Source organism: Canis lupus, chromosome 25, assembly GCF_011100685.1.
Source record: "Canis lupus familiaris isolate Mischka breed German Shepherd chromosome 25, alternate assembly UU_Cfam_GSD_1.0, whole genome shotgun sequence".
Classification (NCBI taxonomy): domain Eukaryota; kingdom Metazoa; phylum Chordata; class Mammalia; order Carnivora; family Canidae; genus Canis; species Canis lupus.
The window spans coordinates 33068939-33213117 of NC_049246.1; the positions used below are offsets into that span (position 1 = coordinate 33068939).

At 36.4% G+C, this 144179-nt stretch overlaps 1 protein-coding gene across 1 annotated transcript; it reads right to left on the reverse strand.

Annotated features, from left to right (window-relative positions):
* Positions 1–45818: 45818 nt before the first annotated feature.
* ADAM7 (ADAM metallopeptidase domain 7) lies at positions 45819–108411 on the reverse strand. The gene is made up of 23 exons (XM_038573784.1): positions 108171–108411; positions 106916–107019; positions 101723–101799; positions 90821–90899; positions 89764–89840; positions 88599–88791; positions 86422–86475; positions 81451–81522; positions 70535–70704; positions 68178–68262; positions 67148–67278; positions 65192–65366; positions 63565–63654; positions 62377–62572; positions 61657–61759; positions 60493–60682; positions 55273–55353; positions 53949–54027; positions 53330–53435; positions 52864–52963; positions 49144–49209; positions 47889–47945; positions 45819–46880 (listed from the first exon to the last, which is right to left on the reverse strand). The coding sequence occupies exons 1-23, from the start codon at positions 108220–108222 to the stop codon at positions 46836–46838; spliced, it is 2382 nt and encodes a 793-aa protein (XP_038429712.1). The 5' UTR covers positions 108223–108411; the 3' UTR covers positions 45819–46835.
* Positions 108412–144179: the final 35768 nt, after the last annotated feature.

The following is a 144179-nucleotide window of genomic DNA, read 5'->3' on the forward strand; positions in this document are numbered from 1 at the left end:
AAATGGAAAAAAGAAGAGTATTTGTAAATTAAGGAAATGACAAACTACCCAAAAAATGAAATATAGATTTTTGAAAAGAGTAATTAACTAGAGTAAACTTTTATAATTTATTTTAAAAAGAGATTGGGAAAAAATCTACAAAGTTATAAATAAAAATGTATATAACTAATAAAACAAAGGAATTTTTAATAAATAGTCTAATATGTAGACCTCTCTGAAATAAAATAAATTTTATTTCATTTGAAATCTTGAAAGAAGAAATGTTCAATTGTCTCAGATCATTTTATGACTCCAGCTGGCTTAAGAACAAGTAAAAGATATGGATTGACCATGGATATGGTAGAAATGGAATTTTAAAAATACATCTGAAAAGTGCTATAGTCCCAACTAATAATTCTCAGTACATTTTTACTTTGCATTTCCAGGAAAATTGAATGTCCCTAAGAAAAAAGTTACGTCAGGTTATAAGAAAAAAGTTGAAAAGTCTTATAATTCATTTAATAAAATTTGCATACTTCTAAAACCTATACCTTTTAATGATAAGGAGGGTGGGAAGGAGAGCAATCAAGTGAAAGAGAGAGAGACAGAAACTTGCTTAAGAATATAGACTCTAAAATTCTAAACTAAATAATAAAAACTGACTTTTGCACTATTAAAAGGCCAAGGATATATATGACCATTACCAAAATATAGAAAAAGAAAAAGAAGGGAAGAAAGGAAGGGGCAGAAATAATAATAAAAAACACGTTTGCCTTCCTTAGTAATCAAAAAATGCATATTAAAATATTTTAGGGTTTTTTTTGCCATCATGGCCATGATCATAATAATCATCATTATAAGTGGCAGTGAATACATGGGGAAATAAATATCCATTTACAACCTCAAGTTCTGATAGATTTTCTAAAAGTTTGTGAAGATACCTCTGACTAATTCTAATCAAAAACTTTATTCATAGTAAATCATCAAAGATGGTCACAAAGACTTATGTGCAAGAGTATTCATTATATTTTTATTCATGATGGCAAAAAATTGGAAACTATTTAATATATAATGCTTAAAGTTTATTTAAATATATGATAGTATATCCAGAATGTGGAATTTTGAGATCCTTCCTAAGGATTTGGTAAAATGATCTTGGTATACCATGAAATGAATAATGGTATATAGTAAGATACTAATGTTTTAAAATATATACATTTAAAAATATTGTGCCAGGATAGCCACACAATATTGAAAAAGAACACAGTTGGAGGATTGATACTATCCAGCTACAAGACTTACTATAAACAAAGAGAATCAAGACAGTGTGATATTGGCAAAAGAATAAACAAATAGGTCGATGGAGCAAAATAAAGAGCCCAGAAATAGACCCATATAAATATATTCAATCTATTTTGACAAAGGAGCATAGGTAGGACAAAGAATGTTCAACAAATGATAGCAGAACAACTGTACATCCACCTATAAAAGAATGAATCTAGATACAGAACTTACACTCTTCCCAAAAATTTATTCAGAATAAATGTTAGGGAAGGGATGTAATAGCCATTCTGTGAGGCAGATAGAGAAGTGCTTAAAGACACAGGTAATAAAAATGGTTATAAAAGTGCAAGAAAAATTAACTTAAAATGGAGCACAAATCTAACTGTAAAATGTAAAACTATAAAGCTCCTAGAATATAATATAGGAGGAAACCTAGATGACCTCTTCTCTGTGGTTATTTTTTAGGTACAACACCAAAGACACAATCCATATAAGAAATAATAAGCTGGATTTAATTACAATTAAGAACTTTCCACTATGGTAAAGACAATGCCAAAACAATAAGAAAAGTCACAGAGTGGGAAGAAATATTTATAAAAAACACATCTGAAAAAGGACTATTATCCCAAATTTACAAAGAACTATTTAAACAATAAGAAAACAGCTCAATTTAAAAATTGGCCAAAGCTCTCAACAGGCATCTTTCGAAAGAAGATATACAAATGGAAAACAAGCATATGAGAAGATGTTCCACATCATATCTTGTTAGAGAAATGCAGATTAAAACAATAATGAGATACTACTACACATCTATCAGAATAGCCAAAATCTGGAATGCTGACAACACCAAATGCTAGGGAAGATGTGGAGCATTAGGAACTCTTATTCATTGCTGATGTGAATGCAAAATGGTAAAGCCATCCTATGAAACAATTTGGTCCTTTCTTGTAAAACTAAACATACTTTACCATATGATCCAGCAATCACACTCCTTGGTTTTTACCCAAGAAATTGAAACTTATATCCACACAAAAACCTACACACGGATGTTCACAGCAGCTTTATTCATAATTGCCAAAACCCGGTGGCAACCAAGATGGTCTTCAGCCGGTAAATGGATAAAGGAACAAACCAGACAATGGAATATTATTCAGTACTAAGAAGAAACTAGGTATCAAGGATAAAAACTAGGTATCAAGGATAAAAAGTAACCTTAGATGCATGTTACTAAGTGAAACAAGCAGTCTATAAAGGCTATATACTCTATGATTCCAACTATATGGCATTCAGGACAAAGTGAAACTGTGTCCATGGTAAAAAGATCAAGTGTTGTCAGGGGTTGGGAGGGAAGAGGAACGAATAGATAAAACACAGATTTTTTTAAGCCAGTGAAAATACTCTGTATGATGGATGCATGCCATTCACCAAAAAGTTATCCAAACCCATAGAATGAAGAACGCCAAGAAGGAATCCTAATGTAAGCTATGAATTTTGGGTGGTTATGATGTATCAAGATGGGCTCATCAATTTGAACAAATGTAGCACTCTGTTGTGGAATGTGGATAATGGGGGATGCTATATGTATGTAAGAGTAGGGCTTATAAAGGAAATCTCTCTACCTTTCTCTCAATTTTGCTATGAACTTAAACCTGTTCTAAAAAAGAGTTTTAAAAATATTGTGTATATGTGTTCTTATTTTTAAAAATATTGTGTATGCGTTCTTATGTGTATCTTATTAGGTAAAGTAGATAGATGGTTAGGTAAATACATTTGCATATTGGAATTGATCTATGATAAATAATAGTCTATTGTATTAGCAGTATTTAAAATTTCAGATTGGGGATTTGAAGCATTTCCTTAACACAGCTTTGTATTTTTCCCAATTTGCACGAAGATCAGCTCATGATTAGGGGAAATAATGACATCTTTAGGTCAGAATAAATACTACGTGAAGTAAGTTTGAGGCTTTCTGAGTTTTGGAATTCTTCCTAAGGATCTAGAAATATCCAATTACATACACTATTTTAAGAAAGAATGTGATTCCATTATTTTGTAGTTCTGTGGATTGTGTTTCTTGTCTTATCAATTCAAGTCACACGCCTCTATAGTTCAGAAGAGGTTGATCAAAGGACTTGCTCTGTGGTCAACAAGGCTTTGGAGTGAGGTGCTGTATGCTCTCATTTTCAAAGAAGTCAGCATCCTTTCTTAACTAATTGTATCTGGTAAGCTCAAAATTTACTGTTGCTATTTTAGCTGTTCCAAGAAAAGCCATTAGAAGGTTTTAGCTAGAGTGTGTCTATGAATATTCATAGATAGTCAGCTTCTGTATTAGAAACCACACCCACATCTCTGCAGTATCTGCAGCATGAATAAGGGTTCTCATAGGGCAAGATGAAAACTTGACATCAGGTTGCCTGCAGAATGCACATAAGGACTGCTTTGCTGTATTGGCTGCTGTATTTTATAGAAAAGCCTTTTTGCTTTACCTTTTTGTATCATGGAAATGTTTTTAAGCGCCTTTTATCTGCTTTGCATGATTCGCCTAATCACAAAACCCTCATAAAATTAAAATTGCCATTTTCTAAAATCAGAGATTGATATGTAGCTTTAAAAAGAGTGCATATACTATTCTTGTACTATTTTGGGATGTACAATGAGGCAACATCTTGCATATATACATAGTAATGAATATAGAAAGGCAGTTAAATATATAGACAAATATGGTTCATGCTAAGCATCTCGATAAGGCTATCATTTTGAATTTGATCTATGAATATGGGGGCATATATAAGTGAGTTGATATATGAGTAAATATTAGTGACTTGCCTAAGATCACATAGCCAACTAGCTAAATCCATTAAAAGACATTTCATTCATATGCATCATTTATGTATGTCTATTCCCTGTAACACAAAGGTCACCTGGAAGCTTCCTGTCTCTGTGGGAAGCAGGGAGCCCTCCATACAATTTTTTTTTTTGTCAGTTCTTATGGTCCAGTCTCCCATGGCCTCCTCCATCTTGTACATTGTCTTTTAATTGCACTAAGTAAGCAAAGTAGAAATCAATAGATCTTTGAGAACTCCCCCCTCCCCCCTCTCACCCCCTGGGGCCCCATGCACCTGAAATCCACAGGCATAAAGACATCAGTGAACTGTGGACTTAACTGAAGTTTTCATCTGAGGACAGGAATTTAAAGCTGAGCATAGAACTTCAAATCTCTTTGTGGCATATTTCTCTCCTAATGTTCCTGCCAGGGTGTCTCTGATCTCACTAAGCATCTTGCCTCTCTTTCTTGTTCTCTTTCCCCCTATTTTTCTCTAAAGAATTTCAGTTCTTCTCCTTTCAATTTGCAGAGTAATTCAACAAATTTACATATCCCAAATTTGCTTGTCCAAACCTATCAATGTGTTCTCAACATAAGGCTTTTCTCGTTAACATAATGCACATAAGAATAGTTGGGATTATATAATCTAAAACTTGGTTTTAAAAAAATTTTATTGGACACACAATGCTTTTTCTTAAATATTAGTGCATCCAAGGTTACATTTTTGATGTTCCCCGCCCCCCCCACGGTGCTCTTTCCTATATACCCTTTCCTTCTCCAATGATTTCAAACACCCATTTCTGCTAACCATCTGCAAAATCCTGTCTCAACTTCTCTCTTCTCCTGTGTGGCAGACCCACACACAAATCTGCATACCGGAGGTCTAGATATGAAAAGTCCCTCAAGCACTGAAGTTCAACACATTCAAAGTAAATCTCACTATATCCCACAAAACTCCTATTTCTTGTTGTGCTTCTTATATTTGTTAATACCACCACTAGTTTCACAATCACCAGAGCCAGAAATTTTGGAAGCCATTATCCAGTTCCACCTTTTCCTTATAATTGACACTACATTACTAATGGAAATCTGTCTCCTCTAAAAGCTATAGTTTCCTCTCCAGACCCATTAGCCCACCTTGAGATCATCATTTGTTTTTCCCTCAACTCTGGAAACAACTAAATTAATTGACTTGCATTTGGTCTGTTCCAGTTCCAATCCCTACTCGTGCCAGAGGGATTTTTCTTAATGACAAATCTGACTCCCATTCTTCTCCCTTGCTCAAAGGTCAGGCCCAAGTACATGAAGTATTAAATATTAAAGTATAATGTCCTTTACAATCTGGCTCAAGGTGACTACCAGTCTCGCGTATTTCCACTCCCCTCCCGACTGCCAGGATTGGGTTCAGGCTCATGCTATGTTTCTCAGTGAACCATCACATTTGATGTTTTGTTTCTGTACCTGTTTAAGTGTCATTGCTTTTGCTTTGAAAGATCTTCCCTCATCTTTTTTTTTTTAAACTGTCAAATGTTTACTCTTCCTTCAAGACCAAACCAAAAAATTCTTCCCCTGAGAAGTCCTACTTAACTCCTATTTTTTTTTCTCTCCTGCTTAGCATTAATTCCATTTCTACCCCTGTGTTTCACAGCACGTTCTTTATCACTTTATGAAAGCATATAGTTGTTTTACACTGTAATTATTAACTTAACACCTTGGTCTCCCTATTAGAACGGAAACTCCCAAGTCAGGATGGAATCATATTCAAATTGGTTTAATATCTAGCACAGTGCCTCCAGCAAGGTCAGTGGATGCATATTGTCAAATTCAATAATGGTTGATTCTTACTAAACTGTTGATATTTGTAGACAAAAAGACTTCAGATGGGTCTTAAGGGGATTTTTCTATGACAAAAGCTCTCTCCTTGACCAAACTTAGCCAGGTTCCTCTGAACAGGCCCTTGCCTTTTTTTTTTTCCCCCACTAGAATTTGTCCTTGGGTCCTGTCCTTGGCCTGCCTACTTGACTTTTAGTAAAAATTCTGCTAAGTCAGTTTAGCAATAAGTTCCCTGTACTTGATATTTAGTCACTCATAGTATTTGATCAAATACCTTATACCCCATGTACAGTGTATAAGCCCTTGGCCTGCCTTCAACAGGAATCTTATTAAGTCAGCTTAGTGGGAATCTGACTGCCTCTCTCTCCTCTTAGTACTTGGTCATCCCCTGACCCCCTCGCTCTGCTCTTTGGCTAGAAGTCCCTATCTGTCTCTTTTGTACTCACAATCGGGCCTGATCTCTCTCCCCTATTCCCATAGTCTGGACACCTAATACAAAAGTCCTGAATAAAATCTTCTTCTTCTTCTTCTTCTTTTTTTTTTTAAGGTTTTATTTACTTATGAGAGAGAGAGGGAGAGAGAGAGAGGCAGAGACACAGGCAGAGGGAGAAGCAGACTCCATCGAGGGAGCCTGATGTAGGACTCGATCCCGGGTCTCCAGGATCAGGCCCTGGGCTGAAGGTGGCGCTAAACTGCTGAGCCACCCAGGCTGCCCCAAATCTTCTTTTTCTTTAACATATGCTACATCTAAAGTGACACTACCCTCTGCACATAAATGAGGATCTCTGAGAAGTATGTTGATCCTTCCAGACCGTTTTGTTTCTACATAACTGAGCTTAATTAAATATGTTCTTCTCAACCTATGTGATGGTTAACTTGTGTCCAGAGAGTAACTTGCTCATATGTCAGAATTTGTGCATATTTAGAATAATAACATTTTAATAATCTCATCAGCACATATGTGTTCACACTAGAACATGTGAAGGACTGGTTTTATAAAGAATGCAGAAGAATATGTACATTTAAATGATTATTGACCACTGGGATTCTCTAAATGAGATATAAATGCTAAAGAAAATCACCCATGTCCAAGTAATTGTAAGCACTCATTGTATGCTGCTGTTTTCTCTTATTTCCCTAATCAATATAATGTCCTTAGCAGCTGCACACTTATTCTAATAATTTTGACATTGACTGAATGCCAGAAGTCTCTTCTGGGAACATATAAATTACAATATTTTTAATGAATTTTATTTTTTATTTTTATTATCTAATTTTATCTTAACATTTTAGAATTATACTTTGGTTTTCTTTATTAAAGAATATTAAAATACTCCATCCCCACCTCAAATCAGATATGAAAACAGCACCTTTCATAGCTACTTCGTTAAATATATTTTTAACACTTATGGCTAGATGCTGAGAATATAGGAGAAAAATTCAGACCAGGTTGTTGTCTTCATGGAGTTTATTTTATGCTGCAAGTGAATGACAATAAATAAGGAAACATAAAGTCTACCAGATAGTGATAAGAAATATGGAGAAAAATACAGCAATTAAAAGAGATAGGATATAGAAGATGCTATTTCATATGGAATAGTCTGAGAAGGCTTCTCAAAAGGTAATCATAGAGAAAAAAATCTGGAGAAAGACACACCTACATACATTGAGAGAGAAAGAGAATGAGAGAGACAGAGAGAGAGAGAACTGGTTGGAGGGAAATCCCATATAGAGAAACCCCTAGTGCAAAGGCGAGGTGGGAGGGCTGAATGTATTCCAACAGCAGAAGGAGGCAATAGTAAGAAAAGAGGTAAGTAGACAGGTGATGGTTGGACAAGCTCATTGTAAAGCCTCTAGCCTTTATTTTCAGTGAGATGGGACCACTGAAGGGTTTGGAGTGGAATGACATCACTGAATTACTCTTTTAAAAGAATCCTCTAGGTTATTGTGTGGACAATAGATTCTATGAAGGCAAAGGTATGAGCAGGAAGAGTAGCTAAGGGTTTCTTGTTAGGACTTGGGGAACATGACAGCAATTTCAATTGCAGTTGTAGCAAAAGAAGCAGTAACAGAGGGCTGAGGTGTTGATACATATTATGAATGTTGGTCTACAGGATTTGCTGATAGATTTATGACTGAGTGGAAAGAAAAAAGGAAACAAGGATGAGTCCTTGGTGTTTTGTCGGTGCAACACAAATAATGAGGTTACCATTAACTGCAATGGCAGTAGTGATAATTTTGGAAGGTGGGAATTAGGTTGTAAGGATATCAAGAGATCTGCCTTTAAATACGCTATGTATAACTAGCACTGTCTCCAAGAAAAGAATTTGTTGCATTTTTTTCTTTCTAAGATAGCAAGGGCCCTAAAGCTGTAGGTGTGCCTATGGAGTGGGTTGTATGTCTGGATGGTTCGACCTTCTAATGTGGGGTAGGCTGTTTTCATCAAAGCCTAGTGCATTTGGAGAGGGAAGTTACATCTCCCAATATCATGACAATCTATCTATATTTCACAGAAATAAGAGCAATATTTTAATTAATTAAGCCTCAAGGCAATTTGGCTTGGATAGACTTGCCCAAGGAAAGCCTGTGTCTTTCTCCCTAGCATTAACGCAGATTGCTCTCTTAGACCTCTGGGCTTCTTCAACATATGGAAGTACCACTTCTAGCCAAGGGGCTTTCTGTGCTTGCTTGTAAAGGGTGCTAATGTTGCCTTAAAAAGGACTCATCAATGTTGTATTTCTTAAAATGATAGGCAACTCTGGAAGTTGAGATGCACATTGACATCTTTCAGAATGCTTGCACGTACGGCATGTAACTAGATGCCCTTGCACACAAAATTCTATGAAATAGGTTGAACTACCACAATTATCACTGCTGGTTAACAAATCCAAAAGTTAGAAGAAGAAGAAAGAGGAGGAGGAGGAGGAGGAGGAGGAGGAGGAGGAGGAGGAGAAAGACAAGGAGAAGGAGAAGGAGAAGGAGAAGAAGGAGAAGGAGAAAGACAAGGAGAAGGAGAAGGAGAAGGAGAAGGAGAAGGAGAAGGAGAAGGAGAAGGAGAAGGAGAAGGAGAAGGAAAAAACTGAATTCTAGAAGTAGTAAGTAGTAGCACAAAGTTGCAGTTGATTGCACCAGAGCCAGGATGAAGAACTACCTAAACTTCTAGTGCAATATTCTTTACACTGTAGAACACAGACATAGTCACTGAGTATTTAAGTCTGTATTCATCTCTTATGTGGCTTTTTTTTTTTTGGAACCAGCAGCAAATCCTGCAGTCTACTTTATATATGAGTGTTACTGGGAAATAAGTCAGAGGAGGCTATTGGCAAGTTGAGGAGGGACCTGTTTTTATTGAGTGATCATAAAATATCTTACATAAGCAACTGGAGACTATCCAGTTCTTTCTGGTTGCAAAGGAACTTGTCCTCCAACTCCTGGAAACAGGAATTTTAGACTCAACCAATGAAGCCCAAGCAAATAGCATTACCTCATCAGAAGAGTGTTTTATTGGCTGTTCACTTTCCAAGTAGCTTCAGAATAGTTTCTGATACTTTAACCCTTGTGTTTATAAATCTGACATAGTGCAGTGTTGGAGCTAACTCTTATACTAAAGACATTCTATGAGATATAAAATATAGTTAAATTAAAGAAGCAAATGCCACTTATTTCCACTCAAAATGTAAAACTATACTAATGGTCAATTTGATTTAAAAAAAGAAATTGTAATTTCGTTTTTGCTGAATCATAATATCTCTATTTGCATGCTAGAAAAGTATCAGTCCTTGTAAAAAAAAGAGCAAAGAGAATCATAAGCTGATGCTCCGCTTATATGTGTTATGGCTTCTGAAATATCCAATATTTTCCATGGATCTCCTCACCCATTTGTCTTTTTCAAATTGGGGGTTAGTGTTAGATTTAAGTGCTGGAGAGGAGAGTAGAAATATAAGTATGTGGAAGAAAATGATGAACACAGCTAAGGGATTGGAACAGCATTAAAGGGATCTATAGAGGATCCATATAGTTTCTCGTGAGCAGATACTTGTTCTTATTCTTATCTCTTTTCCTAATCTGAGCACTCTTTCTAATCCCATCACTCTTTTAGGCAAAAGTAAAATCTCAATTCTTCTATTTAATGCAGTTCCCGCTAGTCTGACCACACATTTTGACCCCTCACATTCGTTCTTCTGCTCTGTTCCATGACAGTTCTGGACTAGGACCTAGTATATTGTTACCTAACAATTATTTATGTTGTCAATTAGATTGTAAATTCTATGAGGTCAAGATTTAGGAGTTACAGTGTTTTACACCTCCCTCAGGTCCTGGAACAACGTGTATCTGAAGACTGGTTAATGTGGTGATGATTTGAGTCAGAACTTGAGAGTAAGAATCCAAAATTGACCATATGTCTTAATAGCTAACAGAATGAGGACAGTTCACTCCAGAAAAGAAGACCTGGATCTTCTTCTTCTTCATTTTTTTGTTTTGTTGCAGTTCACAGGCCTATTTTCTCAGTCTTAAGGTTGCTGAAGGTGTAATGAGCTTAGAAAAGATCCAGATTTGACACCCAGCTCTGTCACTTTCCGTATTGTAATTTTGGATAAGCTATTTAAATACCATGAGCTTCCTTATCTGTAAAACTGGGAGAAACGGAGTGTAGTTCACAAAACAATTGTAGGGATTAAAGGAAGGTGCATAGATCCACCCACTTTACCATCTACTTTACCATCTTTCCTTTACTCTGGGTGAGATTTATTCATTCTGGATGGTGAGAAAGAAAATTTTGTACTTAGCAGGAGCTTTCTGGGATCACCTCCTACTTTACGCATTCCTGCTCAGCTATGAGATGCTGAAGCTCTTAACTTGTGGCTGAACTTTCTTCTAAGTCTCTAACCAATCCCTATAATCCCTATTAAGACAGAAAGAAGTACATTGGTGTCATCTGCTTGTGAATTAATGGATTTTAAATGGCAGTTGTTGTCATTGATCTGCTTTACCTCTGACGAACTTTGAGTATCTGAATGTCATGGGACTACAGCCTTCAGCTTTGCCTCTGAAACATAGACCTCTTTTTTCCAAATGTCTGTGTCTTGTCTTCCTGCTTAACAACTCAACTCCATGATGAGCTGGGAGTCTTAACTTCAGGTGTAGTTCACTTTATTAAGACCTTGACATTGTTGTTGATGCCACCTTTCTTTTAGACTGAACTGTGCTATCTTCTCAAATTATGGGAACTTACATCATAAACCACAGACCTGACTGAGATTCTGTGTTATCACTGCTCAGAACTATTTGTCTTGATCTTTTGGGGCATTACATTGGATTTCTGCGCAGCCAGTTAGCAGATACATCCTTCATGATCAGTTAATTCATCACTTTTCACTTTTCCATCCATTATTCCACCCACTTTCTGAGAAAATTAACTTTATTTCACCTTTGCCTAAGTGCTAGGATGCAGAGTTAAATATACTAGAGTTAGTTCTACTGGTTTTGATCTGACCATGTCTCAGCTTCACTGCATACTGCACTTATCCCAACATGACTCATAGTTGAGACTGAATTATCCTTAAATGCTATCTTATACTGTTTATGGGAAAAGATAGTCAGATGGAAATGAAGAAAACATCGTTAACAGATCCAAATGCATTGAATAATTTGGAAAGTTCCTGAAATCTAATTCACCTCAAAGCAATGTCAAATGGTTTTTTTCTAAGTAGAACCACTTACATTATAAACAAAGAGATAAACAAAATAATAGGCTAGAACAGAGAAATCTTTGGTACAGTTAAGTAACATACTGTACTGGCCTAGTGAGAGGCAGACCATTGACCAAAACAAATTTAATGCAGGACTCTATCTTCTATACACAATTGTTCTAGTTTTAATAGATGACTGATTTATTATAGTCTTAATAAAGTTAATGGAAGCAATCAAAATCTTTCCAAGTATTTCTTGCTTTTATTTTAAAAATCAATACCTTGCTTTCCATCAAATTACAATAAAGAATGAAGACAATATGTAGAGTTTACAGAGACTGCCAGGGGTGTCTATTTAAAATGACCTAATACAAGGACAAATACCCTAAGTCTTGGTGACTCTTCAGTGCTCAAACCATTGGCAGCCAGACTTGTGTTCCCTGAGCCAACTTTAATAAGAGTGATAAATGGCAGATTCTCCTCTCTGGTTAGACTTGAGATTAAGTTATATGCTTTAGCCCACATTTCAGTGGTCCCATGGGGCCTCTTTTCTGCCAGGTTGAACTTGGATCTTGTAGGTGGAAGTGAGTCCACACCACAGCCAGAAATTCAGCCTAGCCCATTAGTCCTTAACTTGATTTCCATTTTAGAGATTCTCTGCCTGATTTATTGGCTCTCTGCAGAAATGTTTTCCTTTTTCTTACATCCTACCTAGTCTCCATGTTTAGAATCCTATTGTTCCGTGTAGGTTGTCCATTCATTTATTTTTGTAACAAATATTCATTGAAAAACTACAATGTGCCAACTAGGTACTGGAACAGAGCAGGAATAAGGTGAGATTCCCCCTTCTTTCACGGAGTTTACAGTCTATTGAAGTGATAGATCTTTAATGAGGTATTATTACTACAAGTGTAGTGATACTAGAAGGATAACTCCTATATCCTCTAGGGACTCTATCTTGAATTCTGCTCAAAGAGGACATTTTCTAGAATCATAACAATTTACCTGGTTAACTAGAATCGTGCAATCAGGGTTTCCTCCCTCTTTAATCTCTCCACACTTTGTCCTCCCTTCCTGAATCTGTTCCTCAACACTGACCACTTTGAAACTCATCCGTGAAGTCCATCTCCCCATTTCACTGTGCTTGCAGCTTCCTGGACATCTCTCCAGCTGACCTCTGTAGCAAGGTCAGTTACTTGCAAGAGGTCTCTGGTATTTGTCCCTTAAGCTATCATTGTGCTTTATTCTCCCTTAGTCCACATGGCAAAAGTCCCAGGATCCTCCACATCATCAGCCTATTAAGCTACAAGGATCTTCGCAAATATATTTTCACACAAACTTTGACTTGGAACTGATTTTCTCCATGGCTAACCTATGTGGATGCCTAAGACACAGTGCAATGTTTCTTTAAGGAAATGGACTCACCTGAAGTCCCCTACTCTATGACAACCTTCCTGAATGAGATATGCATCATTTTCTCATGCACAAAATGAAAATAATGAGTGTTGATTTGAGGCAAGTGTTGGTAAGTGATAATGTGTGGGAAAATGTTTCTGACTTCAATGCATCAAACACACGTGTCAAATATTTTTATAGTTGCTGGCTAAGGAATGCCTTAGTGAGATGAAAGAAGTATTATGGCCTTTGAGATTGGCTTGCTTATGTCCAAGAGAATAAAATTTGTTCTTCCTTGACTCAAAATTTTCTCTTCTATGAAATGAAGAAATTGAGTTGGATGCCTTTCCAGTATTAACATGGATTCTCTGATACTGTTGTGTTTTGTGGGTGCTTAAGTATTTCAGTATGAAGAAATAATAGACAAATCTACTATCAAATATTTATTATGCAAAGAGCAAGTAGAAAGAAGCACGTTGAGTGCTTGGGACATCCAGTGATTTCACATCTGCTCATGACTACTGAGGGACTTTTTTCTAATTTGGAAGAGAAGCAGCATATATGGAAAAGTGTAACTGTCAGCACACAGTTAAATATTAAATAAGCGATACTACAGAGGGAGATTAAGGCCTCCAGTTAGGGAATGAGTAAGTCACAGGACTAAAAGACAAAGATGAGGAATATAGTCAATAATATTGTAATACGGTTGTAATGTGACAGAGGGTAGCTACAGTTGTGGCAAGTGCAGCATAAAGATATAAACTTGTCAAATCACTAAGCCATACACCTGAAACTAACATAATATGGTGTGTCAACTATAATCAAATATAAAAAGGATAAAAAAGTAAATAATACTAGAAGTAAAGAATGGGAACAAATTTTTACCGAGAATCAGTGCTTTTATATCACTTAATCCTCATAATAATTGTGCAGGATTTATTTTTGTATCCCTGTTTCACAAGTGTAAGATATGACACTGAAATCACTTCCATAATTCAAGCAAACTAAAGCAGTGTGTAACAAACCACCCTCAAACTACTTTGTAACAGATATATAGGCTTTTCCACTAAGTCAAAGATTTTAATAGTTCACAAACTATGGGTTCCTTACCACATAATCTACTACCCAGATGGGGAAGATGTGTGGTTACCCTACTTACCATGTTTTATATAAACGGTCATTAGAAAAGAAAAGGCTGTGGGAATAAGTTAGAGCAAGATTGAAGGCAAGTGTCCCATTCAACAGCTTGGTGGAAGAACCATCTCTCTGCTCCCCCACCATCTGCAGGTCTTTTTTCAGACCTCCAGTGCTTGCATCTAATATTCTTTTGCTGCATATTGTTGATAGCCTCCAATGCTTTTTCTTACACAGACCCAGAAATTCTTTACTTTGAACTTGCAGTAAATTAATATGGTAGTAATGAACTTGGGCTTACAGAAAGGATCCCCAGATGAACCTGTAGTTTGCATATTTACCTTGGTACTTTACTTTTAGATAGCTTCCTTATACTTGTTACATCAAACACAGGGGTGTTCAGAAGTCACCAACCAGCCCTAGGTTCGAACCTTCACTTCCCCGTTAGCGTGTGATATTTGGCAAGTTCCTTGACTTATCTGTGCCTGAGTTTTCTCATCAGTAAAGAGGGGATGATAGTAGTGCTTATGGGATAGAACATTGTTTCCAAAAGTGTTAGCTACTTTTGGTATTAGTGTCAGATAATTAAAATTATTATTTCTTTCTACCGAATATGGGATGGGATAAATAGCTTAATAAGCATGATTTCTGGACACCTGACAAAGAGATTTATTGGTACTGGAGTTGAGGTTATAGGTCTGAAATTCAGGTCCTAGCTTTTCCATGGAGTGCTTTTGGGGATTCACGTTACGTCTCTGAGTCTCAGTTCATCATGTGCATAAAAACTGGAGCAATGCTGACAGGGGCATTATAAACATCAAAATAAAGCATTTTATATTCTGAAAAGTACTATATTAAAGCAAATGATTATAAGTTGTAACTCAAACGTGTTTTATTACAAAAGACTTAATAATTACTCTTAATAAAATGTGTATTGGCACTTGATAACATTCAAATATTTTTAAGTATAGCAATACTCACAGCTTTGTATCCTGTAACTTAACAGGTGAATGATTCGCAGGATTAGATTAAGATCTTAAAAAAAGATCAATAACTGTCAGTTTTCAGTGAGGTAAACTATACCTGAAATTTGCTTATGGGACAAAAGAGTTGTCAGGAGAGCAATCGGATACCATCTGCTCATCATCTCAAGCCTTTGAAGAAACAGACTGCACCCTCTTAAATATGTGCTCCATATTCCAAAATTGAAATATATCATACCTTATGAAATACAGGAATGAAAGCATTATTAGGATTAAGGCGAGCTCTGTTTAGAAGAGACTTGTGGTGCATTGCAGAGAAATAGGAGTAGCAACATTGAATCCAGTTATAGAAGTAGCTTCAGCTCCCATTTGCAACTTCGATCAAGCAGCTGAAGAAACAAAGAGAAGCAGAGTTGGGCAGCTGGCCAGAATCTGAACATCTGGGGCAATTTTTCAGGAAAAAGTGACAAATCAGGTGAGAGAAAAAGACCTCTATGCTACTTTAAGCTCTAGAAAAATCAGATTAAATGCAGAAGTTCCCAATTGAAAAACCTGTTAAAGCAAACAACCAAAAAATGTAATTTTGTGTAAAATCAGTATTTTTAAAGGACATACTGAGATTAATATCCACTGCTCTTGAAAGACATGTGAGCCTTTTGATCATCATTCCCAGGGTGTATGTGGGATCTACACACTTGATGCCATAATGCCATTATCCTGCTTATTATTCCCAGCAGGGAGGACAGTACCATTTTCCAGTTGGAAAAATGGATTGGGTTAGCTGCACCAAGCTCACCACGGGCCATTTTCAGGCTTGTTCTTTCTCGCTGGTAAACTCCACCATCATTCAAGTTTGTCAAGCAGAGAAATGTTATAAAATGCTTTTAAACTTAAGTGGTTCAAAGAGCTAATGGTTGCCTAGCAACGGAGCTTCCGAAGTAAGCAATGCGACACACTGAAGAGGTCTCTAGAGAGGAGAGGAAACCTTGCTCTAGCTATAGCTTTCTCACCATATTAAGTGGGAAAAGCATTTCAGCACTAGGGGGAACTCACCTATAAAATGTGCTTGAACTAGATAATAAGCAGAATTCCGTTTGCCATTTTACCTGCTATTGGATGAACCATCAAGGTATTATTGTCTTAGCCTCTAAGACATGACACTTGGGTTTAGATCCTGATTTTATCATTGATTGCAACATCTTGGGTTATTCTCCAATTTTAGTATATGTGCTGCTGAAGCGAGCACTTGGGTTTTTCTCAAGCAAATTCCTAACTCACAGGCTTTGATTTAAGACACCACTCTGTCAATAAATGGTTCTTTTGCATAATTTGCTTATGGAATGAATATTTCCTGAGGAAATAGTATGTCAGGCACTGTCCTTGTGCCAAATGAGTAAACATGAGTAAATCACAAGCCGCCAGGAGCTTGTTGTCTTGCAGGTGGAGGATGAATTGCACATAAATATCTTTAAACATGGAGACATTCATGAAACTTGAAGTGGTGTTAGAGGTCACCTAGTAGAGTCTTTTATTTGGCTCCCAAAGCTCCCCTGAGACCTGGAAGACTTTTATTTTAAGATTAGGTTTATATTGCCATGAGACTACAAATCACTTACAGTTATATTTCTAGAGTCCTAGAAAATTTTATGTCTTTCCCATATTTTGACAAAAGAGAAAATTGAGCCTCAAATTAAATGACTTGCCCTAAATCACTCAGCTGGTAAGTGGCAAAAGTGGAATTTAAACTCATTCTTTGCGGGCACCTAGGGTAGCTCAGTGGGTTAAGCATCCACCTCAGCTGAGGTCATGAGCCCAGGATTCTGGGATCAAGACCCACATCAGGGAGCCTGCTTCTCTCTCTCCCTCTGCCTGCCACTCTCCCTGCTTGTGCGCTCTCTCTCTCTCTCTGTCAAATAAATAAATAAAATCTTAAAAATAATAATCTATGATTACACAGTTAATCTCTTTATATAAATTAGGTTCTTGATATAAGGTAAAAATTGATAGATGAATGCAAGAGATATAAGAGTAAAGTGATGGTCTTTGAATGGAAGGAAGAGTTGCATGAGGAAGGAAATAGATATTTCCTACACATTTCTTCTTGAGTAGGAAATATCTGAAAGGGAGACAGAACATGGAAGACTCCTAACTCTGGGAAATGAACTAAGGGTGGTGGAAGGGGAGGAGGGCGGGGGTTGGGGGTGACTGGGTGGCGGGCACTGAGGGGGGCACTTGATGGGATGAGCACTGGGTGTTATTCTGTATGTTGGCAAGTTGAACACCAATAAAAAATAAATTTATTATTACAAAAACAAAACAAAACAAAACAAAAAACTTTAAAAAATAAAAAATAAAAAAAGGAAGGAAGGAAATAGAAAAAAAATTGTGGAAGAAGGGGCATTTAAATTGGATGCTATAGGACACATAGACTTAGGTCTCTGAAAATGGTACGAAGGACTTCTTGGCAGAAGGGCTATTATGAGCAAAGGAAGCAAAATATGCATAGTGAGACCATACAGTTCAGGGGCTTTGATTTCCTTCAGCAGAAAATTGAGGGAGAGTTTTTTAAGCAAAAGAATGGCATCATTATGTGTATGGTCTTGAAGAAGATTTATGACAGCTATAAAGTGCCTTTGTAAAGACCAGTTAGGTGGCTGCTGCAATTGTCCAGGAAAAGGCATGAGGACATCGAGCAGAATGAGAATGGTCAGACAGGTAGGAGAAAATGGACTCAAGTGATGGTAGAGACACAGAGGATGATATTATGGGATGAGGTGAAGAAGTGTTCAAGTGACCGCATTGTATGGAGTCTGGTTGACAGGAGGGTATCAATGTTGGGGCTACAGCTATGGAATCCGGCACCATCTGCCCATGGGAAAACATTACTAGAATGAAGGTGGATAAGTGGGCAAGGGAACGATCATGTAGTATTTATAAATCTGGAGTCTCCATAAGAAGTAGCAGGGACCTTAATCAAAGAGACCATGTTTTTGTGGTTTAATAAAACCTAGTTGCAATTTGGTATACATTCAGATAAGTGCACAGATATTAGGTATGAAAATGTCTTTACACAGAACGATTGTAGAACATTATCTATATCCCAAAAGACACTCACATGTGCCCTGGGTCTTCCTCTTCTCCCCAGACATCGCCACTATTGCTTCTTCATTTTCCCTGGTTTGCCCTTTATATAAAGACAACTATCTAATATATGTTCTCTTTTGTTTGGCTTCTATTACTCAAAATTACGTCTGAAAATTCATCTATAATATTGCATGTAACTGTGAGTCACATTTTTCATTCTTGTGTAGTACTCTATTGTATAAATATACCACAATTTATAAATTTATATATACAGTCTGTGATTCAATGACTTGAAATTAAAAAGACATTCTTGTGCATGTCATTCTTCCACATTCTTGACATTCTTATGCCTGTGTTCAGATGCATGTATGCATGGGCAAAAACCTGGAAGTATTACTTCTGCATCTTAAAATAAGCATGTAAACACACAACACACGGTTATGTCTTTGATGTGCTGCCAAAGAGTTTTGCAGAGTGATTGTACCAATTTACAATCTCACCAGGAATGTATACGAGAGTTCTTCTCTACTCTTCGCCAGCATTTTATTTTTATAAGCCTTTTAATATTAGCCATTATGGGGAGTAAGGAGTATTTCCTGGTGCCTTCAATTTGTGTTTCTCTAATGAAGAAGAAATGAAGTTGAACACCTTTGTGTATGTTTGTTGTCCTTTGGTCATTTGGTTATCTCTTTTGTGAATACCTGTTTAGCATTCTTGCTAATATTCTATTGAATTATCTCTTTTATACCTATTGATAAATAGGAATCCTTTGTATATTTATGAGGTAAACATAAAGTTTACATTTTGCTTGTATCTTTTATGCTGCATCTTGTATTTTGACAAACTTAATGGTGTGTTTTGATGGCTAGAAATTGCTAATTTTATTTCCATTCACCTATCTTTTCCTTTATGATTAATAGTTTCATGTGTGTATGTATAAGACATCCTTTTCTACCTCAACACTATAAAGAGATTCCTGTACATTATTTTTTCTATTTCAAAATTAGGTCTACAAATCACTTACAGTTGATTTCTGTATATTGAGTGAGATAGGGGTGGTTATTCACCCTTTCCCAGGTAGGCATCAAAGAGCTCAGTAGCATTTCATGAGAGACTACCATTTTCCTGCTGCCCTGGCATGTGCCAGTATATGAGAGACTGTGGTTATGAGCTGTTTGTATTACTCTTTCTTTCTAGTCCTCTATATTTAAAGGCTGTCTTAATTACTATAGCTTAATAAAAAACTTAATGTCTAACACCATCTTAATTACTGTAGATTAACAAAATTTTTAGATAGGGAAGGGTAAATTCTCTAATCCTAGTCTTCTACAAGTTTATCTGGGCCATTTCCAGCACTTCACATTTCCAGGTACAAAATAATTTTTAAAATAAGCTTACTACTTAACAAACACACACACATTCAAGCATTTTGTATTGCATCAAATCTTTAGATCAAGTTAGAAAGAATGAAGATCCTTAAAATATTGAGTCTTCAAAACCATAAACAAGATGTATCTCTTCATTTATCAGACCTTTTATCATTTCCCTCAAAAATGGTGTATAGTTCTCTGTGTAGAGAGTTTTGCACATTTTGTTAGACGTAGTCGTAATTATGCAATTTTTGGTCGTATGGTTTTATTTTAATTTTCATTTCCCTGTCTATGGCCATTCCACCTTGAACGTGCCTGATCTCGTCTCATTTCCCAATGGTTATTGTTAATATAATGAGATACAATTTATATTTGCATATTGATGCAGTATCTTGTGGCTTTATTAAATTCACTTAAACTTGTAACAATATGTAGACTTTATTATTTATTCAACAGTGAAAAGTCACATTATCAATGAAAATTACTGCCTTATCTCCATCTTCATGTTTTTTTTCCTTTTACAAGCCTTCATGTATCAGCTAGGACATCTGATACAAGTCAAATAGAAGTAGGAGTAGGATGGATCCTTGTCTCATTTCTCATTTCAGAGGCAAAGCTTCATATTTTTAACCATTAAATATAAATTTTGCTGTAGGTGTTTTTAGGTACTTTAAATCAGATTAAGTAAGCATTCTTCTATTACTACTTTACTAAGAATTTTTGTCATAGGTAGATTTTACAACATTCTGTATATATCAAATGGTTGTATAATTTTTCTTCTTTAGTCTGTTAGTATGGTGATTTATATTGATTAAATTTTAATGCTAAACCAACCTTTTCTTTCTTGGAATAAACCCAACTTGATTGTGATGTATTATCCTCTTTATACCTGAATTAATTTTATTTGAACCTATGTTGCTTTTGACTTTTTCAACCATATTCTTGATTGTCCTATAATTTCCCATTTGGAAATGTTCTTTTCCTGGTTTTGGCATCAGGGTCATTCTCACTTCATAAAATAAAATGGGGTAAGTCTTCATCTTTCTACTCACTGGAAGAATTAGAGTAGAATTAAAACAGTTAATTACTTAACTATTTGGTAGAATTCATTGGCTTGGCAGCTAGGACAAAGGGCTTACTTTGCAGGAACTTTTACATTTTTATGAAGTATAGCTTTGATATTTTAAGACATAAAATTATTCAAAATTTTCATTTCTTTTTGTATGGGATCATGTCCCCTTAATCTTTTATTCTTCTGTTTTCCAACGCTTGGCATATTGTAGTTGCTCAACTAATATGCACTGAATGAGTAAATGAACAAATGACTTAGAAGTGGATTGAGCATATGAATATATGAGAAAATATGTCCTAGAACCCATATGGTATATGTGCAAACATACATCTACAGCTATACCTATGTATAATTCTAATTTGTGTGTGTGTGTGTAATTCTAATTTTTAATGAAGCATGGCTACAAGAGGCCCCACTATGGGGCATTATAAAGCATCTTTAGCTTCTCAGTGAGGCAGAAGCAGAGTAAGTAGACATAGGCTGGGTAAGAACTAACAAACCCAAATGTCGTCCTAATCTCTGAGAACATAAATAAACTTTAATGAGATTATCCAACAAGCAACATTAAAATGAGATTATCCACAAACAACATTAATTATTTCTTGATCTGAGCTCTCATTTATACACAAGGGAGTCTGAGCTCATGGATGGTACAGATATAGAGAACTTCTAGGTAATAGGTATATACATATTCAAACAAAATCAACAGAATATTTGCAGGTGGTCTCTTCAATGCAAATAAAATAGAAACCAAGAAATGAAGTACAGAAAACTGTTCTAGAGTAAATACCAATGTGGCTTCAATTGCAAATCAATTGATTCAGTTGAGCTTCAGCTGCAATTTCCTATGCCACCAGGAACTGGCATGGCAATCTGGAAATAGACACAGAAGCCCAGGTCAAGATCTGAAAACTGATGTTCAAGGTTAGTGCAAAAGTGCTGCTCAGTTGACAAACGGATGTGAATGATTACAGATAGAACAGCCCCTGGGCTTGGTGAAGTAAGACCAATTCTTGACCCTCTCTAAGGAAGGCAACCAGTTTCCTTCTTGACGCCTTTGGTTTTATCTAATTTGGTTCAGAGATGAGTCTTTACATAATAGATCAAGAGCTATAGCAAAACTTGGTGGCTATGGCAGGAATGGGCTCATAATCATGACATTGTAAACTGTTAACAACCCTGTGTGTTCAAGGAGGTCTAATTCTAAGTAGATTACCTGTCTTAGAGACAGAATTAGGAATTTTATTGCCTTCTTCCTTTGGAAACAATTTTCTTTTCTCAGTGGAATGTGAAATTAAGGAGGTTAAACTCTAAGTTATATGTAAGATATGGAATCAGAAATAGTACTTCCCCAGTGGGACTCTAATGAGTGTGCATGAGGAGGAAGTGTCAGCAAATTAATTGCAGTGGGTATACATGGGGAGGAAGTGCCAGCAAATTAACGGCCTCAAAAACAAAGCTTATAATAAACATCTTATGATTAGGGTATTCTGTTCAAAAAGGAAAACAAACTGTAATATGAATTCAAACAAGGGAATTAGGTAGCATACCCGCCCACTAGTTGTCTTTCACAGTTATGAGAATATGCTTTTCATTTTCAAATTCCTGAGTTAATGAATAATGTGTTATATATATATATTTTAAAAAAATGATCTTATTTATTTATTTGAGAGAGAGAGAGAGAGAGCACGAACAAGGGGAGAGGCAGAGGCAGAGGGAGAAGGAGAGGGAGAAGTAGACTCCTTGATGAGCAGGGAGCCCAACTAGGACCTGGGATAATGACCTGAGCTGGAGGTAGATGCTTAACTGACTGAGCCAACCAGATGTCCCTAATGTGTTGTGTCTTATGAAAGAGCCTCCTTAAAATGCTTTTTGTTTGTACTCTGGGCCATGAGAGCAACTTGGGGGATCTGGGGATGTGTCAAATATTTATTCTTGTTTTTTGATTACTAATATTTGCCTTCAGTTTTCCCTGCTCTTCACTGGGTATTTCAGTATTCATAAATATATTTATTAAAATATTGTGGAAGAGAATAAAAATAGAGAATCATACAATTTATGTAGCTTTTTTTAATGTCGTAGTATTTGCTGCCATGTACTGATTTTTTCTATGTGCAGACTCTGTCTTAATTGCTCTTTATATTTTAACTCAATTATTACAATAACCCTATGGGGTGGATACTATTATTACATTTACATTTGAGGAAAATGCACAGATACGTGATGGCACCGGATCAAGTTAACATGTAAATGGTGTAGTTAAGGTTCAAACACAGGCTTTCTAGCGCAATCTATGCACTAAACCACCATCTATCCTGCCTCTTAAGGATGTCTGAGTGCTACAGGCAATAAGTAGATCAAATTCTAATTTATTTAATAAACCTAACTTTATTATCTCCTATGACACTGAACTGTGCTCTAGAAGTGGTTAGTACAAGCAAGACAAGCTGTTAGTAGGGTATAGGGATATATATACCACAAATTATACGTATGGAAAGGTACCCAAGTTCAGACTTTGGTTCTAAGATTACTCAATGAGGAGCAGGTTCCGATTTTTCTAAGCGCTTTAGACTTAGTTGTTTAGACTTTAGTTGTAACCCAATAGATTTTAGCCACGATGTTTTCAGACCTGTTGGTAGAAGTCTTTATACCACTATTCCATTTCTTGTTTTGTTTTTTGCTCCTGATCTAAGTAGACTTTTGCAGTCTATTTCTCTAGCTGGAGAGAGCTTAGAAGGCAGACTCCCACATCCTAGTTCAACCTTATAGCACCTCAGTGTTGCTTAAATATACCAATTTTAAGTATTCAGTTCTGGAAACTAAGAGACTAGAGTCTCTGGAGAATTGGTGTTGCTAACCAGAGGCCCCTACGGTATAAACCAGACTAGCTTCTCTCCTGTGTGTGAATAAATTCACACAGCATAATCAATACAGCCAAAGGAAAAGGATGTGAAAGCAGTCAGTGTGTTGGCTGCTGCATTGTAAGCTCGTGTAACACAGTAACACTGTCTCCTGCTCTCCCACACCAGTGGCTTTTTATTACCTTAGGAGGCTTAAGGCTGATGGCTATTATGTTGCATAGAATCATTGATATTGGGGCATCTGGGTGGCTCAGTGGTTGAGCATCTGCCTTTGGCTCAGGTCATGCATCAGGGGTCCTGGGATTGAGTCCCAAATCAGGCTCTCCACGTCAGAAGCCTGCTTCTCCCTCTGTCTATGTCTCTGCCTCTCTCTCTCTCTGTCTCTCATGAATAAATAAAAATAAAACATTTTAAAAAATAATCATTGAGATTACAGTGGCAATAATGAGACTTCCACAAAACACAAACATTTGTTCCTTTGATTCCCAGATCTATATTTGAAACATACTTCAATTTGCTTTTTAGCAGAGAGACCTGATATTTTAGAGATTAGTTCTCAATGGCCTTGGAAATTCTATATCAATTTTATACTTGAAACTGATGGCCTTATGAACCTAGGACATTGGCAAGACCCAGGAAACTTTAAACATAATAATCCTTCCCTTCCTCTGAGGCCATGCAATGCCAGAGCCATCACTGCTTAGAGCCCCTGAGCTCTGCCTTTTTTTTTTTTTTTTGAAGCACTGTGACTTGCAAAAAATTGCTCATAAAGATTTTCCTCATCCACCAAGCAATAAAAAAGGAGGCGAAACATTTGGGAAATGCAAAATACTATATAAATTTAAGCACAGTTCTGTTCATTCTAAACTCAGAACTATACACATGTGATTACCTTGCATGAAAGCAAGGAATTGTTTGTTTAATTTAGAAGCAGAGTTAATGCATTCGATGAGTAAACTAGTACAGTGTTAAGAGCATGGGTTTGGATTCAGAAGGATCAGAATTCATTTTCAGCTTTGCTATTTACTAAGTATAAAATCTGGACAGATTATCTTTCAGAGCTCAGTCTTCTAATCTACATAATAAAGATAATCACACACACACACACACACACACACACACACACACACACAGATTCACACCCCTCAGGGATTCAGGGATTTGTGAAGGCTGAATGAAATAACATTGGCAAAGTGTCTAGCAGGATTTCCATCGCAGTTTTCCTCAAGTTTTAAATGCTAAATCATTAGAGTGGGGCAGTGCTCAGTATAAGACACAGGCTAACAAAGTTAGCCAGCAAAGTTGTCACAAAGGAAGAGGAAACCCTATTAATGTCATTCTTTCTCATCCTAGCCCTCCACTTGGAACAAAAATCCATGTGGCCCCAGAATAGTGCGGAATGACTAGATGGAACTCTTTTCGACACTGCTCCATAATGGACCACTGTAAGTTCATGCATAACGAGAAAATTATATTAGAGAAGATATCAAGCAAACATGATGCAGTGGAAGCAATGCTGGATAAGCCCCAGGGGCCCAGGGATCTGGTTTCATCTGCTTGCTAGCTAGTACATCACCGAGCCTCTGGGGGTGTCACTTTCCTCCCCGAAAAAAAATGAGGGAAATGGCCTGGTAACCTTCATAGCCTTGAACCACTCTTTGAATGTGTGAAATGAAGTTCCTTCATGAAAGAGATTTTCTGCAGCTCAGCAAATAGGTCAGCTGCTAAAGAAGAGCTCTGAGCTTTCAGAGTGGGCAAGAAACCTGTCTCTTATCATTTCCTGAATGCGAATTTAGGTTAAGCAGCCCCCAGAGCACTGCCATCAGCAAGGCAGGGGGCTCTGTCCCTGAGGAGTAAAGTGCACATGACCCTCTTCCAGATGGGAATGTTCCCCGTAGATTGCAGTATCAAGTTTCTGGCCCTTTTATTAATATAGTTGTTCTAGACCTTGAGGATTTTTACAACAAAGTCATCTGTATTCAATAGGTATTTCATGTGGGATGTTTTTATGAAATAACCACACATTTTGAACAATCTGTTGGGTATTAAGATATCGCAATACATTTTTGTGCTCTCCCAACACCCTGTGAATCCAAATGTATTATTAGCAAATGCCTTCCTTGGCATTTCAGCCTTCTCCACGGTAACGAAGTTTTTCTAGGCAGGGGCCTGTGATTGCTTTTCTCATTATGCATGGAACATGGCTTGGGCCCTCAGCTGTTTATTCAGTCAATATGATAATGAATCAGTGGTCACAAAGATACTGTGAAATACTGATCTGTGAGTTAAATTAGCGGACATTCAGTTCAATGGCAATCTACTAAGAGATTTAAATTTAGAAAGAAGTCCTACACAGACGCTCTCCAATGCAGGTAAGTAATTTTCACCTCTATGAATGTGAACATCCTTGACAGAATCACAGAGTGGAACAAGGTGAGTCTAAAACTAAGTTCCAGTTCTAAATTCAATGTTTCTCTTTTACATATATATTAGAATTTTTGATAATACCACAGTTGTACTTGGAAACTACACAGATTTAAAGGATACTGAAAACTCTAACATGACTCCCCAGTGCTCAGGTAAATTTCAAGTACCTTACACCTGGCATTCAAATCTTTCACAACATACAATTTATCACTTCAACATGACACATTTTCCATTACTTTCAACATATAATATTCAATATATAAACAATATTAGAGGTCCCTACGCAAGGGTCCATTCCCTACTTTTTAAAAAACACCTTGAGTAGAGGATTGCAACTTTATTTTTCTTTTAGTTATTATTAACACCTTGCATATAGGAGTTGCTAACATATATAAAAATATAAAAGGATAAATAACATCAAATCTTATTTTCTTTCAAACATACACAAATGAAGGAACAGAACGAAAGAAGAAAGAAAAAAGAAAGAAAGAAAAAGAAAGAAAGAAAGGAAGGAAAGAAAGAAAGAAGAAAAAGAAAGAAAGAAGAAAGAAAGAAAGAAAGAAAGAAAGAAAGAAAGAAAGAAAGAAAGAAAGAAAGAAAGAAAGAAAGAAAGAAAGAAAACCACATGAAAGTGTCAGGAAATAAATAAGAAATGGGTCTCCTTTAACTTGACACTTGATTTAGATCAGAGAGAGAGAGAGAGGACTGATTGCAAGCAGGCAGAAACTTAGCTCTGTATCATACTTGTTGAAAATTCTTGGAAGAAAACTCAGATCTATCATGTTGAGCATATATACATTCAAACAATATTTCTGCACAGTTATGCCAGGTGAGTAGCATATGAAAGGCGCTGGTTATTGAAGATGGAGCGGCCTACTTTAAAACCTTCTGCTGTATGATCCTGAACAAACCACCTAACACCCTTGGGCTTAATAAAGCTGTTATTAAATAGGGGAATGAAAAGAATATAGCACAGAGCTTGGCCTCTTTTAAATGTTCAAAAGTAGATTAATTTCTTCCCCTCTACTAATTTTATATTTCTATGAGATAAAAAGAAAAAAAAAGTCATATGCAGACCATTCAGATGACCAAAAGCTTGAACCACTTTATAACCTGTGATCTGATTAGAGTCTGTGCCAAATGGACTTTGTTTGCAGCCAATTCTGGATATTTTCATCTCTTTGCCCTTTTCTACATTAGCGGTTCTTTTAGACTGCAAATCAAGTGATGTGTCGTAATAGATGGAGCGTGAGCCTGAAGAATTATTATGGACTCATTTTTCAAGAAATGGAAATTAAAGGAATTTTCTAGCGTGGCAACTGCATTTGCATGAGTTTCTGGACACTTTGATAGCTTTGCAGTTTCCAAGTGCAGAATTGTGTTAAAGGCCTATTTATCTGTCATGTCTCCTCTGCTGAACAAAGATTTAGGAAAACACCATAACTCTCCATAAGATCCCCTAACTAAAGATTTCATTATTTCCACATGAGTCATCCTGAAAAAATTAGCTTGGCTTCTACTGGTTTCTACATCTTCCTGGAAGTTTATTACGGTTATTCTTAGGTTAGCATCATCACAACTCCAAAATCCAGTTAAATTAATTGAAATTGCTAAAATAGAATTTCTCTCATGGTCTAGCCATGTTTAGTTTATAACCCCAATGTTTTCCTATTGCTGGCTACATCTAATTTAACTATTTAACTTAGCTTTTTAAGTTTTTCCTTCCAGTGGCTTCATCTACCCATTCAACCTCATCTTGCTTTGCTCCCAGCACATGACGCCCAGGATCTATGAATATTGCACCTTGTTAACCTTATGTAAATGTTACCTTTCTGTGAAACATACTCTAAGCTCCTTAATGTATCCCATTTTTTTCCTCTATCAAGGTCAAATTGGTCTCACCTTGTTCATAAAAACTTTTCTGATCAGTCCAACCTTTGTAATTCTGAGTTTCTTACCCTGCCCACACACCTTCCACCTCCTGCAAACACACTCATTTTTGATTGGAACTGAGAATGTTCTGCTTGGATAAGTTAGAGCCCTCTAAACCAAACCTTCTCTTCTTATGTCCCCCGGTCCAGCCACATGTCTTTGTATTCATATTTTATGCCTAGAGCGGATGTTGTGAATAGGAGCAGAGCTTATTGAGAAAGATGGAAGGAATGGTTTCCTTTTCTTTCTTTCTTTCTTTCTTTCTTTCTTTCTTTCTTTCTTTCTTTCTTTCTTTCTTTCGTCTTCTTCTTCTTCTTTCTTTCTTTCCTTTCTTTCTTTCTTTTCTTTCTTTCTTTCTTTCTTTCTTTCTTTCTTTCTTTCTTTCTTTCTTTCTTCTTTCTTTCTTCTTTCTTTTCTTTCTTTCTTCTCTCTCTCTCTCTCTCTTCTAGGATTGTAGGGAAGTGAGTTTCCTGGTGTAACTGTTTGACTTAATTGGGTACAAACTGACCTGCTTTAGGGTCTGTGTAATTGCTTTTGGTAAAGGGGGAGGGGAGGATGAATATTCTCCCTACTTCTGCCAGAAAGGAGCAAGCATGCACCTGAGCAGGCAAACGTGTGAGGCTGAAACCACCTCTGTGGTTTGTGGACCTCATGTAAAAAACCTCTTTGGAACCTCCCAGAAGTAACTGGAGGGCATTTTGAGGTGAGGGTAATATCTTCAAGCTTATGGGGAGCATAGAGAGGCTCACTAGTGCTCAAGAACATACCACTACCAGTTACCTGGGTGGCTCAACATTTGGGCGTCTGCTTTCAGCTGGGGACATGATCCTGGCCCAGGGATCCAGTCCTTCATTGGGCTCCCTGGGGTGAGCCTACCTCTCCCTCTGCCTATCTCTTTATATCTCTCTCTATGTCATAAATAAATAAATAAATAAATAAATAAATAAATAAATGAATGAAATCTTTTAAAAAGATACCAGTACTAGGTGTCAGAGCCCAGAAGTCCAATCAAGTGGTGTTTCTGCAGAGCTACAGCCAGGGTGACTTGACTTTCTGCTTCTAATCAAAGTCACAGTACAGAGAGACTTGGGATATTTCATTTATATAAATCAATCACAATATTTATTTATATAAATAAATCACTTCCTATTCTGTGCCCTATCATCCATGTTTGAATGACATATACTTTTGTATTATTTACTGGTAGATATTTTCACAATCTAAACAGAAGGGTAAGAACTATTTTTTCCACATTTGTCATATATATTTATTACTATTTTCAAGGGCTGGGCACACAGCAAGTCCCAATTATATATTTGCTGATGGCTTAACAGCTTTGAAAGTTAGACTTTGATAAAATCAGCTGATAATAGACAGATAGGGATAGATAGATGATAGATAGATAGATAGATAGATAGATAGATAGATAGATAGATAGATAAAAGCAACTGGCTGGTTCTGGCTATCTTAACTCCATAAACTTTCTAGTGAATGACACATAAAGATGCAAATGAGTGTCTGTAAATGAGTTGCTGTAAACTGCTTTTTCTGTATCTCTAATCCCAAGTGTTCACATGTACACTTAACAGGGGAAGAAAAGCTATTACATTTTCTACGTCTGGTGTATATTGTGGCTGGTTAAGGACAAAGGATGTTAGGGTATCACGAACAGGACTTAGTGAGAATGATTTTGGTACTCTCTATGGAAAGTTAATTAAAGAGAACTATCATCCAAAGCTAGAGTCAATGCTTTGCCATATGAATAAATCAGATCAACTACTGTGCTCTACAAATGACTGTACTATGTAGCTCATTGTTATGGCAGGGGAATTGGCTATTCTCATTTAAAATCAAATAATGAGACAGGCAAAACATTTTACACCAACTGGACGTAAAAACCTCCCTATTTAGTCTACTTAGTGTCCTTTCAAGGTTTTTTGCTTGTCTTTTTTTAGCTAGGACTTCTTGCTCATGCTATTCATTACAGAAGCCACACTGAAGTATTTTCATCCTAAGTGCTTCTTCTCCAATAACATGCAGGGTAGAACTCAGAGTAGTTGTCTGCTTAGGAGAAAGTGGGCAGTGGAGGTGAAAATGCACAGACCTACCTTTTGTGTTAGCAGAGAATGAGGATGTGATGCCTCTGTTATGGGAGAAAATTTGTTCTGGTTCTGACTGTTCTAGGACCTCAGACAGTCATTTGCTAAGCTGAGAATGGAGTCGGCAAATCAGGCACCACCCATTTTTCTATCCAAAAACCACATTATTTCCTTTTAAATTACAAAAAGTAATCTCCATTGGTTTTAGCTAGTAAATTATGCAAAATAATAAAGAGGAATTAATAATCACCTTGCCTCCTTTATTTCCTCTTCCCCACACTAATTAATTTTTTTTAAAGATTTACTTATTTATTTTAGAGAGCGAGAGTGAGGGAGAGACAGAAGGAGAGGGAGAGAGCAAGTCTCAGCAGATTCCCTGCTGAGCATGGACCCCCCCCCCCCCCCCCGCCCCCGGCTTCCTCCACCCTGCCAATGGGTCTGGATCTTGTGACCCTGAGTTTATGTCCTGAACTGAAATCAGGAGCTAGATGCTCAGCCAACTGAGCCACCCAGACTCTCCCATAATAATTAATGTTTAGAGCCTGAAAGGTAGTCTTTCTCAAGGCCCTTCAGGTTCAAACCCCTATATGCTCACACATGGAGCAGTTCACTCTGTGCTCCTAATCTATTTAAAGTTAGTACTTGCAATTTAACATGGGATTTTTTTCTTTACGTATCAATCTTAATTCTCAAGCTGGATAAGTGCCTTGAGAGCAAGGATGATTTAAAATATTTTCTGTGCTTCCTATCAAATATATTTCTACTTCCCAAACCCACCCTAGCCCACTTAGCACCAAAATGCATCGCTGACCCCATCTTGGCCTTTCCAACCATATTCTGGTTGCCATTAGGAATGTTGAAATTTCCATGGTTATCATTGGCTTTATGAAAAACAAACTAAGAAACTAAAACAAAATGTGTATTTCTTCTATTTCTAATACCTTGCCAAAATGCAAATGCCCTGAGGAACAACTTTGTACCTCTACTAACCAAGGGAAAAAAATTAAATACCTAACATATGCACAGGAAAAAAAATTGAGGTGTGAAAAAGGGAAGGATTTTAACCACATGAATGCAGATATTAACATCCTTAGCTTACTGGATTTAAAATTTTTCCTGGGCACTTGGGTGGCTCAGTGGTTGAGTATCTGCCTTTGGCTCAGGTTGTGATTTTGGGATCCTGGGATTGAGTCTCACATCAGGCTCCCTTAAGGGAGCCTGCTTCTCCCTCTGCCTATGTCTCTGCCTTTCTCTGTGTGTCTCTCATGAGTAAATAAATAAGATCCTTTTAAAAAATTAGGAAAAGTAAAAATTTTCATCGTGATATGGCTATTCCTCTTCTAAAATTTTTTCATCGTGATATGGCTCATTCATTCCTCTTCTAAATTCCTCATCGTGTGAGACAATTCCTCACATCTTGTCTTCTATATGCATATATTCTCTGAATCCACTAATAAAAATTATTCTTAGTGATAAGAAGAAAATTGCACTGTCATCTTCAAAACGCAGATTTTAATCATGACCACATCTAATTAAAATAGCAAATCACTTTTAAAAATCCACGTGTTATTCCTGAAGTCTTGATTAGAAACAGTTCTATATTAGCAGTGCTCCTGAAAGGAAAGAGGTAAGCAAGCCCATTACCTAGATGAAGCAAGCCCTCAGTGCTGGACTTCTTAGTTCAAAACGGGTTGCTTGGTCAAGTCAGCGAGGTTTCCAGTGATGCTGTCATACAGTGATGCTGCTTTAACACAGCAGCAAATCAAGGTTTTATCCTGATCACTTTCAGACTGGTATTCTCATCTATTTCATTGGTTTGAGTGGCTCACAGAGCCTGTGCACTGAATTTCAAAATAAGAGAATAAGGTCATGTGGGTGTCTCAGTCAGTTAAGCTTCTGACTCTGGGTTTCCTCTCAGGTCATGATCTCAGGCTCATGAGGTGGAGCCCCATAAGGAGCCCGGTGTAAGGCTCTACGCTCAGTGGGGCACCTGCTTGAAGATTTTCTCCTTCTGCCTTTCCTTCTACTTGTGTGCTGTCTCTCTCAAATAAATACATTTTTGGAGAATAAAGAACTATTTACGTGTGTGTGTGTGTGTGTGTGTGTGTGCATGTGTATTTGCTTAGTTTTTGAGTCCTCCCTTCACGTGGTCATCTGATGTTCTTTTACATCCCATCCTCTTTGATGGGTGAACTCTCAAATGCCAATGTATGGAGAATTCATATAAGCCTAGTAGTGGGACAAGGGCTCCCATTTCTGGAGTTATTCTAGACCACCTCCTATTCCCCTCATTCCAGGCAATTCTCCCCCAAATAACTTCAGTCTTCAATTCCAGTTGATTTCAATAGGTAGGCTCTCAATGCTTCCTCTATCACAGGGTAAGGGACCTGCTTTTCTCATATCTTTTTGGATCAGCCTCAATTTTGTCTCTCAGTTGCAATTTTATATTGTCCTTAGCACCATGTTAGGATGATGAGGGGGCTGTCTTGCTGCCTGCTGAATCAACCCTGGAATGCACTGCTACAGCTTGCCTGTCTGAGCTCTCTGCTAGGGGAAAACCAACTTGAAATAATGGGGAAAAATTACAGTGAAGATCAGAAAAATTGCCTCCCTTGGCATATCAATCAGAAAATAAAGATATTAAATTTTCTTTTTTTTTTTTTTAGATATTAAATTTTCATCAAAGTTGTCTAGGTAACATTCATTTATGTGAACCAGAATTCTAATTTCTTGATTAGATCACTGAATCTTATGATGGACGGTTGCATAACTGCATGAATTTTTTTTCATAAAAACATACTTTCAAATATCAAATAATATTTAAATATGTCTAATGAAAGATAGGAGCCTCTGCCCCATACTTTCTTATTCTTGGTTTCCACTTGCTATATATTAAACTTTTAATTCTGGAGGTTATTTTCATTCTCAGCTACCTTCATATTTCTAAATAAGTTACACTTCCATTTGTACGTCAGTTTTAGGAATTCTTTTTTTAAATATTTATTTATTTATTTATTTATTTATTTATTTATTTATTTATTATTTTTTTATTTGAGACACAGAGAGAGAGAGAGAGAGACATAGTCAGAGGGAGAAGCAGGCTCCCTGCAGGAGCCTGATGTGGAACTCAATCCTGGAACTTTAGGATAATGCCCTGGGTTGAAGGCAGACGCTAAACTGCTGAGCCACCCCGCATCCCAGTTTTAGGAATTCTGCTGTCTTCTGCTGAGAGATAATGATTCATGTCTCTCTTACCTGCTTTCTCTCACCATCTCTGTTTCCTAATCTTTCCAAATAGTTACAGGACAATTGTTTTAAATATTGCTCATATTGACCACCACAGTATATGTGAGTCCATTTCTTTCTGTATCCTTCTCCAATCCCTCCCACCCCTCGCCCATGGAATTAAAATAGCTTCATTTAAAATTTTTGTCTTAAACTCTATAGGAGAAGGTTTTTGACCTTGGAACTACTGACATTTTGTCTTAGAATTCTTTGATGGGGCTGCCTGGATGGTTCAGCAGTTGAGCATCTGCCTTTGGCCCAGGGCATGATCCTGGAGTCCCAGGATCGAGTCCCACATCGGGCTCCATGCATGGAGCCTCCCTCTCCCTCTCTGGAGCCTGTGTCTCTGCCTCTCTCTGTTTCTCATGAATGAATACATAAAATATTTAAAAAAATAATTCTTTTATGGAATGGTGAAGAGCAGGAGGGCTATCCTGTGCATTGTAGGATGGTTAGCCGCATCACTGGCCTCATCCTACTTGATACCAGCAGCACCCCCATCTCATTGCAACAACCAAGAATGTCTCTGGACATTGTCAAATGTCTCATCAAGAAAAAAAATCACTGCTCCAGAAGAATTAGAAACCACATCTCAAAATGATAAAGATACTTTGTTCTCAACCACGTCCTCTTTCCTCTTAGAGACATTTCTTCTGGAGCTGTTCGTGATCTTGCTTCAATCTGACAGCTGCTCCCTGGGGCTCCCTAGCACAGCAGTTATCCTGGGACTTCCTTTCACCCACCTCTGGAAATTCCCTTTGCTTTTCCACTATGTTGACTTATCTGTTTACTAAATCTTTTGTCTCCTTTACTCCTTTATTCTTTAAAATTTTGAAGTACATCCTCTGCTACCTGCCTGGAAGTGAACAACAGGGAAAATTTGGAGAACTTGTACAAATGTCTATTCTATGTTCATCTTGATTATTCAAGTTTGGCTGAGTTTAGACTTCCAAGTTTGAAAAACATCTTCCCTCAACATGTGAAGAAGATCTTGATCATGTTTTCTTCTAACGTCCTGCACTGCACTGAGAAATATCATGCCTCCTTGATTCTCCCATCATTCTTGATAGCTTTTATTTTTTCTTGGGAGGTTTTGGATTCTTCCCTTTACACCTGAGGATTTGAAACTTCACCCTAACTTCTAAGATGGGGACTTCACATCTGAGCAGTCACATGCTCTAGTTTTGCTCCCCCTCCCCTTTTTTTCCTTCCCATCTCCTTTCTCCCCCTGCTGGAAAATACTTAGCCATAATTTTATGAATAACGTCCCTTGATTTGCTCACCTACTTGAGGACTATAGCAAGATAGAGGTTACATCTTTTCACTTCCTCCTATATCCTCAAACTATTCTTTCACCCCCCCCCCCAATCCTATCTCATTATGCTGCATTCTGGATAATTTCTTTAGAGCTGTCATAAAGCTCATGAATCTTCAATTTGTTTATATGCAATATGCTACTGAACACAACCATTGTATTTTTATTTTTAATTACTTTATGTATATATTTAAATCTACAGGTTATTTTTGTTTCTTATTTCTATTGTTTCCTGGTCTTTTAACTCTTTAAATACATGTATCTGTTTTATATTCCGAATCTGTTATTTTTGACATTGATTATATTGGAAATTTCAATCTGCTATATTTTTCTACTGTTTCTTGCTCCTGATCACCTAATTCCAATTCTGCTCTACAGTTTTCTAAAATGTCACATCCTGTTCATTGGACCCTAATTGTGAGATAAAAAATTGACTTTGCCATTAAAGTGGCTTTTCTGTAGCTGACATCTTTGAATTCACATTTCACCTTGTTTCTGGACTCCGAAATTTTCCTTTGCTTTCTTATCAATGCAGCAATGAATCAGGAAGAAAAAAAAAAGTTTTCCAAAACTTTTTGGTATTCTATCCCAGTTATATTTCTTTAGTTTTCTAATGCACAGATTGGCAGAAGGGGAAGTTGCAATTCTACGTCATTCTTTTATATCCAACCAAGGATGAACTTGGAGTCACAGAGGCTAGATTCATCCTCTCACCTGCAGCATCCACTAAAACATAAAGCATAAAAAGTATGAAACAAGTTTTCAAGACACAAGATGTCCAACAATGAAGGATTGTTGAAAAACTAGAAGCAAAAAGCTGTACTATGTGGTTTCCAAACTCATTGCCTTGAGAATCTTCAGGCTGCACCACAACAGAAGGGGAGCCCGGCAAAGGTGAGGAGATAGAGTGATGGTAGGGCTACTGCATAGCAGAGAGTAACAGAGAGAGCAGGGGTGCACAGAAATGGAACTCTGCAGATCTAAAGTTCCCCTAGGGTACCTAACAGGGTCAGCACGTAAATGACAGGAAACTAGCTAAGGTTGTATTAGCTTGCTGGGCTGCTGTCCCAAATACCACAGACTGAATGACTTGAAAAACAGAAATTTATTTTCTCACAGGTCTGGAGTCTAGAAGTCCAAGATTCAGGTGTCATCAGGGTTAGTTTCCCCTGAGCCCTCTCTCTCCTCTTGTAGATGACCACCTACTCCTGCTCTCTTCACAAGGTCTTCCCTTTGTGCCTCTTTGGGTCCTCATCTTCTCTTTTCCCATTGTATTGGATTAAAAACCATGCTAATGACTTCATTTTCACTAAATTGCTACTTTAGAAGGCTTATCTCTAAATATAGTCAAATTCTACAGCACTGTAGATTAGTGCTTCAATATATGAATTTAGGGGAGGAGTTCAGCCTATAACAGTCCACCTTCTGGCCCCCCCAAATTCAAGTTCTTCTTTCATAGAGAACGCATTTATTCCATCTCAACAGCCCCAAATGTCTTAACTCATTCCCACATATACTCTAAATTCAAAATTTCATTTAAATATCATCTAAATCGGGTGTGGGTGAAACTCAAGGTATGATTCATCCTGAAACAAAATTCCTCTCCAGCTGTGAATCTTTGTAACCAGATACATTAACTGCTCTCCAAATACAATGGTAGGACAGGCATAAGATAGACATTCCAACTCTAAAAGGATAAATTAGAAAAAAAGAAAAGGATGATGGGTTCCAAGCAAGTCTGAAACCTAGCAGAGAAAATTCCATAAGATGTTAAGGTTTAGGAATAATTCTTTTTTGGCTTTGGGCCTTCCTGGTTAGTAGCCCTGCCCTGTAGAACCTCCAGTCCAAGTGTGGTGGCCCCACTCCTTTGACTCAGGCCTTGGCCTTCTGGCCCTTGGTGAAATGACTGTCCCTGCTGACCTCTGAGCCATCTTCAGGGTCATTCTTCCCTTCTCTAGAAGAATAACATGTTGTATCAAGATAGGTCTATTGGCCCATTCTAGAGAATCCTCTTCAGCATTTCTGAAGGTACAACCCAGGCTTATTCCTGGCTTCTGCTGAGATGGCTGGTTGGATCCATAAGTCATACATCAGTTAGCTTTTAGCAAATCATTGTGTAGTTATGTTCTTGGTGTTCTTTCTGGAATATGCTTTCTCAGTTTGCAATATGGGTGGGCTCAGAATTTTCCAAACCTTCAAGTTCTGTTTCCCTTAGGTTTAGTAATTGCTTCTTCAATTTGTCTCTCTCTCTCTTCTTGATTTTACTATTAGCAGCAAAGAGAAACTGGAAGCATCCTTCAACACTCTGTGTAGGAATATCATCATCTAAATCACCAAGTTCATCCCTTGCAAATTTTACCTTTCATAAAGCACTAGGACACAATTAGGCCAAGTTCTACAACTTTATAACAAGAATTGCCTTTCATCTAGTTTCCAATCACATGTTCATCATTTTCCTCTGAGACCTCATCAGAAGCCCTGCCTACATTTGTCCTTCTAACAACATCCTGTTGGGTGATGATATGTGTGTCCTTTTTCCACAGCTCTCCTCTTCTTTCTCAGCCTTTACCAGAATCATCTTTAATGGTCATATTTCTGCCAAGAGTCTCTTGAAAGCAATCTATGCCTCTTCTAACATGCACCTCAAGACTCAGCCTCTCCCCATTGTCCAGTTTCAAAACTACTACCACATTTCTAGGTTTTTGTTACAGCAGCATCTCACTTCCTGGCACGAAAATCTGTATTACTTTCCTTGAACTGCAATAACGCAACAGAAATGTATTTCTTCCCAATTCTGGAGGCTTGCAATACAAGATCATTGTGGGGACATGACTCAGCCCATAACACAAGACAAAGAGAATATTACTGGGTATGCTTATGAGGCTGGGAATAGTGCCTACTCCCATTAGCTCCATCAGATACCTTATAATTCACAGAGCATCTGGTACAGTACTTTGTATTGCTCAGGAGTGAGCCATCAGTACCCCTAGGCTAAACACTGCTCTGAGCCTGCAGAACAATCTTAAAACCAACACCTAAAAGGATCATATTGTCTCCAAATAATTAACAGTTTTCAGAACAAAGTTCAAGAGTATTATGAGAATACAAAAAATATCCAGTACAATAAGGATGGCATTCACCGTGAGTGGCATCTAATCAACAGTGACTAGGCATTAAAGAAGCAGGAGAATACGACCCTTATGAGTAGGAAACTCAATGAAAACCAAACCAGAACCAATACAGATTTTTGAAGAACCAGACAAGGTCATTGTAACAGTTACTAAATGTCATATAGCCAAATATTTAAGTGGAGACATGGAATATACAAAAGGTATTGAATGTTTTCATTGTTTCAAGACAGAGACAAGGATGATTTTGTTGAATAGAAATGGTTTAAAGAATCATTCAAGGAGAATGCCTCTTATCCCTTGAAGGGCTTTTACTGGGTCTCAGAATAAGTTGTGTCTTGAGCTCAGCAGGGAGAGTCACAGAATCTGTGGACTTTGAGGGAGAATTCTGATGCAGCAATGTGTCTCAGGATGGGTGGGGACCAGGTGCTGCATGAGCAGAGAGGGGACTCGGTTGTCCTACTGCCAGAATTACTGACATCTTTGTTTTTTCCACTAGTCATGTAATTTTATTGAATTTTCTTTTCATTACCTAAAAAATGTGTAGCATTTCTTTTAAATCTAAGCCACTATTCGATGAGCCCAGTTTGTTATTCTACCCTGTGTTACTGGTCCTGGATTCTGCTATAGGCAGTCAGCTTCTAGCATAATAAATTGAGTAAATTGAATAGTTTTAAGTAATTTCCTTTTTTAAGATTTATTTATCTATTTTGGAGAGAGAGAGAAAGAGAGAGAGAGAGAGAGAGAGAGAGATAAAGAGAAAGCTTGTTAGCAGGGAGAAGGGCAGAGAGAGAGAGAATCCTCAAGCAGACTCCCATTGAGCACAGAGCCTGATGCCAGAGCTTGATCCCAGGACTCTGAGATCATGACCTGAGTTGAAATCAAGAGTCAGATGCTCAACCGACTGAGCCACTCAGGTGTCCTCAAATCACTTAATTTTTTTGGAGTCATTTTTCTCAGTTTGTTCTTATTATCATATTAATTCACTATATGATATATAAGAGTCTGTTACAATGCCTCAGACTTAACTCATTATCACCCCCAGGGTAACCTGGTTCTCCTACTTACATTCTTTTTTGGGGCTTCATATATATGAAATAGAAACCAACCAGCCAATATCAACTTTTCTATCTACCTCATCCCTGGTCTCTCACTCAGTTAGAAAGAATCTATGTGAAGCCAGCCTCTTCTCTCTTTTTCTACCATCCTTACTCTCTATGAATTTTGGTGTCTTCTAATCTGGGTATCCCACTCATTTCTCTTTAATCTACCTATCATAATTATGATTATCTTTGTCCCCCTCAAATACAAGTTTGAGCACGCCCCTCTCATTTAAATCCCTTAAATAATTCTCACTGCCTTTAAGATGAACACAGCATAGTATATCCTATGGAGCCTACCATCAACCTGCCCTCATATCATGCATTGCTGTATGCCTTATAATTCTAACTACTCACTACAAATGGATCCATCAAACTCTGGCGTGCATAGACTCGCTGATTCGCCCTGGAATGCTAATTCTCTGCTTGGCAAACCTGTATAGTTGTTAAGTTCTTGATAAAAAATTGCCTTTCTGAAGGATTCTCCAGTCTACCAAATAGTATAAGCCTCTTTTTTCTTCCCCTGGTTGGACACATCTGCCTCCTCCTCCACCTTCCTCTTTTGTGCCTTCATCACGTTGTTTTAGGATTATCCATTTAGAAGCCTATGTGCTTTCCCATGAAGCTTTCTACATCATATATCTTCATGTACCTAGAACAGTACCTCAAATATAGCAAATGTGCAGTGAGCACATGTTGCGTGATGGAGTACATGAATAATGAAACAAGCAGAGCCTACAATGTATCAATTCTTATTTATTAATTATTTTGTTATTTTTACGCCATTTTTTCCCATCTGAAATCTATAAGGACTATTGGTCTCTGTTACTAGTTTTTGTTTGCTTTTAGAAGAGTCACTGAGGATCCCAGTGAAGAAGATTATAGCCTTGTCTGGAAACGATGTTGTGTGGATGTGCCATTTTATCATGTTTCTTTCTGAGTGTTCTCTCACTTGAAAATGCAAGTGAGTGGTATGACACTGGATTGGGCTGTGTCTGATTAATAATTTCTGAAGGTGGCATATTGAGTGGCACAGTGTCCAGCTGGTGCTATTTTCAGCATAGAAACCTGCTATACTATGAGGCAGCATGAACAAGATGGAATGAATTGATATATTTCTCTCCTGAATTGGTTGGCAGTGCCTCAACACTGAAGTATCAAATTTGCTCAATGTGCTATTTGGGAGATTGTTTCTTCCTTTCCTCCACCAGCCTAAAGACTACAGTAGAAAATGATATATTAAACTATGTCTTTCTTCAGAGAGAGCATCAAACACATTTCCAAGAAGATCAAATTAATATCCAACTACTTTCCCTGGTGGACTTGAAGAGGCATGTCCGTGAGCCAGATCTTCAGTTTTCTACTTTTTTGTTTTTAAGTTTCTCATTCTATGGGTAATGAGCATTAACTTTTATAACCAGAGGTTGATGCTGATAATAGGAGAGAAAGGAATAGTTTAAATGTGGAATGGGAATGACTTTAACTGCCAGAGGATTTATCTAAAAAGACTTTGAATTTTTCTATCCAGTGAATCCTCTTTTGAGTCCTGTTGGAATGACAGTAGATCTTTGGACATTTTCTTCCCTCTAATCATCACTATGAAAATCTGGAGAAGATAGGAAAATTAAATTGATACCTTGCTCTTTATGATGAAAATCCAGGCCTGCCCACTGCATTTTTGTTGGCCAGCCCCTTTCTAGATCAAAGTTGCCTTTCCTAGACATAAACTACTCAGTCATTCATTCAATGGCCACCTGTGATGTCACTGTCCCACTGGTAGGTGATAGGTCAATTTTGAAACTGGCATGAGTTCAGACTATGGGTTTGGTCTGAGGTTTACGTTCAGACTTCTGCTTTACCATTTACAACTGTATGTCTGGGCACCTCTTCTCCTTAGTTTCCTTGTCTGTAAAATAATACTTTTCACAGAGCTTTGCAGTGGGCATCAGATGAGAAATATGTAAAGGACCATCAGGTGCCTAGAGTCTGATGTAGCCCAAGACTCTCTCTTTTCCTATGTGTTAAAGGTGATCACATATCTGATGCAGTGTTCATTTTATTAAAGCAAGGAAAAAACCTTCATCAGAGGGCACTGCCTCTGCATTGATTCTTGCCATCCCTTGATCCACCAGCTGTGGTCCAGAGTCAGTATTTCTGTTGGTTTTCTTCCCCTGCACACAGACATTGGGGGCAGCAGCAGACAGCTGTCCCAGGCATGCTAAACTGAACTAAAACATTAACCAGGTTGAGAAAGATCTTCCATAACCAGAAAACAGTAAAACACAGAAAACCTCCCAGGATCACAATCACCTCCTTGGGAGTGGCCAGGAGGACGGTGAAAGGTGCTAGTCTCGGGTGCCTCCCCAAATACAGTTCTACCACAGACAACACTGCAGCCAGGGTCTGCTAAATTGGGAGGTGCCTGGCTTCCCCTGCTGTGTAAATCCATGCATGATCATTGCTGTGGCTGCACAAGTTGGGAAGACTGTGGATGGAAAATAGGGATGGGAGTGAGATATCTTAGTTGCCCTTACACGACTATGAATGTTGGAGGGGCTTGTGCTGTTTCCCTAACAAAATTATCTTGCTCCAAACAGCATGGTGGTGTTTCAAAGCATACTCTCTGGAGCTAGGATTCCTGGGTGGATGTCCTGGCTATATTCTTGCTTCAGCTCTCATTCCTTTAGGCAAATCATTTTATTTTTGACCTTGGTTTTCTCAAAGCATAAAATGATGATGGTAATAATAGTAGTTAACTTCTAGAGTTATTTTAAGTCAAATAAAATAATGCGTATGAATTGCTTAGAATGATGCCTGACAAATAATAGTCTGTACTCAGTAAATGCTATATTTGCTCTCTTTGCAGCAAGTCACTGACACCCTTGAGCAAAAAGCGTTGGCTTTTGGACTGCTCTTCCTCAAGCTCTAAGACAGCTCTGGTACGCTTGCTTTTCAACTAGCACTCCAATGATCCTATAAAGGTCGCCTTTTTCCATATCTTTTGTTCCTGGAGACCCCTGAGGCTTAAGGTTGTATGTATCTTCTTTTCTTAGCAAATCAATATCCATTACGTAGAGCTCACAATTACAGCTTTTCCTGGAGGAAAAATATTAATGGATTCTGTCAAGACCATGAGACAGCCACTTCCCTACGTAATGGCTCTTGAGTTCCCTAAAAGCCTGTGCTTCCGTTAGAAAGTGATAAGGAAGCTTCCAATAAGCTCAGGAGTCTACTCAATATTTCCCACTTCCTCGGTGGTGATTAGTAGGGGGACATCCGTTGCCATGCGCGGCCCACCACTAAGTCCTGTAAGTCACATGGGCAGAGGCGCTTCCTGACATTTAGGACCCATTACCAGTCCCTGGGGACAAAGGGAGCCCTTCAGGCTTCCGTGGCAGCAGTGGCTAATTTACAGACATTCAAAAAACTAAATAAATGAATGAATGGATCATATAAAATTAAAAAAAAAAAAAACAAAACAAAGCAAAACAAAAAACAGGAGCACCTGGGTGGCTCAGTGGTTGAGCATCTGTCTTTGGCTCAGGTCCTGACCCCAGGGTCCTGGGATCAAATTCCCCGTTTCTGCTTCTGCCTATGTCTCTGCCTCTGTGTCTCTTATGAACAAAACAAAACAAAACAAACAAAAATTAAAAACCAAAACCAAAAGCAGGCCCCCAAAGTTTTCAGGAAATTGGGTTTTGGGGGACTATTGACAGGTTAACCTGGTAACAATTAGACTTCAGAACTAGCAGGAGCGGTGCCTGGGTGGCTCAGTGGTTGAGCATCTGCCTTTGGCTCAGGTCTTGATCCTGAGGTCCTGGGATCGAGCCTGCATCAGGCTCTCCTCAAGGAGCTCACTTCTCCCTCTGTTTATGTCCCTGCCTCTCTCTGTGTCGCTCATGAACAAATAAATAAAATCTTAAAAAAAAAAACTGGCAGCAAAGCTGCAAGCTCAGGCTGTAAGCCCAGCTCCCCCTTAGTTCAGAGGCTCCATCTCTCTGTTTCTACCTCAACCCCCAACCCTGGAGAGAAAAAAAAAAAAAGTGGCATCTGGCCAAATTCCCCCAGAGTTACAGCTCTGATAACCAGGAGCAGAGTCTAACAAACTTCTTAGTAAGTTTATTTAAGTAAGGATTTTGCAGGTCTCCTGTGGGAAATCCTTGAGCAGGTGTCCAGCGCGGGGGGATTCCGCTTGCTGTGTGGCCACCTAGTGGCCGTTGTAGGAACTTCATCGATGGGTTGCGGGGCGCTGACTGCACATTTATGCACGGATAGGGAATGAGCACCGATTTTTTTTTTTTTTTAGAATATTACTTCGCAATTCTAGCCCATCCCAAGCGCGTTTTTTAAAATTCTATAATTGGGCAGCATAGATGCCTTAAGAAACAAGCAGCGTGGCTGTGCGGAGCTGGTTGGTATTTAGAATAACGGATGCTATATGGGGAATGCTGGTTAGGTTTGGTTTGGTTTTGGATTGCCATCACTGCATCCCTGGCAGACTGATGTAAGTATATATTTGAGATTCCTTCGCACATAAGTGTTTAGATAATATATTGCAACGGATGTGAATATGAATTCTGATTTATTTATTTTATTTTTTAAAGGTATTTATTTATTTATTTATTTATTTATTTATTTATTTATTTATCACACACACACACACACACACACACACACACAGAGGCAGAGACACAGGCGGAGGGAGAAGCAGGCTCCATGCAGGGAGCCTGATGTGGGACGCAATCCCGGGACTCTAGGATCAGGCCCTGGGCCAAAGGCAGATGCCAAACCACTGAGCCACCCAGGGATCCCCCTGATTTATTTTTCTAAGTGTTTCTTAAAGGGATCTGTCCAAAAGTAAGCCGCGGAATCTATTGTCCACCCTCTGCCCCCTGAGATGTACAGCTACTGATATCTCTGCTCAGGTTTTCTTATTTTTGTATTTATATTGTTTCTCTATGGGTTGCACTGTGTCTGCACCACTCAGTAGTCAGTGATTTGGGCAGAAGTTTTGGGCAAACTCTGTGAACTAGTAAAGTTTTGGCCATTGTCTGTGGGTGGATTGGAGAACATAATCAAAGGTTAGTCTGCTTTTACTTCTCTGTCGGATTTTCCTTTTGGTGGTGCTCTCTAGGGTCCTCACCCCCACACCATTCCTTTCTCCAGTCAGCCAGGGGTTTGTGGAGAGCTCCTCATACCTGCTATGCTGCACTCATTCCCAGGTGCCCCCATCCCCTTTCTGGCTGGTCCTCTCCTTGCCCTTGCTGCAACCACCATCTCAGCCTAGCATCTCAGTCCTAATTGCCTTTTAGGTAGAGTCACTATTGCTGGTAAATCATCTGAGTTCTTGTTTCCCAATCCAAACCAGCCCACTGTCATTAAAAAAATGTAAATATAAAATTAGATAAAAGGTCTTAGAAGGGGCAGTACATGTGATAGACTCTGAAGCTCAAGCCTCATTTAGCTTCCAGATAAATCCACCTTCGTCCAGTGACCCAGCTGAGAGAGTAACTCACTACTCATAAACAACATCCCAGAGCTGTAACACGTTCAGTATTAATTTAGGCAGGTTCCAGCATCAGGAAGGGTTCTCTATCTGTGTATGGGGTGGGGCAGCGAGAAGTTCACAGGGCTAAGGAGGAAGACAGAGGTCCTAAGACGTTAGGTCGGGCAGGTCTGTCCATTCACAATAGGAATTCTGTCGGCAACTGTTCATTCAAGGGGGAAGACTCAAACTCTCAGAGGTGACGAGAGCCAGAAATATTAGGGCTATGAAATCATAATTGACTCCATAACCAGAGATAGCCCTGGGCCTACAAGGAACCACTAGTATGGAGAAGCCATAAAGATGCTTCCTAATCCACAGATGGTGTTGGAAGGAGAAGATCTCTAAGACATAGCATCTGAAGAAAGAGTAGGTCAAGTCTCTAGGGGCTCAGGTAAGTAATAGGGGCAAGCATGGAGAATTCACCTTAAAATAAAAAAGGAGCTTAACTGTCAGAAGGCTTCTGGGGGTTATCTGAAGAACAGGGGAGAAGATTGGAAATCTAGAGTTATTATCTAGGTGGGAAGCAATAAAGCAGGAGGACTCAGGTGGTACCATACAGAATTGAAGAGAGAGGAGGAATTTGGAAAAAACAATCAAATCAGTTTCCTGAATTTGGAACCCAAGGCAAAGGGACAGTGAGTCGTTTGGATGAAATATGAGAATGATAGGAAAAATAATGAATGAATCAAGAAGGTGAGCCTTTTATAGGGGGAATAATGTATCACCAAAATACATATTGTTCATCAACGTGTGTGTTGTTCAAGCAGATACAAATATGTGACTCTCCCTTCGTTTTAGACATTGGAAGACTGTTGTTTGCTTTAATGAGGCCAGTATATGTGATGCAGAATTTCTTTTTTTCACCAATTTGCATAAAACATTTCAATTAGCATCTTTTGCTTTCAGTATGCAATCATCAATATTCTGTCTTAAATGGATTGTTTTTAAAGATTTTATTTATTTATTCATGAGAGAGAGAGAGAGAGAGAGAGAGAGGCAAAGACATAGGCAAAGGGAGAACCAGGCTCCATGCAGGGGGCCCAATGCAGGACATCACGCCCTGGGCCGAAGGCAGGCACTAAACCACTGAGCCACCCAGAGATCCCCTAAATGAATGGTTTTAATTAGAACAACAAATGTTTATTAAAAGCTCAATGGGGCTCCTGAGTGGATCAGTCTGTTAAGCATCCAACTCTTGATTTTGACTCAGGTCACGATATCAGGGATATGAGATTGAGCCCTACTTTGGGCTCCATGCTGGGCATAGAATCTGCTTGAGATTCTCTCTCTCCCTCTCCCTCTGCCCCTCCCTGTTTATGCATGCACTTGCTCTCTCTCTCTCCCTCTCAAATAAATAAATAAATAAATGCTCACTAGGTGTAAAGTGCTGAGTCCCTGCTGTCTTTTGCCGATCTCACTTGTCCTCCCATCAACCAGTCAACATAGCAAGAAGAGTTTCATCAGGAACAACCAGCTTTCTTCCTTGATTTGCAGCCTTTATTTATTGAATCAGAAAATTCTCATTTCACAGTTGAAAAATTCATTTTAGTGAATGAAACAATTGCATATAGCTTTAACAGAAGCTATAAGAGAAGATGGTGGGAAACATTGGCATAAGAAACAGCTGAAATCATTCTTGGAACAGCCCCACACAGCATCATCAGGAAGGAGTAGAGATGGCACAAAAATTACACAGTAAGTTCTTGAATCTCTGTATTATAAAGATCTCATAAGCACCTCATGGGGGTTGTAGTTCTTCTCTGCTGAAACTAATTTTCTGAAATTCTTATAACCCCCTGACTTCTGTCAGCTTTACAAGGAATTCTAAAAATTTAGCAGTTTAGAATTAGATTCTAGGGAATTTAACCAGGAGCACTTCAAGTCCTCCTTTGCTGCCATCACAATTTTACGAACTACTCTGTAGTTAAGATGACTATTCTTCTGCCTCCTTTGCTGATAGGACATAAGCCATACAGCTATCTACCTTTTAATTATTTAGTGGAATCAGATGACTTCCTGCACTGAATTTCTTGGCATTTCTGCAGGAGACAATTTCTTTTAAACCAGAATTAGTGGTAATCGTGTCAGATTCCAATTAAGTTAAGTAGTTTTATGCTCCCAATGTTTTGCTTCTTCGACTCAGGGGTGTAATTTAATATCCTCAAGGTTTTGAGTCTTTTTAAAGCAACTAGATTGACATTTTAAAGGAAAACACTAAAGCAAAGAGGCTATTTTTGTTTTAGGCTAAAAAGCATTGAAAAGGTACGAATTTTTTTGTACTATATGTCTACAATACAGGTTGTAAATTCTGTACGAATTTTTTTGTACTATATGTCTACAATACAGGTTGTAAATTCTGTAGGTAAATAATTACAGAAAGAATCTGTTTCTCGTCAACATTTTCTGTCCGGATAAAGAAATTTTGAAAAACTGCCAGAAGCTTGTGTAGCAAATATCTAGGGAAGGTTGTGAAGATCTTTCCGCCAGAATCCTCAACCTAGCCTTGCACAGCCATTTTGGATATCCAATTTCAAGTTCTAAATAAAAACAGATGGTTAAAAAGAAGTTATTTCCCCTAAAGTCTATAAGCATGTTATGTTTCAGTTACTCATTTTTATCTGCTAATTACAGTAACTTTTCTGGATTCTGTTGTACTACATTTATTCACATTTTCCCAAATCTCCTTAGCCATGGCTAATTAAGCAGTCATTATAAAATGAACAAGCCTATCAAAAGAAAGAAAACCATTTTGTTTTTCATTACAGAAAGCTAAACATTTTGCTTGCACTAGGGAGCATTTCTCTCCACTCTTCAGTATGAGACAGGTCCATCGTTATGGAGTGGAAGGACCATTAGAAATATCATCCCTTCCCCGTCCCAACAGAGGAAGTGTACTGGGGAAGTTTCCTTATAAGAATGTTTTGTGGGGGAAAGCTTCATATTAACCAGTACATTGTAGAAACTCAACAGAAATCAAAGAATGGATGAATGAACTGAAATGTAGCCGAACAATGCTCTTTTGTCCCCCTTTGACAAAAAACACAATTTCTTGATAGATTTTCTAACATAGCCATAGCAATTCGAAAATGAAATCATCCCTCAGATATAGCCAGTTATTGATGGGGTAAGTGAAACTTTGATGAAACTATCATGAAATAACTGTTCATGAGGAAGGTACTTTCTCTGTAATTACCTATGCTATTACATTTTTTAGAATCCTTCATTAAAACCCATAAGTGCATATATACTGGGCAAAAAAAGTTTGAGAAAGAAGTCTTGTTTTTGTTATGTCAACATGTGTTGAGACTCTGACACTGTCAAATTCTAGCTTGCTTCTGCAATCAGGTCAGAAGTTCTTGAACTATGTTCTGCTGAATTATCTGTTAGAAATTTTAGCATATCAGATAAAATCATTTCAACCATCCTGTTCTTCTGATAAAGAGAAAAAGTCCCTACTTCTATCAATGAGGAGGCAAAGGACACAAAGGATGCTAACGTTTAAGAAGTTAAAAAGTGGAGGGGTACCATCCGTCACAGGAACTTACCATTTTGGAACTTTGATTGGGATCGGCAATTCCTCTTGGATCTTTATTTGCAGGTTTCTATAATAAATAAATTTTACTGTGTCAGGAACTGCATCAGATATCATGTATAGACACACATGAGCGCATACACGTGCAGACCATCTCTTCTTGATTCATTAAAAATCTAATAAAGTTTGTAAGTTGCTATGGGAGAGGCTGGGGTGAGGGACAGGGGATGGTTCTGGTCAGTGAAGTTTTATCAGAAACCAGTGTTCCTCGTAAACCTTGTGATGGATCTCTCCAACAGTGTACTTAGTAAGAGATTTCCAAACACTTTTCAAGTGCCAGAGTTTTCACCAAGAAAACATTTCTTTCGAAATTCCAGTAAAAACAACTTATAAAAATGGACTGTACTGATTGAGTGGGGACTGGGGAGAAATGCTCATTCAATTCCACCCCAACCGTACAGCACACGCTGAGATCCTTTTGTGTGACAGGAAAATTCTGCAGAATCACAGACTGAAATCTATCTTACTCATAAGACATTAATAAAGAAAGTGTAATGAGAATTGTTGATTTGAAAAAAATACATAGTTGAGAATCTTGGTGGTTTTAGTGCCCATCTCTGAATAATTGTTCTACCAGAGACCTTGAGGCTACAGATGCAGATACAGAGACTCTAGCAGTTCAGAAGATCCTAGAGATCCTGTAATAACTTTTTTTGACTCAGTCTCTAAGGCATATGCATGCAAATTTGGCTAATGTGTTTCTCTTTCATTAATATTGATCAGGGAATACATTCCAGTCAGTGGAAAGCCCTCAGGCTGATAAGGCCCTGCTGGAAGCCATCACTGGGTTTTGACTCCTGAAAATCAAGGTTGGGGGTAGGGTATGGCTGGTGAGGCATTCATCTCAAAAGCACCATTTAAGGGGCACAAACAAACTCAGTAATTGTGAAAAATAATGTGTTAAAAATCTGTTTTTAAAAAATCTAATCTAATTCCCAAGAGTTCATGATGAACACAATGTCAGTATTTTACCTAAAGGTAGTATCTGACTGTGCATGAATGAACAAGCATGACTTCTCGTGCTCTTCTCAAACGAATCCCAGCCCTGATGATAAGTGGGACCTGTCCTATTTCTGCCTCAAATCAGAGAGCTATGTTATATTATTGGACTTATTCAAGGAACCAGCAAACGGTTAAGTGGCACCAAAATTATTATTGAAATGGCCACGGATCAGTACAACTAACAGAAAAGAAGTAAGGGACCATACCAGTGTGATGTAGTGTGGACTTGAAAAACTGGTGGGAAGCCTCTCCAAGGACTCTGCAGTTCTTTGCTAGTGAAAAGAAACTCTGTTAACCTTCAATTTGTATTTAAACAAATGTGACTGTTTCTTAAGTGTGCTATATAAATTTTCTAGCTATCTCTGGAATACAACCTAGTAAATGGGAACAATATTCTTTCCTAGGCTATTCTCTTATAATGAAGGAGTCACAATCATACACTCGAGATGAGTGGGAGTTTCTTTACATGTGATGATGAGAATCACACAAGTCTTTCAGCCTCCAAATCTTAACTGAATTGTCCAAATGTCTGAAATCCCTCTTTTTGAACCTTGAAGATCTTTGAGGACCTCCAAAACTTACTGTTGTAATATAGAGATGCCTGGATGAGGTTATCTTCTTTAAAGTGTTTTCTGTTAGCCCATAGTGGACATTTGTACAACTAGAAAACATGATCCAGTGGAAACAGGACCTACCTAGGAGAGGTACTGAGTGCCAAAGGAAAAAAATAACTAAGCATCATTAATGTAACAGGGAAAGGACATCAAGAGACTTTTCCCAAACTATAATTTTGCTGAAAACTGGCCTTTGATGGGTAACTAATGTGTCAAACAAGCACCAGCTAAATAACTGCTATTTATAAAAATTTATAATGAATAATACTCAAAGCCTAAATGAGAGATTTGACACCATGAGCTCTCCTGTATAATCTGTGTTTATAACATATTATGGTACATATACCATTAATAGTGAATTTAACTTATACATATATCTAACAAATATTTATTAAGCTCCTCTTCTTTATTCTCTCATTTAACTACAATGCCAAAGCATTTAAGGAACTTGCATTCTAGAAATGAAACAAATATGCCCCAAACTCTATGTGATCCTCTGGTTGACTTCTGTGAATTTTCATCATTGATCACATACTCAGGCTCCTTTCAGCTGACTCTCTTCTCTGGGAACACAACTGTTTTTCTTATTAATTCATAAAGCATGTTAACACATATTAAGTGCTACATATATAACAAACACTGTGATAAGTACATTTACATAGTTTCTTATTTAAATCTCAAGGCAAATATACAAGATTGGTATTAGCATCATGTTGTTCATATCACAAAATCTGAGTGTAAGCCTAAAAAAATTCCACACAATATTTTCCATCCATTCCAGTGGACAATTAAAACTTGCTTTTATAATCTTGGGGTCATCACTGGTATAATAAAAAGTATAAATAAATAAAATAGTAAACCATCATACAACCAGAGAAAGATTAACTAACCATCCATTTCAGTGGAAGTATTTCTGGTATACTGTCATATATGTATTTCTGGGGATTAAGTGGGACCATGTTCTGTAATATTGTGAAGTAACAAACACAGGGATTATGAGACATGTAGAGTTGGGGCAAAGCATTCAAAACCTTGTGGATCTGTGTTACCAGATCACCACTAACAACAACAAAAAAATCCTAATTTAAAAATACTAGCATTATCATATTTTCATCAACATATGCATCTGATAATGGTCAGCTAATATTTAGCCTCTGAATTTAAGGCTTATTTTCCCTCCTTCAAGACAGTCCTCTTGGGAAATTTCATCAGTATTGTCTTATCAATAATGCTTTCTTCACTGGTTAATTCTTTTTAAGGGAATGACTTTGTAGCTTAATTTGGACATTTACAGTTTTTTCCATGAACTGAAGGCACTGGAAATCATAGCTGTTATTAAATGCAGTAAACAAGCTGCTAATTGTAGGGACTTAACCAAGATTGTTGGTTTTTCCTTTAGGTTTTCGTATATTGCTAAAGCTGTTATTTCAGTCAGCTTTTTCCTTTAGTGTAAAATACTATTGGCACATAACTGTAAATATTTTCCCATGTACATATACAGATTGCTGTTGGGTGTATTCATATGACAGGAAATGCTGGGTCATAAAGTTTATGCATGATTAGTTTTAATACTTAGCACCAATTTTCCCCATAGTTATACTGTTTAAACTCGTTAGCTTTGTATGAGAGTTTTCCTTGTCCATATCCTCACAAGTACTTAGTATTGTTGTCCTTTATTTATTTTTAATCATTTCATGGGAAAATACAATACAGATAAAACACACAAAAAACTGGTTCATGGCTTATTGACCAATTTTAGGTAAATATCCCTGTTATCACTCCCTTGGCTATGCAGTAAAACTTTGCCACTTCAAGTTTCGTATCACTATTTTCACCTACAACTTCCCTCTAAATTAGTCACATTCCTGATTTAAAATAATGACCTCACTGTTGCATGTCATTATACTTTTACCCCCAAACATTTACCTCTCAAGACTATAATTCAGTTTGTACATTTTTTAACTTTAAATTTTTTACTAGGAAAAATACATATATTTCTGTGTATATTGCAGTTTGAATTAATTTTGTTTATGGTTTGAGGACTGAATCAAAGTGTCTTTGTACATATGGATACTTTACTCTCCTGTGAAGTCACCTTTGTAATTCCTGACAGTCATGCTGTCTCTCTTATTTTTTTCTGCTCAGTCTGCCTGGAAGTTTATAAGATTTATTAATTACTAGAAAACCACTTTTGCTTTCATTGTTTTCTTATGAGTTTGTTTGTTTTTTATTTTGTTGGTGCCCAGTACTTACTGTTTTCCTGTCTAACTTGCATGGAGTTTTATTTGCTTTTCTTTTTTCTTCTTCTTTTTCTTTTCTTTTTTTTTTGTTTCTTAAAATGAAAGCTAATATCATTGATATGACACTTTTTTTCTTTTCTGGCATAAGTATTTAGTGCTATAAACTTCTTTAATTACTGATTTCACTACTTCCCACAGATTTTGGTATGTTTTGTTCCATTTTCTTTTAGTTTAAAGTATTTTCTATCCCCCCTTTTGATTTCTTTTTAAAGATTTTATATTTTCATTCATGAGAGACACACACACAGAGAGAGAGAGAGAGAATGAGGCAGAGACACAGGCAGAGGAAGAAGCAGGCTCCATTCAGGGAGCCTGACATGGGACTCGATCCCGGGGTCTCCAGGATCAGGCCCTGGGCAGAAGGCGGCACTAAACCACTGAGCCACCCGGGGCCACCCTGATATTTATTTGACCCAAGTGCTCCTTAGAATTTCTTATCTAACTTTCAATTAGGGATTTTCCAAATATATTTCTGTTAATTATTTTTAATACAATTTTACTTTGAGAACATATTTTGTATGACTAATTCTTTTAAGTTTGTTAAGACTTCTTTTACATCCAGGGTGCCTGGGTGGCTTGGTGAGTTGAGTATCTGCCTTCATTCAGGTCATGATCTCAGAGCTCCCTGCCCAGTAGGGAATCTGCTTCTCCCTCTTCCTCTGCCCCTCTTACCTGCTCATGCTCTCCCTCTTAAAAAATAAATAGAATCTTTTTTTTTTTTATAAAAAAGCTTGTTTTATATCCCAAAATAGAGTTTGTGTTTGTAAACTTTTCCAATAGTGCACAAATATTCGTTAAATATTTAATGAATATATACTGCTTTGAAATAGTGTCTTGGTTTGCTCATGTCTTGCCATCCTTTCCTTCCCCACATGTGGATTGTAAGCTTCATTGGTGTGGAATCATGTTAAACAGTTCTTTTGCATCTCCCATGTCTTAGGGTTAGTTCCACTTCAAAACATATACAACTACTTTTTAAATAAATTAACTATTAAGAATGACATCTCCTTACATGGAGGGGATGAATATTAGGTAAAATTGGCTCAGTCCTTGTCTGCTGGTCATCACCAAAGTATCCTTTATTCTCCACTCCCAGTGAGTCTGTAGGTGGGCTGTCAAGAAGGAAATTGAATATTAACATAAGCTGTAGGATAAGTCTGTGGTTAATATTTAATCACTTAGGTGATTTCTAAAAGATTGATACTCAGGTTACACGCTCTAATGATTAAATCTGAGGTAGGAACTAAAATTAGCATTCTTTTAAAAAATCTCTGATTCCCATGTGTAGCAAAGTTTGGGAACCACTGGAATAGGCATTTGGAGATGAGAACATAAATATCTAAAAGTTCAATTTACTGTTACTCTTACTTTGTCCTCAGTAAGGGGCTTATACTTCACCCCCGTGGAGTATCATCTATGGTGATAAAGGTTATATATTCTCAGTAATGGTTACATTTCAACACATAGAAAAAACATACCTTTGAATTTGCTTCAGCTTAATGCATTTTTGGTAATGAATTAATAATATGACAACCCCAACACCAAAAATAACCAGGACAAGCATAACAGCCAGGATGGATATATCTGCAATATTAAAAAGCATAATAAGCTTTAGCCAGGACATCAACTTTAGGACAGTGGAATATTAACTAGAGCTGTTATAATCCAGTTTCTCCCTTCCTTAAATGACTTTAATTCCCCCTTCCTCCATTTTTAAAAAAAATATAAAGTAAAAGATCCAAACATTTTAGAAATTATCATTGTGTTAACCATTGGCACTCTACTCAAGAGTCCACTATGTTTAAGAACTACAATCAGCAGGAAATGTTTTGACTCCTTTATTAATTGACTCTAGGAAAGGTTTTGTTGTGTTATGGATTCTTAGAAGACCTAATCCAAATTTAACTAGAAGAAGATATGTTAATTCTAAAAGGCAATTGTTGTAAATTCAAGTTTGGGTATTTAAATATGCAAAATAATTAAAACATCATGCAAATCTATGCAGAAATACAACATACATCTATTAGACTTCGGAAATAAGGCAAAAATGTTTAGGCTTTTGATATATGCAAGATATTATATTTCTAGGATGCTCACTGGTAACATTTAAGTTTTCTTCCCAGTCCACATGTTCCTGTTCTTCCTTACACTGGCACTGAAGGTCATGGCCATCCACCTGGAAAAGCAGTCAGTCATATAATTTTATCAGATTATGTGTGTGTTTTGCACCTCACATATCTTAGTTCTACATCACACATACACACACACACACACACACACACTTTTACTGATTAGTTAACTAAACTGCATACCAGAATAAAACTTTAAAAAACATAAGCAAACAAAATTACAAGAAGCAACTGCTTTTGAAGATGGCCTTTGGACAAGAGAATAATTCTAATAAATTAAAAACCAGAGGAACAAGATGGTTTGACTTATCTTTCTAGAAGGCATCAATCTATTAAAGGAACAAGCCTGCTAGAGTTACACATATATCTAGACTGCAGGCTCTAGCTGGGCTTAGTAGTAATGAAATAATATTAACATGAGAAAAAGTGGTGGCATAATGTTTTCATCAAAAAGTGTGTGTAACGATTAAGAATAATGCATTCTTTCTGTATTTAAATCTCAGCTTTTCTTTCACATAACATCATGGACTTATTCTCCACAATATAAAAGTAGGTATAGAAATTGTACTCACCTTTTAAGCCTCTTCTAAAGCTTTTAAATGAATGTATATGTAAAGTACTTGAAAGAGTACCTGATATATATACAACTTTATATAAGTCTTATTGATTAATTGGGTTAAGGGGAGATATTATCCACAAATGCAAACTACTAGGTACTGCTAGTACTCGGTAGTGTTAATTGAAATTATATACATGTGTGAGTGTATATATATGTATATACATATGTATGTATATGTATATATACATACATATATACAATTATATATGTGTATATATATGTATAGACATATACACATACATATATGCATATATACACACATACATACATATTATATAATATTTTGTTGATTTGTCAAAAACTTAGGTTAATGTTGACATTGGCATAATTTAACTATAAGTGACACTATGATAGATACAACTTTAAACATCAGGTTTAAACTTGATATGTACTAAGTTACTGGGTTTCTAGATTACCAGTCCACTAATAAAATATATACTTGCAATACTGGCAATATCTATGTATAATACTGGTTTGGATATTTAGATTAGTTTTATGGATGATCCATGAAAAAATGGATCCCAAATGTATATTTAAAAAATCACCACACACACACACACACACACACACACACACACAAACACATACACGCATACACTCCATGCTCAGGAATGAAGTCCTTTGTAAATAAATGACTGGCAAGACATTAATTTAAAAAGCAGTCCAATCTTACAGCATTTTCATTGCATTGAGAAGAGCAATTGGTTGAATTGTAGACCTTTTCAAGTTTCATACATTCACCATTGCTGCACACCTGGAAATGAAGTTACCGATATGAATTAATAACTTGTTCTTAGAATGTACATGATTTTCGTATTGAAAAAAAATCACATGTAGAATATTCTGTAGAAGAAAGAATTCTCCATAAATGTTTGATAGATATTTGAAACAAAGATAGTGTACATTTATTGTTATATACAAAATCCTTAAAATATCTATATCCTTACTAATTCTTCAAATGTTAATTTATCAAAGATTTTATAATCATAAATGAAATAATTTCTTTTTATTACTTGTATCAAGTGTTCTTTTGATTTGGTAACGATCTTTGCTTGCTATATCACAGTTACTGATTAGGCACTTGTTATTGTCGTGTCAATTAATCTTATTTATGCTTATTAACTTTAAAAAATTTGCTTGTTATATTTTGTACATTTTATAACCAAAATATTGTTGTTTTTGTTGCTTATAATTATTACCTGGCTTATCTTCACACATTTAATTTTTACCTGTCATTTTTATTTTTACCCATTTCTTTTAAAAACTTGTATCAGGAAATATTTTTTCAACTCTATTGGGATATATCATCCCACCTCTCTTGGCCTGTAAGACTTCTGCTGAGAATTTTATTGATAGTCTTATGGTCATTCCCTTAGATATGATGAGTTGCTTTTCTCTTGTTTTTAAAATTCTCTTTTTGTCTTTGGCTTTTGACAATTTGGCCATAATCTATCTCTGGATAATCTTCGGATTGGTCTTGCTTGTGTTTTTTTTGAGCTTTCTGAATCTAAATGTCCATATCCTTCCCAATATTTGGCAATTTTTCAACCATTATTATTAAAAATAATCTTTATTCCTCTTTATTTCTCTCTTTCTCCTTCTGGGACTCACATAATGCATATATTCATTTTTTTTTGTCTTTAGTATCATATAAAGGCTTTCTTCACTAGTTTTCATTCTTTTCTCTTTTGTTCTTCCAACTAGCTAATTTCAAATGACCTATCTTAGACTTCGCTGATTTTTTCTTCTGAATGATCCAGTCTGCCATTGAAGCTGTGGCTGGACCAAGATCTTCAGGTCTGCCTCCAGGGATATAGATAAGTCTGATGGGTGCCTAGCAGATGTTGTTGGTAATAGTACCAAAGCCAGATGGGGTTACAGCCAAGTAGCAGGAGACATGGGTATTTATGGGGTCTGTAGCCAAGGATTATGGTCAACAAGCTTATCACCCAGCAATGGGCCTCCTTCCTCAAAATGGACTCCATCAGTGTTTTGCAAGATACTACCTGGTTTCAAAGCTCCTACAAAGGTGCTTTTTCCATGGCTGGCTACTAAATTATTACTGCTGTGCGGAGATACAACTGGGACACTTCTTATTCCACCATTTTGCTGATGTCATACCCTGAAAAATCCTTTCAGTCCACCAATTCAAAGCTTACTTTAACATTTTAAATACGGGAAATTTTAATTCTACTTATATTCATTGTGATAAGTGATATGTTTAATTTTACTCCTTTCATTTTAGTATATTATTTTAAATGTTAGACATTTTAGCTTTTTTATCTTTATTACTTTTTCTGCAATTATTTGAAAGTCATATGTCTTGTTTTCTAAACATTGATTCATTTTGCATTAAAACATTTAAATCTTAATCACTCTATCATTGTCAATACCAAATAAGCATTAACTCTTCCTTATGTAAGCTAAGACATTTGTCACATTTTTATTCTTTATTTTTCTTTATATATTTGTTTGAGAAAATTGAAATTTGAGATTTCTATAGACTGTTATTCACTATTCAATGCTTTATAATCTTATAATAAACATATTAATAATAAATAACTATAATTTATTCAAAATTAATATAGACTTTCTGGCTTGCAACTATTTCCTTAATATTCTCTCTACTCACTTAACTTTTTAGTTTAATTCATTTCTCAGCTGGCTAGAGCACTTTCTTGACTATCTTTCTTTTCAGAAATAAATGCTATCTAATTTACTGTAGTTTTTTATAGTCATAAGGTGTGTGAGGACTTCATCCTATTTCTTTCTATATGAATAATAACTTGGCTGCAAGTATGGTTTTAGGATTCCAATACTTCTATTCCCCAAAGCTCCACAGATTTTGCTGCAATATCTTCTGGCATTTCTTTTTGGAGATAAATGTAATAATGGCCTGATAATTGTTGTTGTTGTTGAAAAGTGCCGCTTGCCTTCTTTAGTGCTTATGTGACATTTTCTTTATTGTTGACTGTATGCTGTGAGGATGATTCTAAATGCTCACCTCCTTCTATGAATTTTTTCTGGTACTGAGTTTTTATTTTATACATTCTTCAGCTCAGCGATTTTTTTGTTATTACATCTTCAATCATACTTTTACTTATGTTTTCTTTATCTAGGATTCCTATTAAAACAGTATTAGATTTCTTAGGACTATTTTTCCTGCTTGTATTCATTTTCTTCTTTATTTTTTTTTTTTTTATTTATGATAGTCACACAGAGAGAGAGAGAGAGAGAGAGGCAGAGACATAGGCAGAAGGAGAAGCAGGCTCCATGCACCGGGAGCCCGACGTGGGATTCGATCCCGGGTCTCCAGGATCGGGCCCTGGGCCAAAGGCAGGCGCCAAACCGCTGCGCCACCCAGGGATCCCCATTTTCTTCTTTAGAATTCCTTTATTTCATCCTTGTGTGTTAAGAATTTTAACTTCTAATTTACTATTTTTTTGTGTTATCCATTTCATGGTTTACTGCTCAAATTACAAATAAATCAGTAGTTATGATTTATTTTGTAATTTGAAGGCAGTGCTTGTTTTCAAATAATACCATTTTTATAGATTTAATATCCATTTAAATCTGATTAAAATATAAATTTAACTTTTTTCTAAAGGATTTCTCTCTTTTCTTATGTATATGTGTTTCATAGGGGAAGATCATCTATGAGTCCTCAGATTAATCTCCATTGTTCACACTGTTGAATTCTTTTATGTATGTTGCTATTTGTCTTCTTTCTAATCCTTATAGAATGGATTTTCCTATATACATGATCAATGAACACTGGAAAACACTGTGTAAATCTATGTAAATATCTTTCCACATACTTCAGGTTCAACTAAAGGGAAACATTGAAATGTTCCTTTTTTGATTTTGCCATATTTATATGTATATAAATGTTTATATATAAAGAGAAAACTATAGAGACAGGTTTGCGGCAATTCTTTTGTGCCAGTGAAGACTAGTATTCTCTCTTCCCTTCCCCTTCTCCTCTACTCTTCTTCCTTTTCCACTGTATTATTTTCCTTATCTATGCTGCAAGTTCTATAAGGAAAAAAAAAATCCGGGAGCAATGGGATATGTTTGCCCTCATTTCTTATGCCAAATTAAAATTGACCCAGAAAGAAAAAATATTAAGAGAAACTAGAATGTTTTATTCATTTTAATTTACTCATATATAAAAATACTATCTCAATGTAAAAATGAGATGAAAAGTCTATAATTAGTATCTTTGTGATACCTCTATAAACTGACATTTGCTATTCATAAATTCCATCATTGTGAAATAGTTCAATAACTGGCACCATTATGATTTGTATGCTTTTTAAAAAGATTTTATTTATTTATTCATGAAAGGCACAAAGAGAGAGATAGAGAGAGAGGTGGAGACAAAGGCAGAGAGAGAAGCAGGCTCCATGCAGGGAGTCGTGGGACTTGATCCTGGGTCTCCAGGATCACTCCCTATGCTGAAGGAGGTGCTAAACTGCTGAGACATCAGGGCTGCCCTGATTTGTACACTTTTATACTAAGACTTCTCCTGAAACAATAGGCCCTCTATGTGGCGGCATATGGTCACAACATACTTATAAGATCAAGATGCAGTAATAGCTTCCATATAAATTCCTTTGCTTAATCCCTGCCACTCTTAATGGGTTCTATGAAGGGTAAGTCATACTTTTGCTTAGTATTTCTGGATGATTTTTCTTACCCGATGTGAATAGAAAATTGTTTGATATTTTCTCTAATCTAATGCCTCATACACTCTATCATTGAAAGTCATTGAACTCTCTAGTATGTGGCTGGTACACATACGTACGTAAAATTTTACAAATATACATTCCTCACAATTTTGATATTTAATTATTTTAATGGGAAATTGTAATACTTAAAAATATGGATTTGAAATATAATCTCCATTAAATTATTAAATTCTAATTCCTTCCTTTACATTCTGGATTTTTTTTCAATTCATTTTTCTATCACATTATATGCATGATACTATGTAATGTTTGTGGGTGGTGGTATGGGAGAAGAGAAGCTATATCACAGACAGTAACTATAGTATTTTGAAATAACTGATTTTTAAAAAGTATTATGTTTTCTATATATTCCTGTGTTTATAAGCTTTGATGAGTTGGCTGTTGTTTTTAGGATGCATCTAAATTTTCCACCTTGGAATGATAAACCTCTTCTGATCTGGCCTTACTCTAGCTGCTCAGCTTCATATTCTGACATTTCACCCAAAGCTCCAGTAACATTGAAATTGTCAGTTACATGACTATGCTATACATTTGCACCTTTGCATATTATGTAGGTATTTCTTTCTAAAAAGCATTTTCTCATTTTGTCTGCATTGAAAAATGTTCATAATGTCAAAGTTGAAATATCACTTGTGTTGTCCAAGTAAAGTCAGTCACCTCTTGTTTTGGACTCAAATGTGCATTGGTCACACCACTATAAAAGCACTTGTATTAGATTGTAATATATAATTCAATCTATGAAATTCTCAAGTACACTCATCTTTATATCATTTGTGTCTAGCATGGCCACTGGCACCATAGCATGTGCCCAGTAAATAGGAATGAATGAATAAAATAAATGAAGAACATATGGCTACTTCACAGTCAAATTAATTAAAAAAATTATGTCTATAATTTCACTAGATGTCTACTCTAAGATACTAATTAGCACACTAATAACATTTGCATATCATTTTCTATAACAGAGATTAGACAAAATGAATATTTATTATAGTGTTATTACTACTTTGCTCAATTAAAATAAAAAGTTACCCATTTGTTTCTGCTTTTCCATATAGAGGCCCTCAGGAACCAATTAAAAAATAATTTTTTAAAGTGGCTGAACCAAGAAGTTTTCATAAAACAGAGGGCTTTCATCTTACCATTCCATCTCCACATTTTGTTCCAGGAGCAACCAGGCCCAAATCTTTAGAATTGTGGTATAAAATAAAAGTTTTGCACTCTGCAGTGACATTCTGCTTTGAAATCTTCTTAAGGTGATTGATCTTTTCTTTCCCAAGTAGTGATGAATGCTGCCCTCTACTGCAGTGTATCTTTCCACATTTGACATCTCTGAAGGAAAGGAAGAATATTCTGTCTTGGGACCAGGAAATAGAACTTTATAGAGATGAGGCTGGCAGTATAGTGGTGTGGCCTGGTCACTTTTCTCTAGACCCAGGCTCATCAGTGGGTTGCAAAAGCACCAAGAGAGGCAGGATGAAAGGTTAGACAAAGTCCTGACTTTGGGACCTGTGATGAGTAGGTGAAGATGTAAAATAATTGTATTTCTTTGGAGTTCTGTGATTCTCACAAATCCATATTAGCTCAAGTTTACAGAAGAATATTTCCTATTAGTAATTTGAGTTTGTATAACTTTCATCAATACGTTAAGATTTCTCTCTTATTCTTTATTCTTTCTTGCACAGAGCACATCAGTTAATTCTCACACACACAAAAAAAACTATGCATTTGCTATTACTATTATACCCATTTTATAGATTAGGCAAAAATTGGAAGCTAGAGGAAGTTAAGTGACTGCCGAGTTTCACCTCGTATATATAGGAGCAAAGTTGAACTTGACCAAAGTTTTCTTTGTTGTTTTCAGTCCAATCCCTGTTTTATGGCACAGAAAAAAACCTTTCTGAGTATAGCAAACCTGGAAGAATGACACAGCTAATGCTTTTTAAAATCAGATCTAGCTTCCACTTCTCTCCTTCCTTCCAATTTCAAGTTCTACTTTTCTTTCCTGTTATGGCTTCACTTATTCCTTCTTTCTGTTTCTTTTCCCCCATTCCACTGTATCTTCCTATTGTTTTTTTGGCTTCTCTTCCTCCCTTTCTTTCCTAAGAAATTTATCTCTTTCTTATCTTTTCTCCTTGTTCTCCATGACCTTCAGCTCATAGTATGTAAATACCAGTTACACAGACAGGGATGTGTGCTCATTCCCTCAGCCCCCCTCTTCCTAATCTCCTCAGTAAAAAGAGGTTAGCAGCTGTCAGAACAAGAGCAATTTTGATTTTGCAAAAACACTCTTAAAAAGCACTTACTTCTCTTCACAGGGAATTAAGCTGTTTTCCTTGTTTTTGCAGTATCCAAATCTATTTCCTTTTTTATTCATCTCATAGCAGAGATCAGAACTGTCTTTCACCTCTAGGATCCAATATGGAATAATTAAAGTAGAACAATAAAAACATGAATGTTATAAATCGTAAAATATCTTATTTTTCTAATGCAATTGAAATTTCAGTATTAAGAATTGGTAAGGCAGAACGGGAAAAATAAATCACTCTAAAGCTATCCTATTGCATCAGGAGGATATTTTAGGGAGAAGTATGGATATAAAAAGTAACAAACATACCTTAACCCACATACTGAGCTAGTTAATGTTAGAGGTAATATCAACTAATATTAACGGTAATATCCAAAGAAATTCTAGGTAAGATCTGGGAAGAATATCACAAATGGCATTATCTTCAATCTTGTCCCTAAATTTTTTTTTTTTTTTTTTTTTTTAAAGATTTTATTTATTTATTCATGATAGTCACACAGAGAGAGAGAGAGGCAGAGACACAGGCAGAGGGAGAAGCAGGCTCCATGCACCGGGAGCCCGACGTGGGATTCGATCCCGAGTCTCCAGGATCGCGCCCTGGGCCAAAGGCAGGCGCCAAACCGCTGCGCCACCCAGGGATCCCTTGTCCCTAAATTTTTACAGGATAATAATAGCTATTATGTTTATCAGCTGTTCACTGGAGTGAATACTCTCTCACCATTATCAAAGAATTCAGAGCACTGATCATCCCGGGTGGGACATTTCCCCATGAAGCAGTAGCCTTTTGCATTCTTGCAAGGAAATCCATTTACTTGGAATTTGTCCTGAGGACATGCAGTAGAGTGACCAGTACACACTTCAGGAAAATCACATTCATCTTTTGCTGGTCTGCATATGGACCCTGATTTTTTCATCTGTTGAAAAAAAAGACTAATAAATCTTGGACACATTAGGTATGTTAAGTTTCAGTAAGTAGGGGAAAGTTTGACCCACTTAATTTATCTAAAAATAAATGTTTTAAGTTTGGATCATGACTTTCATCTCTATTCCACTGAGAATTATTATCATTTGTAAATACATTTGGTTTTTATGTAATTTCAGGAAAGACACGATGGTGTTTTTGAAAATCTGTATTAGAACAACATTGGGCAGAGTTGGAACAGACATAAAATGGAGAAATGAGCAAGTGTTTTGTTCATTTTGCTCTAGTACATACCATCCCCAGCACACATACAACTGGGAGCCCCTACCTATCTATAATGAGGAAACTCCATTCCCAATAAATCAGATCTCTCCATATGAACTGGAAAAATTCTCTGACTCATTCCTGGAGGAAAGTGCATTATTCAGCCTCTCAATATGCATTTGATTGTAATGAGTCCTAGAAAGATTTGAAAATGAATAAGACATGCTTCCTTTCCTTTGTGAGTTTACAGTACAGTGAGTTGAAAGAGATGTCATTAAAACTTTGGACAGAGTCATTTGGATTCCTGATTGCCTTACCTAGGAATATATTTCCATGTACTAGTCACTCTCACTTTCCAAGTCCTGTATGATCCTTTTCCCTTCTAGTTCACTGTTGTTGGAATGCCACCCCTCCCTATCACCACATCTGAGCTGAGGTTAAATAAGTTGGTAATGATTTACAAAGGAACAAGAATAATGTTGATCATATAGCTCTATTCCTAAAAGACCAAGTGATACCTACATGCTTCTTCACTTTCCTGACCATGGGATTGCCCAGGACTGAAGTCAGAACATCTCAGAAGAGGTTTTATTTGGGACAAGCAAGCCTAACCCTGATCTGGGATTAATAGTGTAGGGTCATTCAATGGATGGCCAATTCTGTGGTCCTATGTACACTTAAACTGAAAATGGAAAACCCATTCCTAGCAAAGGTCCTTACCTGACAAGATTCACAGCATTCTCCTTCTGCACAAGTAAATCCTGGCTTCAACACACATTTGTTTGCATCACAGCAAGGATTGGTACACTCCTGGAAATAATCAAAAAGATAAATTGTTTTGTACTTAAGGTCCTGTTTAATAAGTTGTTCTGTGTAATTTATTATTACTTGTCTTTCAGAGAGAGAGGGGGAAAATCTCAAGCAGACTACCCACTGAGCATGGAGCCCAATGTGAGGCTTAATCCCAAGACCCTGAGATCATGACTTGAGTCAAAATCAAGAATTGGAGACTTAACTGATTGAGCCACCCAGGTGCCTCTATTTTCTTCCAAATTGGCCGTTTAGTACTCCATGCTAATGAATTTTCATCAGCAGTATACAAAGTTCAAAGTTTCTGACCTTCCGTTTTCCTGATGATTTCCATTCTTTGAAAGGATCTTGCTACTTCTCAATTCTAAAAGTTTAATAATAGAACTTCTGAAGATCTAATTTCACATTTTCCTCAAGATTTTAAGTATTTCAAGTGGAACTTTGTTGTTGTTTTAATACATCATTAAATAATTAGCAGGAAGGATGCTTAGGGCCTATGTACTCTAAAAAATTAAAATAGCAAAAGAAATTGTCTGCATCCTGTATTGTAAGGTACTTCATGTGTTGGAATCAAACTGTAGAACCATTCTAAAGAATGTGCATAGGCAAAAGCACCATTTTCCAAATTTAAGAGCCTCTTTACATTTAATCTGAGACATTTGAAAACTAGTTGTTGCAACTTCTTTACATGTCACTGTCCCCACTCTGATCATATAGTCTCTGATTCACTAGGCTATTAGACTTATTTTGAATTAGTGTCTAAGTGTACATACTACAAATGTCGTCTTCAGACCAGCAGTATCAACATAACCTTGCAGATTGTTAGTAATGAAGGATCTCACCCTCACTTCAGGCCTACAGAATCAGAACCCATGTTTTAAAAATGTTCCCAAGTGGAACTTGGGAACTTATATATATATATTTATAAATATAAATATTTATATTATAAATATAATAATTTGAGAAGTGGCTGTCTAAGATCCATACCTATATGATAGGCTCTTAAGAGAAATAGCTTCTATGTTGGAGAAAAGCAGATTAAGAATTACTTTAAAATTTATCTTAAAGCCATGTTCTAAATGTTCCAGAGACCAAGGCTGTAATAAATATGTGGAAGGTTAGAAGGGTTCTTCTCGGTTAAGACAGTTTTCTAATGACATGAACTGTCCAACTGGGATATAGACCAGCCTTATAAGGCCCCAAGTAAAGCTCAATTGCCTGACTGTGGAGAACAGATTCCTATTATGCATGAGATCAGACTTAATGGCACCTACAGGCCTTTCTTACAAGAAGAACCAATTACCATATAAACCAGGCAAATGCAGGTACTGTGGATCTCCAGTAAGATCATTATACAGTTCATGACTTGGTAAGATGCCTTGTAATGAGGCCACACCAGGGACTCATTTCAAAATGAGACAAAAAACACATTCTTTAAAACTTTACAAGGAATATCATGGTTGTTTAATGGCTACCTCCTTGCCTACGTTCAAGCTAAGCATAAACTTTGTAATTTAAAGATATTATTTGCAAATACCTGAATGGAGCCACAATCACACTCTTCTCCTTCATCCAACTTCTTGTTTCCACAATATGGGTAATCACTTAACTTATCAGAAAATGGAATATTGAACATGCATGTGGGATTATAATTCTTCAGGTGTTGCAGGTACTGAATTCTGTTGCATTTACTAAATTTTATTGCAGGAATGCTAGATTTAGATGAATTAAAAAAAGATTAATTTTATCAATACACAGTGGTGGAACAGCTATGAAACTTTTATGAAGAATTTAGAAAGGATAAATATAAATGAAGAACTCTAAAAGTTCATTTACTTCTCCTACTTTGCTTTACTGTTATAGGAGAGTAGCAACTGCGCTTTTGTTGTAGAAAATGTCTTATTGAAACAGCCAACACATGATATTCTGGTAAACATACTCTGACTATATATCCTCCAGAAAGTCCTTCCAAAGCCCACAGTTCAGACTGAATGTGCCTGCTGCTCCTAGATCACTTTTTATTTGTTTCTCTTGACATAACCTATATATTTGTTTATCGTTTATACAAGATTACAAGCTTTTCAATGCAGGGACTATATTTTTTAAAAAATAAGCACAAATTAATATAGTGCCTAGCACAAACTAGTTCTCTATAAACATTTGTTGAAATAAATCATTTATTTAGGATTTTCTTACACATCATAGGAATGCACTATACTTCTCAAAAGTTTAAAGATTAATAGGACTAAAATTCATCTCCCTTCTGTCTTCCTTTTGCTTTGACTCCCTTGCCATTATTGAGACATGATGGACACAGATGAACTTTTAGAGTCTTTGGAATGGTGGGGCCCTGAAAAATACTGCTAATTATGTAGATAATGCTATCAATTTAAATATCAGTTACTTAGTTCTTACTCTACACCAGTCACTGTGCTTGGGTGCTTTCACTATTTCATTTAATCAATATGGAGAAGTACTGATCATCATCATAAACACTTTTCTTATATGCAATGTACTGTGTATTCTCTGTGAGGGAGTTAAAATATGTATAAAGTTTAGGACCTCGCTGCAGGTAATTCACAGCACGATGGGGAGATATAGGACATTCATTTGTTCTGTAACTATTTATAGAGTACCTCGTATGTATCTGGGGCTTTTCTAGATAGTGTGATAAAACAGTGAAAAAAAGAAAACAAAACCCTCTGACCTCATGAAATTTATATTTTGTTGGAGGAATAAAATAATAAGTAAGCTAAGTAGGTAAAGCATAGACTAAAGCATATCACTTTAGATAGTAATTAATACCAAGAATGGAAAAAACAAAACAAAAAAGGAAAGGATGGATAATGACATAGTATGTATTTGAGGAGACAGGATCAAAAAATTGGATCCGGTGGTTGGAGAAGGTTTGGCTGAGAATAACATTTGAGTAAAGATTTGAAGGAAGAAAGAAATTAGAGTTTGTTTTTTTTTTTAAGATTTATTTATTTATTTATTTATTTAGAGAGAGCGAAGAGAGAGGCAGAGACACAGGCAGAGGGAGAAGCAGGCTCCATGCAGGAAGACTGATGTGGGACTCGATCCTCAGTCTCCAGGATCACACCCCGGGCTGCAGGTGGCACTAAACCGCTGCGCCACCGGGGCTGCCCAGAAATTAGAGTTTATAGCAAAGATGATAAAACAAGGCACATGGAGTGTATTTTTCTCCTAAGCACCTTAGTATGATTTACTAGTTAATCATTGTATACTTTTGCAATATACTCAGATGGAGTTTTAGAATTTCTTTCATCATGTCACTAGGACAGATATTATGAACTGATAAGATTTAGCCCCCAAAGGGAAATAGCCTATCATGGCTGGTTTTGTAATAGACTTCATGGAATATATTAGTAAAATTTTCACATAATAACAATATATACCCACAATATGGAGTTCTAATCAAGAGGCATGCCCAAAATATTTAAATGTCTTCTCTACATTGTTTGAGCCTTACCTTCCACCACGATCCATCACACATCTCTCAAAATTACAGGTACATGGGTAATCATCATGCTTCATCCCAAAGTTATGCCCCAGCTGATGTGCAATTCTGCTTGCAACTACATTTAGGTCAGGCAAAAGATCCTGAGGCCAAGAAAAGATGTACGCTAGAAATCTCTATAAGATAATATACTTTAGTACATAGTGTTTTGAACTATTGGTTGAGATCTGGTTTCTAGCTTCTGATTAACTAGAACTTATTTGAGAGACCATTGACTTCATCACATTCCTGCCCTAAGTTCTTTTAATTATATAGTGAGATTGGGTAAATGATCTTTTGAGGGTCTCTAACTCTCACATTTTGAAATTCTTTTTTTGTGGCATAGTAATAGTCATTGTTGGATTTCTATAAACTCATTCTTACAAACAGCTAAAAATTATTACTAATGTCCTACACAATACACTAAACATTATTGATTTGCCTTTTATATACTAGATATTCAAAGAGGGTAAAAATAAAAAAATATGTGATCATATTTTTAGAGTACAGTCTTATATTGCACAGTAGTGGTATGTGATGATGAACAACACTGGTTTACCTTCATTGTTTATCTATACCTTTTATAAGACATTTCTTTTCCTCTTTAATAAAGGAAACATAGCAGTATCATTGTGATATATCTTGGTGGGAATATATGACAGAATGAACATGTTTCCTTTCTTTCTCCTCCTCCTCCTCCTCCCCCTCCTCCTCCTCCTCCCCCTCCCCCTCCCCCTTCTTCTTCTTCTTCTTCTTCTTCTTCTTCTTCTTCTTCTTCTTCTTCTTCTTCTTCTTCTTCATTGGCTCCATGCCCAGGCAGAGCCCAACACAAGGCTTGAACTCATGATATGAGATCAAGACCTGAGCTGAGATCAAGAGTTGGATGCTGAACTGACTGAGCCACAAAGGTACACCTGGTCCCTTTCAATAGGACACAGAAAATTTATAAAACTTAAATTCAAACTTTATGATTAAGTTTAATAACAAATAAAACACAGCCTACCTTAACAACACTGGAGGAGTAATAGGGCAGACATATGCCCTCTGAAAAAGAAGTTCCTTGTGCATGTGTGTAGAGCCACTTCCCACTATAAAAAAGATGCAAATAAAAAAAAAAAGATGCAAATACACTCTTCAGTCTGAGGCAGTAGTTTAATTAACACAAAGATTGAATTGCAATGAATCCTCATAATGCTAGTGACTTTGCACATTAAAATGTCTTTTTTTTCCCTGAAGTTCTAGAATTCAGGATGATCTTAATTGTTATTAAGTTCATTTAAAGCTTGTGGCATATTAGGGGTATTGAATAAATCAGTACAATCTAAAGTTGAAATCCTGAAAAAATAGAACTTAAAAAAATAACGTGAGAGTCCAATTTTACATGGCTTACTCTACACTCAGCTTTAGATAAAACCACTTAAAAGGCCAAAAAATTAAGTTAAAAGTGTTTGGAAGGAAAAAATACAGCATAATAACTAGACTCAATACTGAGATTAATTACTTAGCTATAGTTGAAAGTTTTAAAAAATTTTAATCAACCATAGAAACTCATAGAGCATTAGGTAACCATAATCAAACATTTAAAAGAGTTGTCATGTGAACTATCCTTGGATTACCTAAAAAGACAGATATAGATGTATATACTAAGGGAGTCCAGACTTGATACACTTTCGAGAACATTTAGAATTGGACCACTTTAAAGAGCCATCATGAACTGGAAGACCACACTTGAAATATAAGTAAGAAGATTCAAATATGAGAAAGGTGGTCAGGCTAGATGATCCCTTTTAATCTTTAACTCTTTTAATCAAGAAGATACACTTTTAGTCTCAGTGTTTAGCTATGTATCTTGGAGGAATTTAAAATGTCTGTCTTCTTAGACGCTAGAAATCTTGGAATAGAATACTGTGTATAAAGATGAAGCATCAGTGTAATGCAATCTGGATTCTGATTTTGCTCATGGTTACTTAAAACAAAAATCACACACCATGATAATGCCATATATATTATTTCATCACTCATCTATGTGAATATAGATAAGAGGACATACAAGAAACTCAACACATAAGAAATCCCAAATATGATGTCCAATTAGACATTTAGGAGAACTTTCCTCATTTTCCTATTTGCAGACATACTATTGTTGTGAGAAGCTTCTGCTCAGAATGAGGCATTCATGAAAGTAAAAAGTTTTCTGCTTACAGCCATGTATTATTTCTAGACTAATTTATTAAGTATTTTAAAACACATGTCCAAGAAATAGGCAAAGAGGATAATCTTGCCCAAAATAAAGGTTATTATGATATTTTACTTTAATTTCTATAGTTTTAGAACATACTAGTGAATGAATATCTGTGTCTCAGTCAGGTAAAACTATCCCCCTGGATATATATGCTGTGGGCCATCCCAGATATGAAAATCAGAAATGATATGACTTTGGAGGTGTGGTTCACTCTCATCAGTCTGCCAAAGAGCTGGAGCTGACCTCCAACTACAGGTTCTAGAAGGCTCACAGTTCTGAGTTCAAATTGAAAGTTAACATTTAAATAATGCTAAGAAGCATATTTGTAGGCTGTAGGAGAAACACTGCTATTATAGGAAGATGAAGTAGGTAAAGTGGGTACCATTGTTATATAGTAGCTTTAAGGGCACTAGAAGAAATGCTAAAAAACTCCATTGCTCCAAAGCTGTGCTTTCATATTTTAATTAGGATAATAGGACTATGGTTAATGCAAGGTTAAAGTCAATTCAGCTCCACAATTATTTATCTTTTCCTTATAGACTGAGTAGTATGGTTATTTTGAATTACAAAAAATGATTTTAAAATGCCCCCCCCCCCTTTTTAAGAATGACAATATTGTTGATAAATCCAAACCCTTGTTTACTTAGGAATATTAAAGCTGTGGAAGAGATGCTCTTGAAATGCTTTTCATTGGATAAGGACACTTTGTTGAGGGAAAATGTCCAGAGAATGAAGTGCTTTCTCCGAAATGTAGGTTTTGGTGGAGTATTGGAATGGCATAGTGCAGAAGAATAAAAGGAGTTAGTGTTGGATGCTGATAAATAAATCAATTATAAAAGTATATTGCTTACCTAATGACATTTTCAACCCTTCCCAGAAATGTAAATGTGTTATGTTTACTTTCTAGTATTAATCAGTATTAGAAAGAAAGACTATTAAAAAGTTCATTTGGAAATAAAACGAATAAGCAACAACATACTTTTTAAAACAATTGATATTTTGTGACTGTGTACTGTGCAAAAGTCAATTGTTTTAAAAAGTATGTTGTTGCTCATTCGTTTTATTTTCCTTTTTTCTAATCCACCTAGAGTATGCAGAAAAATAGAGCACTTACATACCTGAGTAATAGAACATGATCAAAGTTATTCCTTTTTTTAAGGATTATTTCTTGCCAAGTTGAAAAACGCAATAAGGTGTTTTCTATATTTGAATCTATGTGTACTTTATCTTCATTTGTCCATATTTCAAGTCCAACCAATGTCACATGAATGTCCAAAATTTTATAAATCTGTTCAAAGGAGAAATTAATTTTCACAGAGTCAATTTACAGAAGGATAGTTCATCATTACTATATTCCTCTACAATAAAAAAGTAATAATTTTAACATGTGAAGTACTGTAACAAAAAGTGTAGGCCTTATTTTACAAATGGTTATATTGAAACAGAACGTAGAGTAAATTGCTCAGAATACTGAGTGAATTGCCATGACCAACAAAGAAACTTAACTAAAAAAAAAAGAACAATATGGTTCCCTTTGAATATCATAAACCTTACAGTCACTGGGCTCAAGATGTGTCCAATAAATAATTTAGTAAAACTCTGAGATTATAACTGACCTGAAGATGTGAGTTTACTAACAGTGGCACACAGAGGAATGAATGTTCTTTATCTATCTCTCTATTTAAGTCATTAGTTAGTTCTATGGCAAATTAGAACTGATACTGGCTTTTAAAAAGCAATAGTTTTGTTTGATTTTTGGAGCTACTTTGTTGCCTGAGAAATCTTCTTGGAGACTGCTCAAAACAGATGCAAATAGCTATAGCCCATAGCCTTCTCACTCCATTCCCATTTGCTTTTGTAAACACTAAGTTGGTAGATCCTCTGATGCCAGCACAAAGAAGACAGAATTGAGGCAACTATTAAGAAGATTTTTAGACCAAAAAAATGTTATATCAATTTTATATTTCATAATAGCCAGTACAAAGTAGGCTGAAAGAATGAATGAAGAACTATGAACATTGAGTTAAGAGTAGAAATGAAGAGGTCACTCACTCAGTATTAGTAGAGGATGCAAACAGTTATTAAGAAGTGTGATACATCCTGGGTATAGCAACACTGTGTTAAGTATCTAATTTTCTTAACCTGCATAATATGAATATATTGAATTCTACCTGTCAACATAGTCCAACAAAGTCATTTCATAAGCATGAGAACTAGGCCTCCTTTAAACTCTCATGAAGTTAGACCTTTAGTGAAATCATGATCTCAAATCCATACTGGAACCTATAATGTCTATTCCTTTTGACCCTGACTTTACTGTGGAATAAACCTTATAAGTGAGGTCCCACAGAAACAATTTCTTTTAACCTTGCTCATTGGAATCTCTACAACTCATAAGTGAGCTTTAGGCCCATAAAACTGGGGAAAGTGCAAATGGTAACAAAATTTGTCATCTGTCATCCTATGAATGTACTCTCTTCTAATGAGAAATTATCCTATAAAATAAAACCCTGCTGCATCTATAGAATGCTAGGATGGGTTTGGAGATACCCATTCAGGAAATTGTAAAGAGTTGATTCGTTCTTCATAGTAAAGAAAAAACTTTGAAATTTCCTTTTTTTTTTCAAATATTTTATTTATTTATTCATGAGAGACACACAGAGAGGCAGAGACACAGGCAGAGGGAGAAGCAGGCTCCCCACAGGAAGTCCGATGTGGGTCTTGATCCTGGGATCCCAGGATCATGCCTTGAGCCAAAAGCAGATGCTCAACCACTGAGCCACCCAGGCACCCCAAACTTTGAAATTTCTAAGATAAAAAGGTAAAGGCAATATGAAAGTAAATGAGAGAGGATACAGTAAAATAATGAGTATGTGGAGGATAAAGGACCAGTATGACTTCCCAATCTAAACTGGAAATCTTTAGTAAAAGTTCAGTAATATGCACCCAGTTTTGTATGTATGTTTACTTTGCCAATGGGAACCCAAAGAGAAAGACTGAGTCTTATATTTAGATCGGTGTTAGGGTAGTAATAAAGACAATTGCAAAATATAAGAAACAGACCAAGAGGAGTTTGAGCTGAGAGGCAGAGGAGCAGAGCTGATCAACCCCAGAGCAAAGTCAGTACCAGGCATGAGCCCTTCCACACTACACACACACAGGGGGATTAATTCACACACAAAGCCAAGAGTAGCTCCTGGGATTTCCTGATTGAAGATTGGGAAATTGAGAGTAGCCTAGGCAAGACAACTGAGACATAGCCCCACTCACCATGGGGAGTCTTCTCATTGGATCTGACCAGAAGAGATGGTGACATTCCTGAAAGGTGTGTGAATCAGTGATGGTTTGAGAAAGAAGTGGATAGGTGGAGCTGATTACTTTCAGAAAAAAGCCAATACAGATATTCCTTGATTTTTGAGTTTGTTTTATGCCATTTTGCTTTCACAAAAGATCTACATTAGAATTTGTTTTCACTGGAGAAAAAAAATCTGAAGAAAATTTTTGCTTTCATGAGAAAGGGCAAAAAGGAAAAATAATGCTCAGTGTTTGTTTTGTGGTGAGTCACTATAGAGGCAGCACATACCCTAGGTAGGTGGAACTGCCAAGCTCTTTCTCCAGGAACCATGCTCAGAATCACAGTATCAAGCTGCCATAGATTTGAACTGTGTCTTTGAGCACCAGTACTTTATATCAATTTATTTTGCGCATTTGTTAGCAAGATGTTACCTAAGGTACCAGAAAAGCCTAAAAGAGGTTGTTTTTTGGCTCAAAAACATTCCCATATAAATTAATAGTAATTGTTTCTTTGATTTGTGCTATTTTGGCCTATGAAAGTTTTCTCCTAATATCTGAAATTAGAGCATTCCTGTTAAATCTTTCATAGGAATGCTCTACTTTCAGATATTAGGAGAAACCTATACCAAGTGTGGAGGCTTCCTGAGTTACACACAGGCAGGGGAATTAATTTTTAGCCAAGGCGAGGGTAGTTTCTGGCCCCTTCTAACTGGAGAGCCTCTTTGGGAAATTGAGAGTTGTCTGGAGTCGCTACCCAGGCAAGGAGAATGAGACATAGTCCACCCATGGTGAAGAGAGCCTTTTTGTTCCAACTGACTGAAGTTTGGTAAAACACATGAAAGCTGTGCATCCCAGAAAACTTCAGAAAGGCACAAGAGAAAGGCAGACATAGCCTATAGTTTGCAGAGCAAAGCCAGTGGCCCTGTTTGGCTGCAGCTTTTGGGGTGCAGTTTAGCTTAAGTTAAGACAACAAAGATATAGTCCAGCTTTAAAGCTGCTTTTTCTATTGCACCAGGACAGGGAATCTAACTCATAGTCCTGGTCATCACTGAATATAGTTTTCAGTATGTCCCAGCAGGCAGCCTAACCGGAGCACATGGGAAGGTGTGTAATCCGTTCAACAGCCTTATGTATAGTTGACATTTGGACAGATAGCACAGGCCTTGGCTTCCTCTATAGAACAAAACTGATGTCCTTCTCTGATCAGGGAATTCTGTGCACATTCTGAGCTGTTTTGTGCCCCCAAACAGTGAGTTGTGTAGGCACTGGGCCTTATCCAGGGAAAGTAATTCATAGTTCCATGTATTACTGAATATAGTACTCACTTTCTGGTCTAGTAAGCCTGACTAGAAAATACAGGCAACTGGGGAGCCCATTCTGCATCCTCACTTGGCAAGGGAACCAAGCTTGCAGGGCTATACAACTGTTCTTAGCCAGTGGCATAACTTGCTTCTCCATCCTCAGAGATGAAACTGTTATATCCAAAAATAGACCAGAGTAGAAGCATAGTCTTCTCAAAGACATTATCTGCAGACACACACAGAAACCCAAACAGAGCTGAATGGTAAAGAACTATCTCTGCCAAAGAAAATCTATACATCTGGAAGAATCTCCCAGATTGATATTTTATGTAAACCTCATGATAACCTCAAGGGAAAACTTTCTGATAATTAGATGCATACAATAAAGAAGTCAAAGCATACCTATTACCAATATCAAAGACATCAAAATACAGAAAAGGACAGTAGGATAAGAAATAGGGAAGAATGGATCTACAAAACTAAGAAAACAATTAACAAAATGGCAATAGCGAGTCCCTACCTATCAATAATTACTATAAATGTGAATAAATTTAATTTCCCAATCAAAAGATATAGGGTGGCTGAATGTATAAAAAAGCAAAATCCAACAATATACAGCATACAAAAGACATGTTAGACCTAAAGACACATACACTGAAAATGAAGGGATGGAAAAAGACATTTCAAGCAAATAATACCCCCCCCAAAAAAGCAAGGGTAACTATGCATATATCAAAGTAGATTTTAAACTAAAAATGGTAAAAAGAGACAAAGATCACTACATGATGATAAAGGGGTCAATATATCAAGAAGACATAATTGTAAGTATTTATGTGCCCAATATTGGAAAATCTAAATATAAAAAGAAAAACTAAAAGAACTGAAAGGATAAATTAAAAAAAATGTTTTAATACTCCACACTGAACAAGGGATAGATCATCCAGACAGAGAATCAATAAGCAAACAGTGCATTTGTACAATACTCTAGTCCTAACTGATATATACAGAACATTCTATCTAACAATAGCAGAATACATATTCTTATGTGCACATATTTTTTAGAATATATCATATGTTAGGTTTTATTTTTTTTTATATGTTAGGTTTTAAAACAATTCTTAGCAAATTCAAAAATCATTAAAAAATCATACCAAGTATCTTTTCTGAACATAATGGTATAGAACTAGAAACCAATAATAAGAGGAAAACTAGAAACATGTGAACTAAACAACACTCTCCTGAACAATTAATGGATCAAAGAAGAAATTAAAGGAGAAATAAAAGAGCTTCTTAAGACAATGAAAATGGAACACAATGTGAAGAACTTATGGGATATAGCAAAAACAGTTCAAGAGGAAAGAAAGTTCATAACCATAAATGCCTACATTAAGAAATAAGAAACATCTGAGGTAAACAACATAACTCTACACCTTGAAGAATTATATATTAACAGCAACAACAGAAACAGAGTCCAAACATAGCCAAAGAAAGGAAATAATAAAGATTATAGGAGAAATAAATGAAGTAGAGAACAGAAAAACATTGTAAAAGATTAGCTAAACTAAGGGTTGATTCTTTAAAAAGATGAAGAAAATGGACACATCCTAACTAGACTAAGGAAAAAGAAAAGGGACAAAGATCAACAAAATTATAAATGAAAAAGGAGATTACAATGGATACCACAGATATTTAAAAGATAAGAGGCTGCTATGCACAACTATATGACAAAAAACTGGACGCCTAGAAGAAATGCAAATATTCTTGGTACTATATAATGTACCAAGATCAAATCAGTAGAAATAGAAACTCTGAATAGACTAATTACTAGTAAGGAGATTGAATCAGTAATCAACAATATTCTAATGAAGAAAAGTCCAGGACCAGTTAGCTTTACTAGATCAAACATTTAAAGAATTAATATCATTCTCAAACTTTTCCAAAACAATCAAAGAGAAGGAAACACTTCCAAACTCATTGCACAAGACTAGCATTAGCCTGATACCCAAATCAGAAAAGGATATTATCAGAAAAGAATACTGCAGGCTAATACCTCTGATGAGTATAAATGCGAAAGTTCTCAATAAAATACTGCCAAACTGAATTCAGCAACACATTAAAAGAATCATTCACATGATCAAGTGAAATTTATCCCTGAGATGTGAGGATCATTCAACATAAGTAAACCAATGAATGTGATACATTAATAGAATCAAAGAAATGAATCATAAGAATCATATCTCAGCTTGGCAGATTAATTTCATTTGTTATTTAAAAAAAAACTTTTAACAAATTAGGCATAGAAGGAACATATCTCAACATAATCAAGGCCATATATGACAAACCCATCTCTAATATCATGCTCAGTGGTGACAGGCTGAAAACTTTTCCTCTAAAATCAAGAAAGAGGAACCTGTGTGGCTCAGTTGGTTAAGAATCCAACTCTTGATTTTGGCTCAGGTCATGATCTCGGAGTCATGATATCAAGCCTTGTTTCAGGCTTCACACTGGACATGGATCCTACTTAAGTTTCTCTCTCTCTCTCTCTCTCTCTCTTTCTCTCCCTCTCTTTCAATCTCTCTCTCCCCCTCTGCCCACTCCCTGACTTTCATGTTCTCTCTCTCTTTCTCTCTCTCTCTCTCTCTCTCAGAAGAAGAAGAAGAAAAGAAGAAGAAAGGAAAGAAAGAACAAAAGTGTCCACTCTTACCATCCTTATTCAATATAGTACTAGATGTCCTACTTAGAACAATCAGACAAGAAAAAGATTAAAGGTATCAGAATTAGTAAGAAAAGAGTAAACCTGTCTCTATTTGCAGCCATGATTTTATATATAGAAAATCCTAAAGACAACCAAAAATGATTAGATGTAATCAATGGATGCGTAAATTTGCAGGGTACAAAATTAACATGCAAACATTTGGTAGCATTTATATACAATAACAAAGAAATTTCTGAAAAAGAAGCAAAGAAATTGATCCCATATCCATGAACATCAAAAACAATAAAATTTGGGCAGCCCGGGTGGCTCAGCGGTTTAGCGCCGCCTTCGGCCCAGGCTGTGATCCTGGAGACCCGGGATGGAGTCCCTCGTTGGGCTCCCTGCATGGGGCCTGCTTCTTCCTCTGCCTGTGTCTCTGCTTGTGTCTCTACCTCTGTGTGTGTGTCTCTCATTAATAAATAAATAAAATCTTAAAGAAGAACAATAAAATTTTAGGAATAAATTTAACTACGGAAGTGAAAGATGTCTATACTGAAAATGAGAGGTTGATAAAAGAAATCAAAGAAGACACAAATAAATGCAAAAATATCCCCTGTTCATAGACTGGAAGAATTAATATTGTAAAAATATCAATACTACTGAAAGCATTTATATACTCAATGCAATCCCTATCAAGATTCCAATGACATTTTTTAAAGAAGTAGAAAAAATACTACTCAAGTTTATATGGAACACAAAACACTTCAAATAGCCGAAGAAATCCTGAGAAAGACAAACAAAGCAGGAGCATCACACTTCCTGATCTTAAGTTATAAATCTACAGTCATCAAAACAATATGGTACTGGCATATAAACATACAAATAGTTTAATGGAACATTATCAAGAGCCCAAATAAATCCAAGCAAACAGTCAACTAATATTTTTTTAAAGATTCATTTATTTTAAGAAATTCATTTATTTATGAGAGAGAGAGAGTCGAGGGGAGGGGCAGAGGGAGAAGGAAAGAGGAAGTGGACTCCCCACTGAGCACAGAGACATGTGGGGCTTGATCCCAAGACATGGAGATGGTGATCTAAGCTGAAACCAAGAGTCAGAAGTTCAACTGACTGAGCCACTCAGGCACTCCTAGGGTCAACTAATCTTTGACAAGGAAGTCAAGAATACTCAATGGACAAAGCACAATCTCTTTAATAAATGGTACTGTGACAATTGGGTATTCACATATAAAAGAATGAAACTGGATTCTTAACTTATACCACTCACAGAAATTAACTCAAATGGATAAAAACATAAATTGAGTTTTACCATGATAATTATGGAAGAAAACAGAAATAAAGCTCCTTGACATGGGTCTTAGTAATGATTATTGAGATATGATGCCTAAAGCACAAGCAATGAAATAAGAAATAAACAAGTGGGACTGCATCAAACTAAAAAGCTTCCGCACAGCAAAGGAAACTAGTAAAAGAGTGAAAAGACAAATTATGGAATGTGGAAAAATATTTACAAGCCATATATCTGATAAGGGGTTAATATCCAACACATATAAACAACTTAGCAACCTAGTAGCAAAAGAAAAAAAATTCTAATTCCAAAATGGGCAAAGTACCTGAATAGACATTCCTTCAAAAGAATACATGAAAGGTCAACAAGTGCATGAAAAGATTTTCAACATCTCTGGTCACTAGGATAATGTAAATTAAAATCACAATGACATAACCTCTCATGCTTCTTAGAATGGCCATCATCAAAAAGACAAGAAAGAACAAATGCTGGTATGGATGTAGTGAAAAAAAAAAAAAAAAAAAGAACCCTTGAGCACTGTTGGTGAGATTGTAAATTGATATAGCCATTATGGAAAACAGCATGGATATAGCATTATGGAAAACCTCAAAAAATTTAAAAATTGAACTATTATATGATCCACAATTCCACATGTATATTGATATATTACTACTACAGTAGGTTCAGCTAACAAATCAAAGGAATATATCAAAGGAAACAAAAGCACCAATTCAAAGAGATATCTGCACCCCTATGTTTATGCCAGCATTATTAAATAGTCAAAACATGAAACAGTCTAAGTGTCCAATAATGGATGAATGGAAGAATTTATAGTAGCCATATAAAATGAAATATTATTCAGCCATAAAAAAGCAAGGATATCCTACCATTTTTTATAATATAGATTATCCTGGAGGATATTATGCTAAGTGAAAGAAATCAGACAGAGAAAGACAAACACTATATGATCTCACTTATATATGGAATGAAAAAAAATTCTTAGGAAAAGTGATCAGACTTGTGGTTACCACAGGTGGGGTATGGAGAGAAGGGGAAATTAGAGGAAGGGGGTCAAAAGGTACAAACTTCCAGTGATAAGTAAGTACTAGAAATGTACAATATGATGACTACAGCTAACCCCGCTAAATGATAGATAGGAAAGTTGTTAAGAGTAGATACTTAGAGGTCTTATCGCAAGGAGATTTTTTTTCCTTTATTCTTTTATTTTTCTTTTCTTTTCACTACACATATATAAGAAGATGGATGTTAGCTGAACCTACTGTGATAATCATTTCACAGTTTATGTTAAACCATTGGTGCTGTATGCCTTATAAACAGTGCATGTCCATTATTTCTCAAATAGAACTGGAAAAATGCTTTAGCAGCCTCTATGGTTAGGAGAAAAGATAGTTACAAAAACTAAAAGCATTATCGGAAAAATAAGATCAGACCCAAGTCACAAATAAACTTACAAAAGCCCTTATCAATCAATCAATAAAAAGAAACAGGCGAAACACTATTCCATTCCACATTGCTTCTACACTATTCCATTCCACATTGATTCTACCTTTTAGAAAAATATGAGGAGGATTTTTAATTTCCGTACACATAGTTTTAAAGTTCAGAGAAGTTCTACTTCTGGCTAAGATGTATAAAGTTGGAAAGAATGTTGCTTCTACCCTGACAAAAAGAAAAAGCCGGAGAATCTACAACATCATATCTTATCAGACCATAAGTTAATTGAGGTAACAGTGCAAATGAGTAGCCCAAAATCTAAGGGAAGATTTCCTCCTTTGGGGACAGATAGTACTAGAGCATCTCCCAGTGGCAGAGCATGATAAAAAGAGATGCTGAGCCAAGAATAATTGTAAAGAATTGCTAAAGGGCATGCGTGGGATAAAATGAGAGTATAGGACCTTCTGAAAATATAGATACAAGGAATTTCACACCTATGCTCAGACTCTTCATGAGCCTCCTCTGGATGCGCATGAAACCGTGGAGGGTGGAGTAAGAGACTGGAAATAACCTCCCCTTGTGTATAGGCCTGGAGGATGGGAGAAGCTGTTGCTTTGGGAACATCTTTAAACCCACCAGATTCTTGCTCTCCAGAAAGAAACAAAAGCATTAAACTGCTGTATGACTTTCAGCAAGTATTTTTTTTTTCTGTTCTAATCTTATTTCTTCTTTCCCTGTGCTGTGGGCTTAGTTTGTTCTTTTTGTAGTTCCTTAAGGTATAACATTGTTGTTTATTTGATATTTTCTTTTTAATTGATGTATGTATGCATTTACATCTATAGACTTTCCTCCTGGAACTGCTTTTATTGGATCCCATAAGTTTTGGTATGTTTTGCTTCCATTTTTGTTAGTATCAAGATATATTTTTATTTTACCTTTCTTTTATTCTTTGATCCATTTATTGTTCAGGAGTGTGTTCTTTAATTTCCACATATTTATAAATTTTCCAGTAATCTTGTCATTGTACTTGATATAATTTCTGTCTTTTTGAATTTGTTCAAAGATTTGCTTTGTGGACCACTATATAATATATACTATGAAATATTCCATCTGATCTTGAGAAGAAATGGTGTATTCTGTTTCTCTTGGATGGAATGTTCTGTATATACCTGTTGGCTTCATTTGGCCTATAGTGTTGTTCAAAACCACTCTTTATTGATTATCTGTCTGGATGACATATCCATTGTTGAGAGTGGGGCTTTTTTTTTTATGCTCCCAGAACTCAAATGAAAGCTGATTGTTGCTGAAAGAAGGGGAAAGAAAAAAAAAAAAAAAAGCCTTCTACCCCTGGAGAAGAAGCAGGAAGGAGGAAACCTAGGGGCAGAACATTCAATGTCTCCTACCAATGAAGGAAGAGCACAAACAGAATAATTTACCCAAAGACCCATGGACAGAGCTTTTATAAGACAGGATAGATCAGGGCAATAAAATGTCCCGGTCCCATAACTAGGGTAGTAATTACTGAGTGACCAACAAGAATAGATTACTATTGAAGAAGAGATAAGAATGTAAGTGGAGACAATTGAGCACTGGTCCTTGATAAAGGCCTGAAGTTGAGGGCAAACAGAAACAATCTCTCCAACAATGCTAGGGCAGGGATTTTAAATGCATTAGTGGATTTGATTTATGTACAATAAATATTCAAGTCTTTATACAGAGCTTTATAAAATTTGTGATTAGTAATCAATATTTGAAAACGTCTTAAATATTAAATGTCATTTACTTAGAAAACCAAAACGTCAGTGCTGGTTAATTTATTGCTGTGAATTTTTCAGTGGATTTTGGCTAATTATTCCACATGGTAAAAAATTTATGTTTTGGGCTATCTCAATACCAAAGTTACCACAAAATCCAGCAGCCACCTATCTTAAAATCTTCTTCCATTTGCATTTTTAGCTTGATTCAAGCTGTAGCAGATCTTACCATGTTGACAAAATTGACCATTCCCCAAATTCTGTTCCTCAGCTTACTGAGAGGAGAACTATTCCTGCGATACTGGAAATAAAACATCAGTTCAACATTCATTAATAATAGGACATAAATAAAAACTCAACAAAATACTTCTCTCAATATGAGACATTTTCAAGAAAAAAATTATTGGCATTCTTTCTGGTCAGGTAAAAATGGGCAATTTATGCAGAATTATATTTTTGATATAAAATAACTACATAAAGCAGTTTCTAAGGACAAGGTTCAGTTTAAGGTTTTCTTCATAACCTTATCCCCCTTTCACATTACAATATATTACAGTACATTGATTTATTAAACTAACTGATAAGTGTCCTTTAGAGTCCATATTTATCATGGTGGTGAAACAAAACTTCTTAAAGCTCCATAGAAACCATTGTATTGTAAATAAACCAGAAACTTTTATCAGTCCCTCTATGTCCATGTTGTCACAAATTAAGGAATGTAATCAAGTACCATCCTAGAGCCAGAGATGTGATGGAGAAGTGCAGGAAATTGTGGCTCCCCCTTCTATTTAGGGAAAGCCTGAGAGGATGAAGTAGACTTTCCTTCTGTAGACTATTCTGCTTTTTTTTTCCTTTCTACAAATGGAATTTACATTTGTGCCATGAGGATCTTCTTCTTAGCATTATCAACTTAGCCTGATAAATTATACTTTATAATGACAAAAGTATCCCATAGGGATAAATGCAAATGATCAAACTTGTTTTATAATAAAAATTAAAAGAAGCATGGCTTTTCTGAATCTCGTAAGTGTCCTTAGTTACTATTCCACTGCTCTCCTGTTATCTCACGTACCTAAATACCTCAAAGATATAACTTTAGACTCTCTTCACTTCTCATCTCTCATTCTTTACACAACCTACTACTATTCATTGGTTCAACTGCCTCTATTCCATTAAAACTATTCTCGACAGGAACATAAATGTCCTCCTAGTTATCCAATCCATTTGAACACCTTTTCCTCATCTTCCTGGTCATCTTGTTTACCTTTAATATTGACCATTTTCTCTTTAAAGAAATTTCTTAACACCTTGGTTGCTAATACCCTATTACTTCTAGTGTTTTATTGTGCAGAGTTTCCTTTTTTCCACCATCCCCCTTAAATTCTGGATGGCAAATATAGTTTCACACCCGAATTCTTGGTGACCAATTGGTAGTGCTTGCCTAAAATACACATTTGAGAGATTATGAGCCTATCTTGGAGGTCATAGGGATAAGGTACTTTAATCACTGATTTCCATCCATGGGCTAAGGGAAAGAAAGTGATATGGGGTCTTTGCATTCTTATTGACAAGCTTTCATTATATAGCTAGTCTTCCCCAGTATAAAGACACTTGTGTTCTGCTTATTCTTTCAACTTGCTAGGTCTGGGTGTATACATCCATATCCTTACTCCACTTAGCCGCTTAAAATTCATCACAGTGTCTTCAAGATATGTAAATACATTGAAATATTTCCCAAAAGTTGCCTTTAGTTTTCTATTCTATCTTACGAGAATACACTAACTCTACATTGTTCTTGCTGTTGCCCTTTATACTCAGCTAACACATACATGTATGCATGTGTGCATATATTACTCAGATAACTATAAATATTTATAATACTCAGAATCTAGCATATTAATAATTCATTAAATGAAAATGGATGATTTTCTATAGGAACTACTCCAAAAATTAACCTCCTTAATATCTAAAGACAATATTAAGGCAGCAAATGTGATAGGTATGCATGTATAAGTCCAGTTTAATCCCCTAAAGTCATATCAAGCAAACTTTTACCTGGTAAATATTAAATTTAACAAATTGTTCTTACTTCTTATTAATAAATTATTATTAAGAAAGCATATTTTAACACTCTTTAAAAGTGAATTAATATGTTCTCATAAACATGTTAATGTAAGCCTAAGTAGCACTTAAATTTTATCAATTTCCTTTTTAAAAAAATAAGTAGCTGTAGTTTCTGCTTTTCAAAAAAATGCAACAATTTTGTGTCTTCCTTTTAAATTAACATAGATCTCATTTATTTTGTCTTATTGTAATGGCTAAAATTTTCAGTTAATCTATCAAAAGAAAATATATTGACAGTGAAAACAAATGTATCTTATTCTCACTTTTGGAGAAAAAAATTCCAACATTTCATTATTAAGTTTTATATATATATATATATACAGGATAGAATGATTTTGGTAAATATTCTTTATTTTTTTCCATTCTTACTTGCTAAGAGTTTTATTGAGAATATTTGGGATGATTGCTTTACTAAAATAAACCATTGCCATGTAAATTTTTTTTGGATATGTTCAGGATTGGGTTTGAAAATATTTTTAGGATTTTTGTAGTTGTGTTTGTAAGTGAAATTGACTTATAATTTTAATTTGTTATTTGGAGTTGTTATCAAAGTCATCATAAATTGTCACAGTAAATCCCCTCAAGAAATCAATCTTCTAGATGTCTATATCCTTATATATTTCCCTCCTACATCAATTCTAGGCTTGGCTGTATGGCTTCCTTTGGCTAATAAGACATTAATAAATGTACAAGCAGAAGCTTGAAAAGCTCTTATACATTGAAGCCTTGAGTCTTTCTTGATATTTGGATGCCCAGTTGTGATGTGAGAAGCACAGTCTAGCCCACTGCGTATGTAGCCAACTGAAACCCAATACTACATACCAGACAAGTGTCTGAGGCCATTTTTACACCAGCCAGTTAGCGCAGTGGAACTAGATTACTACAGTTACATAAGTAGACCACACTAAGTTTGGGGTAGTTTGTTACACAGTGTAAACAACTACTATGAAGATTATAATAACTTTATAACATGTGTGAAGAATTTTTCCTCTTTTCCTATTCTTCAGAGCAGTTTGTAGAAGATAGGATTATCTTATAGGAAATTTGGTAAAATTTGTGTTTAAATGCATGTGGGTCTAGTGTTTATTTGTTGATAGACTTGGGCTAGTTTATTTTTTAAATTTTTTTTAAAACCTTTTCAGAGTTTCCTATTTCTTCTCACGTCATCTTGGTAGTATTTTGCTGCATGCATCCACTCATAAATGTATTGGCATAAGTTGTACATATATTTTCTAATGATGTATAACCTCTACTGTATTCATAGTTATGCTTTCTTTTTATTTATAATTATATTTGTAGTTCCATTTTCTCTTTTTTTTGAAGGTGCCATTTATTTTTTAAATTTTTTCAAGATTTTATTAAATTCAAGTTAGTTCTCATATAGCGTAGTGTTAAAGGGGTAGAATTTAGTGATTCTAAACAACACTCCGTGACTTCTATTTTTTTCTTAATAAATATTGTCAGAGATTTCTCTATTTCAGAAATGACTTCAAGGAATGAGCATTTGGCTTTGTTGATCTACCATTTATTTCTTTTTGGTTTGTGTCTTAAAATTTTACACATTGTTAAAACTATTTTCTTTATATTTTTTGGATTCATTTTTAACTTTTCCAGTTAGACTCCTAGTTCATTAAATTTTTCTTTCTCTTTTTTTCTTTCTCTTTAATAGAAATGTTTAAGTCTATAAATATCCTTCAAAATACTGCTACTCCATCTGCATCTAAACAATTTTTTCCATACCAATCTTTTATTTCTGCTGTTCTAAGTTTTTCATAATTTCAGATTTGATTTCTTTATTCAATTAATATTTGAAAGTGTATTTTGCTTTAGATTCCAAACCAATGATCTTTTATTGGTTTAGTAACAATTTTTGTTACAACTTCCACTTTGGTTATGCTTTTTAAAAAAGGTGTTCTTTATTATATACCTATTCCTTTCTATTTATTTTTACTTCCTTTGTGGACAAATACCAGTTTAATTTTTGAAAGTATTTTATCTGCACTTGGAAAGAGTATCTATCTATCTATCTATCTATCTATCTATATATATATATAGAGAGAGAGAGAGTCTATTTTGTGGATGCAGGATGTTCCATCAACTGATTAGATTAAAACTATATTTATGGGCTCAAATATTTTCTTTTTTTTTTTTTTTTTTTTGATTTTTTGCTACTTGATCTAAAATTTCCTGATAGAGGGGAAGAAAACCCCAGATTCTCCCTGTAACTCTTTTATTTTTTGTTTTAATATCTTTTCCTACTCTATTGTTAAGTGTATAATCTCAAATATCAGTGGATAATTTTCAGTTCTTGGAGAGCTTATTCTACTTTCTATTATGTTGGTTGACACTTCCTCATGTGATTAGTTTTATCTTGGATTATGAGCCTGTCTTTATAGGACACTTTTGACTTGAGCTTTGATAGTTTATCAAGTTTCTAATCACCTTTACGTTGAAAGCTTTGCTTAGCATTTCTGTATCTAAAGAAATATATATCATGTTCCACATCATTGCATGGCGCAAGTTTCGGATTTCTGCTTTCTCATGCTTAATATGTTCCCTACCCATTGCTATAGACAAACAGAACATTTTCTCTTTGCAGTTTCATTGGAAAGGGATTATCCAGTTCCCTTTTCAGAGATGCAGCAGCTCTTTATGGCTCTGGGAATAATGCAATATGTTCTATATATTACATGTCACCAAGCTTTTGAATTTTACACATTGCTCTGACAGAGATTCTCTTCTCATTTTTAGGACTTGGAGATTTCCTGTGTTTTCTTCTGAACTAAACTATAGGTTGTGCACTTATTTATTTTATGTATACATAAAATTTGTATACATTGTTCATCATTTCCATATGTTCATAATAGGGAGGAAAATTCTCTTTTGACTTAGTCCACTATACTGCCAAAGGACCTTATCACCTCTTACATAATTCTGTTTGGGGAAGCTAAAAACAAGATTGAGCCAAAAATGGAATTCTGATTAAAATACTTTTTTCTCCTTTTTTTTTTTGTTTAGAATCACAGCTATGTTTTATAAGCATGAATGAAGAGCAAATGTTCATCTGAAAACTTACCACGTTATTATCAGCGACAATGAACAGTTCAACATACTTTTCTTTATGAATCCTCTGGAAATTTATGAAAAATTTAATAAAGTATGGTTAATGTTCCTCATTTTAATGTTTTAAGTTAGTTTTCCTGGTAAGAAATGTTAATATTATTGATACAGGAAGGTAAGGTACAGGAGTATAATTAATAATTCCAAGAATTTATCAAATAAAACCCAATATATTATTAATACATATGACCCTGTACATCAGATTTTTAAAAACCTAAAACAACATTCTATATTTGAATACCCTTCCTTTCTTTCTTTAGCCTTTCAGGTGAAATAAAAATTATATTTATTGCAGCATTACTTAACAATAGCTAAGATAAGAAAGCAACCTAAGTGTCTGTCAATAGATGGAAGGACATAGAAAATGTGGTATACACACACATACAAATATTATGCAGGCATAAAAAGGATGGAATGTTGCCATTTGAAGCAATATGGATGGATCTAGAGGGTATTATACTAAGTGAAATAAGTCAGACTGAGGAAGACTGCTAGTATATGATTTCACACTTATGTGGAATCTAAAATTCAAAACAAATGAGTAGACAAACAAATGAAAACTAGAATCAGGCCTATAACTACAGAGAACAAACTGATGGTTGCCAGAGGGAAGCAGGGAGGAGTAGTGATGGGCAAAACAGATGAAAGGGAATGGGAGACACAGACTTTCAGTTATGGAATAAATAAGTCATTGAATAAGAGGCAAAGCATAGGAAATATAGTCAATGATATTGTAGCATTGTATGGTGACAGATGGTAGCTACACTCACTGCAAGTGCAGCATGATGTATGGAGAAGTTGGAGATGTTGAATCACTATGTTGTATACCTGAGATTAATGTAACATTGTGTGTTAGTTTATACTCTAAATAAATAAATAGAAGGGTTATAAATAAGAATAATGAATACAATTTTTAATGCTTAGTTTTATTTCATGTATAAAGTAAATGCCTACTAGGTAGCTCCTATAAAAAGGATTTATCAATAGTGAAGAGCAAAACATAAGACTGACCAGCTAATAGGACTGACTGTATTCCTTCTACTTTTCTCCTACTTTCCAATCTCCTACTGTGCAGTAGCCTGAATTCCAAGAAATGTATAAAAGTTGCTAATTATAGGGATCCCTGGGTGGCGCAGTGGTTTAGCGCCTGCCTTTGGCCCAGGGCGCGATCCTGGAGACGCCGGGTCGAATCCCACATCGGGCTCCCAGGTGCATGGAGCCTGCTTCTCCCTCTGCCTATGTCTCTGCCTCTCTCTCTCTCTCTCTCTCTGTGACTATCATAAATAAATAAAAATTTTAAAAAGTTGCTAATTATAGATCTTTTATTTTATAAATCACCAACACCAGAAAATTCTGGTTTTAGCTCTCAGTGTTATGCCTTGAGGTGCATGCATACCCTCTAAGTAAAACCGGAAGCATATCGTACAAAGATCTAAGTGATTTTTTTGTGTGAACTAAGTATGTATTTTAACTGTTAGTTGATTGAATCAATCAGAAACATTTGTTAGGCATCTAGTAAGTTTCTGACACTATCTGGACCAAGAATATTTGAAGAAGAGGGGTACTTATAGATCTTAAAGGCTAACACTGAGTGGAGATTTGAGGTGATTAGAACTAGTACAGGAAAGCCTAAGACACAGAGGGCTCTGATTGTGCAATTATCCCACCAGAAATTGAAGTTGCTATTACTCTTAATTAATTGTGCTTAATAATTCATAATTAGAGCATTTGGATGATGAGAGGGGGAGACCCTGACTTATCATGAACACACTCCCCAAAAACAAAAATGTCAGTGAAGATGAGGGAAGACAGTATTTAGGAGAGGTTTCCTGACATTGCAAATTTCATCCTTTCCAAACATTTATTGTCTTAATGCCATAAATCTATATGTATGGTTGTAAATATTCCCCATTCTTAAAATTGATGGGACAAACTGAGATTTACTGTAGGGAATGAACATTTTCTATGTTGATTTAAAAAAAGTTTGATTTACATTTTAGATTTTAAACAATGAAGATTCAAACTCAGGTAGCATATGTACTTCATTAGTTCAGCTCATATCTCTGTTTTGAAATCAAAAAGCAAATGAGACATTTTCCTGGCATTAAGATGATTTAAAGATAAAGCACTTACTTCTATTTTGAGGTCTTCCATGATTTTAATATCATCCTTTGGATCATTTTTCCTTGTAAAATTGAGTTCTGTACAAGAATAATTGGCAGCATACTGCATCTTTGGATTATATCTGAACACCAAATGTTGTCCCTCATCTGAATATTTCACTGGTTCAATGAGGTACCTTTGGTCATATACCCTGAAGAATCCCCTATGGAAAATGGGAATGTGATGTACATTTAAGATCTATTCCATTTTACTTCTATATTTCTCACAATATTCTTCTGTTCCATTTTATCAACTTTGTCTATTTAAGAATGGAAACTATAAGACCAAAGTCTCATGAGCATGTAGTCAGGTACTGGGAATGATAAAAAGATGAGGTTATTGTGGCCTTTGAATTAATAACTTTCGTAAGAATGAAATCATCTAAATTTTCAGAAATTTGACAGTCCGATCTCTACTTTGAAATCTCAGAGTTCTAGCAAACATTTGTGAATTTTTATGTCCATCATGCATTAATTGTAAATACATAAAAGTAAAATACTATTATCCAGAAGTTTTGTCATCAAAGATATTCTTATTCTGAATATATTGGGATCTACTCAAGTGAAGTACTCATTCATGTATGAGTACTTCACACATGAAGGTGGAAATTTCTTATTCTTCTACCCTCTACCTCCTTCCTTTCTTACCCTTAAGACCAAGATCTACAGAGAACTGAAATAGGCTTTACTTCTGACTTTAATTTCTAAGGACTCTAAACTCCCGATAATTAAAATGGTGTGAAATGTTGTGTGGTAGGAAATTACAGGGCTAGAAGTTAGGAAGCCTGGTTTTTGGGTTGAGTTCTATCACCGGTAAGACTGAATGCTCAGAGGCAAGTCTCTGATTTCAGTGTCTATAACATGAGAGGACAGGCTAGATGATTTCCAGCAGTCTTACAACTTGAATCCCTTGATCGTATACTGAAAAACTTGTCTTGCTTAAAGCTGTGCATTAGACATCTTTTTCTCAAAAATTAACATAAACGATGGGCCAGAATGTATACTTATGCTGAAAATACACAGTAGTTTTTTCCCATTAATTTTTCTATTTAAAGAGTTGTTAGAGAGATGAGAAGGAAATGTCTCTGAAAATCCATTATGAAAATTTATAAATAAAATAGATACTTGTCCAATACCTCAGACCATTACATGTGCTGATACTGGCAGCAGAATCAAATTCATGTATGATGGATCCTTGGTAAAAACAGTGATCCTAAAATAGATGAAGAGGCTATCGAATAAATATATATATATTTATATTACATAAATTATAATATACGCATATTTTGTGTTTATAATATACCAACATTTCATTCTCACAAATTGTACACATACTCATTCATGTATTCATTCATTGTCTTCTGTCATTTGGAAATTTTGAAATGCCTTTAGAATCCTTTTAATCGCATGATTACATTGTGTTAAGCAGTATATGGATTCTTCCCTCGCAAATTTAGCAGTTTATTAGTTTATGAATCCAGCCTTAGAAATGTGACCGTTTCCTTATAAATATTTCTTTTTATTAAACCCATCCTAAAATTCCTACCAAACTACCCTTATGTTATTATTATAGTTTTCCTACAGTTGCCTATGAAATATGCCAATGTTTTTGATGATTGCTAAAATTAGATTTTACTCTCCAACCAGGTCCCCTCAAGTCTCCTACTGTTGTGCTTCAGTCAAGTTAGTATCCTTGTCATTCCCTACTTGGTGCTCTGTCTACAGTGGTTCTGTCAAGGTAATCACGTTTTCCATTATATCCATCTCTTCAACTCCTGCCTATGTGTGGCCCTTCCCATGGGATCTCAGACCCTCACAGGCCAACAACCATCCTTTGCATAAAAGAATGTTGAACATCAGACTATCTTATACTCCTTTTGTGTCCTGCCCTACGTACCCTTCCTCCAGACTTAGTACCATTTTGAGTATATAGAAGTCAGGTTTAGTAAAGAAAAATACATTAACAGTCATTGATTTGTTAATAATCAGCTTCCTTTTAGAGTTTGGAGGGTCATGTTTTCTATTCTAGGATAACTCAGTGACAAAATTCAATCAATATTCATTCCTGACATAATATTTTCTTTTTTTTTTCCTGACATAATATTTTCTGAAGCTGCTTATGAAGTTAGATTGGGTTTCAAAATCACATGAGGAAATTTCAGAAAAGAGATGTGGGAAGGTTCCATAAGATACCGTGGTGGAAGGATAGCTGGTGATCATCTCTCCTTTTGTGGAGTAGTAAGTTTCACTGTAATTTAAGCCTAGGAACTCCCTGGAAAAGAGGGCAGAGAGGTAGTGAGATTTACTCATTCTATAAAGTCACCCAATAAAACCAGTTATGGAGAGAGAAGTCTCTAGACTGCTTTCAAATCTCAGTAAGTTCCTTTTGTGCTAAAAACACATAAGCAAAATCAATCCTGTTCAGATGAAAAAACCTTCTACCTGGACTTCATGGTATGGTAAACACTTGAAGAAACTGAAAAAGATTCTGGTAGTTTTAGCCAAGGTAACAACTTGAGATGAACCTAGAGAAAATGTTACCTAAGTAAAAATAATATATAAATATATTTTATACAAAATATATTTGACACATGTCATATATACATACACTATACATATTTTATTTTTTTTTAAGATTTTATTTGTTTATTCATGAGAGACACAGAGAGAGGCAGATACACAGGCAGAGGGAAAAGCAGGCCCCACCAGGTAGCCCGATATGAGCCTCGATCTTGAGTCTCCAGGATCACTTCCTGGGCTGAAGGTGGCGCTAAACCGCTGAGCCACCTGGGCTGCCCCACTATACATATTTTAAAATACATTAACCCAACAGCTATATATTTAGATAAAAGAAATATGTACTAATAATAGTAAATTTAGAAAACATGGAAAAGTACCAATGAAATTGTCCTGAATTCTCACCATAGAGAAATACCTCTGTTAATATTTTCATGTAATTCTTCATAGTTTTTTCTCTGCACAAGTAAAGGGCATTCCGAGTGATCGTAGAGTAACCAGCGCTCTCCCACATCTCCTGTATCAAACCCATGGATATCCTCACACTGAGAATTAAGATTGTATATGTCAACTCCCTTGGCCAACTCCCTTGGCCACCTCCCTTGCCCTTGTTGCCTTCACCATCTGGGGCAGCCTGGGGCCCCCCAACAGCCTTTGACCTGCTGAAAAGCATCTGGCTGGTAGCCACACCGCCCCCTCCACGTCCCTGGGGGATTGGGCCACAACTGCCCCTGCCTCAGCCACCATCACCCTTGCTGCCTGGAACCTCTGCCCTGGACTGGAGTCCCAGCCCCCCGTGCCCCACTGCCCAGCCTCTCCTGGGTAGTGGCCCAGAGCAGCCCAGAGGCCTGGTCTTTTCCACCCATGAGACTGTACTGAGGCAGCTGGACAGGAGACAGGAAACCAGCACTCCTAATCACCTCAATAAAGTACCTTCTAAAAAAAAAAAATTGTGAAATTTTGCCCTGAAAAACAGACCTTTGAAACTCATGACAGAAACATTAGTTTTTAAAGTCAAGACTTTTGGAATACATGAACTAGGGTTTATGTTTCCAAATTATAAAAATGAAGAGCTCAGGGCAGTCTTCCTATACATAGGAGATCAACAATAGTAAAAAAGAAGCCAGGCTACAACACTGACCAAGTAAAAAGTCTGGTGGAAGGGAATGGATGGAGGAAATATGATGATGGAATGTGACTGTTTATCTGGAGTAAATGTGACTGCACACAGAGATAACACAGAAGCAGGGATTGTCAGCATCAAAGACTTCCTGATGTGCCCCAAACCTATTCCTAGAATCAGGAAAAGGATAGGCATAGAGTTATTCCCCCTGTCAAGACTGTCAACTTTTCATTCAATGGCACACTATAAGTTGCTTGAAAAGAAGTTTGTTTAGAATTCCGCTATCTGGTGAGATTTCTGACGACAGCCAATAGGCTGCTTATTTCCTACTCAGTAAGAAGACCCTGTACTGTGCTCTGAAATTCACTTAGTTCTGTCTGAATTACCCCATGTGGATAATAACAATTCCATTTTAACATTCATGAGTCCGGAAGAAGAAAAGTGTAATATTGACTCTATTGGACATGAAATGGTGATAGAGTAGAGAAAGCCCTAGTATCAGTACCATTACTTGGGTTTGACGGAATGGAATGAGCTCAAAATCACTTTTGAGAGGTAAAACATATACTGTGTTATATGAACAAGAAAAACAAACAGACAGTTATGTAGTTATAAATGCATAAACATGTTCATTATTAAAATTGACATCATTCTCTCTACATAGCTGTTTATCCAAGCCTTCCTTTAATTATCTCATAAATATGCATTTAACAACAGATTTTTATAAAACAAGATTAAGGAAATATTTAACCTGAATTAAAAATACCCACCTGTGCCTTCTTACTTGTCTTTCCTCAGAGAGCTGGCATAACAATGAGAATTTGCTCTAATAGAGCAGAATTGGTAGATTTCTCTTCATGCCCACATTCCATGAACATAGCTTGTCTCATCCTTGGTAAGTCCTAAATAGGTAGGATTATGTGTTCTGCATGCAGCCAGGATGTGCATTTAAGCTTAGGGACTGAATCATAGTGGGGATCACTCTCTTTTCCCCCCAAAGTATATTGAAAAACATCATTTTCTTATAAAACAACAGATCCTATTTTTTTTTAATTCATGAATACAAAGTACGACCCACTCATTTTGAAATAATCACCCACTCACAGGTAGTTACAGAGATAGCATAGCAGAGTCTGGTGTCTGTGTACACTTCATTCAGTCATATCTTACACAACTATAGTACAATAACAAAACCAGATATGTGCACTAGTACAATACATGTGTGTGCATTTCTGTGTTATTTTATCATATATGTGGATTTCTGTTATACCCCTGCAATCAAGATACAGAACTATTCCACCAGAAAAATCTCCCTCATTGCTATCTCTTTATAATCCCTGACTTCTCGAACAACATCCTTAATTCTTAACAATACTTCAAAACAACCAATCTGTTTCCCAGCCTTACAATTTTGTCATTTTGAGAATGTTTTATCAGCAGAATCATATGTTATATGACCTTTGGTATATGACATATGGTTTGCCTTCTTTTCCCCATTCAGCATAATGCCCTAATGATCCACGGGAGCTGTTCCATTTCATGCTGGGTAGTATTCCATACTATGGATTTACTACAGTTTGCTTAACCATTCACTTGTTGAGGAGCTCTGAGTTGCTTCTAGTTTAAGGATATCATGAATAAAGCTGTAAACATTTGTGTACAGCTATCTGTGTGAATGTAGGTTTTTTACTTTTCTGAGATAATACCCGGAAGTACAATTGCTTTACCTTGTGGAGGTTGCACATTTGGTTTTATAAAAATTGGCAGATTGTTTCCCCAGAGTGCTATATCATTTTGTATGCACATCAGCAATGCTTTAATGATCCAGTTTCTTTATATCTCTTGCCAGCCTTTGGAGATATAATTATTTTTTAGTTTCAGCCATTCTGATCGAATGTACTATTTCATTGCATTTCTTGAACGATTAATGGTGCCATACACCTTTTCAGTGCCTACTTGTCATCTATATATTCTCTTTGGTGATATGTCTCTTCATATCTTTTGCCTATTTTCCAATTGGATTGTTTGCTTTATTATGGTTGAGTTTTGAGAACCCTTTATTTTCCAAATACTAGTCCCTTTTTGGTAGTGGTTTGCAAATGTTTGCTCCCAATCTGCAGCTTGTCTTTCATCCTCATAACAAGACTTTTGTAGAGTAAGCACTCTCATTTTCAATGAAGTCCAATTTATCAACTTTATCTTTTATTATTTACGTCAAATGATCTGGTGTCAAGTCTAAGAATTTTTTTGCCTTAGCCCTAAATCTTGAAGATATTATCTTGTTTTATCTAAAAGTATTATAGTTTTGCATTCTATGTTGAAACCCAAGATCTATTTTGAATTAATTTTTGTATGAAATTGTCATAAGCTTTTGGATTCAGGTTGAGGTTTCTGTTTTTTTGTGATTTATTTGTGTGTGTGTGTGTGTGTGTGTGTGTTTTGTTTTGCTTTGTTTTGCTATGGATATAGTATAGTTTCAGCACCATTTGGTGAAGAGACTATACTTTCTCCATTGATTTGCTTTACAAACTTTGGCAAAAATCAGTTGGCTCTACTTGTGTGGAAATGTTTCCAAGTTTTCTATTTGATTCCACTGATCTATGTGCCTATTCCCCTAATAGTATGACTCTGTATCTATATACATCTTGAAGCGGTTACTCCTGTTTTTTTTCTTTCCGTATTTCTTTTAACTTCTCTAGTTCCTTTGTCTTTCCCTATAAATTTTGGAATAATCTTGTCTGTATCTTTAAAAAATCTTACAGTAATTTTGATAAGAATTGCGATAACCCTATATATCAATTGGGGAATCACCATCTTTACCATGTTGAGTCTTCTAGTATATGAACACAAAATAAGGTCCCATCTATTTATATCTTTTTGATGATTTTCATCAGAATTTTATAGTTTTCAGTGAACAAGCTTTGTATATATTCCTCATATTTGTAACTTTTTCATTTATTTTTGAATAATTGAAAGTGGTGTTGTATTTTAAACTTCAGTGTCCACATATTCATTGCAACTGTATAGAAATACGATTGATTTTTTATGATGAAATATTTTGTAACTTTGCTGAGCCCATTTATTCCTTCTAGGAGGTGTTTTTGTTTGTTTGCTTATTTGTATGCTAGCTTAGTTTGTTAGATTTCATAGAATTTTCTATGCAAACCATTATTGTATCATCTGCAAATAAGGGCTTTTTTCTTCGTCTACCTTTCCAATCTATATGTCTTTCATTTCCTTTTCTTCCTGAGTTGTGCTAACTAGATCTTCTGGGAATATGTTGAATAGCTGTGGTGAGAGTGCATATATTTGCCTGGTTCCGGATTTTAGGAGGAAAACATTCAGTCTTTTACCAGAGTAAGTCAAGGGCTTACCAAATATCCATTTGGTTATGGTATATAATTTTTTTTTTATAATTCTTGTTCATTGTTGAATTCTATTTGCTAGCATTCACAATGGATATTTGCCTGTAGTTCAATTTCATTTATATTATCTTTGTCTAGTTTAGGTATCAGAGTAGTGTTGGTTTCATAGAATGAAAGGGAAGTTTTCCCTCTATTTTGTGGAAGACATGGTATAAACAACATTTTTTTTCTTTTTTAAAGATTTTATTTATTCATGACTGACACTGAGAGAGAGAGAGTCAGAAACACAGGCAGAGGGAGAAGCAGGCTCCATACAGGGAGCCTGACATGGGACTCAATCCTGGGTCTTCAGGATAATACCTCCCTGCCCCCCTGCTGAAGGTGGTGCTAAACCCCTGAGCCACCGGGGCTGCCCTAAACAGCATTTTTCATTCACTCTGTCATTCTCTTTTAATTGGAGTATTTGGACCATTTAGATTTGAAGTAATTGTTAAAATATTAAGACTTAAGTCTGATATTTTATTTTTTTTCCTGTTTCTTCTTTTTTCATGTTTTAGTTTCCTTTTCTTTCCTTCTTGTGGGTTGCTTAAATATATTTTCAAATTCCATCTTGATTTATCTATAGCGCTTTTCAGAATACATCTCTGAATAGATTTCTTAGTGGTTGCTCTAGGTGTATGTATGTATGTATGTGAATACGTGGTGAAACTTGGAATGGGGGCGGCCGGGTGGCTCAGCGGTTTAGCACCGCCTTTGGCCCAGGGTTTGATCCTGGAGACCCGAGATCGAGTCCCACATCGGGCTTCCTGCGTGGAACCTGCTTCTCCCTCTGTCTGTGTCTCTGCCTCTCTCTCTCTCTGTCTGTCTCTCATGAATAAATAAATAAAATCTTAAAAAAAAAAAAAAAGAAACTTGGAATGGGATTGTTTAAGTTTATCCTGTTTTGAGTTCGTTCAGCTTCTTAAACCTGTAGGTGTTGGTATTTTCCTTGTCAAATTTGAGAATTTTCAGTATCAAAATATTCATTTGAATACTTTTTCGGCTCCATACTCTTTCTCCTCTCCTTCTGGGTGTCTGATGGCACCAATTTTACATCTTTTGTTTTATTCACACATATTCCTGAGAGTATATTTTTCCCAGAAAATTTTGTTATTCAGATTATATAATTTCTATTATTCTAACTGCACTGATTATTTCTACTCTCCTTTCTATTCTGATCTTAAGCCTATCTATTGAGGGTTTTACTTTTTTACTTTTCAGGTCCAACATTTTCTTTAGATTCTTATTTATATCTTCTATTTTCTTTTTTTCTGAGATTTTTCTATTCATTTCCTGACACATTCTATTTTTTTTCATTTGTTTCAAGCATGTTTGTAATTTTTTATTGAAGCATTTTTATGATAGCTGCTTTAAAATTTTGTCAGATAACTCAAACATCTGTCTTATTTTGGTGTTGGCAGCTACTAATTTTTTCGTTCTTTTAGATTGAAATATTTCTGGCTTTTGGTTTGATAAGGAATTTTTAATTAAAACTTGGATATTATGATGTTATGTTATAACCCCCTGGATCTTGTGTTTTAGTAGATCTTCTCTGATACTATTTTAGTGTGAGGCACCTCATTACTGTCAAATAGGAATGGAAATCCAAAGGTCTCTACTTGTCCTACATGTGTTCCTTGCTATTGCTTGGCAAGGGTCAAATGCATTCCCACTGAAATAATTCTCAGTAAGAAAGGAGGGATGTTTCATCTATGCTTTTCATGTGGCTTCCACTGACACTGTGAGGGGTGTTCTTGCTAGTTCTCCACTAGGCCTCTTCTCACATTAACCCAGCAGGAAAGGTGCTAGATGGGCATGGCATCCAGGCTCTATAATAATCCTCACACTACACTGAGGAGAATGGGGCTTCTTTACCACTAGGCCAGAATGAAAGTCTTGACTCTCCATTTAGCTATCTCTGTTTCTCTGAACAGGAGAAGAGAGGGTGTTGGGGTGTCTTTTTATAGCCTGACAAGGGTGGAAGCTTAGTCTCTTGATACTGCTTTTTCTGGCTGAGATGGGAGTGGGGACACTGTTCTCTGTGTGTATGTGATGTTTGCTAGAGTAGAACAGTTATTGTCTAAAAACTTTGTTTTTCTAAGTTATTTCTTTCTTTCTTAGCCCTTTGGCTAAATAGAGCATGATTTTTGTAGGTTTTTGGTTTAGTTATTTGTTTGTTTTTTGTATGTGCTCATGGATATTTCCAGGTTGCTGATTTCTCTAGTATCTAGTCTGGGATATATGAAGCCAAAAGGCAACCTGAGAAACACACCACTGTGTCTGTCATTCCTTGGGTAACAGAGTTTCTAGCGGGTCTGACTTTCTCTTCACATCTGTCAGTCTTCTTATATTTGCTTTATATATGTAGTGCCCAGAAGTTTTAATTGTACTTAGTGGAAGGAATAGAGAAAAATATGTCTGCTCCATTTCTCTGGAAGTAAAAATTCATAGCTTCATTTTCTTTTATAAATTAAAACATCAATTTTAAGAAATTTTATAGAACTTTTTTTATCATTTTAACATATTTTTTAACATTTGGAATTCTGTACTGTAATATGACATAATATCATAATACTGTGCTCATAGACAACCACAAGTTATGCTTATTGTTTTTTTAACCTCAAAACAGGGACGCCTGGGAGGGGCAGCAGTTTAGTGTCCACTTTCGGCCCAGGGCATGATCCTGGAGTTCCGGAATCGAGTCCCACAACGGGCTCCCTGCATGGAGCCTGTTTCTCCCTCTGCCTTTGTCTCTGTCTCTCTCTCTGTGTGTGTCTCTCATGAATAAATAATAAAATCTTTTAAAAAAAACCCTCAAAACACATACATATTACATAATCATAACACATTTATCATCACATAATATTTTTGCCATTAGTAGAATCCATTCAATCTAAAGTCTCTCCAAGATGATGAATAGACACCAATATTTACTCAAGTCAAAAACTGAAACATAATATATGATTAAAAAATACTCAATATAGCCATAATAAATGATTTAGAACTAAAATATCATAAAGGTACAGTTTTTAAAATGCTGTTTTATCATGGTATTCCTGATCTAAGAATGACTTAACATTTTATTAACTACTTGGATGATGTAGAAGTAAACATACTAAAGGATTTTAGTGAATTAGAAGGTAATAGTTTTTATAACCCACAGAGGTCAAGATATCTCAGAAATAGATACATAGATAAATAATAAACTATTTGTAAAGTTCTTGAACCTACCATATTTTTTCTTTTAGCTCTTTGAACTACCCCTGGTCACATTTTGTTCCCACTCCTGACATGAGAAACTTACAAGACTTCAAAAACCAGTTCAAAACACACTTACTATACTCCAGGTAAACTTTGAAATTCTTTCCTATGTGTATTTCATACCTCCAAAAATCTCCATTTTCATGTTTACTAGATTCTCATTCTATATTATAGAGGTCAGCAAAGTTTTTCCGTAAACATCCAAATGATAAACATTTTGGGCTATGTGGGCCACATATGATCTTTGTTACATGTTCTTTGCTTAGTTGTTTTATTTTGTTTTCATTCCAAATATTTTAAACTTTAAAAATTATTCTTATTTTGAGGGTCATACATAGAGCGTAGTAGACCTAGTTTGGTCCACCAGCTTTTATTTGCCTTGCCCTAACATGCTTGAGGTTGCCTGTGAACTACTTTTAAAAAGGGACTGATTTACTTTTACTTATATCTTTTTGGTTCCCAGTACTGTATTTGACATATTAATGTGTTCAATAAACAAGCGCTACTAAGAATAAAATAACTGAATTGAAATTTGAGCTACCATCCAAAAGACAGAGTTTGCAGTTTGAATTTAACAAAGTTAATTCCTTGATAAAATAAAAGTATCAAACCTCTTCAGAGGGACAACAGAATCTAGTCTCTACCACATTTCATTAAAATTATTCAGTACACAATCTAAATTTACTAGACATATGAAGAAACAGGAAAATTCTAACTCTTCAAGAAATAAGACAATCAATAAAGATCTACTTCGAGACAATCCAGAGGTTGAAATTATAGATGATGACTAAAGTAGGTATTATAACTATTTTCCACAAAGTAAAAGAAAATATACTTGAAATGCATGAAAAGATGTGAAATGTTAGCACAAAAATATGGAAATTACTTTTTAAAAAGCAAATTAAAAAACTATAATTGAAAATATCATGAATAAAAGGTTTCACTGTATGGGCAAGAATAGAATTGATAAAGGAAAGAGGTAATAAACTTGATGATAGATCAGTAGAAATTATCTAGTCTAAAGAAAAGAAATAGAAAAAGAACAGAGCTTTGGGGACATGTAAGATAATATTAAAAGGACTAAAATACTGATAATTTGACTGCTAGGAAGAGAAAAAGTATGGAGGAAGGAAATGGTAATGACTGAAATTTTATCCAATTTGGAGGAAGACGTAAATTAGAATTTAAAGAAGTTTAGTAAAGCACAGGCAAGATTAATATGAAGAAAATTACACCTGTACATATCATTGTCAAATTGAGGAATATTGGCAACTAGGACAAATCTTGAAAGCACTAAGAGAACAACATAATGTATACAGGGGAACAGAATTCAAACTGTCACTAACATCTCATTAGAAACTATAGGGGTCAGAGGAAAGAACAATGTCAACACTGTTTTGCCAAAAGAAATAAAAATTCTGTCAATCCATAATTTTATATACAGCAAAAAATAACCTTCAAAAATGAAGAAAAAAAAAGACCATTTCAAATAAAAGGAAACCAAGATAAATTTCTCCCAGCAGATCTGTACTACAAAAATGGGCAAGGAAAGTCCTTCAGGTCAAAGGAATTGGTAGCAGAAGGAAAATTGAATCTCTGAGAATAGAAGGATAGGAAATGGTAAATGATTCAGTAAGTTAAAACAATATATATATTTTTATTGGATTTCTTTAAGATGTATATGACCACTTAAAGCCAAAATTATAGCCATGCATTATGGAGTAAATTATGTATATAGATGTATATATACAACAAGTTAACATAAAAGAATTGTGGTTTTAAATGGACTTATATGATGAGGAAACTTTTACATTTTACATAAAATGACACAGTGTTAACTGTAAATAAATATTATAATCTCTAAAACAAAAGTTTAAACCTAAAGCAGAGAGATACTGCTAAAAAGCTAATAGATAAATGAAAAGCCAGTAGGTAAAGTTAAAAAAAAAAAAAAAAAAAAAAGCAAATAACCCAAATATCTAGAGAAAGCAGGGGAAAAAAAGACCAGATAATCAAACAAACAAACAAAATAAGCGGGAATCAAATATTAAATACAATATATCATTCATAACATTAAATGTTAATGGATTAAACATTGCAATTAGAAATTAGATTGTCTGAATTCATTAAAAAGCAGGACCCAACTACTTGCCAACTTACAAGAGATCCATCTTAAATGGAAAGATACAGAAATGTGAAAGAAAATGGATGAAAATAGTACACCGTGCAAACATATGAAAGCATTGATATTAGGTAAAATACACTTCCTGACCAGAGGGATTTTCTGTAATGACACAATGATAAAAGAATCAATTCACCAATAAATACCAAGGAATCATAATGAAGAAATTAAAGGCATTAGAATTGCTTAGCTGACACAAGGTGTAACGTGCTTTGGTAAATTCTTCCCTGCTCTTAGTTTATTCTCCAAAAGAACTTGGTTTGATATCTATTTTAAGTAACTTAGCATTCTAAAAACCATGTTTTTCAAATTTCCTCTGTTTCACTGACTCACAAAGAAGTAATGTATTAACTCTCTTCCTAGAGTGAGTATACAGAGTTCAAAGGGCTCTAAGTACCCTAAATAGAGGGTAACTCAGGAACCGCAGGGCAGTGTCTGTAATTGCTAAGATGTCGAAATTATATTAGGGCTTATATTAGGAAAGTAAGAATTCAGTCTATATGTAGGTAACAATGACTTGAGGAATTCACTTCATTGGCAGTTTCTACAAAAACTGGGATACTACAGACTAATAAATCTATAAGGTATTGAATTATAATTGAACTTACCTTGACCTTAAAAGGTGAAGTATTAAAGTTTTTCTAGTGAGTCTTAGTTCATACAGCAATTCTTCTTCATAAGTTTCCTGCAAAACAGTACCCATCGTGTGACTTGCATGTGTATTCCTTTAACGTGTGTTGGGGCAGGGAGTGGAGGGGGTGTGGGGAAAAATTAGACTTAATCCATCTACCCAGCAGTCCAGCAATCCCGCCAGGTAAAACGATAAACATGGATTAGGCTGAATTTATGAGGTCCAATATACATGGGGGATTTTGCTTGTAAGTTTTTTTTTTAATTATTTTTTTAAAGATTTTTATTTAGGGATCCCTGGGTGGCGCAGCGGTTTGGCGCCTGCCTTTGGCCCAGGGCGCGATCCTGGAGACCCAGGATCGAATCCCACATCGGGCTTCCGGTGCATGGAGCCTGCTTCTCCCTCTGCCTGTGTCTCTGCCTCTCTTTCTCTCTGTAACTATTATAAATAAAAAAAAATAAAAAAAATAAAAAAATAAAGATTATTTATTTATTTATTCATGAGAGACACAGAGAGAAAGAGAGGCAGAGACACAGGCAGAGGGAGAAGCAGGTTCCATGCAGGGAGCCTGATGTGGGACTCGATCCTGGACTGTGGGATCACCAACCGAGCCAAAGGCAGACACTCAACCACTGAGTCACCCAGGTGTCCCTTAATTAAATGTTTGATGGGCATTTTTTCTAGTTATAAAATGAAATGAAAATATGTATATTTTCTTCCTATCCAGAGATAACAAGTTGTTGTATGTCCTTACAGTTCTGCACCCACCCATAGAGCTCTTGTTTATGTATCTTTAACAGTTTGGGTTATACTCTTTTATAATCTACTTTCTCACATAAAAACTAATCATGACTATGACCACTTTCCCTAGTCCAATAAATGTTCTTTTATAGTATGTTATTTTATGACTGAAACACAATGTGAATTTATTTAACTTCTATCTGGATCAGAAATTTGATTTGGAGTATTCACTATACTTAGACATCATTTCTTTGACAGCAACGTGAAAAAAAAAATGTTTGACAATGCTTGTAAGATAACCCTGAAGAAAGGAAGCACAAAATTAGAATTTCTTTTTTTTAATTAGAATTTCATTAGAAATGTATAGTAGTTCTTGTTTTCTTGCCTTAAATATTAACAACGAAATGATAACTTGTTGTGACAAACTTTTCTTTAATGATCATTGTTCATAGTGATATTTTTCTTGTTTAGTTTATTTTGTTATTTGTATATTAATTCCTAACTTATGCCCTTTGGGTATTTTTGTGGTATTTTATTTCTTTGTGATCATAAGAATTATTTATAATTTAAGGATTGACAGTTACTGGTCATTTATCTAGCACATTTCTTTAGTTTATTGCTCACCCATGTATTCAATTTCAGGCACAGTGATAATATGGAATATACAATGATACACACTGCCCTTTTGGAAGCCACAGCTTGGCAAAGAAGAAAATCAAGCAAATGTAATTGAGTATTATAAGCATCATAATAGGAGAAATGCAGTGACTGTGTGAGGGAGGAGTCAGGAGAAAACAGAGAATACAAAGGCCCTGAGATAGGAAGGAGCTTGACATGTTTGAGAAACCCAGAAAAGTTCAAGGTGGTTGGAGAATCAAGTGTAAGTTGAATAAATATGAGAAATGAAAAAGTAGAAAGGAGCCGAATTATATACAGACTAATTAGTCACTTAAGAAGATTTGGACTTTAAAAAAAAAAACAAAAAAACAAAAAAACAAAAAAAAAAGAAGAAGATTTGGACTTTATCCGAAGAAAAAAGTTTAGACAAAAAATGCAGAAGGAGGTATGGTATTTTAGATGGCTTACTTATTACAGATAATGGATTAGCAAAAATCACAACTTTAAGCAGGAAAACCATTTATTTTTTGCTTGTTTGTTTTAAATTTAAATTCAGTTAATACACACACAGTGCATTATTAGTTTCAGAGGTAGAGTCCAGTGATTCATCAGTCTTATATAATACTCAGGCCTCATTACATCAAGTGCCTTCCTTAATGCCCATCACCCTGTTATACCATCCCCTCACCCCCTGCCCCTCTTGTGACCCTCAGTTTGTTCCCTTCCATAAGAGGTAAGAACCTCCTATGGTTTGTCTCCTCTGATTTTGTCTTATTTTGGTAGGAAAAGTATTTAAAGGCTGTTGATGGAATACAGCTCACTTGGGCAGGGGAGTGGCAGCAGGGATAAGGGAGAGTAGATAATTTCAAGGATATCTACATGCTAGAATGCATAAGATTTTTTTTTGTTTGTTTGTTTTTTATGGGAGAGGCAAAAGAGAAGAGTGAAGAATTTTCTCAAGGAGTGCATGAGAAGTCAGTCAGTCAAGCATCCCTACTCTTGACTTCATCTCAAATCGTGATGTCATGAGACGGAGCTCCATGTCTGGCTCCACACTGAGCAGGGAGCCTACTTAGGATTCTCTTTCGCTCTCTCCTGCCTCCCACCTCTCTCTCTCAAAGAAAATAAAAAATAAAAATAAAAATTCCCTCAGGCTTCTGGTTTGTTTAAACCATACTATTGAAAGGAGGGTCTTCTGAAGAGGGGCAGCTTTGAGGGAGAGAGAGGGGAGTTAATGCTTTTGAATGTGAAGTGTGCATTTGGGTATTATTTTGACTGCAAGTTTAACATAAAATTAGGACTTCTTTATAAACATGTAATTCACACACAGTGGGCAGGCAAGAACCTAGATGCTTATTCAGATAAGAAGGGTTGAATCCTATTTACAATGTGATAAACTACATGTGCAGGTGTGTGTGAGTAACAGTGGTATAGTGGGACTTTGTAAAATTTGAATGTGTGATTATGGCTTTAATATTAGCTAATATTCAGACATTATTGTTAATACTGTCAAATGTGACATTCTTATTAATTTTGTCATTAATATTGTTTTTATATTAATAAACAATTTTAAATTTTGTTTATAATTTTTATTATTTTATTTAGTTTTACAACTTTTTTTTGTTTGTTTTAGAATCATTTTAGATTTAGAGAAAAGTTGGGAAGATAATACAGAGAATTTCCATGTACCTCACAATTCAGCATTCTATATTATCAACATCTTACATCACTATGGCATACTTGTCACAACTCATGAACCAAGATTGACATTATCAATTAAATAATTGACAAATCAATTAAATCAATAAACTTATCCAGATTTCCTTAGTTTCTGTCTTATGTCCTTTCACTGTCTTAGGATCCCATCCAGGACACCATATTACATTTAGTTGTCATGCCTCCTTTGGTTCTTCTACACTATGACAGTTTCTTGGGCTTTTCTTCTTTTTTTGGGGGGGGGGGGGCTTTTCTTATTTTTTAACAACATTGACAGTTTTGAGGAGTACTGATCAAGCATTTTATAGGTTGCATCTCAATTAAGATTTTTCTGATATTTTTCTCACTCCTAGCCTGGAATTTTGAAGATTTGGGAGAAAACAACAAAATAAAGTGCCATCTTCATCACATCATATTAAGAGTACATACTATCAACGCGACTTATTACTGATAATGGTTACTGATTACTGTAATCACTTGGCTGAGGTAGCATTTTTCCATCTTTCTTCACTGTTTCCCCCTTCCATAGTCTACTCTTTGGAAGTCACTATGCACAGGCCATGCTTAAAGGGTGAGGAGTTATGCTCCACCTCCTGGGAAGGGAAGTGTCTATGTCAATATTTTAATTCTTATGTATAGGAGATATAAATCTATTTTCCTATATAAATCTATATCTCCTATTTTCCCCCATGTATTTACTTATTCAAGTATTCACTTATACCACTATGAGTTCAAAGATATTAATTTATACTTTGCTATGGCCCAGAACTATGTTATTATTATTTTTTTGCTCAAATTGTCCATTCTTTGGCTATTGGGAGGTCCTTCACTTGGCTCCCTATGTTCTTTTGACATAATCCCATCAATGCAAGTTTGGTTTGTTTGTTTGTTTGTTTGTTTGTTTGAGAATTTCCTTAATTCTGGTAGTATAAGATGTTCCAAACTCATCCTGCATATTTCCTGACGCCATCCGGGCTCATCTTGTATATTCATAATGGGACTTGAGTTGCACAATGGTGGCAGAGGGCTGATTTTGCCCTCTTAGACGAGTACCAAACTTCAACCAATAAAAGTTCTTTTATTTTTTAATTGAAGTATAGTTGACATGTAATGTTATATTAATAAAAGATTTAAGAAGGTGATAAAAGAATTGGAGATCAAGAGAAAACATTATTTGTAAGGAGATTATTACAGAAAAATGGTTAGACATTATCTCCAAATGACAGCAGATAAAAAGTTGCTTTTTCAGTATCTTAAGCCATGGGAAAGACATCTCAGTGGGATCATTTGAAAAGCTGAAATATGTCTTGCTTATGACTGAGGTACCTAACAAATGAGAGCCTGGAAGGCTGGCTCTTCTAATGATGGAGGGAAGAAAAATAGTTGCATTGGGAAAAGTTTGCCCTCAAGGAGTGTTGGGGCAAAGTGAGAGTCATTATTCTCCATGGACCAAGTTAGAAAGCTTGGGCCCACAATGCAAGTGTCTGGTAATAAATATCTAAGAACAGTCATTGAATGCCCTTTATAGTAATGGGAATTGAAAATTACCTTATTTTGAAGCCTTTTTCCTATTATATGCATTACATATTGTCTGCATAAACATTTGCTTCTTTTGAAAATAAAATTTTAAATGTTTACATTTTAACAACTGAATAAACACTGTTCTAAGCAACAGACCACATGTGTTCCCATGAAAGTTGTCCAACTTTGCTGCAGAGTCTGTAAGGCAAGTGAACCTGCATATTATATCACTGGGAAAGCAAAATGCTCAGAAATTACATTCCATAGGCACCAGCTCAGAACAAATGAGGTTGCCTTAAATCAGCCTGGAAACTTGTTAGTGGAAATCCTCAAACAATCTGGAAAACTGTACATGGCACCCTCTAAAATCCAAATTTTACTCCATTTTGTTTTGTAATCCAACACAAATTTGCTTCCTCCCCAACTCCGGCCCCCTCAAGTGCATGCTGTAGACTGAGTGGGAGTTCTCAGAAAAATCAAAACTCCTCTCTTTTTCACTTCTGATTAGTCAGAGGTTGCTTTCTACATACCCTATGAAAGCAATAAATCATATTTATTAAGTCAAAACATGTACCTGTATGTCATAATCATGAATGTGCCAAACTTCTCGCTTCTGCATCAGAGGAAGCTTTTTAGGATAAACCACTTCTTGACCTTCGACTCCAATGATTACCTTTTCTAAAAGGAAATGTTTAAGGGAGAAAATATAATCTGGCATTGACACCCATGCACAGGGACTAGATAACAATCATTCTCATAGAGTTCACTTGCTCTCAATTAGCAGCCATGTACAACAACACTTTGAAGTATCACTCCCACTTAATAGGTAAGGAAATTGAGACTGATAGTTTCCAAATTAGGCAAATATAAGCAAAATTGGAAAACAGGCTTCCCCTCCTCCTCATTAGGTCTTTAGCTTCTTTCGTCTTCCCACTTTGCTTTGCAGCTACCACCTTCGTCATCTTAATCTCCTCCTGTCTGTCTCTGGATTTTGCACCTGTCAAACCTGCATTGTAAGGGATTGTTTCGGTGTAAATTACCAATTTTATCTCCCAGGGACACTTGCATTTGAAATCTTAACTCTCCTAGCTAAATGCAAATACAAAGCTTTCCCTTGTTAAAAGGGCGTAGGTACTCTTGAATCAGTGCTTTCCTGAGGTGAGCCCTGCTTATCTCACTAAAGAGTGATTTAGAGGAAAGACCATAGGATGCTACAATCTGCTATTATTTGAATCAAAGTCTTATGAGTTTATTGGCCATAAATGCTATTTCTATTCTTTCTGATCTGTAGATATTATTCTCAATTTCTTTTTTTTTTTTTTTAGATTTTATTTATTTATTCACGAGAGATACAGACAAAGAAGCAGAGACATAGGCAGAGGGAGAAGTAGGCTCTCTGTGGGAAGCCTGATGTGGGACTCGATCCTAGGACCCTGGGATCATGACCTGAGACGAAGGCATACGTTCAACCCCTGAGTCTCCCAGGTGCCCCTCTCAATTTCTTTATAAAATAGAGATAATAAGATTGCACACATGCTAATGTACGCGAAAGTACCTAATGGCTAGCACAGTGTCTCTACACTGCAGATATTCAGAAACACCCACTCCTTCCTCCTTCTCACTGTAAATCAGAGTATGTAAAAGCACTGAAGTATTTCATAAAAGCATAGAATCTCAATATTAGACATAACTCGTCCGAGTCCTACACTATGTTCTCAGCAAAATCATCAATGAATATTATTTTATTATTTACAGTTTAAACTTTGTGACTAAAGAGACATTACCTCATAGCCTAGTAAGAAAACCGTGATAAAAAGATTAAGACATACCTTTAATCTGAGAAATGAGTATAATCATGAAAAGCAAACTCCTGAGAAACATTCTGAATGATTCTGATGGAAGAAGGGGCACAGATGCTTGAGAAAAGATGTGTGCAGCTCTCTGCCCTTGTTTCCACAGCAGGGTTGAAGAGCCCAGATAGATAAGTAGTTTTGATCCAGTACAAGGAAATGTTCTTGCTTGTGTTGCATCATTTGTGAGGTGCTTGAGGCTAAAACCTGGAGGGTGGACATCATGTACTAATTAAAGGCACCACTGAGGTGCTGTGGTGGAGTTGGGCTGGGCAGAGATCCCTACTTCATGCCTGATATAAATAGAATTCTAGATGTACTAAAAATTCAAAAGTGAAAAAAATCATATATGTCTTAGAAAAAAATATTTGAAGAATGTTTATGGAAGCTTTGGTTGGACAAAATGCATATGAAGAATGCCACATGTAGAAATTATAAAGGAAAATTTTATAAAAACTAGATAGAAGTATTGAGAAGTTATTTTTTTAACTAAATAAAAGCCTATGCCATGGGGCATGGGTATAATGGCCTTTCAAAAGCTGTAAAAAGAGAAGATACTCATCCACATTCTACCCCTACTTGCCACCCCCACCCTGATAAAAGACCCCAGAGTCCTGAGGCAAGGGAAAATAACTAGATTCCCCCCGCCCAATTTTATTGAGATCTAACTGACATATCACACTGCGTAAGTTTAAGTTGGGTACATATTCTTTTACTTAACCTTTGGGTTTTGGAGTTCCTCAAGGTATTATCCTATTTCCTCTTTTCCTCTAACTGTATGCTTGTTCCAAAGCCATCTCATCTTCAGTTATAGTTTAATTATCATCTTTCTGCTATGCCTCACATTTTTACTCCCAGCCACCTGCGTGATAGACCTTTACAGCCAACTCTCTATTCAACATCTTCATTGAGACAGCTCAAACTCCCTGCAAACTAAGAAGATACAAAACTTGTTCTCTGCTTTCATTAATGATGTTAATATTTATTCCACATTGCAAGTCTGAAACCCAGTAGTCATCATTGGTATCTCTCATAATCAACCCATCATTAAGTATGCTTATTTTACCTTCTAAAAAATATTCAAACCTCTTTTCTCCAGCTTTTCTGCCTCCTTTTATGTCCAGGTTCTTATAAACTGTTTTTGGCTACACTCCGACAAGTATGATCTTTTCAGATAGAAATCTGATCATGTCATGTGCCTGTTGAAAATGCTTCAATACTTTGTCATTGTCATTGGTGTTAGGATTAAAATTTAAAATTTCAAAAGGTAAATTACCTGCTACTTTTTAATTCTGTGGCTTTGGTCAAAGTACGGAATATTTCTGTACTTCTGTTTTCTCATCTATAAAATGGACTTTGGGCATAATAACATGTATCTCATAGGCAGAGAATGAGTGTTAAATGAATCTGTGCTAAAAGGCAATCTTACATTCTACGGTTCATTCACTCTCCAATTCTCTTAGTTGACTATTTCATAGTCTCTTCTCTCCTCAGATCTCAAATCTCCTTTAATTTACTCTTAATGATTACCATGTTTTCCACTTCATTGAGAAACAAAGAAACTACCAGAAGAAAGAAATCTTACTTTCTCCCATTATCACATCTACCACAGTATCACACTTTCAAGATGTGTGCCAATATAGACTAGGTCTCTCCAGTTTCTATGGATGGACTGCCCATGCCTGTAATGTCTACACACCATTAATATATTGGATTCTATTCCTCCTTCCACCTCCAATGTCATCACTCTGGCAATTGCTCTCTTTTGCTACGCTATCATCTGAACTGTATATTTGCAAACATGCTGTCATTTTTGTCCATCTTTTAAAAACGTACTTCTCCTTTTACTTCATTGTCCCCTCCACTCAGCTACTGTCCAATTCTTGATTACTTTTTTAAAAGATTTTATTTATTTACTCATGAGAGACACAGAGAAAGAGACAGAGACATAGCCAGAGGGAGAAGCAGGTTCCCTGTGGGGAGCCTGATACAGGCTCAGTCCTGTATTCTAGGATCACTACCTGAGCAGAAGGCAGATGCTCAACCACTGAGCCACCCAGGTGTCCCCTCATTATTGACTTCTTTTAATAGCACATACTGTTTATCTGCATTCCTCTCTCCCCATTTGCTCTTGAAACTGAGTAATCAGACTTTTTATCCTTCACTCAACAAAACACTTCTCATCAATGTTACTGATGAGCTGCACCTTGCTAAATCCAGTGGTCTAGTCTCAATCCCTTCTAACTTGACCTTTTAGCAACATTTAATACAATTGATCACTTCTACCTTTTGAAGAGTTTAGCTCATGGTATACCACGGATCGACTCTGCTTATTCACAGCTTCTTCTTAAGTTGCTCTCATTGGATTCCTTTTCTCTTTCCAATATTTAAATATTCCAGATTCCCAAGGCTCAACTCTTAGCACTTTTCTCTATATATAGTCACTAATAAATAAGTTCTCATCTAATCTCATGGTTTTAAATATCATCTGTGACATGATGACTGCCGAGTTCACTTATCTAATCCAACCATCTCTGAATTTCAGACTCATAGAAACATCTCTCTTCTCAACATCTTCACTAGAATATTTAATAGATATCTCAAATACAAGTAGAAGGCTAGATTTCTGATCTTCCTTTTCAAACCTGGTATTTCCATAGTCTTTCCTATCAAAGATATTACAATCCCATTTTTTTAGCTACAAGAGTCATTTTTGATTCCTCTCTTTTCCCCTTTTTGCATCTTATTGATCAATAAATCCAGCTGTGTATTTTCAGAAGAGTCAAGACATCAAGAATCTGACCACTTCCAACCACATATACTGCTGCTTTGTTGATCCAACATGTCATCATCTCTAGCCTACTTTATTAAAATAGCCTCTTAATTGACCTTGCTGGTTTTCTTTTAGTCCCATAGTGTGTTGTCTACATAACATCCAAAATGATCTCATTAATACACATCACATTATGTGATTCTTCTGTTGAAATCTTTTCAGGAACTTGCCATCTCAAAATAGTAGCTGAAGACCTGTGGTGGCCTCTAGGATCTACATAATCTAGTTTGATGTTTTCTGGCTTCATATTTTCTACTCTCCTCTCACTCAGATCCTGTTTCTATGTGTCCTTGCTTTTTACTGAACATGCTAAGCATATTCTGCTTTGCTTGTAGTTTGTTCCTTCTTTCAGCCACATGTCTCTCTTCCTCTCTGCCTTCTGGTCCCTACTCAAATATCATCATGTTAATAAGGTCTCCAAAAACTCTAGGCAAAGTAGACATTCTCACTTCTGCCCTGGTACCTATGTTGCCCTTTGTTGCCTTGTGTTATATGTCATCTGGAATGCTAGTTATTAATTAATTAATTCATTAATTCATTCATTCATTTATCTATATTTCAATTGCCTGCTTCTTTTCCTTAAACTGTATCCTCTAGGATTTTTGGCAGTTCTATTTATTGCTGTATCTTCAGAGCCTAGAACAATAGATTGCTGAATGATTTTTATTAAATGGATATATTAATACATTTAAGAAGTTGGACAATATCTGGTAGTAGTAAGCACCTAATAAAACTAAATTATAATTATTGTAACTTTTATTTATGAGGAGGTTATAGTAAATAAGAGTATACATTCAGATTCAGACCACCTGAGTTCAGTTCTTACTGAACTTACAATTTCTACCTGCGGACCTTGGATGGTAACTTAACTCTCTGTGCCTCAGTTTTCTCATTTCCCAAAATGAGACTAAACTCATAACAGTTGTAGTGAGGATTAAAAGAGATAATTTATCTAAGTCACCTAAAAACAGTGCCTATTGCATATTAAAAGCTGAGTAAGTATTGATTTTTTAAGAACTAAATAAGTCTTGATTTTTGTTTTTATTACTTTTTCTGTAACAGTTTCATCCACTTTTCATCTACCTTTTTTTCTCTGCACTTCAAGGACTTTGGCTTCCTCTCTTTGCTGCAACATGCCATACTTTCTTCCATCAAAAACCTTTAGGACATACATGGTTGTCCCCTTGGAGTCCTCTCCTATCTTCTTTGTAGCCACATCAATTCCTCATTCTTCAGTTTTCAGTTCAAGGGTCTCTCTCTCTCTCTCTCTCTCTCTCTCTCTCTCTCAGAAAAGCTTTCCCTAATCCCAGAATCTAGACCATGTTTCATTCTGAAACAAGATACTCTTTTTTTTTCCTGAAAACTTGTGTTAGTTTATCACACACTTATTGGTTCAATTATTTGATTATCTGTTTCCTCCAGCAGACTATAATCTCCAGAAAGCAATGTTTCTGTTTGTTTTTGCTGAGTCTGGTACCACAAACATAGCAGTGTCTTGCATATAGTCACTGCATTTAATAAATTAGTTAAATGCAAAAAATAATTTGCAATATGATTATTGCCTAGTTACAACCTCATGTGTTTCCAGAAATTTTGAACATAATTGAAAGAACATTAATCCAAATGATCATTTACTGGTAGAATTTCTGACACTCTTTCAGGGCTATAGCGAGAGAGAGTTGAAGACTGATGAGTGTCCTCGGGGTATTTGATCCATTACCAAACCAAACAAATATTCATCCACACATCAAATGGAATTCACTAGCTTTATACATTGTGACAGTTGAAAAGAGCATTTGAAATTGGGTGACAGGAACTATATTGAACTTGCATTTGTTACAGTCAAAATTATGGGGAAAAGAATAAACAATTTTTAAATTCCAATTGTGCAATCTCAATTATTCATAGTGTCATAGTAAATGATAAAGGTTTGAGGCCTGTTCTGATGTCTTTGTGCATTAGCTACAGCTAGGCTAACTTTCTAGCATATCTAAAATACTACAGATACAGCATTACCTATGGTTAACCCAGGTGAAACAACTAAGCACTTTCAAGGAAGAAAAATTTTTATTATTTACTCAAGTCACATAATCAATAAATGGAAAGCAGAAATTAAAAGAAAATTTCTGCCTAACTCTATGTTCTTTCTATTATATACTGGTGCCCCATTTTTTGAGAGGAAAAAAGCTTTATTCTTTCTTATAATCATACTATAATCAATCTTTCAAGTTTGGAGAATGTTATACTCAATTCCAAACTCTACCAAGTGGCTAACATGGTATAGTGGAATATTATGATATAACTGATAGCATAGTGCAATATTATGATATAACGTTGTAATGATATAATGTATGATAGTCTATCTGTTATTCTCACTCCCAAGTCAGTCTTCTGTTTAAATTAACATGATCACTAAAGTATAAGAAACTATCTTTCAAAAAACAATGAGCCCTGGAACATATTTCAATATCAAAGGGACTCTGTGGAGTCCAAATGGTCAGACAAAAGCAGATTTTAAGAAAGATTAGACATGTATGAGAATGTTCTGTTCTGTTCTTATTTCTTTGCTACAAATTAGTGAAGCTACATCTCATAAGAGGTTCTCTAATCTACTTTCATTGTGGTTTCCACAGAGCTTTTGAGGCTGTAAATTCTTGTGTTCATTCCTTATCACCACTAGGATCAGCTCTTATACAAAATAGTCTTGGAGGCCCCCAGCTTTGTGAACATCTTGCCCACTTTCTACTGTTGACCTCCTCACAATCCAGATACTCTTTAGGCTTGCCTTCTGAGCTGCTTCTCTCTTTTCCTTAAGGTTGTTCTCATTCTCCTTCTAGCTAGCAATTTGGAAAGCAATCCCCCAGACCCTCTTAAAAACTTAAAGGAAGGTATTCAGTGATGGACACCCCAGAAAGGATGACAGATGATGCACAATGTATTTTAAATCAGCAATGAGAAGCTGCCCACTCTGTAGACACCAAATGCTTGTTCTGTACCACCTTTGTGAAGAGAAAGATGAAAAAAAGGGGCAATAAATCCAAATGAAGGAAGAGAATTAGGTGAATAAAGAAAAATATCTAAATTATGATAGAAATGGGAAAAGCTTCATATAGAAATATTGGAATAAAAATGAGCATTTTCTGTCTAACTTTAAAAGAAATATTATTATCAAGTACCCCAAAACAATAATAATCAAACGAAACTCGTAATTCTCTTTGTAGAAGCTAATTTCAGCCTATTAATTGTGTTTTAAGTGCATAAAAAGAACAGTAGATTCAAAATCAGGAGCTCTATGTTCTCCTGTGACTAATTCTACTATCTTAGGCAATCACTTATTTTCTGGGCCCCACTGCCTAATCTAGAAATTGAAGTAGTTAGATTTTTTGAACTCTAAGATTTTTTTTTAACATCAGAATTCTATTTCCATGTTTACTAATTTTTCTTTCCTTTTCTAAGACTTTCATCTTAAGTAGGAATTTTGATTTGGCAGAATAATGACAAATGGGATTTTCTATCACTGTCATATTTTTTTTATTTCTAATTACAGATTTATCAATTAACATGAATAGCAAACGTGATAAATGCAACAAGAGCCATAACAAATTGCCCAGCTTTGCCACCCAAAGGGACTAGGTTATTCCTGGGTAATGGCAGACCCAGGGTGAAGAGAGTTTGTAGTCATTTACTCCTTTATTCTGATAAAAACATTACTTAGCCAGTGACATTGAACAAATTACCTAATATTCCCAGAGTTTTGGTATCCTTATGATAAACTAAAGATGAGAGAGTTTTTATACAAGATTGCTATGTAGATTGAGATAATTAATTAACTATACATTGTTTATATAACTTAATTTTATTGAAGGGTTGACATTTTTCTCACCTTCAACTTAACTCTGTTTCATAACAGCTATAAGAAACACACTAAATTTAGCAAGTCCACAATGGTTTAAAGAACATAAACTTAAAAGCTAAATGGTTACAGGATATAAAACGAAATGCAATATAATTAGATTTTCTCCTGTTGGATAGGCAGGCCCAAGACAACAGCACTCATGACTCTGTAAGTCCCATATTCTTACACAGCTATGTCACACCTTCTCCTCACTCCTCAATAAGTGGTAATGCTCTTCATCTTTAAACAAATGATAGTCTCTTGATCTCACATGCCCATCCAGCAGCTTCAATATTTTTTTGATCCCTTTGCAACAAAATGCTCTCAAAAATTTACCTATAATCACTGTCTCTAGTTCTTTCTTTGAGCTACTCTAATCTGGAACAAAAGACAATCTCTTTTATCTCCACTACTCTGTTGAAATTACTCATCAATATCACCAATGACTTCCAGATTTTAAATTCAATCATTAAGTCTGTCTTAATTTTCACTTCTTGGTCATGTTTGGTTTGTTATTTGTTCTTTCTTTCTTTCTTTCTTTCTTTCTTTCTTTCTTTCTTCCTTTTTTTTTTTTGACACACATTCTTTACTTGACTTCTAGCTTTGAGTTTTTTCCTTTTAAAAAAGGGAAAAAACTTTCTGCACTTATTTCTTTCTGCACTCATTTCTCCTCACACCCCAGACCTTTAAACATTGGACAGTCCTAGGGCTACTCTTTGAACTTACTCTCTTTTCTGTCTACACTTATTCTCTTGGAGATCTCAACAAATCACATGTCTCAAAAACTCTTGCTATGATGTTGATTATAAGTTCATATGTTCCAGAAATATTTCCTTATCTTCAATTGTCTATTTGGCTTCCCCATTTTGATGTCTAGTGGGCATCACAAATTAATTTATACCAAAACAAAACTCCTGATCTACATCCCCAAAAGTGTTCTTCCAAATATCTTGCTCATCTCAGGAAATAACAATACTTTAGATCACCATAGCCACTCAAGCCAAAGACCGTGGTGTCATCGGTGGCACTTCTCTTTCTCTTGCACTCCATATACAATCTGTCAGGACATCCTGTTGGCTTTCCTTCAGTGTGTAGTCAGAAGATAACCTCTTCTCATCTCTTCTATTGATACCACTCTGAGTAAATCCACAATCATCTCCCTTTCACACAGATAACTGCCACAACCTCCTGATCAGTGGTTTCACTATTTCTATCCTTACCTCTTTCTCATAGTTTGTTTTCAGAAGTAGTTGGAAATCTTTTTAAATCTTTTTAAAGTGGAATGAATAGAGATACCTGGGTGGCTCAGTGGTTGAGCATCTGCCTTCAGCTCAGGACGTGATCCCAGGGTTCTGGTATCAATCTACAGAATTTGAATGGACCTGCAGGGAGCCTGCTTCTCCCTCTGCCTATGTCTCTGCCTCTCTCTGTGTGTCTCTCATGAATAAAATAAATAAAATCTTTAAAAAAATAAATAAATAAAATGGAAGCAATGGCATGTCGTTCTTCTGTGTAAAATCCTCCAATGATTTACCATCTAAGTGAGTAGAAGCTAAATTCCTTGAAGTGCTCTTAAAGTCTTCACATGATCTGGTGCCTCGATACCCTCAGACCTTATCATTTACTCCTCTCCTGGCTCTCTTCAGGTACTCTGTTTTTTTGCTCTACCCAGAATCAATATGACAACATGTCATCATTTCAGGGCTCTGTCCTTCATTTTCTGTTAGTTCTTTCCTCAAATATACCTTTTCAGCAAGTCTTTCTTTGCCTGCTCTATTTTAAATACACACCCTTTATATATCTAAGCTCTCCATATATGACTTCCCACTTGGTCATTGAAGACTCAGCACCTGGCCAGTGAAGAATTTTAATTATGTACTTGATTTTCATATCTCTACCTGTACTGTAATGTAATACTGTTGGTCAGTGCTATATTTCAAGGTCTAGAATTTTATCTCACAATAAATATTTTTAGGATAAGTTTATTTAAAGATACTGTCCCTAAAGTTTATATTTTCTTTTCAAGAAACTGAGTATTACCAGTGAATGACTGAGACTCTGTCCCCTTCTCCCTTCCTGATGGGGATTTCCCAGTAGCATGGATGGCCAAATATAAGGAGAGCTAAGTTGTCACACCCAGACTCTTTCTGTAAAATGTTTTTAGACTATCAGCTAAAGAAGACTAGGGACTTTGCTTTTAGCCAACAGGTCATTTGGTTGGTTGGCCTGCTCAGGTTTTGCTGCTCCTTTTATCAGCACACCTGCTGAGCTCTCCTTTCATCTTCCTACAGGTTCAGCTGAACCGTCTTTTTCAGGGTTGACTGAACAGAACTCAGTATACTTATCAGTCTTTGTGGCTTAATCGTATTCTTTATTCCAGGCCACACTTCATCTCTGATTTGACAAATACGATAAGTCACTTTGGGGTGAGGGGCCATCTCCTTCCCACCTTTCCTGAATCCACAAATCTTAGCACTACAATCTTCATAATACTTCTGTTACCCACCATAGCACACACTGCTTCTTCTTTTCTCTGATTCCTAACACTGTCTACTTCTGCCCTAGAGTCTGCAGGTAGGTGTATGAGTACCTTTGAGAGAATTTTGTTTCTTTCCCTGATTGTTTTTATAAATTAAATGTAGTGAAGCCTGAGGTATTTAGCTAGTTTGTCTAGACTTAATAAAGTGATATATTTGCTTGTCCTCTGCCTATTAATGCTTTCAAAATTTGCAAAGTCAGGAATTATTAGAAAATTTTCATTTTATCTTCTGAAATATATGTAAGCCCTTTGAAGACAGAGACCATGGCTAATATACATGTGTCCCCCTGTGGAGTCTAACAATTCTAGACCTTGCACATTGTTGGCACTCAGTAAATGGTAGTTTAAGAAGCTGATTAATTTATCATAACTTTATTGCTGCACTCAATTCATAGACTAGATGATAAATATAGATTTGCTGTGACTGAAAACAAATTCCACAATTCTTATTTTCCTGAAAATCAAGTTTCTCTGGATCTCTGTATAGCTAATCCAAGGCTGGCTAAAAGCTCCGGACTCACGTGTGACCAAAAGCTATCCAGGCACCATCAAATACTAGGAGTTGAGGTTACATCAATATTTCTAATAGCTTGGGTATCCATCATGCCTTTCTTCTGAAAGTAGGGATGAATGTGATAGCATCTCTACCGTCGGTCCATTCAAATTCTGTAGATTGTTTTCACCCACAACTGTACCTTCCAGCACAGTTTGATCACTGTGTGCCTGTACCAGCAGTACTCCATTAATCATGAGGAAGAGGCTCAGTACGGCCTTCAAACCTGTGCCAGAAACGCCCCACATTCAGGTTGTATTCTCATAAAAGAAAGTTAAGGGGGGAAATGTTGGCACCCAAATATCCGTTAACTCAGAACAAAGAATCGTGATTCAGGCTTGAAGTAAACCCTACTATCTCATGATTAAATAAAACTTATACCCTGAGTACTTATTCTGTTGGGCACTTGCTCATTCAGTTTTGACAATATGTGGTAGTTATTTAGCCATTATGCAAGTGAAAAAACTGAATCTCAAGAGAGAAATTTACCTGCTCAGAGATAACCAGTGTGACTGGTGGAGGTTTGTATATGCCCAATCGTCTTAGGCTATTAATTCATGAGGTTCCCACTACTCCATTCTACTCCTTACTTCTTGAGTATCAGAGAAATCCTGTATTAGTGATAGTCACACACAGAAGAATGTTTTAATTTCTCAAAGTAACCAATGTCTGCACAAAGTTTGAAATTAGAAAATTCATTCCCTTTCAATTTTAAATTTCAACCACAAGTCCTGTAAAGTATTTGGGACCTTTGTCTTCCACTGTGCTTTGTGGGTGTTCCTGCTGCCTGTTTGTGCCCCTGGTTAGAAACAGAAATAAAAATTCAAGAGTTTTTAATTTTTATTTCACTGAAGTTTCTTCTTTTAAGAATCATATTCATTTATCCATAATTGTTAAATAGGATTCACAAGAAACCTATTTCCTCTGTCTCTCTCTTTCTCTCCCTCTGAAGTCAGGAAAGATGCTTTTGTTGTGCTGCATTGTGTTGCTCTCTTTTGTTTGTTGTTATGGTTTGATACTCTCTCAACTTTGCTTCTACCATTTCCTTTACTAAACTTAGTCTGTTGCTTCACCTTAGTAACACATATTTGTAGTGATTGTAGTACTTATTTAAACAAGGCCAAAGAATATTAGTGAGATATTAATCGAATGCTGAAATGTAATCTCTAGTAGAATATTGCTATGAATTGAAATAAAATTGTTTAAAAACAGTTTAGTAATGCGCAGATGGCTCAGTGGTAGAGCATCTCCCTTTGGCTCAGGTCATAATCCTAGGATCTTGGGATGGAGTCCCACATTGCGCTCCCGCAGGGAGCCTTCTTCTCCCTCTGCCTATCTCTATGTCTCTGTGTGTCTCTAATGAATAAATTAAAATATTTAATAAAAATACATACATACATACATACACACATACATACAGTTTAGATGAAGTCGACTCACATCTGAAACCCTGACAGATTCCTGAAACTGGGTCCTCAGTGGAGATATATTTAAGAATGGGCCAGATTAAATGAGATTGGGAAGGTGGACTGTGCCATGAGATGAATCTATCCAGTAGGTTAGAGATGGATTGGGAAGAGGTCTGTTTGCCAGAGTAAAAAGATGCTAATTTATGCTGAAGGTAATAGTTGGAAAATTTTTAAACGCAGAAATAATATTGTTAGTCCTAGTTTTTGAATGATAAAGATATTTAGGATGATGAATTAGAGTGGAGAAAGGAGAAAATAGTTTTGTTTGTACCAGACCTTCTATCCAGGAAGAATAATTTTGGTTTCACTCACATCTGTAAGTTTTATTCTTCTACCTCAGATCGAAGAATTTTATTCCTTGGAGTTTTCTATATTAGAGAAAGAATAACGCGGCTGTAATTAGTATGAGATACTAAATGCAAAGATTTCTAACACACTATTGGGAAGATTGCTCTGTGATTTTCTACAAAATTAAGAAATAAAATCATATCCATTACATTTTTTTAAGTAAGTGGTCAAAATGCTATGGTCTAGGGACCACAACCAGTTTTATAAATAAAGTTTTATTGAAGGCAGCCCGGGTGGCTCAGCAGTTTAGCGTTGCCTTTAGCCCAGGGCCTGATCCTGGAGACCCAGGATTGAGTCTGTCATCCGGCTCACTACCACCAGATTGCATTCAGCAATCAAATGATTTTGTTAAAATATAAGCCATGTCAATTTATTTTATGGCAAGAGGTGGGGCAGGATGGTGGAGGAGAAGGGTCCTCACCTCACCGGCCCCACCACCTTACCTAGATAACTTTCAAACCATCCTGAACACCTACCAATGCGACCTGAGATATAAAGAGAGAACAGTCGGAATGCTACAGAGAGAAGGGTTTTTGCTTCTAACAAGGTAGGAAGGCGGGAAAAAATAAAATAAAAAAGAATCATGTGGGGGAGGGACCCCTTGAGGAACAGGCCTAGGCCTGCGGGAGCCTCGGTGGGACAAGAGAGCACAGCCTCAGAGAAGCAGGAACTTTAAAAAAAAAACTGCACTGGATTCTTCCCAAAGAAGCACTTAGCAGAGAACTCGGGCAGCACCGCAAGAGGGGCAGTGGCGCCTCCAGGTTCCCGGGGTCACTAACAGAGGAAGTGCACCAGGGGCAGAGCGCCCCACAGCCCGCGGGCCGAGCTCGGAAAAGGGCTGGAGCCGAGCCCGGCGGGGCCTCGGGAGAAGGCGGGGGTCAGGCGGGGGCTCCGGGCACAGGGGGCTGCGTCCTGCGGCCTTTGGGAGCTGCGGCCTGGGAGCGCGATTTCAGCAGCACAGGCCGGGATCCCAGGGCGCCGGGGGCACAGCCCAGGCTCCTGCGCTCCCCCTCGGACAGGTGGAGGTGGGGACGGCCCAGGACAGAGGGGATGCTCCTGCTCCCGGGCGCCCCCAGGCTGTGCAGGTCAGCGCCCCCCACCCCCGGAGCATCCAGGCCAGCGGGGACTGGGAGACTGGGGTAGTATCTGGGGGAGCTGACTCCAGGGCTGAGACCTGGGCACCACCAGTGTGGTTGTTCCTCCTGTGTCACTGTTCCTCGGAGAAGCGGGGCAGCCAGGGAACAGAGGCCTCACAGGATAAACAGCTCCCACTGAGCCGTGCACCTGGCAGGGGGCAGGGCAGCTTCCCCAGGTGCACACACCTGAGAATCAGCACAGCAGGCCCCTCCCCAAGAAGACCAGATGGAAGGATAGGGGAAGGGCAACCTCTTGACCTAGCAATACTGGAATGTTCCAGGGGAAGTTGAGGGCTTTACAGTATATAGAACTAGATGGTACCCCTCCTTTTTTTTTTTCCTTTTTCCATTACAACTTGTTTTTATATCAGACTATAAATTTCCAATTTTTTATTTTTTATTTTATTTTATTTTTTTTTAATTTCCAATTTTTTAATCTTTTCCCACCTTAAATACAATATTTTACCACCTCTTCATTTTTAAGGTTCTTCTTTTTTGACTTTCATATTTCTACAATTACAGGTCTTAGATATATTTTCCACTTAGAGATTCCTTTCAACATACTGGACTTAATGTTGGGAGATATATAAGATATGTTTTTGTTTTGTTTTGTTTTGTGTTTTCTCTGCCTCCTTTTGTTCTCCAATGGCAGAAGTTAATACCTTCTAAAACATGAACAGCATGCACCAAGAACCAAGTGGTATACCATGCTGGTTCATTCTGTGAGATTATATGCCCTCTTCACTCCCATTCTGCCCCCTTCTTTTATGTCATTATAATTTGGTGGTCAATGGTGGGGCTTTCTACAAGTATTTCTGGTCTATATAAATTTGGGACTGGGCATTTTCTTTTTTTTTTTCTTTTTTTTTAATAAATTTATTTTTTATTGGTGTTCAATTTACCAACATACAGAATAACACCCAGTGCTCATCCCGTCAAGTGCCCCCCTCAGTGCCCGTCACCCATTCCTCCCCATCCCCCCGCCCTCCTCCCCTTCCACCACCCCTAGTTCATTTCCCAGAGTTAGGAGTCTTTATGTTCTGTCTCCCTTTCTGATATTTCCCACACATTTCTTCTCCCTTCCCTTATATTCCCTTTCACTATTATTTATATTCGGGACTGGGCATTTTCTAACATACAGAACTTAATATACTCAGAACCAAGAGGATCACCCTTTAGGATGCCTCAGGTAGACTACATTTTCCCTCCACTACAACTTCATCACCACCACCATCTCCCAGCACCCCTCCTTTTTTTCCTTCTCCTTTTCTTTCTTTTTTTCTTTTTTTTCCTTTTTATTTTGCTTTTTTGTCTTCTTTTTTTTTCTCTTCTTTGGGATTCTTCGCCTTTTATTTTTTACTACTTTGTTTTAAAAATTTGTTTTTCAGTTTAGTGGTCCTTTTATATTATTTTGTTTTGATCTTTGTTCTCAATTTCTGGCCTCTGACCTCATCAGAATCATCTAGAGTAAAATTTACTTAGGTCGTGGTTGATATTCTTAACTCAGCCTGCTCATTCAGCCACTCTGCACTGAGCAAAATGACTAGAAGGAAGAACTCACCACAAAAGAAAAAATCAGAAACAGTACTCTCTGCCACAGAGTTACAGAATTTTGATTACAATTCGATGTCAGAAAGCCAATTCAGAAGCACAATTATAGAGCTACCGATGGCTCTGGAAAAAAGCATAAAGGATTCAAGAAACTTCATGACTGCAGAATTTAGATCTAATCAGGCTGAAATTAAAAATCAATTAAATGAAATGCAATCCAAACTGGAGGTTCTAACGACAAGGGTTAATGAGGTGGAAGAAAGAATGAGTGACATAGAAGACAAGTTGATAGCAAGGAAGGAAGCTGGGAAAACAAGAGAAAAACAAAAGTTCATGAGGAAAAGTTAAGGGAAATAAATGATAGCCTCAGAAGGAAAAATCTATGTAAAATTGGGGCTCCAGAGACCGCTGAGAAGGCCAGAGGGCCAGAAAGCATATTTGAACAAATCATAGCTGAGAACTTCTCTAATATGGGGGGGAAACAGGCATTCAGATCTAGGATATTGAGAAATTTCCCCCCTAAATCAATAAAAACCATTCAACACCTCGACATTTAATGGTGAAACTTGAAAATTCCAAAAATAAAGAGAAAATCCTTAAAGCAGTGAGAGACAAAAGATCCCCAACATATATGGGGAGAAAAATTAGATTAACAGCAGACCTCTCCACAGAGACCTGGCAGGCCAGAAAGGGCTGGCAAGATATATTCAGGGTGCTAAATAAGAAGAACATGCAGCCAAGAAGACTCTATCCAGTAAAGCTCTCATTCAGAGTAGAAGGAGAGATAAAGAACTTTCAAGATAGGCAGAAACTGAAAGAATATTCTGTGACCACCAAACCAGCTCTACAATAAATATTAAGGGGGATTTTGTAAAAGAAAGAGGAAGTCCAAAGAAACAATCCACAAAACCAGGGACTGAATAGGTATTATGACGGCACTAAGTTCATATCTTTCAATAGTTACTCTGAATGTGAATGGGCTAAATAATCCCATCAAAAGACACAGGGTTTCAGACTGGATAAAAAAGCAAGACCCATCTATTTGCTGTCTACAAGAGACTCATTTGAGACCTAAGGATACCTCCGGCCTGAAAATGGAAGGTTGGAGAACAATTTACCATTCAAATGGTCCTCAAAAGAAAGCTGGGGTAGCAATCCTCATATCCGATAAATTAAAGTTTATCCCAAAGATTGTAGTAAGAGAGGAAGAGGGACACTATATCATACTTAAAAGGTCTATCCAACAAGAAGACCTAACAATCATGAATATGCCCCTAATGGGGGAGTTGCCAAGTATATTAATCAATTAATAACCAAAGTAAAGACATACTTAGATAAAAATACACTAATAGTAGGAGACTTCAACATGGCACTTTTTGCAAATGACAGATCTTCAAGCACATTATCACCAGAGAAACAAGAGCTTTAAATGATTCACTGGACCAAATGGATTTCACAGATATATACAGAATTTTGCACCCGAACTCAACTGAATACACATTCTTCTCAAGTGCACATGGAACTTTCTCCAGAATAGACACATACCTGATCACAAATCAGGTCTCAACCAATACCAAATGATTGGGATTGCCCCTGCATATTTTCAGACCACAATGCTTTGAAACTAGAACTCTATCACAAGAAGAAATTTGGAAGAAACTCAAGCACATGGAGGTTAAAGAGCATCCTGCTAAAAGATGAATGATTCAACCAGGAAATTAGAGAAAAATTTAAAAGATTCATGGAAACTAATGAGAATGAAGATACAACCATTCAAAATCTTTGGGATACAGCAAAAGCAGTCCTAAGAGGGAAATACATTGCAATACAAGCATCCCTCAAAAAAATTGAAAAAAAACCTCAAATACACAAGCTAACCTTGCACCTAAAGGAACTGGAGAAAGAATAGCAAATAAAACCTACACCAAGCAGAAGAAAAGAGTTAATAAAGATTCGAGCAGAACTCAATGAAATAGAGACCAGAAAAACTGTAGAACAGATCAACAAAACCAGGAGTTGGTCTTTGAAAGAATTAATAAGATAGATAAACCATTAGCCAGCCTTATTAAAAAGAAAGAGAAAAGACTCTATTAATAAAATCACGAATGAAAGATGAGAGATCACAACCAATACCAAGGAAATACAAAGGATTTAAAAAATGTATTATGAGCAACTATATGTCAATAAATTAGTCAATCTAGAAGAAATGGATGCATTTCTGGAAAACCACAAATTACCAAAACTGGAACAGGAAGAAATAGAAAACCTGAACAGGCTAATAACCAGGGAGGAAATTGAAGCAGACATCAAAAACCTCCCAAGACACAAAAGTCCAGGGCCAGATGACTTACCAGGGGAATTCTATCAAACGTTTAAATAAGAAACCATACCTATTCTACTAAAGCTGTTCCAAAGGATAGAAAGGGAAGGAATACTTCCACTCGTTTTATGAGGCCAGCATCACCTTAATCCCAAAACCAGACAAAGATCCTACCAAAAAGGAGAATTATAGACCAGTATCCCTGATGAACACAGATGCAAAAATTCTCAACAAGATACTAGCCAATAGGATCCAATAGTACATTAAGATTATTCACCATGATCAAGTGGGATTTATCTCTGGGATGCAAGGCTGGTCCAACACTTGTAAAACAATCATCGTGATAGATCATATCAACAAAAGAAAAAAACAAGAACCATATGATCCTCTCAATAAATGCAGAGAAAGCATTTGACAAAATATAGCATCCACTCCTGATCAAAACTCTTCAGAGTGTAGGGATAGAGGGAACATTCCTCAGCATCTTAAAAGCCATCTATGAAAAGCCCACAGCAAATATCATTCTCAATGGGGAAACACTGAGAGCCTTTCCCCAAAGATCAGGAACACGACAGGGATGTCTACTCTCACCACTGCTATTGAACATAGTACTAGAAATCCTAGCCTCAGCAATCAGGCAACAAAAAGAAATTAAAGGCATTCAAACTGGCAAAGCAGAAGTCATACTCTCCCTCTTCGCAAATGACACGATACTGTAGTTAGAAAACCCAAAAGACTCCACCCCAAGAATGCTAGAACTCATACAGCAATTCGGCCATGTGGCAGGATATAAAATCAATGCCCAGAAATCAGTGGTATTTCTATACACTAACAATTAAACTGAAGAAAGAGAAATTAAGGAGTCAATCCCGTTTACAATCACACCCAAAAGCATGAGATACGTAAGAATAAATCTAACCAAAGAGATAAAGGATCTATACCCTAAAAACTATAGAATACTTCTGAAAGAAATTGAGGAAGACACAAAGAGATGGGAAAATATTCCATGCTCATGGATTGGAAGAATATTGTGAAAGTGTCAATGCTACCCAGGGCAATTTACACGTTCAATGCAATCCCTATCAAAATACCATGGACTTTCTTCAGAGAGTTGGAACAAATCATCTTAAGATTTGTGTGGAATCAGAAAAGACCCTGAATAGCCAGGGGAATATTGAAAAAGAAAACCAGAGCCAGGGGTATCACAATGCTGGATTTCAAGTTGTACTACAAAGTACATCAAGACATCAAGATCAGTGTGGTACCAGCACAAAAACAGACACATAGATCAGTGGAACAGAATAGAGAACCCAAAAATGGGCCCTCAACTCTATGGTCAACTAATACTTGACAAAGCAGGAAAGGCTATCCATTGGAAAAAGGACAGTCTCTTCAATAAATGGTGCTGGGAAAATTGGATAGACACGTGCAGAAGAATGAAACTAGACCATTATCTTACACCAGACACAAAGATAAACTCAAAATAGATGAAAGATCTAAATGTGAGACAAGAATCCATAAGAATCCTAGAGGAGAGCACAGGCAACACCCTTTTTGAAATTGGCCACAGCAACTTCTTGCAAGATACATCTATGAAGGCAAGGGAAACAAAAGCAAAAATGAACTATTGGGACTTAATCAAGATAAAAAGCTTCTGCACAACAAAAGAAACAGTCAACAAAACTAAAAGACAACCTACAGAATGGGAGAAGATATTGGCAAATGATGTATCAGATAAAGGGCTAGTATTGAAGTTCTATAAAGAACTTATGAAACTCAACAACAAAGAAACAAACAATCCAATCATGAAATGGGCAAAAGACATGAACAGAAATTTCACAGAAGAAGACAGACATGGCCAACAAGCACATGAGAAAATGCTCTGCATCACTGGCCATCAAGGAAATACAGATCAAAACCACAATGAGATACCACCTCACACTAGTGAGAATGGGGAAAATTAACAAGACAGGAAACAACAAACGTTGGAGAGGATGTGGAGAAAGGGGAACCCTCTTGCACTGTTTGTGGGAATGTGAACTGGTGCAGCCACTTGGAGAACTGTGTGGAGGTTCCTCAAAGAGTTAAAAATAAATCTGCCCTATGACCCAGCAATTGCACTGCTAGGAATTTACCTCAAAGATACAGATGCAGTGAAACGCTGGGACACCTGCACCCCGATATTTATAGCAGCAATGTCCACAATAGCCAAACTCTGGAGGGAGCTTCGGTGTCCACCAAAAGATGAATGTATAAAGAAGATGTAGTCTATATATACAACAGAATATTACTCAGCCATTAGAAACGATGAATACCTACCATTTGCTTCAACAGGGATAGAACAGGAGGGTATTATGCTGAGTGAAGTAAGTCAATCAGAGAAGGACAAACATTATATGGTTTCACTCATACGGGGAATACAAAAAATAGTGAAAAGGATTAAAGGGGAAAGAAGAAATAAAGGGTAGGAAATATCACAGAGGGTGACAGAGCATGAGAGACTCCTAACTCTGGGAAATGAACAAGGTTAGTGGAAGGGGAGGTGGGTGGGGGATGGGGTGACTGGATGTTATACTATATGTTGGCAAATTGAACTCCAATAAAAAAGATACATAAAAAATTATTTTATGGCTTAAAACCTTTTAATGGCTTTTCAACAAACTGAAAGCAAAAGCCCCATGTCTTATCCTGCTTATCTGACTCCTGTTGAGTTCCCTGACTTTTTTACCTAAAAATAATTTTGTCTGCTTGACTACTGCTTCCATTTCCAGTGCTTGGCAAATTGTCTGACATACAGTAGTTACTATGTCTGTTGGATAAATGAAAATCAGAGATGACCAGGTAAAACAATACAACTGAAATTAGGCACTATGGGTAGATATTTTAATCCTAGGGCAGATCCTATGTGCTATATGGACATTACTCTAGAGAGGCAAAAGAAAGATAAATGTGTTTGATGGTCAGGCAAAAGTATAATCCTTCAGGTTAACTCCAGTAAGCATAGACTTATGAAAGATTTTAAACCAAGTGTGGACTTGAGATTTATCAAAATATCTGCTCTTAGTTATTTCTAAGAGCAATGGTCCACTCCCAAGAGAAAAAGTAATGACAAGGAAACTAAATTCAAAGGAAATAAATATCCAGCATAAATAAACACATAGCTAAGGAATTCTTTGCTTCAGGTTATTTCTTCTAAAATAGATTTTCTACTAATTATGCAGGCATAGCCATAACTCATTATTTTAATATATAGAAGGCATAAGGTAGAGAAGGAGGAATCATTTTTCTAGCGATATGTTTTGTTTCAAAGTATTTATTCTACTTAGATGGTCCCCGCATTGCCTTTTGCTGACCAGGGCTCTTAAGGAGAGCTGAAACAGGCATCTGAAGAAAAGTCCCTCTCAAATAGCCAAATTTAGAGTACTGCACTTATACACACAGACATATGTATACACAGAGACAAAACAGAAAAGACTAGAAAAAAGAAAGCATGATGAAACCAGCATAGAACAATTTGTTTCATCTACTAGGTCAGCTAATGCTATATCTTTTTGTTAGAAAACAAAACAAAAACAAAACAAAGCTTGTGTCTTAGAATATATAATCATCTAATTAACTGCCCAGGAATTCTTTCCACAGACTCTGGGACACTACTTTTTTTTTTCCTGAAAGTGTATAAATGATTGTGGTAGTATAAGTGATACAGAAGATTGTAGTCCTCCAAAGATGCACTTAAAAAGACTTTCTAAGGGTGTCCAGAGTGGTCCACTTGTTGATGGAGGAGATAGTGGTGGTATGAAAAATAAGCAATACTAAGATATTCCATCTGACACTGGACAAAGAGGAAAACAATTTTTATTATTGTTATATAGTAATATCATCTTTCATCTGTCGAATACTTACTCCTTACACACACACTACTAAACAATTTATACATCTCTATTAAACTTCCAAAAGATTGCAACATGGAACCAGTCTTCCTCTAGTGCATATACATCTGTACTCATTTGTAAAAGGGTGTGTGTGTGTGTGTGTGTGTGTGTGTGTTTGTAATTTCATAAACGACTAAATCAATTTCACTCTCCAATTGTGCACAAGTTGTAACTGGTGGAGTAAGGATTCCAAACAAAGTTTATCTTCTACAAAGTCAGTACTTTTTAGGATACCACATTAACTCTAGTAAAAGTGAGTAACTGAAAAACAAAATCTCAACCATCTATCTCCTGTCAAGACTTATGGTTCAAAGCTTTTAGAAATCTCATTTGGGTGTTAGGAAAATGGGAAAATAATTAGATGTACAATATTTCTGAAGAAACACAAGCTTCATCAGTACTGCAAATCAATATGTGCACCAGACATATCTTTTTCTAAAATTAGCTCTGAATCCATTAGGGTTGTTAGATACTGAAAGTCTCTCCTAGCTCTAAAATGCTCTGTTCCTAATAAAGAAATCTGACTTCAACCACATGCCCTGAGCAAAAGCCCTTAATCTGAAGAATAAAATCACTAAAGGAACATTTTAAGTCAACCTAATGAGTTTCCCCCCATTTTACAATAAAATATTTTGGGTCCCTCATTCCATGAAGTCTATTTTAATTTCCCAAATGGAAGTAAAAACAAAACAAAACAAAACAAAACATAGTCATATTTTTTGGAATAAAAATGATGGGTTTGTTCTGCTTATTCATTTTTTTGTGTGTGTACATGTATAGGACTATATGTATACATATTTTACTCTAAAGAGAGTCAATTAACTGAGAAACTAGTTGGGATCTCTTGGGTTTAATAAAAAGCCAACTTCAAGGACTATTTGGCACTACTTTCTTTTATGTTTCTTGTCAATATACATTTTATGACCTTAGCATTATAGTTCTGAGGAACGTGAGTAACTATTTTTATGTTTTTGCAGATCTGTGGTTTTCTGAATAAATTTTGCAGAAATTTCATACTCTGGCCTAAGACCAAGTCTTAAGAAGATTAATTTACACCATAGATATAAATTTACATTTTAAGGGAAAATGAGGCCTAGGACCTGGGAGATGAGTCATTAATGTCTGAAAGTCTGAGGGCATATCTCACTTTTCGAGTGATGTATTTACATTCCAAAAGATTAGAGTGAGAACCCAGGATCCTTTCTATTCTGTCTCTAAGGAGCAGGAATTTTGTCCCTTCTTTTTGCAGTGGAGAGAAAGACAGCTGTATCTTTTTCATATATATAAGCAGGAAAAAAAATCAATTTTTCCCTGGCCCTTGCATAAGGAGTGTCTGACTCCCCAAATATGTTTTCCCATCTGCCTCTCACTTTATTGTCTCAAGGTAGGCATTGGAACAAAGTAAGCAATGCAGTTATTATCCCGGAAATAGTAATAAATAATCTTTCACTGATCCAGAATGCCTCTTATTCACATTGGGGATAAAATTTAAAAGAAGAATACTTTAAAATTCAAAGATTTACTCTTCTTGTCTACTTCAAATTTTATTTTTTGTTTGTACATTATGGACCATGAGTTACCTTAAAAGTTATTTTAATTATGCAGTATAAGGATAAGTAAGTTGGTATAGATAGAATGATAGATTAGATGAGAGAGAGAGGAGGGGTGCCTGAGTGGCTCAGTGGTTTCATGTTTGCTCAGGGCATGACCCTGGCATCCTGGGATAGAGTCCCGAATCAGGCTCTTTGCAGGGACCCTGCTTCTCCCTCTGCCTATGTCTCTGCCTTTTTTCCTCTGTGTCTCTCATGAATAAATAAATAAAATCTTAAAAAAAAAAAGAAAAGATGAGAGAGGAACACACAATAAGCACTGATTGATATTTATATTTGCTAGAACATGCTTATCAATAATTATTTTAAATATAAATGGACTAAATTCTGCAATCAAAAGACATAGAGTGGCTAGATTGGTTAAAAAAACAAGACCTATCTATGTGCTGCCTAACAAGAGACTCACTTCACATGTCAGTGATGTGGTTTTGGCATATAGTTGAGGTTTGATGGGGTGAGGTCCAGAGCTGATGAGCAAGAAAGAATTCTTGAGACATCTTTGGTTCAAAATGGTGGTTTTGTTAAAGCATGGGGGCAGGTCCCTTGGACAGGAAGTGCTGCTGCCCTGGGCTTGTGAGGGTGACTGATTATATACCTGGAGTTGGGGGAAGTAAGGAAAAGAGGAGATTTCAAAAGAACTTTCATATGCTAAAAAGGACCTATAAGATACTGAAGGCCTTGTCATTGTCAAGTTAAAAGTTGTATTAACATTGAGAGCAGGGGAGTTTCCTTCTGGAAGTTAGGTTACTAGTAAGGATTCTTTTTTTCTTGTAAATCACTAAGACATTTTGTAAACTGAAGGAGACTCAAGTCTAGAGGACAATAATATTTATAAATTAACTATTTGTTTTTCCTTTCCCTTAGCTTGAGGTGTGGGCAGGAGTGCCCTAGGAATGTCACACATATCCCACCCAGGAGTGGGGATAGGAGTATGTAGGGTGTGAACTTGTGCTTTGTCCTCAGCTAGGTCTCTGTTCCTGTCATAAGGACATATAAAAACTGAAAATGAAGGGATGGGAAAAGATATTCCATGAGAATGAAAGCCAACAGGACCTGGGGTAGCTATACTTATATCAGACAAAATAGGCTTTAAAACTAAGACTCTAATAAGAGACAAAGAAGGGCATTACATAATGACAATGGGGTCAATCCAAAGAGAGTATATAATGTTTGTAAATATTTATGTACTCAACATAGGAGCACCTAAATATATAAACCAAATATTAACAGACCTAAAGGGAGAAAATGACAGTAATACAATACCAGTAGAGAACTTAAATACCCCTTATATCAATGGATAGATTATCCACACAGAAAGTCAATAAAGAAACTGTGACCTTAAATGACACATTAGACTAGATAGACTTAATACATACAGAACACTTCATCCAGAAGCAACAAAATACATATTCTTCTCAAGTGCACATGGAACATTCTCTAGGATGGATCATGTCATGCCACGAAACAAGTTTCAAAAAACCTTAGAGGATCATTCTATTGAGGTGACTCGGGATGAGTTCCTGCAAGCAGGCAGGTCACCAGAAAGACCAAACCATGATGAGAAGCTTGGAATTTTCAGCTCTACCCCTCCTCACTTCTCCAGAGAAGGGAAAGGGACAGAAAATACAGTTAATAATTGATCATGCCTGCATGAGGAAACCTCCATAAAAATCCCAAATGTAGGGGGTTTGAAGAGAATCCAGCTTGGTGAACAGCCAGGATTCCGATGCGCCCCAATTCCATGAGGACAGAAGATCCTGTGCTCAGGACCCTCTCCACTGTGTGCTGTTGAAATCCTGCCCCACAGAGTCAGTGAACATACTAACATCTTGTATGCCACTAAATTTTGAAATGAATAATTATGCCTTAATAATGACTGGAACAGCAGATGAATCTTCCAAATATGCTGAATAAAGACGCTGAGCATAAAGAATACATACTGTATGATTCCTTTTACTTGAAACTTGAAAACTCGTATTTAATTTATAGTGGTGGAAAGTAGTTTGGTGATGGCCTGGGACTGGGGGGCGGGGTTGAGGCTGACCCAAAAGGGGCATAAGAATGGGTACATTTTTTTCCTTGATTGTGGGAGTGGTTACATTTGTCAAAATATATTGAACTGTATCCTTAAAGTACATTTTATGTAAATGATACTTCAATAAAACTGTACTTGAAAAATGACTGGGTGAGGGGCACTGAGGTTGGCACTTGACGAGATGATCACTGGGTGTTATTCTATATGTTGGCAAATTGAACACCAATAAAAAATAAATTTATAAAAAAAAAGAAAAATAGAAACAGACATAGAGGGAACTCAAACCTAAAGAAGATTGATACATACATGCTCAAACAATGTGTAGGTATCTGCAAATATTTGTCCATTGAGTGGTCAATAAATCACTCAGCACCAAGTTCTTAGGAAAAAATTGGGGAAGGACAAAGGCAGGCTTTGGGCTGCTTACAAACACAAATGATACCTGCTTAACACCATAATCTTAATGGTCAGGAATAACTATTATTGTTTTAATAAATAAAAATAAAAACTGTCACTTGCCCATTTTCTCCTGGAAGTTTTCACATTCTAACAATATTTATTTCTTATCCATCAGAGAGGCCAGTGGGCAACAGGAGAGTAAGTTCTTTATTTCTGACGGCAGGTGTCACAATTGCCTAATAAAAGAGAAGCAGTCTGTTTTCTTAATGCAAAAGAGAAAGGCATGCATCACCTTGAAACATGGTTTTAAAATATTCAGTTAGTACCATTAGCATGTTAGAATTGACATGGTAATGAGCACATGTCCTCTATTGACAAGTAACATGCTGGTCAAGCCACAGCATTGATTTAATAATAGTTATTGAGGGAACAAAAGGGAATGCTACCTCACCAAATGCATGTATGCAGGTGTGTGTAAAAACACATATCCAAGTATACTACAAGAGTATCTCAGCTTCATAAGTGTTGAAATGTGAATGAATGTCACACTTAGCACCAGGGGAATATAGTAACGAACCACTGGAGGATGTCAACCAAGTGCCAATACTCCTGCTGGCCGATGCTTCAGGAAAACAATAAGGGATTTTGAGGCCAGCAGGGCCTGGGGTAGTGAAGGATGGTAGTGGTCACTGGGTATTTGCTGAGGGACACAGGAGCTAGTACTTTGCTTTTCATCTGCACTTTTGGCATGGTTAGGAGAGAAATAAGGAACTCTCTCTGCTGCCCATAATAGGACCTACAGCAAGTGCCTGCTGTTTTGGTACTTGGCCCATAGCTCAATAAATACAAGGAAAATAAACCAGTTAACAGTCTTTGGACAATATCCATCCCAAACATGGCAGCTGACCATGAGAAACTTCATCTCTCAGCTCAGCACAAGCTTTTATCTTCCTTTGCTCTCATTCTTAGAGAAGCTTTTACTATTGTTTATATTTTTTAAAAAGTAAGTTAGCCCTCAGTTTTTCATATAATACATCTCTGCACTCAGTCCTGAGCCCCTCATTTTAGCTAAGACTACCATTCTTGTTGGTGGATGTTCCTTTATAAGACAAGAGACGAATAGGTACTGTGTTGAAAAAGGTGTCCTCCAGTAGCTGAGCTATGAAAAATATTCTGGCATTTTCCAGACATGGATACACCTTCGTTGAATATAATATTTCTTCTCTACTTCTATTTATTCCTCAAGGATAAGAAATATTACCCTAAATAGTCAAACACATAAATAATAATAAAAAAGCAAAAAGTATAAATCTTTTAAATGACCAATTACAAATAAATATGGAATATTTCCTTGCATGGAGATAACCCTCTCCAGGGCAAAAGCTGAAAGATCCAGTCTCTAAACTGAATTACTGGGTGAATGCTATTCCTAAGCAAAATATAGATGATACCATTGGCTTGGAAGATGGGGAAAAGAGAGTGATGATCGTATCAGCCTGGTTCTGGGTGAGAGGATATTGGGTATGGGACAATGAATTAGTCCCATAGCAGAATTAGGAAAGAGTGAGGTACTGTGACAGGGAACAGCACACATATGCTTGACCCAGACAGGAATAAGGATTGGCAGTCACTGAACTGGCTGCACAAACTGATTTAGGAACAGCCATTGTTGTCTAGATGTGACAAGCTGATAAAGAACATTGGCATTTGCAGTCCTGTAGACAACATACAACAAGGAAAAGTAGTATAAAATTAGGAGAAAAAAGTTCCTGGAACTAATAAGTAAGTTTAACAAGGTCACCAATTAGATACATAGATCAATGGAACAGAATAGAGTCCAGAAATTGTACAATCTATCTCTATCTCACATATATACTCATTGACAGTTGCTTTTACAGTTGCATACAGATAAGTCAGTGGGGAAAGGACACTTTTTCAACAAATGGTGCTGCCAGAACAACTGGCTATATATATATATATATGTATATATATATATAGTGAAAATGAGCATCGGATCTTACCTGAAACCACACGTGAAAATTAACTTTAAAAAAAAAAGACTCTGCTGAAGTAGAAAACTGGTCAAGTCTTTAATGAATAAGGAAGAGGGTTATTGTAAACTTTAAGTCTCAAGTTTGGTTCCAAAAAGTACACAAAAATAGAGCCAAGAGGGGATCCTTGGATGGCTCAGCGATTCAGCATCTGCCTTTGGCCCAGGGCTTAGTCCTGGATCCCAGGATCGAGTCCCACATGGGCTCCCTGCATGGAGCCTGCTTCTCTCTCTGCCTGTGTCTCTGCCTCTCTCTCTCTGCGCGTCTCTCATGAATAAATAAATAAAATCTTAAAAAAAAAAAAAATAGAGCCAAGACATTTGAGTGAAGAAAGTGGTCAACTACTTACTGATTCAATAGTTAACAAGAGAACTGTTGGGTCTACCAGACTGAAGGGATCAGGCTTGGCCAGGGAAGCAGCATTCAGCCCTAGAGGGTTAACATTGCTAAAAATGTTCTGAAGGTAATGCAGATTGGGCTGATGGTAGAGAATGCAGGTCCAGCTTGGTTCAAAAGCAGACCCTAAGTAATTTCTCTGTGGGACTGGGTTTCTTCTATCTGCCTTGGTCACACAGTTCATCAACACACCCTGAGGCTTCATCAACACACCCTGAGGTCTGCATTAACAGCGCTCTCTGAAGGGTGTGTTCACACTGAGGATTTCCCAGGTGAACAGAAGATTCAGGCAGGGGTTCTGCTGCTGTCCACATTATATCCACAGGAGGGCGCCCTAAGCCCAGGATTTATCTACAAAGGCTTGTATCAGCTCTGAGTCCACAAAACAAGTGTGCCTTGCTTGAGCCCCTCTCTCTTAAGGTTCAAAACTTCAGACTAAAACCCACCTGCCCCCACCCTGGAATCCATTACTTTGCTCAACAACAGCTCGCCGGTAACAGCCCTTCAAATGCAAGAGAAAAGTAGAGTAGATAGAGATGTAAAGAGAAGGCAAGGAGCCCTTATTCTAGGAGGGCCTGGGGAAGCTCCCCACCCTGCTCTGTGGGCCCTGGGCCCCTGGGCTGAAGGAATCTGCTTCATGCTTTTTGTCACCAGCTAACTGGGTTCTTCCTAGTCAAAAGCATTCCTGGGAGAGTCTACAGCAGGGAAGTAAGTGGCTTTCCTGTAAACCTATCAAGAGGAGCCTTATAGATGGTTCACAATACGGGATTTTTAGGGAAGAACAGGAATCAGAAGTTGAGGAAGAAAAGTTAATGGACAATCAAATGGAACCGACATGGAAATAAAGAAAAGGAGTAGGGAACTGGGCAAAGTACACAAAAATGTACCAATTCTCTAGGCTGGAGCTTATTGACAGAGCAGAGCTGCAGTTTAGGAAGATGGCTCTATCTATGTTTGCGTTTATATGTTTGCATCACATAAATCCTATATGATGGGTTTACACTGCTATTTATTTCTTGCTATTATTAAATATACAGTAAAGTTAGTTTTCCAGAAGAGCACTTTAGTTAGCTCTGCTAAGGGAAACACAAGAAAGAAGCTTTTAGTTTTCATTATTTGAAATGTTTGTCATAGAGGAGGAGTAAACTCTATCAGGAATTGGCATGGTGGATCGGCAGATGCATAGTGAACAAGTCTATCTGGGAAGACAGGAGGACTCAGGAGGACAACCAGGGCTTTTCCTAGGATATTTGGAAAGTTACGGATTTTTTTCTGTATAATAGATTCAGTTACTTATAAGTAATCACTATAAAGCTAATCTAACAGTTTTAACTTGATTCGATAGAACTGATTCTCCCTCTCAGATTTTTCCTGTCTGCCCACAGAAATCTTACTATCTCATTTTGCCATGATTTTCACTGCTTTCTTATATTCCATGGACCACATTCTACCTGAAGAAATAGCACTTCTTCTTTTACCCCCAAGGGTAGATAATCCTCTGTTGCAGGAGACTATAAAATCATTCTTTATTTTTACATTAAATATTGAAACATCAGAATATGAAAGAGTTACAGCTTTTCAGCTTCACCCATCTCCAAACCACCTCCACCTAGTGATATCTTAAAATTGACAGACCTTTTCACTTCTGAAATCACATTAACCTGAATGTTGGGATCTTCATAGACAAATGATAATAATCAAGAACAGATATCCCTGTAAGAAGAAGAGATCTTCCCCCACACACTCACAATACACACCCATCTTGGGAGTCAGAGAAGAAGTATTGTTTCTTTAGGTAGAAGAATTTACTAAGTGTGTAATCACAGGGAGGAGAGAGGAAGGCAATGATTCCAATGTTTCAAGACTTCCCCAAGTATTTATTTGAAAAGTAAGCTTTGTGGGCAAAACAGCAGTAAATCCAGTCTTAGATGTTGCATTTGAGATAAAAAAAAAAATCAGACAGCTGCATGGAGATGTCTGGTAGGGCTGAAGAACCCAGCGGCCTGTAGCTCAGAGAGCTGGTCCAAACACTCATGCTCACCTGGGTCAGGTTGATAGCTGAGGCCTTCTTAACTCTGAAGAGCTGCAGACAGAATAAAAGGCTGAGAATGTACTTTTCAGATGAAAATAGGGAAGAAGGAAGGGATGGGATTACAGCATCGTGGGATATAAGGGAAAAGAGTTTCAAAGAGGAGATTTACAGATAGGAGGACTGGAAATGAAGAGAAGTCATCCTCTCTGAAACAGCAAATGGCAGCAGAAGAGTGAGCAGTGCAGGTGTCAGGGAGATTGGGTCCTGGCAGAGACCAGTTCAGAGACGGCCTGAAATGCCAATGAAAGAAGATTTGAGGACTGGAATTCCCTCCTGATGCTTCAGTTCAGCTCCATGGGAAAAGCTGTCCTTCAGTTGAAAAGGAATGAGAATGAATGAGTTAACACAGCCAGTTCAAGGGAGTTTCAGGAGTTAATGTGAGATTGACAAAAGGAATGGTGAATAGTAACAAGAGTCCTGCTGAATTTCATGTGACTTTGTGGTAGCCTGGTTGACCAGAACCTGGCAGCCAATCTGAGAAATGGAAGGTATGGATACAGAGGTCTGGTGTGATTAACATGACAAGAGCCTAACTGCAAAGGACAAGGTAGAAAAAGGAAGCACTGCAATGGCGCATTATGGGATTCCAGCAGGATCATAAAATTGAGAGAAGGGAAAGGTATAAATAGAAGAAAGTCAGTCCTTGGGAGCAAATCCCATCACAAGAATGCACAGCCATGGGAGTGTATGAGAAAATAAGGCAGATACAGTCATAGAAGGCAAGTTCCAGATCCAAAATCTGGGAAAGAAGTCATTTCTAATTGATAACATTCAAGGCATTCAAGACATGCCGAAGGCTTGCTCCAAGGGCTGGGGTGAAGTTGTATCCCACTGGTCGGTCTTCAAGGAAGTCTGGGGTGTATCAAGTTAAAAATGTCTGAGCAATTATTTGTGTTGCTTTTAAGAAGCATTAGCATGTAAAATGTTAAGGGAGTGGAAACATAACGCAATCTCTCATTCCTTGACACAGATGGAAGGGTGTTGAAAATGTTGAAAAAGCACCAAGAGATATACTGGGTGATGCTGTGAACAGCACAGAAGAGGGGACAGATCTAAAAATAATGAAGAGGGGCTGAGGGCAAGCTTCTCTCCTCCTCCCTCCCTTAGGTAAAACATGGCAGAAAAGTGAGGTCTTCTTTGAAGAAGGCCATAAAAGATGAGGTAGAGCCAGACCCTTACTTGACTATTACCCAACGTTGTTTGTTTGTTTGTGTTACTAGCTGTGGTGTGTGAGGGAGATATGGGTCCTTGGACTTTAATGGACCTCAAATATGTATTCAGCAGACAAACCTCCAGAGAAGAGAAAACCTGGCGTCTTGTCATAGTCTTATGTCCAGAGTTGACAAGGCCCCCTCAGGGTTCATCAGAGTTCTCTTCCCTTTCTGCTTACTATCTGTCTCTCTCTCTCCCTCCTTTATTTCTAGATCTATCTCACTTCTCCAGAACAGTTGAACCTTCGATTCTAGTATGACCTAAGAGAGTGGGGAGTCACAGTCTGGTGCCTGCCTTGGCTAATTCCTTGGCTGAGCCCTGGCTTTCCACAGCAGCCCTCTTACAGATTGGGATGACCACTTCAGACGTATAAATTGGTTTGTTTACATGGACCATTGTGTTCTTTGAAAATTGTCAAAACTACCAATGTTAACTTTATTAATGTGAACATGATTTTGTTATACTTCGTTCTTACTCTTGAAAGTGGCCTGTATCATCAGATAAGTGATCCCCCTCCCTCTAAAACAGAATATAAATTTAGACCATAGGGAATTGCATTGTGAAATCTGTTCTCTCGTTATAACTATATTTCTTTAAGAATTCTAGCCCATTCTCAGTAGAGGTCGAAACCACGTTTCTTATTTGTTTCTTTCTATACACTGCTTCAGAATTTGAAGGACTTGTAAATGCCCTTTTCAGCAGTTTTTCTTTCTAAACCATAACTTTTCCTCAGACATTGTATGCAACTCTCCCTCCCCTTCTCTCTTTCTCTCTTCCTTTCTTTCTCCTTTTCGTGTCTAGTTGGTGCCAACCTATATGCTAGGTATTAAGGTAACTGCTAAATGTTAAGGTGCTTAGGCCTACTTATACCCTTCTACTCTTTCCTCAAACCCTCATTCTAAAGAAACTTCTCATAAGAAAGTCCCATCCAAAGATATCTTCTAGTAATAATTCCAGAATGTCCACTTGCAAACCCCTCCCTTAAAACACAGTGTTCCACATTTTCCGTGACCTATTCTAGTATGTCAACAGCAGGTAAAGACCTCTCTGCCATGCTTATCAAGGCATCTCTCATTTGGTTTTGACCCTCTTAAAATTGACCCTACAAAATGATCTCCCAAACCATATTTCTTCTTTTCAAACATGGGCTCCTTAAGATTTCAAAAATATTTCAGTCTCCTCTTTAAGTGCTCTCAGTCCTGTTCCTTGCTTTCTTTTCCAAAAAAATATATTATACAAGTTCCCTGACAAAGGTCTTTTGTCTTGTCTTTGACTTTGTTTCCTCATCTGCCATGCAGTGTAATTTTGAGTCATCAAGCTTTCCTGTCTTTGTACTCCAAAGTCTCTTCATTCATCACCACCCACAGAAAATCATTTTGATCAGTAAAATCTTTGCAGCGATACCACTTTCCTTCCTGTGGCCCCAAGTGGCCCCATGTGTTCTTCTCATGGGTGACTGAACTCTGCTTTGATCATGTTTATGGTCCTCACTCACTTTAACATTCCGGGACAGCTTGTCTACCAGTTCTCCGTTGTTTGGCTGTGTCCTGATCTTCTCATGTTTGAATAGAATTCTCTGAGAAAATGCAGGTCCCTGTGTGTGTTTGTGCATGCATACACATACCTGCTATGTCCCTTGGTTCCAGTGATGTCTATGGCTTGGTTAGGTAACTTTTTCATCTAGTTTAGTTATTAAGGTCCTTTTTTCAGTGTGTTTCTGGAGTAAGAAAGCAGCCACACATTGAAAACTGTCATGTAAATGGAGAACCATTCAGATCTATTTTTCTCCTGATAAACTGTCATGATATGAACATTCCCAGAGAATCCTAGGAATCAGCTTAAATCCCGACACAAGTACCTGGATGCCTTTTGACACTGAGAAGACTCCTGCGGACTAAGTGGCATTGCTTCTACTGCTCATTATATATATTTTTTAAAGTTATTTATTCATGAAAGACACAGAGAGATGCAGAGACATAGGCAGAGGGAGAAGCAGGCTTCCTTGGGGAACCTGATGTGGGACTTGATCCCAGGACTCTGGGATCACCACCTGAACCAAAGGCAGATGCTCCACCACTGAGCCACACAGGCATTTCCTGCTGCTCATTTTAATTCACTTTCCTACTGCAGAGAATAAGATGATTAGAAGAAACATTATCATTACATAGATTTCTCCCCTGATTTCTAGAAATAAAATATTTTAAAGAGAATAAGATGATTAGAAGAAACATTATCATTACATATATTTCTCCCCTGATTTCTAGAAATAAAATATTTTAAAGCCTTTAAAGCTGCTTGGCATAGCTAATTCCTTACTTCTTTCTTTGCCTCTTCGTGGATAATAAAGTATAATTAGTCATCATCCTTGGCACAGAAATATCTTACATGCTGTTACTTTGTCTTTTTAAATTTGTATGCTGAAAAGTTGATTTAGTGCAACAACTATTTAAAAATTTGAATAATTTTTTATTATATTTTTAGCTATTAATTTATTATTAAATTCTAAAACATATGGTGAATAAATTTCAATATATTTTAATGGATAATTTTCAAGTTCTAAAAATTCAAAGTGCTACGCTGGAAAGAGTGTCCTATCTGGGATAAACCCCAGTTGCCTGTTTATTCACCGTGTGACATTGGTTAAATCGTTCTGAGTGTTAATATAATCACCTGCAAAATGGAAACATGACTAAATTGTAATGAGTGTGGTGAAAATTAAGTAAGATGATGTGTGGCAAGGACCTAATGTAGTGTCTGATTGCACTTAGAGTTAAGTGTCTTTCCCTGCTTAACAGATGTTAAATATTGATCCTTTGCTCACCTAACCCTGCATTCTGCCATAAGGCATATTACTCAAGGTCATGGTGAAGAGGGGCCAGGAGGGGGCACATTGCTCATTCTTGTCTCATGCTTATTTATGAGGACATTTCTCTCTTTTAGTCTTCACTCTATTCTGGAAACTTCCCTACATCCCCAACTCTATTACTTTGACTTTTCAAACCTTGTTGTTCCTCAAGAACCAAGTTAAGCCATATTTCCTCCAGGAGCTCAACTCTCTCAGGCTGTGTAGATCGCCATTGTTCTAAACTTGTATAATATTTGTAGCCTGTACCACATAACCTGTCACCTAAGGATGTGATTTCTTATATTATTCTGGAAGTATTTCATGTGCATTTAACTATTATCTTCAACTAAATTAAAAATTCCTGGGCAGAAAAAAATTATGCATTATCTATTATCTATATTCATCACTTGGTAATGTATGAGTTACAATGTACTAGTTATACAGTAGATCAAATAACTTTAACTATATAACAAATCAATTAGTAGGGTTGAAACTATATGAATACATGTGTTTTTTAATCACTAAAGAGGGATACATTTGTTTATCCTTGTATGAATTCAATTTTCTTCTCTTAACTTACCACATTGTCAGTTTTGTATGTAAATTATAATAATATCTTTCACTAAAAAATAAACTCCTAATTCCAGACAATTTGGTCAAGGGTGGGGAAAGGAAGAGAGCAATCAGTGTCTTTAGAAAACAAATTACTGGACACTGTACATAGACATTTGTCCTTTGCACTTATCTGCACTTTGCAATAGCATCCTAGGTTCTCATGATTTATGACATACTGTAAGTTTCAATAAATAAAGTGCTGTAAGATGTGAGGTTCAACAGTTTCTGGAGATGATCTCATCAGAATGGAGAATAAATTAGTAGAAATATAAATTATTTGTAAGAGACCTGCTTTAGGACCCAGGGCACTTGAACGAGTTCTAGGACTTCCATATGTTTGCTGTAGAACCCTAGGTAAATCTCTAAACAACCTATTTGGCCACAGATTCTTCCCTTATAAAATAACAACAATAGTACTTGTTATGCTTCTGTCTTAATGATTTCAATAAGATTCAAACTAGGTAAAAGATGTAAAAATACTTGGAAAAACTTACAACACTGATCAGATATATGGTAGTCTCTTGATTTTGCTTTGGTTGGAAACAGAATTATGCTTTTGAAAGAATTATGCTTTTGAAAGAATTTCTAGATGATAAAAACATATCACATTTTGCTGTTAGACTGTATGCATATTGCCAAACATCAAAAGGAAACTATTTAGATGTTTGGTCTACCAACATGTCAACCATCTGGAGGTTTCCAAAAAAAGTATTTAAGTCCTTATTATAGCAATGCTCTTGGAGGTTTTTTGTTTTCTTTTTTTTTTCTGAATAGCTCTGTGACATCTGATAATTTTAATGGGAAAAATTTTCATTTAAACTGGTTATTGGTGATATGCCACTTACACCACCTTTTAAAGTTGTCCAAATCTCTAGGCCACTTTTCTGAAGATGCATATATTTTTGTGACAAATGAAGAATCATTAAGAAATTGAAAATCATGTAATAATAAGTTAGGTGTTGCCCCTTCCCCATGATATATACCAGTTTTTGAAGGTTGGATGTTACAAAGCAGAATTTCAAAGGGCCCATTGCACCTCATTTCCCAGCCCAGATATCTATGTAATGTCTTAAGTAACAGAAGTAGAACATTCTTTGAAGGTGGAAAAGAACTGAAATCCTGACTCCTTTCTTTTGTAATTTATAAGTCTATGTTGGATAGGCTGGCGTAGCCTGACCAAGGCAAATTTCATAAAGAGGTAAGGGATCATTTAGGTAACAACAACAACAACAACAAGAAAACAACAAAAACCAATAAAAGGAAGAGGAAAAGACCAGATTATATACTTGGATTTACTCAATAGGGGAGAAGAGAGTGGAGATGGGCTCATGATCATATTCCTAGGCAAATAGAATCCATCGTACCCCGTGACCTGGCCATTCTGAATATACTGATATGCTTTGGAGAAATGGCTGCATGTATATGACTTAAAAACTTTACATTTAATGTGCTCTGTCAGTGGTATGCTGGTAAAGTTTTACTAATTGACTCTCTGAAAAAACAAGTGCATGTACACACATAAATGCATATATGTTTCTTGTAGATTTTGCTGATATAAAGGATATCTGACATAATTTTAAAATAATAAAACATGTGGTATTCTTTTTTTTTAAAGCTCTATGCTTTTTTTTCTTTTAATTTTTATTTATTTATGATAGTCACACAGAGAGAGAGAGAGAGGCAGAGACATAGGCAGAGGGAGAAGCAGGCTCCACGCACCGGGAGCCCGACGTGGGATTCGATCCCGCCTCTCCAGGATCAGGCCCTGGGCCAAAAGCAGGTGCCAAACTGCTGCGCCACCCAGGGATCCCGGTATTCTTTATTATAAATTCCATATAGCCATTAGGTTTTCACAGAATGCTTTCACTGATTTCTGTTGAGCATTTATGTCTGAGGCCAAACTATATTTGCATGTGATATGTGAGTGTAATTCTGATATGAATATTAATTCATATCTTTGTTTAGGCGAATGAGGGAATTGAAACAACAAAACTATCTATTGGAATTTCACTCATTTGTCAAATATGTGAGTAACTTTGTTGAATTGGACAATAGTTTTCAAATACTGAAAGTAATATCAGATTTTTGTGCTATTCACATTGTAATTGTTTATAAAGGCTCATTTTTAAAATTTAATCTGCATTATGATTTTTTCCA

Bases quoted from the DNA above. Each gene is read 5' to 3' on its own strand.
- ADAM7 (XM_038573784.1), bottom strand. From the start codon at position 108,222: ATGTTTCTCAGGAGTTTGCTTTTCATGATTATACTCATTTCTCAGATT. The intron at 88,792-89,763 runs GTATTGGACAAG...CATTTTCCATAG, and splicing joins AGCACATGTAATGGTCTGAG to GGGATTCTTCAGGGTATATG. The intron at 86,476-88,598 runs GTAAGTGCTTTA...ATAAATTTCCAG, and splicing joins TGGAAGACCTCAAAATAGAA to AGGATTCATAAAGAAAAGTA.